The sequence below is a fragment of the Nipponia nippon genome, unplaced genomic scaffold, assembly GCF_047370975.1.
Source record: "Nipponia nippon isolate SJK-2023a ecotype South Korea unplaced genomic scaffold, ASM4737097v1 scaffold_8, whole genome shotgun sequence".
NCBI classification, from domain to species: domain Eukaryota; kingdom Metazoa; phylum Chordata; class Aves; order Pelecaniformes; family Threskiornithidae; genus Nipponia; species Nipponia nippon.
Window position 1 is genome coordinate 13002701 of NW_028262402.1, and position 144179 is coordinate 13146879.

The 144179-nt window shown below is 39.4% G+C and overlaps 1 protein-coding gene across 2 annotated transcripts; it reads right to left on the reverse strand.

Annotated features, from left to right (window-relative positions):
• Positions 1 to 36318: 36318 nt before the first annotated feature.
• KCNN2 (potassium calcium-activated channel subfamily N member 2) lies at positions 36319 to 112062 on the reverse strand. 2 transcript variants are annotated; one of them, XM_087741804.1, is made up of 8 exons: positions 110887 to 112062; positions 110537 to 110632; positions 90918 to 91336; positions 61239 to 61380; positions 46136 to 46246; positions 43465 to 43592; positions 38808 to 38877; positions 36319 to 36926 (listed from the first exon to the last, which is right to left on the reverse strand). In XM_087741804.1, exons 1-8 carry the CDS (start codon positions 112060 to 112062, stop codon positions 36639 to 36641), a joined length of 2430 nt encoding a protein of 809 aa, XP_087597930.1. In that variant the 3' UTR covers positions 36319 to 36638. The 2 variants fall into 2 exon arrangements, with proteins under 2 accessions (XP_087597930.1, XP_087597931.1); XM_087741805.1 differs by lacking the exon at positions 46136 to 46246.
• Positions 112063 to 144179: the final 32117 nt, after the last annotated feature.

A 144179-nucleotide genomic window follows, 5' to 3' on the forward strand; every position in this document is an offset into this window, starting at 1 on the left:
CTCCTCCCCAAGCCTGTAGTTTTTCATTGGGTTGTTGTGACCCAAGTGCAGGACCCGGCACTTAGCTGACATAATGCTGAGAGGTTCTTAATGGCAGCTGGTGTGCTGTGGAAGATGCATGTAGAATATTTGTTTTAGTGCCAGACTTGCTAGGCCAGTCCGGCTGGCTATCCAGGAGGTTGAAAGTTTGGTCTTGCTGAGGCTGATGTGAGCTCACCCATTGATTTCTAGGACAACAATCTCCCTGTCAGTCTTTCCTTTAAAACTGTTGAGGGTATGACTCTTGGCTTTAACTGGGGCTTAATGTTTCATAAATCATTTATTCCTTTTCCATCATACAAAGCTAAAGCTTGAAATTCACTTAGTTGTTTCAGGATGTTAGTTTTTAATAAAATTATTGGTCCTCTGGTTATTTTGTCATGAAACTTGGAACATAAAAGATAATGACCTTCGGATTTTTCTCTAATGACTTCCTCCTATATTAAGGATTTCTTTGAATTCCCTGGTGACATGAAGTACATCAAAACAACAACAGGATACTGGTTATGTAGTAATAGGTTTGCTAAACCTATTCAATTTTTTTCCAGTTTGTTACATAGCCTGTTAAGCACACCAAGGAATAGGTCCTTGAAAAAAGATCAAAAGACCCCAGCAACCTCAGAAGAAAGACTTTAGAGGTCATTTAGTTTATTACCCTGGCAGTATAAAGGTTTTTTCATAGTGTATAAGTAGTGCTCTGTACAACCTTAAGTCCCCAAGCACAGGATCCCATGTTCCTGTTTTGCTGCTGTATGTCTTGTGATATGTGCTCCATCTCTTGTCCATCCTGTGGTCCAATGCTTCATTGTACAAAGAATAATAATAAACAAGGGAAACTTCCCCCCCCCCCCCCAAGATACCCAGAAGTATGCTAATTTTTACATTGAACATCTTATGCTAGAAGTCGGCTACAGTCTAATCAACTTCTCAAAATTAGTAAGAGTAACAAAGTGTGTCCTGAGGAAGAGTCACAGTGGTGAGACGTTTGGGCCATCCTTTCAGAGATGCTGGAGCCTTACAGCAGCACAGGACCCTGCTCCATCCTGAATCTTGGACCCTTTCTGCAGCTCTCATTCCTCTCTTGAGGTATCTGTACATCCATTTCCACAGGTTCCCTACTCCAAGCAGCTGGATGCTCATCTTGCTCCTCAGCTCTATCCCAGTTCATTCCAGACCTGAACTCTGCCTGGCTGCTGCCACTGGAGGGGCCCAGTCTGTTAGCTGTGTTCACGTTGCACACAACTGGCATGAAAGGACAGGGAGAAGCACACTATTCTGTGGACAGCTTGAGCATTTCTAGCAAACAAGAGGGGCATGAGAAGGAGATGCAAGGTGTTAGCCAAGAATGGGTGTTTGATACATAGGACTTATACCTGCAACGTGAAAAGAAGTGGGAAGAAAATCGAAATGCTGAGGAAGATGGTGATATCAGCTAGATTTAAGAAAAAGAGCAGTCTGCACAAATAAGAGAGGATGTGGAGGAGGAGAGAGCAGAGGAACAGATGACTCGGGCCTGGACATGTGACTTAACCTGTGGGACAACACAGACAAAGCTTGCGTGTTTCCTCGTTTCTGTCTCCCTGTCTGAGTGCCTAGTCCTGCCCTCTTCACCATAGCAGCTGCCATGGAAATGATAGTGCAGAGCTGAAACCTGGGGTGCTTCTCAGTTTTGTTACAATAGGACTCCTTAGAGGAGAGTGGAAGGAAAGTGGTAGAGGAATATGCTTTTTTTTTGCAGTATGGCTCATTTCCCGCCCCGCCCCCCCGGTTTATGTCTTTATTATCAGACATGCATATTTCTGGACTAGCAGGTCATTCTTACTTTTCTGTTAGATCAACTTTAAGGAAAAGTTCTTGTTAAACCTGTGCTTTTAGGTTACTGATTTTGTTTGTGTGTAGGCAGTATAGTTTTCTTTCTTAATTGTTCCAATTTGCCTCTATTTTCTTACAAGGGAGCATTCTAGAGATAAATGCTTTATTTCACGTATGGCCACAGTAAAGCTACTTAGACAGAATTTGTGACTTTCTTTTCCTCTGTATGGAAACTGAAACTGTGTTACTCCTTTTATAATACCCTGTGGCCTTGCATGTGTGTGCATTTGCAATTTACCATTGCTGCCACAATAAATCTTTTGGCTGTTTTACTGCCCAGGTTCTCCTGACTTTTTCAACATCTTCTTCCTTGCCCCTTATTGAGAAAAGAGTTCTTCTTATGGGTATAAAGAAAAACAATTTAATGCCTGTACTTTTTTCAATTTACAGCATTTCTTCTTCCTTTCTTACTTTGGCTTCAGCTTGTTAAGTCTTCCAGAGCTAGCCAAGTAGCATTACTATTTTGAAATTCAGAATCTTCTGCTTTCCCAGCTTCCACACATACATTATTTGACTAATACATTTTAAAAAAATTCAGGTAAGTGTCTGAATGTTTTCTTCATTGATGACCTGTCTCTAGAACTTCCAGCAGTCTTTGTGTGAACATGAACATCCTATTGTTTAAAAAAAAAAAAAAAAATGCTTTGTGATGTCCCAGCCTCCTTTGTACTCATGGTTTCTATATGGTGAAGACCTCCTAACTCAGTAACTTTTGTGCATTTCCCTTTTCCTAGATGTTTGTATGGTCTTAGAGTTTCATTTTCTTTTTATGTAACCAAAGGTGAGTATCCTGCAGATCTTTGGGGATACTCATGAGCATTTCCTATTGCTTATGGATTTAAGCAAAACCTTAAAGAAATCTCCTCCTACAGTAATACCAAGAATTTGAATTTTTTGTTGCATTGATGATCTGTTTCTCTACAGTGTTGTCCTACACATCGCTTAAGAAAAGACAGAGAGTCTTTATGAATCCAGCTCTGGAGTTCCAGGTAGGAACAAAACAACACAAGTTCTTTATAGCAAAACTATGAGATATGATTAGGAATAAGATCAGGATCTGAGCCGATGTCTTAAGGGACAAGGTCAGTGTTACAGGGTTCTGCAATGGGACCTTGTGATGGTTTTCAGGGCTGGAATCATGCTGAAAGCTAGATGAATGAGAAAAGGAAATAGAGACTTACTAGAGGAACTGTGCACCATGACTGAGGTCACCAGTTCGGCCTATCTACAGCCCTCAAAGTGAAATTTTGAATCATTTCACTGAGAAAGGATTAAAATCTTTACATCTGAGGAAAAGGACTGTAAGAGCTCTGATAGCCCCTGATCCTGCTAGAATCTAGGTAAGCACTTTGAATTGCAGGACAACTTTTTCCTGAGATTTGTGAAATCCATGACACAGAACAGTGATGTGGATGGTGTGGGAAGAATCACGTAGGAATAAAGGTAGACGTAGATACAGAAGTATGTCCTTAAAGTAATCAGTTCAAACAGATGATGTAGCAGGGCACGGAAAAACATTTTTCATCACACATGCCCTTCTGAAACAGAAAATTTAAAGTGAAGTGAAATTTAAATTAGTCTGTTATTCAGCTAGACAATGTCAGGGATAGGAGTTTATTGGTGTAGGGGGCAGAAGAGAAGGCCAGCAAAGAGGAAAGTGACTTGGACTCAGCTGCAGCTTGAGGAACTGTCATCTCCAGCTGGCTGCAACTTATGACCAATATGAGTCCCATCACTCAAGTGTCCAGTGCAAAGGGATGGCCAGGGCTGGAAGGAACACATAGGAGCAGGTTTCAAGACCTTAACTCATGGATGGAGAGCCAGCTTGCACGAGGGAAGATCTGAATGAGAGTTGGAGACCCTGAAGCTTACAAGAGTAGGTGTTGAGAAGGCACCAGTATACCTATCAAATAAGTGACCTGGTCTATGGGACCACCTAGCTCCTTTTGTACTTTCTGTGCACTTTTGAAGACCTAAATGGAAAAAGCATTATATTTTCATCTTGGGTGCTGACATATTTCTGATATGTTTGTTTTATTGTTATTGGCAAATGTCAAGACGACATTTCTCGGATGTTCCTGCAATCCCTGTATGACTGTTGAGCCATAAGTGAGGATGAAGTATGCAATTGCAGCATTTAGGTGCTGAGTCCTAAATTTCAATACTACTGTTTCTTACTCTGTGTCTTTATGGTGAGCTTATAAGAACTTCAGCTCCCACGTGGATTAAAATAATATTGTGGTACAAGCCAAATAAAAGAAAAAGGAAGAATGTCTTTTGCTCTGGAGAGTTCCCCTGCATCATCCATCTAGCCTCCCTCCTTCCCGAAGGGACTGATAAGAAAGGTAATTCTCTTCACTCCATGCTCATTGCAGTATCAAAATGCTACTGTATCATAGCCATTTCTCACAAAATAACGCACTGTATAGATACACAATCATTTTAATAACTTACTGAATAAACAAAAAATAAAAGCTGGCTCATAGAAGTGTTTAAGAGAAGAATTTACATGATTGAGTTGTTCACTGTGATGTAAAGCAGCATAGAAGTCATAGACCTGTAATGAATTCTGCGCTGAATTCTTTTGGCAAAGCTGGTTAGTATCACTTTCTGCAGCCCTTAGCTCTTTCTTCAAGTACTGACTAGTCTTGAGGCTACCGAGTACCCTAGAGAACAAGATCAATGGTAGTGGTGACTTGGTTGCCACAGAATGAGTAGTAACCATGTAACAGATGATGATGAAACATTAGAAAACAATGAAAAAAAATGTTTAAGCATTGTGATAAAATTACTAGAAGCACTAAATAAACATTTATAACTGAAGAGACCTACCTCATGCTGAAATATGCTGTGGGATTTGAATGGTGCTCATTGCCAGGCTGCAGCATTGGAAAAACACAGACATTTCAGATTCTTAAGACTAATATTTGCCTTCATGGTATCTGAATTTAAGATATGTTAAGAGTCATAACATCCAAAGGTAAATCGTCATCAATCAAGTTAAAAACTGTCATAAATCGTTCAGTGTGGTGCAGGAGAAATCCAGGAAGCCAGTGTCCATTATGAACAAAATTAACTGGGAAGCACGTGGGGTTTTTTGTCTCTAGAGACTGTCAGTGTCCAATTAGAAGGGGAAAAGTTTTCATGCAAATATATTTTTTTATTTTATGTCCTTAACTAGAAAAACCTAACTTGGCAAAGTCTACTACTACTCTTGTAAGTAGTGCAAAATGCTAATACATGGAGAACTTCTAGTAAAAAAGACAATCTCCCCTAAGACTCCTGGAACATAGATTAAAAAGGGCAACAGAAGGACACAATCTAAAGGCTGAAAATAGCTGAAATAAAACCACAAGCACTGGTTAACTCTGGCGTAGAAAAGGAGATTGACAAGTCTAGGATATCTTCAAAGAGCAAACACTACAAGAGCCGGGAGCGAGAACTGAGGATGGTAGGGAAGCTGGCAGGACTATGCCCGCATCAGCTGGGGTACAGACTTACTGCACCCCAACAAGGATAGCAGTGCAGGGTTGGGACAGTGACCAGGGGTGGCCAAGGGATGTGTGGCCACTGCACCAGCCCCACTGATGAGGCAGGTCCAGGGTCAGCCAGGAAGCCAAGTCAGCAGGTGAGGGACAGCAAGAAGCAAGGGTTTGAGCTGACATGCAGCTACAAATCTGGGGAGGGAGAGGTGCTCTGTGAGTCATCTCACAGCTCTTTCTCACAACACAACTGTTTTCCCAGCAGTTTTGTCCAAGGCTGCACCTTGGCAAAGCTGACTTTGAGTGCATGCAGCTAAACACTTGTGGTGCTGGGGGAAAGCACTTGAGCCTGTTGGTATGCTGAATGCCTGACAGATACTGCCTTTAAAAATGTCAGGACATCGAGCTGTTGTCAGTTGCCTGCAAGTATAAACAACACAGGCTTGTGTTAACTAACGTTAATGCAGAAGACCCAAGAGAAAAGAACTGGTACAGTTACAAAAACAAAAACCTGTAGAGAGATATTTAATGAAGATGATGGAATTGTTTATGTCCCAGTAGCTTATAACGTGCTACACATGGAACAGAATTTATTCAGAAGTGTAAGATTTGTTGTCTTATAAACCTCTTTGCTGTTTTCAGCTGCTGCTTCCGCAGTCATAAAACTGGATCAGCACAGTACCAAGTCACTCAGTGATAAAAGTCTGACCTGAATCGGGTATGTCATGTGATCGCACTTCTGTAGAACTTTCCAAAGGATGCGGTAAAGAAAACAGATAAGACAAAATCTTGTCTTTCATTAGCCAGCACAAAACTAGCCTGAAGCCTGCTTATACAGAATTGATCTTTCTGTGATAAAGTCAAGCCTGATTTTTACATATGTACTTTACCCTGCCTTGAAAGAGATAATGCAGTTACTCTTGTGCGGATGTGAAATGTGTTTAGAACAGAGGTGGAATTTTGTTCTTTCATGGGGTTAGAAAGTTAGAAAGTAAACTGCCTCTAGTTCATTAGTGTGAATTTGTTTTTTGAAGAATGCATTCTTTTGATTCATATTTTTTTTTTCAAATCTTCTCTGAATTAAGTGTAAGATTTCAAACCTTTCATGAACCCTTAATCTAAAAGCATGGTGTAGGATGATTTCATGCTGGAAACCATAAACCTAACATATCATGAGTGATCTCCACAATGATGACTGCATCCTAGTGTAAAAAATACCTTCTATTTGAGCTATAATTACATTTCACGTAGGCTGCAAGCCATGTAGTACGCAATACTAAAGAAACCATTCAGAGTGGAATGGACAGCTGTGCTCATAAACTAAGTAGCCTTCAAGCACAGCAGAAGCCCAGGCCCAGAAAAGACCTGTTAATGTTCATACCTCTGAAGGTGTGGAGCAGGAAATATCCTGAAATGTTGAATTCTTCTATACTGGCATTTATATTTCAAAGCCTAATTCTGGAGATATGCAGGCTAGTATGAGAAAAGATAAAGGTTTCAAGATCAAGGCACCTCAGTTTTAACATCTGAGAGGGCTATAAGCAATTCTAAAGAATTTTTCAGTGCAGACTAGAAACTGAACTGGGAAAAGATCAGCGCTAATCTCTGCAAAGGATGAATCTGTACCAGACAGTGCATATCAAGAAGCTGTTTGTAGAGAGGTGTATGATAAGGACCCAAGACCTCGGGTTGTTTCCTGCTGAGTTGATGAAACTCAGCATAGGGGTTGCTGTTACCAAGTGTTAAGGAAGAATTGCCTCTTTGAGGTGTAAGCCTGTGCATCTCTGCAAAAAGCAGAAAACTGAAAGGATCTCCACATGCATGCACAGACTTAGGTCTTTATGCTTCTGCACGGGCTTTCCGTCACTGGTTTGCTGTTGTATCAAATTCAGTGTACACATGCTACTTCTGTCTTTTACTGGTGTCAGGTGTTGAAATACAGAGGCAGATTTGTTGCACAGCAAGGTAATCGGATGTAAACACAAACAGAAATCAAACCAGCCTTATGTGCTAGTGAGTAGGAAGAAAGTAAGTAGGTCCTTACTATCAAAGTTGCGATGGAAATTGCCTTGGTTGAAATTTTTCATAAGAAGAGTAAGGAAGTTGCTCAAACAATATCAAAACGCTGCATGCTTTCCTTGGATAATGTGATACCTGTACCTTTCTATTCTGCTGGGTGCCTTGCTTATAACTTTAGTGGAGGACTGCAGACATATGGATCACAAAAAATGTCAGGTGAAAATCATCAGCTAATCATTAGTTTGCCTTCCTTATTGGCTGAGCCTCTCCCAGTCTTCCTTCTTATAGCTGTCTCTCTTTTCATTTTGGTAATGCTGAAAGGAGATGAAACACCCTAGTACCATAATCAAATCGGAAAACGAATGTGGAGTCCTACTGATGTACCTCAGACTTCTGGCACCTTCAGAATTGCATTATTTTTATTCGTTTCAACCCACAGCTTTTATAATCAAATGTTCCCTTCTCCAACAATAAATATTAAGGGCAGGAAAAATGTATTTAGTATCTGTTGGAATTAGAGGGACAGTGGAGAAAAGTAGTGTCTGAGTAAGTTGCTGTTGCAAGTATTTTCATCTCCTGAAAAATAAAACCAGATTTCTGTACTTAGTATTAAAGTTTGCAACCATAGCAGATAATTGCTTGTCTGTTTTCTCATTCCGTGTCTCCTTGCGAATTCTGTTCTCAAAAGTCAATAGTAGCTTCTGATGGAAATTTCTGGTAGTATACTATGATTACAGAGGAGAGTAGCGAGTATCTCAAACAACTAGTAGAAACTATATTGCTGTGGAGAAATGTGCTTCTGAGTTTTTTGTTTTGTTTTGTTTTGTTTTGTTTTTTTCTGCTGGGGAAGAAGTTTGATGGTGGCAGATCTCAAAGTTAAAAGATATATCATCAAGAAACAGTTTTGCTAAAGAATAGATATCTTCCTAATTTGCAGGTAGAAATCCATTCCTGACTCTAAGCTTCCAGGTGCCTGACTTTTTTTGGCATGTGTCCCACAGGGAGTCTGACCAGGAAAGCAGACTCTCAGTGGCTCTGAGGCTCTGCATAATCCAGGGAAACTGGAGAAACTTCTGAAAAAAAATGCCTCACTGTTGCCCCAAGCAGTAGTTTGCTCTCTCCAAACACATTCTGCATGCAGCACTTGAGAAAAAAAAAAAAAATCTTTGGCTCTGATTTGTGTCCCTTTTTTTTTTCTTTTTTAAAAAAGCATAGGGTGACGAATGGGAGAGAAGAGCCTTTCTTAAATGTTTCTTTCCTTTAGACCTTTCACGCTATATTCAACTGCTTTATTTGCATGTTGAATAAACTTTGTCAGCAGTTTTAATTCTACTTAATGTTATTTATCTTACATTACTATGAAACCTTTTGGGCTAATTAAAGCGAGAATAGGCAACACTTCAATGTAATAAAGGGATAATATTTGGTTTAGTTCTGCAGCCACTCAGTTGTCCTTAGATTGCAACGAAGATTTTCAGAATGGGTTTGAGAAGTCTATGTAATAACTGTGATCAACAATATTAACAAACATAAGAATTTGCTGGCATTGCTGTCTTGGACTTTTGGTTTGGGTTTTTATTTTTGGTAGGTCTGATCTTGTCTCTCTGAATTTGCATGTGGCTGAAATGTGCGGTCTTGCAAAGTCTTCATGATGACTTGGAGACTCATTCAGGGAGATAATTTTTTATCTGCAAAGGTTTGGGGCAGGACCAATGCCAAAGTCCACTTGCTCTATAATCACTTCAAAACACCTAGTGAATAACTCTTGCTTACCCTGCTAGGTAATCTCACAAAGAAAAATTATAACTAGTATCTAGTCTGTGGTCAATACAGCATGTGGAAGAGTTGATGGCAGTGGTGAGGAAGGGCACTTTTGGGTATTTTTTTGCAGCTTTTTCAGGGTTAATTTATCTCAGGCATGCTCAAAGCTGTAATTGTTTGTATATTTCCTAGGTTGCATCTCTGTTCCAGGAGAAAGACAGATCTGAGCTCTGCAGATCAGCAAACCACAAACATTATCAGAAACTCTCTTGATGTGAGAAAGATCACACAAAATAGAACCAGCTAAGGAATAAATATGAAGTACATAAGTGAACTTGAGATGGGTTGTCCTCTTTCTGCTCTTCCAAAAGCAGCAAGGGACTAGTCTTTCACCTAGGAAGCTAGCCAAGTGTATGGGGAGCAACATCTGGTCAGGTATGTCAAGACATTCTAAGCACAAGGCACTTCATTGTACTTCATACGAGTGTTGCATTACCTTCTGAAGTCCTTGATGACTTACAGTAATGTCTAGAGCTTGTGTTCTGCTGCATTAAATGTAATGAACTTTCACCAAATGAGCATAAGCAAGTCCTGATAATAGAAAACTTGTGTTCTGCTGGAAGAAAACAAAGAAAAGGTGGGAAGTGTTTCTTAAAACAGAAAAAAAAAAAAGACATGCTTCTGTTCTTCCATGGTTTACTGTGATCCTTTCTAAACACAGAGAGTAATCCTCTGTCAGTTATAGGCCACAGTATTTGGTATGTGTAGAGAGGTGTTAATAACTACAGAGCAATGCCTTCTTTGCAGTGTAGTTGATGCCATAAGTAGCAAAGGAAGCCGAGATATGCAATGGAGTACTGCAAAAAGGCAGAGGCTTCTATGGAAGCACAGCAGTTCTCACACATAGAAAAGAATATTTGGGAGATGTTGAAAAGCTCTGGATATATCCTCCCTTCTGCACAGTGCTTTCTAAAGTAATTTGCTGAGAATGAAGGTCAGTTGGGACAGAGTAGAGTACAAGAGTAGATGGGATGATTTTGTTAAATGAAAATGGATGTGATGGGGTGGGGAAGAATAGAGAGACTATCAAACTAATAACTCCTTTTAATAACACTGAGTGACTTCTGGATAAGGAGCAGTAGTGACAGGCCTTAGGGTCCAGTGCTGCTGCCAGCTGGACTCCTGTCAATATACAGCAGTTGTTGAAATCAGAGTCTTGCCCAAAATGTGTGAAAAAGTTGATATATATGACAGAACAGGACTGTAATATGTGTGCTATTAAACTGGTATAATCCTACCAATTGCATGGCTAAATCGTCTTAAACTGTTTTCTTTCGGAAAGCAAGTGTGAGTGGTATGTGGGCAATTCAATGCTTATACATAAAGAGTTGTATTATTTGAAAATTTAGTGTTGTGTGATAAAAATGTCTGTTCCTGAAGAAAATTAAAGTAAAAAAAAAAAGTTGAATTTGAAAGATTGGGATAGCTCAGAGTAGCAGCATTTATATGCCAGCAACTTGCAGAAGTTTGTGTGATTATGGAATATGGTGCTGCATTTTTAAAAAGCAAAAAACTGCTTGCTTACCATAGCAACCTTTTTGCTACATAGTTCACATGCTAAAAAGATACATGGCAACTTGCTCAAGAAACACTCACACATGCCTTGGCAATGTGACATTACGTATTTGTAAAGATTTTGTGGAGATTGTTTAAAGAAACAATTCCCAGCATCTAAATACAGCTGTTGGGTGAGAGAAGAGGAATAAGAGTGTTTTCTATTCTTCCTGTTCAGAAAAAAAATTATTTTTTAGGATCACAGAAAATGCAAAGATGTGGTGACCGGGATAGCATTTGATTTTCCTGTTCTGCTGTATTAAAGTGAATAGCAAAGTAGCAAGTGCCTGACCTACTGGAGCTCATCAAAATCAACAGCACTTTGAAAGTGCTCTAGATTAGACCAACTCTACTGCGTAGACAATCCTCACAAGTTAAAGAAATGGAAGTCCCCTAATGGGCACTTAATTCACTGGAATGATTGCAACTAGTTCTCAGTGAGTGCCTTCAGAGATTTCTGACACGTTCTGAAAACAGAACCTAAATTACTACTTGATTTGATGCCTGGGGGCTGCAGTGTAGCAGAGCTGAACAAATATGTGAGAGGGAATATCCCTTCCCTGAAGCAGGTATAATTTGAGAATTCATCCTGATTTCTATTTTTGAGAACTCCTGGGATCCCACACAGACTGCGCAGGCTGATTGGCATGCAGTTTTACAGGAAGGGTGAGAAGAAAGATCTGCTCTTCATGGATTTCCCCACCTGCTGCACCCACTTAAACATGAACAAATTCTGAAGGAATCCACGAGGCTGTCCTGCTTTCCACCCCTGGCAGGCTGGCTGGTTGTTAGCCTTGAGAAAGAAAGTAGGTAGGGGAGGGCAGGATAGCAGCTGCTCAGAACATTTCAGGGAGGGCATCCCTGAAGGAAAGCACAAAAGCAACTGTGGAAGTGGTAGGCTGGTGCATCCCCCAGATAAGTTTGAAATGCTGATATATGATATGTCTCTCTCTGGTTCAAAAGTTGTTTTGTTTTTAAGACACCCTTTGTCAGGGACCAGCTGCTCCACAAGTGCTGGGATCCAAGGGTGACAGAGAGTCAGGCAGAGCTATGCCCTCTCTGACAAGGACACAGGACCACAGCACCCAAACAAGGAGAGCTGCACAGGGCTGGGACAGCGAGGAGGGACAGCCAGGGGACATGTGGCCACCGCACTAGTCCCACCAATGAGGCTAGTAGGAGGTCAAGCCAGGGAGCCAAATCAGTGAACCAGGGTCAGCAAGGTGCAAAGCCAGGAAGCGCATATCTGCAAGATGGCTCAGGCAAGGACCAAGGAGCTTAAATGCAGCTCCTGAGCCAAGGAGAAAGAGGTGCTCCATGAGGCATCTCACAGCTCTTTCTCACAACATAGCTGTTTTCACAGGAGTTTCATCCAAGGCTGCATGGCTGCACTGTGGCAGAGCCAAGCTTGAACACAGGCAGCTAAACCCTGAGGAGCAGGGTGGAAAGATTGCAGAGTCTCCCCTCCTCACACAAGGCCCTGACATTCTGCAGCATTTTTAAGACCACCTTCTCACTTAATTTTTAAATTTAAACAGCTCCAGCTTCATAGTAATATGATACTTCATGGGTTCTCTTTTATACTCATCTTTCAAGACACTGTACTACAGATTATGGACCTGGAAAACATACTGCAAATAGCAACGTATCAGTCATGCTATTAAAGTTGATTTCCTTCAAATTCTCAGTTGCCAGTAAGCAGAATAAATATATATTATGAAATTATATTCTTCTGCTTGCGCCTCTCAACAGGGCAATGCAACCCCAGAAAGTATTAGAAATGGAAAACTCAGCCTTGTCTTGGCTGACTGCCTTGCCTCCAGTACAACGTGCTGCCAATGGAGATCTGTGTTTCCCTGTTCCCATTCCTGCTGAATCTGCTCTCCAGTTCCAAAAATGAAAGTGGCAGCCACACAGTCCTTCTCTGAACCTTTCCCTTCCAAACCTCCTTGTGGCAAACCTCCTCCTTCTAGCAAACCAAGCAGCAGAAAGGGGAGAGACAGAGCAGCTGCAGTAATGGGGATGGGGGCTTTGTGTGGGCCTGTGAAAGAAGCAAGGCTTTGCTCAGCCTTGACCCTAATGCTGTGCTATCATGTTAACTCTGTGTCTTACCATGTGAGCTTGAGATGCCCACATCGGTAGGTATGTGCAATGTTCTGAGAACTAAGTGTGAAATGCTGTGAAGTGTTCAGACAGAACATGTTATAAATGGGAAAAATATCACTTAAGTTATGGGGGCAAGGACTGCTTATACTCAAATGAGCTTGACAGTTCCCAGCGATGAACTCCCATCTTTAAGTTTCCTCTCTCCTCCTCTCCCCTTTTGACATAGTACCAAAATGACCAAGAAAGCAGAAAGGTCAGATTTTGGGAGCATACTACACTACGCTGACAACTCCGTATTTGTGAGCGTGAAAACAGGGCTGCAGACGGCAAGCCAACTTCTTCTCTGAGGAGCACTGCAGATCCAGCTGAGTGCCCCCTTCCTGGCCGATAGGACGAGAGGGCTGGGGAGCTTGGGACTAATGCAGGAAGAAAGCTAAACACCCTCACTGTTTCTTTGCTCCCTTACTCCATCCACAAGCTGCCGTTTTGAGTTCAGAGCTGGAAAACAGTAGAGGGAGGACTAATGCTAGACTCCTGGAGGCTGTTGCCATGCAGAACTGCTGCAATTTGTTCAAATCCCTTTTAAGTGCTATGCTCCTTGAAAGCCTCCAATCAGCATTGGGCCCAGACTGCCAATTTGCCCTACCCACGCATAGCTAACCTCACTTATTGCAAATATTGCAAAATTTGTGCAGCACTTGTATACCCACGTGGTTTCTGATATCTGTGCAAAGAATTGTTGTTTGGACTCTAAGTGGCTTTATACTCTCTGGGCATTTTTTTAACTGGGTATGCATCTCCTCTTGCCCTATATGTGCCAGCAGTTACAGAAGAGAGAGGCTGTGGCAGTTGAGCTAGGTACCATGCAGAGGGCCACTGCTGCTCTCGGATGGCTCTTCCTGGGATCTGGGTGCATTGTGTCTCTGCAGATACCTCATCAAGCAGTTCTCACCTCCACTCCTCATTCCCCCTGGTTTAGATTTTGCACAAGTTTTTATAGCAGTGAATTGCTTGCCAGTACTACAAAGCCAATATTATGGTCTATGCATAACAAAGCCTCCTGTTCGTATTAATTGCGTATCTGGAAACTTCTGTAATTTGCGCTGCAAATCTGTGTAAATATGCAGCACCATAAAAATGGCTCAGAATTTGGCAATCCTTTTACCATGCTTATAATTGTCTATTTTTTACCTCATTAGGGAAAAGCAGCATTTAGGAGACTCCTACGCTCTGTCCTCTGTAGCAGAGGAGATGGAATATAAGGTGGTTTAACTTGCATTGTAAGTAATCCTAGATTTTTTATTTTTAAATATACACAGTCAAGTGTTGTCTCCCTGGTAGTTAGTGAGTTGGCTGCTTCAGTCACTTACCAGTGAGAGGACCACTATCAGTTCTTGAAAGTCTGGTGGGTTAATCTTAGCAAGAAATCAAAACAGATAAATGAGATTTCTGACTCAACGAGGTTTTAAAAATTCCTCTGACCCTGGTATCGAGAGAATTCTTTCCTGAGGCTGGAAAAAGCGCTCTGCGAGGAGCTCTCAGTTTAAAAGCACTGAAGCTGAACTCCTCAGACACAGCTGCTCTTTACAGGCTATTTTGTTTCACACTCTTCTCTCCAGTGCAGTTCAAGTTTCATGGTGATTTCAACAAGCCCTTACAAACAGCTGCTGCATTTTAACAGAAAAGACTCCTGGTTTCTGACGCTGCCGAGCTTTCCCTCTGAGCTACTGACAGAATGGCTAATTTAGAAAAAACATGTGGTGTTTCATCATTATCTCATATTCAGAATATGATTTTTGGGACCAGTCTGAGCTAATTGAACTTCCCTCTTATGACACGGGGATTGACAGTATTTATAGCAACCTAATTTAGGTTTTCACTTCCCCAAATGGATATGCTGTTAATATTAAGTCTAAAGAAGTACTTGGATCTCCCTGCAGGTTCAGTTTTCTGGTCTAGAAGGCTATTGTAGGGGTTATTTAGCCAGCTGCTGGAAGACAGCCTTGTGCTCTCAACAGTTCAGTTGGTGAACTGGCAGTAGTGTTTGCTTTTCTCCTTTCTTAATCAATTTGCTCATGTCAAACTGCTCTAGAGTTTCAGTCTATTGGCAGAAATGAATGTGCGCTCTAGGGCTATGGATTTGTGAAGTTAAAAAACAATTTTAGGTGCTAAAATATATAAATGTCAGGTTTCTTCTCTTGGGTGTGCTGTGAGTAGCAGGGAAAGTTTTTGCACCTTGTGATTTCGAGCATCCCCTCACTACCCATCTCCACATGCCCCCTCCTCAAACCTCTTTAAAAATGAGTTAAGCTTCTTTGATATAGGTGCTGATTTGAAATACCATGTTCGTGTTCTCATGTTTTATATTGTGCTCAACACTTGCCAGTAGCTAAGAGAAAAGCTAAAGTAATATTTGGTCAACAAGATTCCTTGTCACAGACTGAAGACTGTTCAGAAGCTGGTCACAGTATGATCATCTGCATTTTGTTAATGAGTCTTTTCATTTCCCTTATGTCACACCTCGCCTTTTCAAGAACTGGTCCCTTCCAGCTGTGACCATAGCTTCAGAAAAATAAGTCCTGTTGACATTTGATGATATCAATCATAAACAAGGAGATTTTCACAGACTCTTTACAAACTAATAAAAGAACGTTTGAGGTGGAAAACTAAAATATTTCCAGATTGTTCAGCATTTTGAGTGCAAAGAGACAGATTTTTATTAAAAAAACATCTTTGCAGCTCTTCAGTGTCATCTGTCCTACTGCAGCCATCATGCTGTTTTATTCCATTTTCTTGAGTGCTTCCGCATTCACAAAGGAGAGTGAATGTCAATGGTTTAATGGTAGCCACCAAACTCTTGATACTCTTTAGAAATTTTCCTCTAACTATCCAGAAGTGGCCCTTAATTCTGGTTCTGTGGCTTTTGAGAGAAATGATGCTGAGTGCTGTAGCCAAAACAAAACTTCCAGGTTTTGGCTAGGATTCATACCATGACCAGAGGTAAAGGATCAAGACTTATTACTCACTCAAAAGCTCTGTTATTTATATGCTTTCCTGGTTGTTCATGAGAAGACCACATCTTACATCGGTACAAGGCAGCTTACCTGTGCGGAAGTCATGTTCCTTAGGTAAGTCCAGCGCCAGCAGCCACGGAGCTGCACAGGGGTAGCCACTGCAGTCCTGCATCTGCAGAGAACTGCCATGTCTGTCTGTGAAGATGCAGTTCAGGCCAGAAACACTGCTATCATCCAGACTAACCAAATCCAGTTATATATTTCATTTGTGACTACCACACTTCCGGTTGTTGTCAGGCAGATGTGGCTGTATGTGGCACACACAATATTCCTGCAGAGTGCTGAACCTTGTCCTTCTTTTGTGAATGCAACAAGCCTAAACGAAAGTCATTACTTGCATCAGCCTCTGATCAGGACTGTAAAGCAGCAAGGTAAGATTGCATAGGGCTGAGACCCTCTTTCTTTGTGCTTACTGCTCTGTGCTGAGGACGGACAGACCCAGTGTGTGTTTCCTACTCTAGTTGCACACTCTGAAGGTACGTAAGGCTTACCTCTGTACAGGGACCCTCCACTATTTCGTGGTCCTGGGGGGGGGAAGTCTAGTTTATGCCAGAAGACAGTCCACAAAGGAACTTACTGATAGCACAGCCAGAAATGAATTATTATTCCAGTGTAATCGTGGCTAGAAATATCATTGCCTAGACAAGTTTAGAGTTAGGTAGGTATTTGTTTAGGAAGCTAGAACAGCATTCAGTAATAATTATGTCTTTTAAAACTGTGATTTTAGCACTTTCTTAAGAAATGTAGCATCTCTGACCTATGCTTCTCGAAGTGCACTTTCGGAAGTGCAGTCCTAAGATGAACCTGCTTTGGTTTTGCCCTCTTCCTCTTCCCTCCCTCCCCTCTCACAAAGGGTGCACTCCTGAAAGCACTCAGTTACCTTTTCCTACATTATCTCATATAGGAAGCACAAAGGAAAAGGAAGACCTGCGTAAAACTTTTGATCCATGTCTCTTCTGAAGCAGACTGTTTAGGAATTCAAAATATACTGCTTTTCATCCTAAATGGGATTTCCCTAAGTATAAAAGAAGTTTTTGGTTGAATTCATAAAATTTTGAAAGAAACCTGCTTGGGATACCATATTCTGTATTGGTGTCAGACACTAAAGAGCATAGGCTGAGTGTTTTTGGATATATGTGATGCTGGCTGAGGCTGCCTTTGACATTAATGTATTAGAGGACAAAAGGCCACAAGAGAAACAAGTGCAGTTGTTCCCTGTTGTGTTTGCCATCACTGGATCTTCATGTTAATTCTTGGTTGTAGTCAGCATTGTATCTTGCTCTCCAGCTGCCAAGGTAATGTTTCACATGAGAAAAGGTAGAGGGGTGCTGTCTACAAGGGAGACTGCAGTTAGGATTTATTTTGCAATATGATACTTAAACTTATTTTGCAATATGATACTTAACATTCTTACTTAATATATAATTAATATGAACTTCATATTTTCTTTTCAGCATTAACTTATTTCAAGAAAAACAATTCTGCAGCAACTCAAGTAGATTTGGTTATACCATCTTGGCTTTCAAACATGTTTGAGAGAAACTCCATTTCTCTGTCAGAGAATACAGTAATTAAAGCAGAACTATTTATTTTCATGTCTGATTTCACCTTATTGCTAAGGCTTTGGTATTTTCTTTTCATTTTCTGTTACTGTCCTGTCAACGATTTACCTCCAAGAATCATTGAAGTGACAAGAAGACAGCTGATCTTTGCTCTTTCTGCAACTAATTTTGTTAGCAGACAACAGAAACCTTCCTTTTCAAGTGATTGTGCAGGAGGACGTCTGTCTTCTTTATGTGCTCTAGTACTAAACAACCCTTCCTCTTGCATTGCTGGTTGTTCTGGATTTGCTTTAGAGAAGAAAAAAATGCACTATCCTCCCTAGCCCTTCCTGTTTTCTAAATCTCTACTGAAATTTGAAAAATTGAGAAAAACTCATTGAGATGGATACAGGATCTCAAGTAAAATTCAACCTACCTATTTAAGAGAATGGGAACTTAGTATCTGCAACGATAGCAGCAGATGATTCAAATACAATTCAAATTCAGTTGTTTGGAGGGCGCAGCCAAATAGGTGGTAGTTGGCTGATCAAATTAGACAATGCATTTTTCTTTACATTACAGGCAACAGTTTCATTTATCCACAGAACACATAAAATAACTAGTTTAAACAGGATTTTCAAAATTTAGGAGGGTATGCTGTTGTTTAGGGTTGCAAACCACTCTCCAAGTATTACAATATGTGAAGCATCAGGAAATTTGATAGAAGCTAATGCATTCTCCAAGCTCTAAAATTAAGCTGGTTATTTATGTACTGGCATATGGATTTAGGAGCTATATATGGACACTTTTAGGGCCAACATGAAGAAATCAATATTTCTCCACAAACTTGCTCATACAGATATGTGACCACGTAACCGTGTACAAAGGCTAATATTAAGTCCTGCTAGCAGCATTAAAACTTTGAAGATTTTTTTAACACATTTACTGTGTTTAGGAAAATCAAGGTGTACCTTGTACTGTACCAAGCATTTGGTTTATTTATTGATATCTGCTTTCTCTACAATTATTTTTCACATAACATCCTGTCAATTTTTTTTTTCTTTTCCATACGTGGCAAATAGAAACTAGACAGATACTCAGACTTTATGAACTGAGCCCTTTAGTAAAAACTCTTGAGGAAAAAGTGTCCTGCAAAGGAAACTTGATAACTGAAGTGCCAAAGTAGTATTTGCAAGATTTTTATTCCCAGTGAAGAGCTAGTGCTAACTGTTCTTTGAGAGAAGAATTTTGGACTGCTTTAGTTCTTGCATTTACAAATGCAACATACATCCTGTGCATTAGAGTACACATGATTAGTGTCTTCAGAACTGTAGACTTACACTGCAAAGGAGTCAGTCTTGGACATGGTTGCCAAGATGTGCACAAAAAGCTGAGAATTAATAGGAATACCTGTAAATTTTTGCCAGTTTTGCATGTGCAGTGGAATGTATTCCAAAGATGAAGACATATTTATTGGATGTAAGCGTTTAGGAGGGCACTACTGTGGTGGTGGTCTTTCTTCTCCCATGAAAGCAAAAGTTTGGCATACTTGGTAGAGTTGAGATGAGGGAGGAGGGAATGAAAACCTTCAGCTTTGTTGTCAGGCTAAAGACAACTACACAACTTATTTCCCTTTCACTACCTAGCCTTCATATCTTTAGTGGGGGTGGGTTGAGGTGTCCTACTATAACAGTGAACATACAAACATTGAAAAATAGAATTGATAGTTAATATCACATTATGTTGAGGAGAAATAAAAACACCAGTGGTAAATGTGGGCTGAAAGCAGAAAGTAGACTTCTTTATGTGTACATCAGCAAATGTTGGTGTGCTTTAATATTTACATGGCTAGATTTCTCTGGCCTGAAAATCTGTGTTATAAGCTAATGAGAGTGAGACGTATTTCAGATGCTGTGGACTCCAACTCCTAAGGAACTGCCAATGCTTTTTGAGTAGTCCTGTAGTTCATGCATGAAGTGTATGTTAGGAGTCTCTAGGCAAAATTCCTTCTTTTCTTCTACACCTCCACCCCTAGCTGCCTCTGAAAGGTGGCATGCGCATCATTGCCACAGGTCAGCCAGGAGATTTAATTAATAAATACCTGTGTATGAAAGGAGCCTTGTGGAGATGTCTGAGCTAGACATCCATTTTAGGATTCTCTGCAGTTGTAGGGGAATGAGATTTTGTGACTCAGGCAGTGATTCCCAGTTAATTCTGTGCTACCACACAGGATCTGGGAGTTCTGGTCGATGGCAAGTTGAACATGAGCCAACAGTGTGCCCTGGCAGCCAGGAGGGCCAACTGTGTCCTGGGGTGCATCAAACCCTGTATTGCTAGCCGGTCGAGGGAGGTGATTGTCCCACTCTGCTCTGCACTGGTGCGGCCTCATCTTGAGTGCTGTGCGCAGTTTTGGGTGCCACAGTACAAAAAGGATACGAAGCTACTAGAGAGTGTCCAGAGGACAGCCACAAAGATGGTAAAGGGTTTAGAGGGGAAGCCGTATGAGGAGTGGCTGAAGTCACTTGGTCTGTTCAGCCCAGAGAAGAGGAGACTGAGGGAAGACCTCACTGTGGTCTACAGCTTCCTCACAAGGGGAAGAGGAGGGGGAGGCGCTGATCTCTTCTCCCTGGTGACCAATGGTAGAACCCGAGGGAACAGCAGGAAGCTATGCCAGGGGAGGTTTAGTTTGGACATTAGGAAAAGGTTCTTCACCCAGAGGGTGGTGGAGCACTGGAACAAGCTCCCCCGGGAGGTAGTCACGGCGCCAAGCCTGACAATATTCAAGAAGCATTTGGACAACGCCCTCAGACATATGGTGTGAATTTTGGGGTTGTCCTATGCAGGGACAGGAGCTGGACTCGATGCTCCTTGTGGGTCCCTTCCAACTCAGGACATTCTATGATACTATGATTCTACCAATAACTGTGCAATAGCTAGCTAGCTAGCTAGTTAGTTTTGGTAGGGATTAGTACCTCTGTGGCAGTATACAAAGTGCTTTGATCTGGCTTCCTAAAGCAGCAAGACATGCAGGATTATGCAATCAATCAGTCCCTTCTTTCCTCTTGAAAGAGCTGGCTAATTTCATAAAAATTTAACAATGGAGTAGAAGAGTAAAACCAAACATTTTTACAAAATTTCTAGGACCTTAGCAGCTGGGGGAAGAGAGGATCTATTACTGTACTGCTGGTGGACAGGCTGTGGCATGGCAGCATCCATGCAACAGCTGGATCCTCAGCCAGGGTCTGTTGGGCAACCAGTTTTGTGGTCCCTTGATTCATGGAACTGCTTATCTGTGAGTCTTCGTGAATCACGTAGAGGGTGTTAAGTGATGTGTTTGGAGAAAGGTGAAGGATTTTTTTTGTTGGTGGTGGTTTGGGGTTTTTTTAAAGCAAATGCTGACATGAGCCTGACTGGTCTGGAATCCTACACTGTCTTTCTTCCAACAACAGACACATTTCAGTCATCTCTTCTAGAAAAGTTTGTGGCAACCAAGCTAAAACCACCTCTCTGAAGTCTCGTAACAAAGCTAATAACTGTGCAGATCCAGCTACACATGAGCAGAAAGGGTGCTGAGGTTTACAAGCATCCATGACAGCTCCGGTTTGATTAAGTTGACATTCAGCAGTTTGCTGTTTCCTGTCATACGATTGCGCCTGTTCATCTGAAAGACTCAGCTATGGTCAGGGACCCTCTTTCTGCTCTAACAGCTGTATTAAAACTTGCAAGTATTTGTAAGGAAAGTCCAGAGATCATGAGAGGGTTTCCCAATATTATTCTTGTCTAACTGACAACACTGCTTTTATTTAGCGTGGACTCCCCTCTTTCCTTTTCCAGCTTCATCTGTTGCTACAAGCATTTTTGGCTTGAGCTCTGTTGAATTCCCCAGGGAAGCTTGCAGTTTGTTTGGTCTCTGGCTGCCTTCCCTCAGTGGGAAGCCGTTGTGCAAGACTGTAAGGACTGACATTTTTGGGCAAGAGTTTCAAAGCAAAGAGAGAAATTGCACAAATTGACAGGAATTAAGGAACAGAAAGAAAACACCAAAGATGAAATATACAGATAAATTAATTTTAGAAATACATTTTTTTATGTTAATTCTTGCAAACGGGTCATCTACAATCTTAGCCTTTTATTTAGCTTTCTTAATTTTAGATAGACAGCAGTCTTCAAATGCATATGGTATTTAGTACCCTTCCAAGTTAGTTGCCATGGCCAAGGAAGTTGCCGTGGATTTGTAGGCAGACGTCAAACCCTGGAGCCAACATAAAATGAAAAGTGAAAGGGAAACTCCATAAACAGCAGCACAAAAATCCAAACCCTTAGTAAAAGGGTTTAGATTTTTTGCACTATCACTTGCTAGGGTCAAAGAGGTTACTTTGGACAAAAGATATCTTGGGCCAAAGGTGCTATCTCGATATAGGGTAAAAGTGGTACCAATAAAATTGCTATGCAGACATATCAGCCCTTTTTTTAAAAAAAAAAAAAAACAAAAACAGGATCTGGCATAAGGAAAGCTTCGGTTATGTGAGAGTTGCACATTTCCTTGTTTATCCTGTGTGACCCTGATTGCCAAAGTTAGGTGTCAAGGATTTGCAGGCAATGTATCTGAAAGGTTATGTCTTTTTGAAATATGATATGCAAACTCTGTGTGCTTAGCAGAGAGCTGCCAAGAGCTTGCTGGTAGAAATGCTGGTAGAGCAACAGGTGGCCTATGAGCTTAGGGGTCTGGTCTTGATTGAGACCTCTGAATTCTGCCACAGGTTCATGTGGTGGACTTGGTGGATGAGCTTCCCCCATGCTTTTAAACTTGTATAGACTTAGATGCCTCTAGGAGAGGGCAGAGATAGTCTCACTGCATGCAGTGACACCCAAAACACAAGATAACCCCAATCTTTGCTAACCAGAATAAACTTATTTTGCCCTATTGTCAATGTAGATCATCCAAAATACTAGTAATAAAGGAAATAAAACAGAGAAGGTTGTGCATACTTTCAATGATGTGAGGATAGATTTTATCTGATGATCACACCTATTCATTTCAGTAGCCTCTTGCTTTAGTATGCTGCTTTCTGTTTAGTGCTCTGGTAGATGTCCAATAGCTTAAAGCAGAGTGAATAAGGTAACTGCAAAGATGAACAGATTTGTGTAAACAAATGCGATTTTGTGCACATCAAATAAAAGCCAGGGAACTACTCTGCTGTTACTGAAGTGAAGGAAAAAAAATGCATAATGTATAAGCACCTCCATTAAGTGAAAAAAAATTGTACCTTAAGGGAAAAAAATACTCTAAGCTGTACTTAACTGTAAAAAGATGTATTATACGACTGAAAGGCTCTGGGCTTTTAAACGACATAACCGACAGAGTAAGGTGGTAACTGTTCTATTGAGGGGTGAGGAAAATAATGCTGAGCATCTTTGTGCCCTGTGAGCTATGTTCCTGTCTCCTCACTAACAAAATCTGCTGGTATGAGTAGTACTGACATTTTCTTCCCTTCTCAGAAAAGAAGTTTAATGGGTGTTACAGCTGATCTACAGCTAAGAGCAAATTAATTATAATTGCAAGTTTGTATTATGGGTGTGACTTGGTCTACCGATGCTAGGAGTCTATAGTGCCCTGCCTTTCTAACTTAGTCTACCTAGAAGTAAATACTGCTCCACACTGGGTCTATCAACTAAACTGTGACGTGGGAAGGGGCACATGCTCTGTAGGGTGAAGTTGGCCAAATGTTTTTTCAGGGAAATCAGTTTTTCATTGAGGACAGATTATTTAATGAAGAAGTGTTGTTCTCCTTCATGCCTTAGAAAAAATGAGGGACACTTCTGCTGAACTGCAAATGAGTATGTGGCTGAAATGTGTCCAACACAAGTATAAACTACCATTATTTGGTTTGTAGGAAAATGCTAGTCTTATGTGTGCTGCAAAGCAAGGATTGAGTCAGCATGTCCAGGAATACCCCAGTCCTATGCCCTTACCAGTATACTGTAGAACTACTTTATTTAACATATATACATTTGAAAGGCTTAATTTTTTTTGGTTTTGTCTTTGTTCCCATACGGAACAAAATCAAGTGTTAAAAGCTGATGTTGTGCTGAACTATTTCTCCCTGTCCTCAAGACCTCTGCAGTCAGATGACTTCACTGCTCCTGGGGACTGCAGCAGCAAGGTGGCAGGGCCCTAGTGCTGGGGAGCCACACGACAGCCACTGTTCTGATTTGCTTTTCCTGTATAGTCGTTATTTGCAGGAAGCTGCAATAGTAGTGGGCTTCCCTTCTGTCCTTCTGGGGGGCAAACATGCAGCAAAATACCTTCGTTCCTTTGGAAGATGTAACAGGTCATGAAGATCTAGTGTGTAAATATGTACAATTTTTACAGGACTTAAGAAACTGTTAATACTAGCTGAGAAGATGAATTTACATAGTAATGGAGGTGTATTAATCTCACAACAATGACAGGTGCTTTAGAAAGTTAAATCTTAAATTAAAATTATTTATTCTTTTACGCATTAATTCTTGACTGATTTATATATGTGTGTACATATATGTGTGCGTGTGTGTGCGTGTATAAATTGAAGTTTGGGTTCATCTTTCTCCATTAGTTTTCACTTATTCTCTCTCCACTAATGTCAGGGAATGGTTGCATTCTCTTTGCTTATATTATGATAAAGCCCAAAATTAACCACATTTACACAGGATGCCAGCTATTTGACGTTCTCGTATTCTCCTCCTCTCATTACCTGACTTTCTCAGAAGTTAGTAACAACCAGTTGAAAACCCATCGGGAGGATTTCTAGTTAGCAAATGGGCAGCTGCTGCTAAAGTAAACCCTTTACAACTTGTGGAAACAAGGGAGTCCTTTCGAAAGAGAAGTGAAGGAGGAGTTCAGTTGTAGAGCGCTGACAGTAGTTGTGGTAACTAAGCTCCCAGCAGAGCTGAGAGTAGATGCTGTTGTTCATTAAGAACTGAACAGACTATTTCACAGAAACCAGTAAATATATTTGGAGTTGAAAGGCCATAGCTGCTACAGGTAAAAGAGCACTAAGTCTCAGCATCTGACCAAGAGGTGAGATGTAGTATTTACTCTTTCTGATCCTGTTAAACCACGAAGGGCTTTGTGTAAAGCCTGTTGAAATCTGTTTAAAAGGCTGTCATTAATCTAGACTGACTTTGTTTCCAAAATACTTCTGTGGGGTTTTTTGCAGTTTTGTTTTTAATTAATAACCTTTTTAATGTTTCTATAAGTCTATCCCCTATCCATGCCCTGTTATTGGGATACCGGATAATTTTCCTCTGGTTGTCTTTGCTACAGAACTGATAGGAATTGGCTGAAGTTAGATGAGTGTGAATTTTCTGTAGTCCAATGAATTTTGAACTTTCTTGTCTGGGAGGAAGAGTGAGATGTTGAGTAACAAAAACATGACTCCAGATCAGCTGATGTGCCACTGGTACCCATGCTTAGACTTCTATGTGTTTGTCAGTACTTAAAGAAAATGCAAATGAAAAGTGTGTGGAAGTCCAAAAGAAAGCAGGTCATTAACAGTGAAGCAGGAGCCATTTTTTGCATAAGGTTTGAAAGGAGCATCCATATTTTAAAATAAATCTTAAAACTCTGCATGGACTTTCTTCAAACCACAGTGCTCATCTCTTGCCAATAATTGAAGGAATATTGAAATAATGCAAATCTGAAAGAAGGGGGAAGTATAACATGTCAACTTACCCCATGTACTTCTTTTAGAGTCTAGTATCGTTGAAAACAGTGATGCTGCATAAATATTTCAGCATCAAATCACCATGTGATTCTTTTTAAGTGGCTGGTTACTGCCCAAATGGTTGCATGTTAGAAATTACCTCTGAAATTATTGAACCTCTTGTAAAAGAAATCACTTACAGTATTTTACATATCATTAAATCCTTGTAATGTTTTAAGTGAAAAGTAAACAGCAATAATACTGCTGGTTTAGATTTTTTTCCCTTCATTTAATGTATAACCAAGTATTCTTCTAACATTTTTGTTTGTGTGTCTACTACAAAAGAGAGACTACATTTAACTGAGGGGAAATGAGGTTTAAAAAATAATTTTAATGATATTTTAGAACCAGGGCTCTCAAAAGAGTTTGTGTGCCACTCAACTTGTATTTTACGTACCTTCTCCCAAGATAGTGAAGCCATCTAGTGGAATACTCAGACCTGGATTTGGCATCCAAAGCATCTCGGAAATTAACAGAGAGAAGTAACTCATTGTATAAAGATGACGTTGTGGGCCAGCTTGTATTGGCGGCCAGGTAGGAAGGATGGTTAGAAGAAAAATGCCCAGATACGTGAAGATGAGTAGGTAAATTGGGGTGGGGGGAAAGGATTTATTTAACAAGAAGTACTTCTCCCTAATTGGCTGCATCAATCCACTCCTCTTGGAGTTAAGCTTTTTCTTGTTACATTCGACTGCCTCTTAAATCACACCTGAAGAGAGACTCCTTATCTCCTAGTTCATGACTAATAGGACAACAGCTACTCAAATCCTTCTATGAGAAATCAGCACTAAAATGGTAGTTAGTGCCCTTAATCTCTGAGTTTAACAACTCAGCTGTTGTAACTGTTCTGTGCATTTTCATGTCTTAGCAATATTAACCTTGATCAGACTAAGCTTTCCTATAACCATCACTCAAATTGTATATGGTCTAACTTTAACCAGCTTGCTAGGTTTGGCCCATGTGGCATCAATACTACAGTAAAAAACAGCTTTAACATTGTCTTCCTGCTTGCTTATTGCAATATATGGAACATAACATTCAATAAAAATATAAACACATCCTTTATTATTAAAATCAGCACTCTTTAGTACAATTTTGAGCAGTCATCTCTGTGACCCTTTAAGCCAATCTGTTTTCCTAAAGCAACAAAATGTACAGTATGGCACATTCTCTTTGGTGATTCATGTAAATACCTGTATGTCTTTACTGTGAGAGTGTTTCAAATTAAAGTTTCTAATTACAATACTGAAACCTGGAATTTAGGCATCAGCTTGTGTTAACATAATCTTTACTCAGTATCTAAGACTGTAATGGAAAAGTGGACAAAATAATCTGATGGGCCTGATTCTAAGACGGGACATGCCTGGTGCCTCTCAGGGCTGCAACCATGCTATAAGAAGCACAAGCGGGCAGGCCAGCAGGCTGGCCAGGTACTGCCAGCTACAGTGAAGGAGCAGCATCGCGGATTCAGGCACCATACAAACACAAAAGTTTCTGCTCTGATGATCTGCTGGCTGATAGGGTACATTTTGATAGTGTTCATTTGTGGGATATTACTGTGCTCAAAGACAGCACTTGGACAGGTAAACAGCAATCTAACTGGGTGTTGGCACAGATCAGTGTTTATTTTCCTCATAAAGCCAAAAGTATTGGTAACCTGTTGTGCTGGAGATGCTATAAGTGTTTCTGAATGCCAACGGCAATGCAGCTATCAGAAAGCAAAAGCACCGAACTTGGTAGGGCAACCTATGAAACTGCCCACCTTCACTGCTGGCTCCCTATGGGATTAGTCTCCAAAGTGCAGAATCATTCCATTATTTCTGGGAAAAAAAGATATTATTTGTTAATTCTTTCTGTTATAGAAGAACTCTTAAAGCAATTATCTTTTTGCTTCCTCTTTTAAAAATGCTATAGGCCTTTGTTTTTCTTTGCTTGCTTTCCCACACAACCAAGGAGGGGACAGAAAAATCCTAGGACTAACTTCACAAGAGGCATTTAACAATGGCATTAGTTCATAAAGTGTTTCTGGCACTTGCATCATCGAGCTGCTCTCTGTTTGGTTTGCTTCCAAGTCTCACCAGAAACAGCTTCATTGCTTTTTAATATTACAATTGCATGGGGTTGCCTGGTGCAAAAGTTCAGACTGTCTCTGACTCTAAAGAGGAAGGACCAAAGCACCAAGTCACCAGGGCTTCTTCCCAGTCAATAAGACAAGTAAAAGGCTGTAGGGAAATATGTAGTTAGTACTTTCTAAGGGGATCTGAGCCCAGCCTTCCTGGTTTCTAAGGGAGAGCATCCTGTCACAGGGAGAATGAAGCTGATGGATGGGTAGTCATTACAGCATGCACCTGGAAAGGAGCAGAAGAAGAAATATACATGCCAGTCCTTGCTCTAAAAAGTATCTTTATGTTTGAGTCATCTGAGCACATACAGAAAATTAGGCAGCTGAACCAAACGACCTTGCAGTAATAAAAAAATTTTTTTTCCTATGAGTGTCATTGCTACCCTGCTTTTGGGTTAATTCAAATGTTTTTCCTCAAAAGAAGAAAAAAAAAAAAAAGGACAAGGAAATGTCTTCTTTTTTGGCAGAAGCACTGAACTCCAAGTATATTTACAGGTGTGGGGGATGTACATCCATCCCTGAGGGGTTAGAAATCAAATCTCAGGGGAAAGAGTGGTATTTCCTATAGATTATTTTGGGTAGATAACTTTATTGTTCTCAGTGACTTCTCTTCCATGGGAGAGTTATCTAGCAGAAATGCCAGGGCTTGCAACAGAAATTAATTTATTTGCTGTCAAGATTTTCTGACAGTCATCTTCCAAATTACTTGGAGCAATAATACACATGCAGCTTCAGGGAAGCTTCTGCCTCTGTTTAATTGAATTAAACAGAGCAGTGGCATGGTGCTTCTTCATTCACAAGACCGAAATCACCACATCCTTTGCTGTGCTCCTTTGTGCAGTTGCCTTGTACCTAGCCTTGGTGCTCAGCCTATTTATCATGCACTCAGCTGTACGGAGCCAGAACTGTTCAAACAATTGTGAAACAACTTGTGAAGCAGCGCAAGGTGTGCTATTCTGTAGCTCACTGCAGGGCAAATAGTGTGAGTCAAGGCAGGTGGAACTTCATATCCTGAATCGTGCATTCAAATGCCACCAGCTAGTATCTGGCCATTTCATACACACATAAGAGGTGTTTTCTCCACCAACTTAGAAGGTTACAAAAGGCCTCTGCATCTGACAATGTCTTTTTTACACCCACTAAGCAAAGATCAAAGGGGGGAGGGTGAAGACAGCTTTAAAAAAAAGAGAGAGACTTTGCCAATCTGCTTGTCATTTAGAAAAAGCTTAATGTATAAATGTCATGGAAACAAGCTGTTCCTGCTGAATAAAGCCAATACTGTTCTTCATATATTTCTTCCTTCTTAATCTTTTTAATGCAAAGGAAAAAGAAGGCAAATGTTAAACAGTTAAAAGCAAATATTTTCTATGGTAGCAGTCTAGCTGTCTGTATTTTTTTTGTCTAGTCCTCTTTGAATACTGTATGCTGCAGCTGGGGAGATCTTTGAGCAGAAAGCTGGCAGGGGAAGCAGGTGTTCACATGGGAGAAGTGTGGGCTACAGAGAGGTGCCCTCATGCTGGCACCAGACACCAGACCATGCCTACATTGTCTGTAGAGATGGCCTATGTCTTCTCCATGGCAGATGTGGGCATGGCCTCCAAAGGACAATTCTGACCTATCCATTGACCACTAATAGAGAGGCCACAGGCTGTGCCAGCTGAGGATCAAACCCTCTCTCTGTCCTATTTCTACCTCTGAAATTTGTTGCAAAATTTATTTGGAAAGCCTACCTGCTATTTGCCCATCACTCTTCTGTTTCCCTTCTGCTGAAAAGAATATCTGCAATTCTGGAAATGCATGTATTTCATGCTGCTGTATTACAGCAATTGCTTTAAATTGAAAATAAATATAGCTGAATCACTAAATACATTTTACAGGCTGGAGAAAACTGGGTAGCAAGGCAGGAAATATAACCCCAAATATGGGAGTTCTGGAAAAGCAGTCTATTTCTTCTGTACAATTTTTATGTTTCTTTTCATGGACTTGATAATGGAAATAAGTATAGCTTAATTTCCTACCACTGTACTTTTGATACTGATTAACTTCCTCTGTGTGTAGATTGTAACTAATAAGTTTGAAAGAACAGAAACCCTTCCAGCTATTCCTGCATTATCTTCCAATGTAGCTTGGGAATTCATGGGAAAGCTTCTTAAGACCTGATTGGGGATGACGTGCTGAGCAGCCAGTAAAAGGTGTTACAGCATCTGCTGACCAGGTGAATTCAATGGGCATAGATATTTTCTGGCACTTCTGTGGTGGTCCCAGCTGAGCTGCCTGAAGTCAATACACTCCTCAGAGGGTCCTGAGTCCAGCAGCGGGAGGTGCTTTCAAAGCATATTGAAACCACAGATAATGCAATGCATTTGATTCACCATTATTAGCCAAACTGACTGAAAGCTCTGTTTCAAAGGAAGCTAATGAAGCTAGGTGGCTTGCTAGCACATTTCAACCTTGGGACTGTCTTCTGAACTCACATGCTTGGAAGCAAATCTGAAGGTCTTTCGTCTCATCGTCACACAGCACAAGTGAGACTCTCAACTCCAGCCAACACAGATATCAAAATGGGTTAATTGACATCTCTCCTTGCACCATTTTTCCCCTCTCTCATTTTTTTGGAAGTAGACTTTAATGTTTAACCACTTAGAATCTAAGCTCCTAAATCTCGTTGCCCAGCCAGAACACCTTACTAAGGTTTATTCCCCTTGAATCTTGATAACTGGTGCTGGTGGAAGGCTGTCAGTTTCGATCTTGAAAGCAGGCAGTTGTCTGAAAGGGTCCTGCTGAGTGGCACGGCATCGCCCTGTGCTCGCAGTGGAGCAGCAGACCTCGTGCTTTCCTCACAGCAGTGGCACAGCCTGTCAAAATGAGTGAGGTCTTATCACGCTTGAGATGTGACAGGAAAAGTATTTTTCAGTCCATAAGACCCTTTGAGAAATAAAAGAACGTAGTGCTACAGTGATGCAGAAGGAGGATTGGACGGAGTCATCGTAACCCCCCAGGATACATGCCGCTGCCCTGCTGAGGGGCCCATGACCACCTTCAGTTTGGGTCTTGCTATCTGCTCTCTCCACTTACATGCACTGGGCCAGTGGCCTCTCAAGTGCCCTGGGGCCACCTTGCCTTCCAGATCAGTACTGGCAGCTCTGTACCAGGGATGCTGACAGAGGCAGCCATGGTTCCCAGTGCTCAGCAGCTGCTGGAGGCAAACACATAGAGCAAAGGGTTGAAGGTGGGCAGGAGGAATGGACGGAGTGTGGGTGGCATGCACTGTTGAGAGACCATTTAACCAAAGGGTGTGCCAGTGCCTGTGTGTGTATGTGTGTAGTAAGTGATGCTTGCAAAAAATAAAATCTTGGAGCTGTGGTCATTACTTCAATGTTACCCAGTGTGCCACAACTATTTGAAACTGCAGGTTAAGTTTAGGAGTGATACTTCAGATAGATTTCTTGTTCTCCTACACGCATGTAAGGTTCACGTGTTGATCACTGGACATTTCTAACTTCTCCAGCAGGAATCTAGACTCAGTCACTTTGGAGAGGCAGAACACTGCCATACTCCATTTTGCACAGATTTGTGCTACTCAGCACATCGTATAGTTTTGGGGTTTTTTTTTAAAGCACAATTCTGAGTGTGCAAAACTGCTCCCGATTTGTTTGATTTTTGTTTGAGACCACTTGAAACCTCATGTCTTGCAATTTTTCTGGAGGCTAGGTGCCTGTCTTTTGAGACAATAATCTAGCACAAGCTCTTTCATGTTTTCTCCTCATTTCTACTACAGAGTTTGGAGTTCTTTGTTAAAAAAAAATCTTGCTTTATTTCAGTGTGATGAGCAGCCCTCATACTTCTGTAACAATTTGACAACTTCTCCATATAAGGTGATGGATAGTATTAAACACAAACAGTGTGTCCCTATTGTTCATTGTCAGGAAATATAATTGCACAGTCTCTTACTTTTCATTGATACCCATGACTTTCAGACCTGGAGTCAGGCTTCACTTAAACCTCTTCTAAGCTCTGAAGCCTGTAGCTGGTCCATTCACCTACTTGAATGTTTTCTTTTAACTTCCTTATTATTCCTGGTGCCACATGATATTTGACCATTTATCTGGATTGGGGATGCTCTTCCAGTCAGAGACCTGCTTTGTTGTAACAAACAACTTTGTTGTAGCAGAACATGCGGTTCCTCTTTAGATTCAAGGTATTTGGAAATGCAGGTCTGGAAAGCAACAAGAGGTCAGAATAGGCATAATTTTAAAGTAGAACCTTTTACTCTAACTAAAAGCTTGTTGCTTGGTTCATGTATAATTGAAAATTGTCTAGGTTCTCCTAAATATTTGAAGATACTAATGGGTTTAAATGAATCTGAATGCAGGGAAGTCAGCAAAAAGCATTTTATGCTTCACTTCTCCGTCTGATTTGGTTACTTGCCATGTTAGACTGCAACAGGTTCATGTTTGTGGCTTATGTTTTTTCTTGCACTGCAGCTGTGTTGCATATACTCCATTATGCAGAAAGGCTTTGCAGTCCTCTGCAGGAGAACCTTCTTCATATAAAAGCCTGAAACTTATTCACCTAATGGAGCTTCAACTGTAACACTGTAATAAAGTCAAATATACAGCAGTATGGTCATGTTAATTCTGGCAACTGCCTCCATTTTGGCTTTCTCAGAGCATGTCTATGCACCATAGCGCAGACTATGCTGCACCTGCTCCATCCATGTGCTGTACTGCCCAGCTGCAAGCAATTCTTGGCAGGGAGTCAAGTGTCTGCATTAGGTTTGGTGCTATGCTAAGCCATAAGTCTTGAGCAGAGTTGCATAAATTAACATAACTCTTCTCTCCTGTTTATTGCGATCATCTTGTGCATCAGGCTGTTCTTGAGGGATGGGGCTTATTTGCTCAGTGCTGTGCTAACTCACTGTATAGTGAGTGAAAACTGTGGTCTCTGGAGTGAGTGGAACCCTGTGGTTTCTGGACCAGAGTTGATATGCAGATGGTGAAGCACTCAGGCAGGTCAGAGTCATACCCGTGCACACCTGACTGCAAAGTGTCTCTTAAGCATCTCTTTTCCTTTATTCTCTCAGTCATGGAGAGGGCAAAGATCCTTACAGATACTCCTTACAAGGTTTGGAGAAAAAAGGCTAGCAGACATTACAGCTCAGTCGTCTCTGCACTTGTGCCAACAGGTATAGAATCAGATTCATAAGCCCTGATTGACAGATGCACGTTAATTTTACTATGCACACATAAAATTCCACATCCATAAATGGCTGGCTCTGAATGTGTGTAAGCTCCACCTCAGGACTGTACTGATATGTCAGTGCTCTTCCTGGGCTACAGCTCACTTGTATCTAGGTAGCCAGGAGTGCTGGTGGAGGAAATTTGTGACCGTTTCTACCTGAGCACAGAGATATGCTGATGTGGGGGTAGGTTTCTGAAAGTGAGACACAGCAGTGTTCGCTCTTCCCTCGCTTCCCCTCTTTATCTGAATGTCCACATATGATCTGACATGGAAAGAGTCTTGCACACTGAGCGGCAGTAAAACAGCATGCCTATCACCTATCTTTGACCTCTAATGATGACAGTGATTCAGACCCAGGGTGGGGAGCCACGGTTTTTAAATAGCTCACAAGAAAAGGTATGAATGTCCAGAAGGCATTCAGAGCTCCAAGCTGGATTCTTAACTTTTAGATAGCGAAGCTCTTTCCATATCAGATCCATCTTTATGGAGCAGCAGGAGGTAAAGAACGGCTGAGTCGCACAAGTCTGTCTGGGAAGATCTGCAGGCTTACAATAGATAATGATTTGCAGAATTAAGAACTGCAAAGCATTTGTAAGTATAATACCTGTGAATGTATTATTCTGATCCTGCAAAAACTTAAATGTAACTAAAAAATACTATTTAAATCAACATACTTAGTTTTAAGCATGGTGAATAGGCCTATTTGTGATCTTATATTTCAGTCTTTACAGGCAAGATATCTTTGCTAAGTGTCATTAAAAATGCAGGGATTAGCAACAAGACTTCAAAGTAACTGATAAATGGAATCAGTGTCTGGAATGAAGTGAAAAGGAGAAGTTCAATAGCAACTGAAAGCTGGATTTTCCTATCGGTGAGATTAAAGCAAGAGGTGCATGAAGCTTTTCAACTGTTAACATGGGAAATATTCCATATGCTTTGAGAAAGATTCCTTATTGTTTGTAAACAGTCTTTCAAAGAAAAATCTACATTCAACTACACAAGCAGTTTCAGAGATCTGTCATAACGCTTCTTCCTTTTGGTGAGCTCACATGCTGAACACGGTGAAGGAGCTTAAGTTTTGGAAATAAAAAATGAGTAATGGAATTTGCAGTACTACAAAACTCAAACAAGGGAAGATTAAAAGGAGTTTTGTATCAGGAGTAAGAAAATCAAACCCATACTGCTTTGTGCTCTCCTGAATGTAAGTTTATATCTGTCTTTTCTGGGACTGGATTCACATGTAGCGCTTAAGTGCTTTTCAAAACCAGGTACTAGAAGAAAAGGATCATCAGTACCAAAAATGCAGATGAAATATTTGTAGTGATCTTTAGTGTAAATTAAGAAATTCAACTGGAATATTCCATGGTCTCATCATTTGTTGTTTGCTTTAAAAACAAAGAAAGGACTCCAAAAGAATTTGGCAGATTGTTACAGAACCCTACTGATGGGGATAGTCCCGGTATATCTCACAGCCCTGCTTGCGTAAAGCTGCTGTAAGAATTTAGTAGGTTCAGGCTCCTGAGTCCTACTGTATAAAAGAAATTGAGAGGTCAAAGATGACAGTTGCTCTTTCACATCAAAATAAACCAGCTCAATACTTACAGCTAGATCTTAATTCAAACTTAACTTAGAGACTGGCAAGAATTTTCAATGTGGAGCTACAAGTCTTTAAAAACCTAGTTGTACAATCCAGAGGAGAAAAAAAAAATGGGTCTTACAAATACAGAAAAAGACGTTGTAAACAACAAAAGAGCTAGTTCAAGCTGACAGGACAAAAAGGAATGTATTCAAGCTACAGCAAGTGTATTTCACATTCAATGACAGGAAAAATATTCTAAATTAAACAGAAAAAATGGGAGAATGGACAAACAAAAATCTTCAAAAAAAGAAAATTCTGAAACTTGACTATTAAATTCCAATATTATTAATCACTACTTCTAATCCTACCAACAGTGTAAAGTGAGTGGCCTCATGACCACTCAACATCTCGTCTAGTTTAGGACTGGGCTAGCACAGTATTAGCACTATATAATATCCATCTTTTCCTTTGGAAATGATATTCATAAAGACAAAAGCAGAACTGTAAATACTGTGCATACTACTTATTATCGCCAGTCACAAAATACCACAGTCTGTAAACAAGGCACTCCAAAGGTATGCAACTCTCCTGCTCATCTAGGGGGAAGATATACTGCAAAGTCACCATCTTTCTCAAGGACACAAAAAGTCTTGGAGAAACTCTTGCCCTTTTCATAAACAAACAATGACTCTGGATGTAACTTGTATTCATCAGTTATATATTTTTTACCCCCAAAAAAGGCATACGCTTTACTTTAAATAGGCCTGAAGTGTCTGCTGTTTTTCAGATTATGTATGTATTTGGTTTGGGGAATTTCATGTGCTGGGGAGAACAGCTCTTCTGTCTTGTCCAGCATGGCTCAGCCCTAACTTTCTGCATTACTATCTTCCCTGCTTGTCGCTACTGACCAGAACTCAGAATGTCTCATGGAGCAATCGGCATTTCCTTCAATGTGCATATTAATTACTTCTAGGCAGACGTAGTATTCCTCAGAAACAGTCAGCCATGCCTACTTGTTATACTTAGCTATAGTGTAACCCTTGTCTGTAAATTGCAGGGGGGACAGGGCTAGTATATTTCATAAATAGCAAGTACTATAAAATATTTCATAAAGTCAAATAATTTCCTGGTTATAATTAGGAATTGTGAATGCAAGTTGCATGTGCTGAGCATTTAAGCTTACCTACTTTAGCTACTCTGGAATATAAATCAGGAGAAAAGTCAGCCAGAACTTTTTCACAAACGTGTATACTATGCTTTGTGGGTTTTTTTAAGAAAGCAGGAGACCTTATTTGTGCATGAAAATAAAGTATCACAGATACCCCACTGCCGTAACTCCAGTCTACAGAAGGTTTTTTACAACAGTTTTCTGAAATATTGCTGTGTCTTGCTAAGCTTGACTGCATAGCAGAAACCATGGGGATTACCCAAATGTAATGCATACAGAACACTGTGCTGCCGTGGCACAACTGTGTATACTGTAACTCTGTGTGTCAGTCATTCACTCCAGAAACATTAAACGTAAAAAAAGGGATTGGAAAAAGTAGCAACCTAACACTTTCAAAACCCAAATAGCATTAATGGGAGACTTCCAGATTGAAAGTGATGCTTCTGTTTGGACATACTTACCTGGCATAATTATGAGACTGAATAAATGAACAGGACTTTACTTGTCCTTTTTGCATGCCAGTAGCTTTACAAATAGTCAGTTTAAAAGATCGTTGCCATGGGCATTGCATAAATAATTTTATATACATAAGTATATATGTATATATATTATCTATGTGTGTGTGTACAAACGCATGTTAAACAAAAGCCCTAAGAAGATTTAAAAAACCCATAGTGTACTTCATAACTTATTTTCTAGGATAAACTATATTTTTAATTAATCACTTCAGAAATCGAAGCTGTCAGTGACCTTTTAAAATGACTATACATATACAGCATACTGTTAGATGACTATAGATTTTTTTTTCCCCCTCCACTGCAAGCAAAGTTTAGAGCATTAGTTTTCATACTGAGAGATAATTATTAAGCTTCAATTTTGTTTCTTAAAAGTTTATAATTAGGCCTTTTGATTGTGAGCTTTTTTTTAGTTGTTAAGTCCAAGTAACCAAGCAACTATGTGCAGAAATTAACCTTTTTATTGTATTATATACTGTAGTAGTAAAGTTTGTTTGAAGTGCATGAATAAAAAGTCAGTGAAATTACAGGAGGAACAATCTAATATAGCAATAATAGGTGCATTCACTGTGCATCTGAGAGGAGGAAGGGGGAAAAAAGAAGAGTTTTCACTCATTTTGGCCTAAAACGTGTTCAGGTTTCCAGGATTCTGACATCAGAACCCAGATAACACTGGTTAGAACCATAGGGCTTTACAATAAAAGCTAAAATATTGACCATATGATGGCAAAAAGTCTTTATTTTGTGGTTAACTTATTCTCCTCTAGCTACTTTCTGATGAAGTTGGTGGTGCTGTGGAGGATGATCTCCTTCTTCTTGACAAAGATCGTGATCGTTCAGCACTGTAGGCAACATGCTTATCATAGTTTTGTATCTGAGCCTCGAGGAAATCCCTCTGTTGCTGGCTGATTGTCTGGCTAATCAGTCCAGGGAGAGCTTGAATGCTACCAATTAAAGTTTCCAGTTTAGTTTCCAGAGTAACAATTCTCTTCTCAAAATCTTCGCTTCTTTCATTTAAGTCAGAAATCATGTCATACATGATGTTTTGAGTCTGAAAGCAGAAGGATGTAAACAAAGGTTTAGAGAGACCTTATAAGTATTGTAACAAGCAGCATAACTTTACAAGGGTTTGCAAATGCTTTTGCACTTCACAAAAGAAAAAAAAAGGATATGAATATTATAACAATATCTAGTCTTGTAGATTCAGAATAAACTTTCTACTAAGTTTGTTGTGCAGAAATGTAATATATTTTGAGTAGCACTTTAGATGTCAAAGTCAAAATGAATTAGACAAAAGACCAGAACTTTTTTGGAAGTTCAGGTATTTAGAAATGCACCATGCTAAGCTTTGTGACCAGTCAGTTGTGTAAGACACCAGGAGACCGAAGGCTCCAAAGCTGGGATCCATCTTTGACTCTTCTGTATTTTCTCTGGTTTTAAACACCCTCATTCTTATAAGCAGAACACAAATGTTGTCCATTTGCTTTCTTCTTAAACTGACCGAGTTTTCTTGAACTGTCTATAGTAGGAGTAGTTGGGTGGATTGGTTTTGAAATGTAGCGCAAGGAGTAAAAGCTCAATTGTATGCTTCTCTGCTTCTGCGTTCCCCAATCTATCTGCCCTCTACAAAACAGTGTTTGGTTACAGTAAGTACATAGGGTATACTTTAAAATGCCATAGTGGTCAGTAAAAATGTAATCTGAAATGTGTTATTTCATAGAGACTTGGAACTGGTTAAAAAATAATGACTGAATTTCTCCCTCTGATAGACTTCAGATTAGACTTAAACTAGAGCCAAAACTGGATGTACTTCAGTAGAAAAACTGGTTGAAGTTTATAAACCATCCAAAGGGAATGAAAATTAATTGAATGACTGACTGCCTGAAGTGTAAACCACTTCAGTATCACATGAGTGTCGATAACCCATTTCTCTGCCCCCTGTTTCAAGATGCTAGCATAACCCTTGAAAGCAAAGCAATCTACATTACATAGTACCTGAAAAGTCCTTATCAGTTGCCAGAAGCATTAGACTGAAATGTATTTTCAGCAACTGAAGTTGTCAGGTGGTTCTCTAAAGCAAAAGGGGAATGTACACTGAGGAGTTTAATCTTTGCTTTGATGCACTTTAAATTGAAGAAGGTTTTGAGGTACATAAAGAGGTGTACAATAAACCCTTAGGAAAAGCCCATTAATGCTTCTAATGTAGCCTCAAATTAAGATCAAAGTAATTGTTAAATACTGAGTTCTAATGTGAAACCTGGAGTGCTATCAGCTCAGCCCTCTAACTCTCTAGTTATTATTTTGTATTAATAAAAAATCCCAGCAACAATAGACAAGCAATTTGCAACTGAAAAGCCTCTTTTACCTCATCTCAAATTACTTAAAAAAAGATTAAAAAACCCTTATGATATATCCGCAAAGTAGGCAGCTATTATTCATTATAAAAACTGCAACAAATGCAGACGTAAATTTACTTGTCCAAAGTCACTGCTGCATAAGACAACAGGAATAGAAAGCCAGAACCTCTAATTCCAGTCTGCGTGAGAGCCTGTGTACTATGGTCCCTCATGGCACAGTCACTATCACCGGACAGGAAATCTCTTTACTACACCGCACTACACAACTACGGCCCACTCACAGTTCAGCATTTACCATGAACACTGTAGTCACAGGAGCTCTCAGGATCAGCCTCTCAATTGTGAAATCTTTTTCAAATGTACAAAAAAAACCCATGGTGCATTCAAACTTTGGTCAGAGCCATAAACAAAACGTTTCATTCAGTAGGTGTTACCACAAAACACACACATATTTTCATTTGCTACAAATAACAAACTTGTTAACAGTATTTGCATGCATAATGCATAACATTTTCACTTACAAACTCTTAATTTTGAAAGGACGAATGTTAAAGCAAGAGTAATTGCCTACTAACCTTTGCCAGGTCCACCAAAGTGTTGGCTTGATCATTCAGTTTCCTTTGTTCCATCTTTACACTTCTTAATCTAAAAAGTGGAATTTTAAGTCAGATTTGTTTGTGTATGTGGTCATATTAGGATTTCTGAAAAGCATGCACAAAACTTACAAGAGCAAGTAACTGCATGGACAATGTCTTGAGTACTTTGTGTAAAGTCAGAATTGGTCATGTGCCTGCTACAATGAGAAGCATGCTTCTTCAACACCGCAAAAAGGAAAGAGCAAGGAAATGTGATGTCCTTGAGAATACCATTTGCCATGGTCAAAGTTGAATTCAAAAAGGGAGATAACAATTTATCCAGACTATATGAAAGAAAGCCAAAACATTCCTCAAAGCCTCAGTATCGTGACAAGTAGATATAGGAAGAAACATAGAACAACTGTTTTTTGTCATTAATGTTGTAGCAATCAAGAATCTTCCCATGCCTACATGACTAGATACAGGTATTAGCCCTGTTCTGTCGGAAATGGATTGGGTTAGCAGGTGTTTGAACCTGATGGAAATACAGTGATAAGTGAGTTTCTCATTACTTTAAACAGAACTTCCATCTGACCAGCAGCTAAATAACCAACATACTTGCCAATACATTTGATTTTCTTACATAATTTGTGAATCTAAATATGATTACATTTTAAACTTACATTAAACATTCCTTTTCAATGCACTATTTAAACTACAGCATTGAAAAACTATGAAAGAAGCAGCAAGGGTATATTTTTCTCTTTGATGCCTACCTATCTGCATTATTATTAGTTATGCACATTCTTTAGATATATACATGACCTTTCTTATGTGTTCCCTGAAACAAAGTCCATGTTTTTCAGATTAACTGCTAGAGGAGTGGTTTGTAGATGTGATTTTCACAAATAAGCAATTTCTCCCTTAAGTACAAGTCATTTGTTCAACATTTCCCAACAGAGAATTACTTTGACTTTCAATGACTTTTCTGGTGGCTGTTCTAAGCAGCAAACAGCATTTTTCAAAAACAACATATCAATTTATAAACATTGTGTGATAAGATACCATGCAGTCTACTTGTATGTCAAGGGCCAACCAAGCTAACCATTTGGTTAGCTGTCAAATGAAAATAAGTTTGGCAGCATTTTGTGGCAGGTGGGCTGCTAATGCATACTCTGCCTATTTCTCAGTGATGGTGTTACTTAGAAAGCTAGTTTAAAGAAAGCCTTCTTGGAGATATTCCAAAATCAGGAAGTTTCTGTTCATATCATTAGTTACCAAGTATTTCCTTTCATATCTAGGTTAACTGCCATGAGAAAATAAATTGTGAAAGGTGAAATGCCTTTTAAAACACAGGGAAATAGCTCTGTTAAGGTAGAAATCAATCGTTCACATAAAATTGACATTCCAGTGGCTTGTTACTGGAATGTCATACGCTCTTCTTCCCTTGGACGCTTCCTTCAGAGCACAAAATAAATGCAGATTGTAGGAATGGTGCTTTCAGAGGCTATGAGGTGGAGCTATTCTAAAGAAAAAAATACGAAGGAGTCTCCAAGGTATGGAGTCATATCATTACAGTCTCAGAACAGAATAATTACTTAAAGGTAAGCTGTAATGAAATGGTGAATGGTAGCCCTAGTGTTTTGGTGAGCATCTCTCAAATAATTTTCAGAACATGTGTTTTCTGCTTTTCTTAAGATTCATTGACTCATCTGTTTGCCAGTTCATATTTTAATTTTAAAATTCCAAGAAATCCATTGTTATTGCAGCAATACAAGTACCAGCTGACACCAACATGATAATTCCTCATGGTAACCAACCCAATACCTATCACAGACCGTAAAAATGTATCTCTAGGTAATGGCAAGTCTTTAGCTGCAGCAGCCGGATTTAAAGAAAACTGTCAGACTTTCGTTCCTAAATTCATTAAGAGAAAATATGAAACATCTTGATTTTATGAACTTCACTTATCACAGCAAAAGATCATGATTCTGGATCGCGTTTCCATGGCAGCAATCAGACCACTGAAGTTCACAAATAAAGACTCTATTTTTTGCATGCAGACAGTGGTAAATTCTGCAGATTTAGGAAGGAACAGCTTATACAACTTACTTCCGAGCTCTATTTTCATTTTGTTGAAATAAAAAGACAAAACAAAAGAAAACAAACTGTAAAATATACTAAAACAACCAAATGAGCACAGTGGGCTCGATTCAGCAGGTGGGAAGTCCTAGGGAGTTGCTACTTCTTTCAGCTAGTAACTGCCTGAGGTGGAGTCTAACTCACTTGCATTCATTGTGAAGGAACCTGCAATAGCTTCAAAACCTTCCAATTCACTATCATCTGATGATACTTAAAATGCCTTTTAATAGTATCATCTAGAGTGATGATTTCATCTTCATCTTATTTAGTGTGCATGAGAAGCAAAAAAGACCCAGACCAGCTGAAGGCCATTTTAGAGCTGTGACTGTGAGTTTGAGACTGTTATCATGATCTGCTTTGGTTTCTTGTATAAAACTGGCCCTGAAACTCCACTCCCTTTTTTTCTGTCTCCAGTGAAGTGGTTGGAAAGGTGAAGGAGGGGAACCAATAAAAAACTAAGAATCCAGAAAGACAGAAAAGAGACACATACTGCCATGAGTCACTTGAGAAAAGTTTAAAGATGCAAAGGGACCAAAAGTAATTTGCACCCATCTACTCTGCTACAGCTGGAAGAAAGCAAACTGCTAGAGCAATGTTTTCATCCATGGCGGATTCTTCAGCATATTGAGTTTTGGGAATGGGATGCAAAGCACTAAATGACAGAGGGAAATGCATTATTAACATAGCTGTTCAAAGTTTGGCTGGCACAGCTAGGAAAAAATTACTGCTGCCACCTTCTTCACCCCACCTGATTAATGAATTTTTAAGGCAGGTGCAGAACAACACTTTACATCAAGCTCTTCTGGGCTTGAATGATATATAAAGCTGCAGATCGAGCCTGCTGTGCTTTTTAGATTCTTCTCTGAAAATGTGTGTGCACACACACACACACAGAGACACACACACACACACACAGACAAAATAAATAGCAAAGTTAAAATGTTAAGGAATAACCTTTGCAATCAAGGATTCATGTCCAGCAAAGGATGCACAGGATATGCCATCCTCTATCCCAGAACCCCTGCCATTCCTCTCCGCCTCCCAATCCTTTAAGCTAAGCAGGACGACCAAACTGGGAAAATACACTTTTTATATCCACATAAAAATGCCTTGACTTTCGTCATCTTTTTATTCCTTTAAGTGTTTCTGCAATAGCACAGTGACATTTAATCCTGCAAGTTTGCTAAATATATTATAGTAATAGAGGTCTATAGAATACTTCATACCTTAAGCTTATCTACCCATTGCTTTAAAACATTGCTATGAAACACAGAAACAATGACTGTTAGCTTACATTTACTAATAGGAAATATAATAATCTGGCCTTTCTTTCCTGTCTCTCCTGCAAGATGACACATAGGTGTTCTTTTCATGATGGGTGCTTCCCTCACATCTCCTCACAGGCTGGCTCAGACACAGACCCACACTCAAAAGTTACCAAAACATGAGTTTAAAATTAAACTTACTTAATTTATCTACATCTCCCCAGTATCTCATGGAAACTGCTTTCACAGATTGTACAAATGGTGGCCTCGGGCTGGATGGGGACATTGAATAGAGCAGACAAATAGTGGCATGGGTCCTGATCATTCCTCAGGAAGAATCCTGGGGACAAAAGTCTCTTTTTTTCTCCCATGTAGTCCAAGGAAAAGTAACTGAATAATTGTCCAGTTCTACTGATTTTGAGGTGCTTTGTGACAAATACATATTATGAATTTTAGATAGATACTTATAGTCTGGCAATACCATAATTCAGCTTAATCCTACTACTGGTTACAGTTCTCAGGCTTGTTTTCAACCCCTTAGAATTTCAGTAGCGGAGAAGAACTCATCTAAATCATGCCAGAGGTGCTTAAAGGTCACATAATGACTGTTGGCATATACTCCCAATTTTCTAGAACAGATGTCAGGGGTCATAGCTGACATACCAACATTTGATTTTATGCACTGAGAATATATGGTGGAGAGAGGTAATTAATTGCTGTTGGGCTGTACAGCGACGCGTGATGCATATTCTTTTCATTAAACACTACTCATAGGCTCTCTTCTATCACATCATTCTGATTTTAAATTATTAAAACATCTACTACAAATGAAACTTTTTTCATTTTCTTCTGTCTATTGTAGCTTGTATCTTAGAACCTGTAAGCAAATACATACCAACAAAGGGTAGCCTCAGCGGCAAAAGACAAAAAAAGTCTTAGATAATTCAAGAAGCATAGGAAACTTCTAAAAAAAATATAAACAAGTTTGATTTACCCCATATTGGACATACACAGCCAGCATACTTTTTTATTTTTTTGTAAACAGGTAATATGGTAAAACATTATCTTTGTATTACTCCAAGAGAAAAATTGACCTCAAGAGCAATGTTCTTTGAAGGGGGAGAAAGAGAGTGGTGGGGGAGAGAGGGGAGGGGCAGAACGGGACACAGGGACTAAGAGTGACTATAAGGGAGAGGGAAATTAAGAGAGAAAACACCTGGAGGGGAAAACCAAAGCAAAATAGTACTTACTGATGAATAGCTTGCAAGAATTTGCGTTGATGTTTCCTTACTTTCGCATGGTCTATCTTTTTAACCAGCTTTGTGTTTTTGTAAATTAACCATGTTTCCCTGAGTACATTGGCCGCTGCATTTTTCACCTGTTTAATAAAACAAAAACACCAGGCTGACAAAAGTAGCATTATGTCATGCTTTATCTCTTCTGGTATAAACTCTTTCTAAAGCACTTAAGACCCTGCCTAACTGTAGGAAGTGGGTACATCAAGAAGCTGCAGCACTGAGGGCAGAAAGCAATAACTGGACCAAGGGGACTGCTGAGCAATTTCCATGGTGCTTATAAAAATGATATTGGGACCAGCTCTCTTTGCATCGGGGAATAATTTGTCCCTCTTTAAAGAGTTAGCACCGTTTGGTGTTTATGGCAATATAAATTACAGTGAGGAAATACTAATGCATTATCTGTATGATAATTAACTAAATGTTTTTAATAGGATCATAAAATTTTTCTTTTTCTTGTTCTATGGTTAGTACCTCTTAATTCTCTTAGCAATTTAACAGTCTTTTAAATTTCTAGAGCTGTTGGAACATATTTTTTTTCTTTTTTTGTTTACATTTTTATTCTTGTTTCTTTTTTACCATTCTCTGAGGAAATGAAAAAAATTCTTATCAGTTAATGTGGGCAGTGTTCTGTTTCATAAGTGCTTTGAATTTGTTTTTAAATGAGGCTTTCCATAAAATGTTAAAGATAAGAGTACCTACAGTTCCTTCTTAGGCCCTCCAAAATTTTAAAGAATGCTTGAAAACAACAGACAAAGGATTGCAATGCAATGTTGATTAATGACAGAATGACTAGGTTATTTGCAAATGAAAACTGTCCTTGTTAATCGTTATTTTCTCTCCCTCCAACTTTACACCATGTCAGTCACTGCAGCATCAGATCTAAGTCAATGTCTAGGTAAAGGCATTGCAGGAATGCCATGCAGTAGCACTTCTCAGCAAGAGGAAACCACCTTGTACCTCTAGAAGTGTTGGAGAACCTTGGTCCTGACTTCAGTGGAAGCACAATCACATTTTAGAGATCTCACAATTGCTACCTAGTCCTTGCATTTCCACAAGGCATGGCTATCTTCAGGCTGTGAAGAAACCTCTCTAGTATCTGTGTAAACAATTTGTGACCTGATGTGCATCTCAGATTTGTTTTCTTGGTTTGCTTTTCATGTGCTTTTTGTTTCATGAGTTTGAAGCTACCGAAGCACCACATGGATACCGTATTAGGCTGATATTTAGATTTATATGAACGATAGCTGAATAAAATAAACTTTAAAAGCACAAATGAACACCAGATTCAAAATCTGGCCAATCTTTACAAAACCTTTTTCCCTCCTGAAACACATTTTGAGTTTAGCTGTCGGATTACACTAGAAAAGTGCCTGTGTTAGGAAGGAACAAATTGTTGTCTGTGGTCTAGTATCAACAAGACCTCAACTGACTATAACAGGAGTGTAAATCAATGAGCACAGATAGACACCTCAAGTCAGACACCCTTTATACCTGTATAGGAACTGCCTTCCCATTCATCCTTGGTCTTTCCCCACAGTGACTGCTTAGCAGAGATAGAGGATGTTACTGGTGAACAGTACAGAAATGAGGGAGCCAGCACAACCAGAGCGGTGCGCTGATGTGTCCTGGAAACACAGTGTGCAGAGATGTGACATGGCTCTCCGCAGCAGAGGACCTGTGGCAGCGCAGCACTGCACCGTTGCACGGAGCTGTGCTGAGTCAGCAAACCTCCCTCCCGCCTGGAGCAGAGCCGTGGTTTCCAGCTCAGGCGTTGACATCCCTCTCCACCCACCAGCACGGAGAAGCTCTGCTGAGTTCCTGTTGTGAGTGTAAAGGACCTTCCTCTCTGTATTGGCTCTTCTCAATAACAAAGACTAAACAAGTTGAGAGGACTGTGTAGCTCCTACTTATTTTCTTGTTCCCTCAACGCTGACTTGTTTTATTTCAATACGAGATTCCTATTGCCTTGTTTGCTGCAATCTTTCATTTTTCAAGATTTTATTGTAATTTAAAGTCTATTTCATAAAGAAAATTATAAATATTTTTTATGAATTCTAATGATTTATAGAGGGTTTTTTAAAATAATCTCTTCTAAAAATATTATTATCTACAAACATCTTTCAAGGTACTTCAGTACTGTGTGCTGCTGAGTGAACCCTGTGTTGAGTACACAAAGCGATTGTAAAGACTGTCTCACTCACAAACTATGAATATGTCTTTTTCTTAAGAACATCCTTCATAGCTTGAAATTCTTGTATATATCAGTAATTTTTTATTTTAGCTACAAAAATTTTATATATTCTTCTCATATGCTGCATGGAATTTTTTTAGTTTAATATAACAGTCTTTAGTTTCAGAGCATTTAACTGTTAGTTATATCAATTATCTTCCAGTTGCAAGAACCCTCTACAGAAGAATATTCGAATCCTCAAAATCTGATAAGGACTCGCAGTTGCCCTCAATTCAGAGAAAAGCTCAAAGCATTCAATTCCTCCTCCTTGCAAAATCACACCTGTGAAAAATTTCAGTAGGAGAATGGAGCAGGAGACTATTTAAAAAAACAAATGCAGAAATAAATTAACACACATATCCTTTTCAGTTGTGAATATAAAGTGTGACTTACTCTTTTAGTTAGCTGGGTGTCCATCATGAAATTATGCACATGTTTTTCAGCTTTGGTAAGTTCTAACTTCCTTGCCACCACAGCTACCACCAGTGCAGTGCACCCAGCACCCTGAAAACAATAAAACAAACCCCCAAGATGTTACTACTGCATTTTGCAGAGTTTTAGTGGAAATTTTTCCTTTGCTGTAGAAGTATGGCAGGCATCAGGTGATTCATCCCTGGTAAATATATTGAACATGCTACAGCTATTTCAGTTCAGAGTAATAGGAAAAGTCAGTAATTACAGGCTGGTAAACTGTCAAGGCATCAAAATAATTAGTGAGCAGCATCATTTAAAAGTTCTGCTTTTTTTCCTGCAGGGGTTGAAAATTTGAACACATCCCATTTCTAGTGCAGAAACAAAGGGGGTGATCAAAACAACTTTTAAAGCCCAGAATATCAGTAAATAAATGCAGAATACCCTGTTCTTAACAATTGTCTCAACGTTACAGCAATTGCTAAAGAGGAAATAAGATTAGATTAGTATTTAGCATACAAAAAAAGAAAAGTTTGTGAGGATTTTCTGTAGGGCCTAAAAATAATAATAAATTTAGTATTTAATCACTTTAGTATACTTCCCTGTTGATCTATAAGTCCTTCAACAATCTTTTCCTGTAGTATTTTCATATATATATATATTTCCATCACGCAGCACGTGCGGGACAATCAGGGGATCAGGCCCAGTCTGCATGGGCTCATGAAGGGCAGGTCCTGCTTGACCAACCTGATCTCCTTCTATGACAAGATGACCCATTTGGTAGATGAGGGGAAGGCTGTGCATGTTGTCTACCTGGACTTTAGTAAAGCCTTTGACACTGTCTCCTACAGATTATCCTGGAGAAACTGACTGCTCATCATTTAGGTAAGTGCACTCTTCGCTGGGTAAAAAACTGGCTGAATGGCCGAGCCCAGAGAGTGGTGGTGAATGGAGTCAAATCCAGTTGGCAACAGGTCATGAATGGTGTTCCCCAGGGCTCAGTATTGGGATCGGTTATGTTCAATGTCTTTATCAATGATCTTGATGAGAGGATTGAGTGCACTCTCAGTAAGTTTGCAGACGACACCAAGTTGGGCAGGAGTGTTGGGCAAGACACTGAGGTGCTGGAGAGTGTCCAAAGAAGGGCGAAGAAGCTGTTGAAGGGTCTGGAGAAGAAGTCTTAGGAGGAGTGGCTGAGGGAGCTGGGGTTGTTTAGCCTGGAGAAGAGGAGGCTGAGGGGGGACCTTACCGGTCTCTACAGCTACCTGAATGGAGGTTGTAGCAAAGTGGGTGTTGGTCTCCTCTCCCAGGTAGCAAGCAACAGGACGAGAGTAAATGGCCTCAAGTTGTGCCAGGGGACATTTAGATTAGATATTAGGAGAAAGTGGTTAGGCATTGGAACAGACTGACCAGGGAAGTGGTGCAATCACAGTCCCTAGAAGTGCTCAAAAACCATGTGGATGTGGTGCTTAGGGACATGGTTTAGAGGTGGACTGGGCAGTTAGGTTAACGGTTAGACTCAATGATCTGTCTGAGAGGTCTTTTCCAACCTTAATGATTCTATGATTTTATGATTGTATGATTCTATTTCTGCTTATCTTATTGCCATTTAAAATAGCACACATACACAAGACCATTTCTTCAAAACTTGGATGGAGAAAATAAGAATTTTCTAATCTGTGCTGTGAATATGTATGCATATGTATGTATATACATGGACATGCATGTTCACAACAGGCCAAAGCCAGCAGATGCCTTTGAAATGACAGTGCCTTTACCGATATCACAAATTTAAATGTTTTTTGCAGGGGGAGGAAAGGAAAGGAGGCTAAAATGAGCCAGGTAATGAAACACATCTAGAGGTGTCATTTACACTATTAATAAATTCTGCTATCAGTCTTTTTTTTTAAACATATCTTTACAGGTTCTTTTATAAAAAGTACAAAAATCACATTAAATATATGAGGCTGTGTTTAACTTGCAGGTTCACCCCAATCTAATTGTTATTGCACTTGTGTCAGATACTCTCCAGTGTAAACCAATCTTGTGTTGCGCATTGAAGCTTACTGCATTTTCATTTACAGAGCTTTCTTCCACTCTTTCTGTGTTTCTCCCATTAATTTACTCTCTCTCCTTTCCCCACCTCTATAACTGCCTTACTCTTTCCAGAAAATCCAGAAGAAATCTCTGAATCTAGCTTCCAAAATGCAACTTCCATTAATAAACACATAGAGACTGCAAAATAAATTAACTCATTGGAAACCCTTATTCACATAGTGTCTTCAAAAAAATGAATCTGCTCTCTCTGCTTACTTAGGGAGGCACCCAATGAATTTTGTGAAAGTCTCCAATTAACTAATTCTCCATTCCCCTGGTAGATTGTTCCAAGAAATCCATCCGCTCCCTCACAAACACCTAATTTTCTGCAATTAGTTCTCACCTATCAAAGCTTCTATCCCCAACAGCTCTCAACATTCTCTTGAATGAATCCCTTGTAATTTTGCTGCATTTCCTGCTTTTCTCTTGTTCTCAATACTAAGCTTTCCAGCTTTGCTGTTTCCTCTCCCTCTGTTCTCCAACCCTGTGTCAACAGAGGTTCATGGAAATTTACCTGAAGTCTTGCTCTCTCTATGAGATGAGTCAAAATGGGGCTATAAGTTCCTTTGCTTCTCCAGACCTAACTAAGAGTCAAAAAGGAAGAAGACAGCCAATGCAGCTTAAGGTTGAGCACTTCAGAAATGCACCGAGCCTTCTGAGAAGAGGACTAGGCAGAAGATGCTCTACCATATGCCCTACCACCCCAGAAAACAGACAGCTCTCCTTTGGTCTCCTTCCTGTGAAGGAGGGCAGGAGGGAAGAGCTAATATGCAGAAGACTTATCCGTGGGCAAATAAATAAATTACCCCATACAATAGTGAGAGCATGAAGAGAAAAGCAGACATATTTTGGCCCAGTATGTCAGGATAACTGGGACCAGATGTTGAATTAATGACATAACTTGAGTTCTGCCTGCTTACAGCAAGAATGCTAAAACAGAACGAGATTATTAATACAGACATCACTGGCAAAGTGGCACAAAAGAGCTGTTTATGCCAAGTTACCAGGGGTGAGAAATACTAGATCCCCCTTCCCAGCCCCCCCAAAAAGGCTAGAGGAATGCTGACAGACAAAAGGAATTCGGTTTGAACTGAAATTATTCCAGCCTTTGTGATTAACTCTCATGCTTTTTCAGAGTGGCACAGCAGTTATAAGGGCCAAACGCTGTTAAAAACAGTAGCTTTATATCTCACATGAAAGACACTGCCTGCAGCAGCAGAATATTGTCACCGGCAAGCTATGACAACCACCTCTATGGTGTATATGCACTGCTATCTTCCTTATCTCCAGAACAGCTTACTGCAAAGGCAAGGTATTCTAGATTCAGGTTACCCCTCTTGGCTTTGTGAGCTATGATGGGATCTCAGGATATCAAAATGAGCTCTTTTAGCATTTCTGCAAAAGAAGGAAGTATTATATTATCTGCATGTTCAGGTTTTGCAGTACCTTGAAGGAGAACAAATCACGCTCATTCTTTAAATAACTAACAGCTTACAGAAATAAGATTGAAATTCCACTTATAGTACATGATGCTAACTAATATTTTAAGTTACAGTGCTCTGCACTATTATATGGCTCCTCTAAAGATCTCAACATCCTTATAAATACTAATAAAGTGAGAATTATTCCAAATTGCAGAAATGAAATAGAGGCAATACAGTTACTTTAAAATGGGAGCATCATAAGCATCATACGTGCCATGTTTTTGAATATCCTGATGCACATGAAAATCAGTAACATGAATTCAATGAATTCATGCTTATATGCTCAGGTTTTTTTCTTGTATCAACACTACATAATGCAGCAGCTACTTTTTTATTAAAATGACTTAGGCTAAGTAAAAGCACGACAATAATTATTTCAAAAAGAAGGGCTCTTTTGAGAATAAAATTCTAAAAAGTCTTATATATGATTACTGCATTTTATAATTTCCAACATCATTCTTTTTATACTGTTTTGAAGTAAATAATAAACTAAATCACTGCTTCACTTGCTTAGCTTTCAGGAGAATTATATATTATACAAAGGAAATGAAAAAGGCCAGAATGTATATATTTTGAAGTATCAAGGCAGTAATTAATTCTATTTGGAATTTGCACTCCTCAGTCAGCTTCCTGTCCGCCTGTTGCATTACAGAGTTATTGTAGTGTATTTTGGCTTGGTAAGCAGGCTGATTTTAAGGGCACTTACAACTTCCAGTATGTCAAAATCTGAGGAAAAAGAGAATGAAAGAATGAATATTCATAACATTCCCTCATCAGTCCACTGCAGCTTTGGCTAGAGATGTATATATCTGAAAGCCACCAACTTCTACCCCATTGAACAGTCCATTCAAGGTGTGGCTAAAGTAAAAGATGAAAAAGCACATGTCAGATTTCAAAGAATTAAAAAGCATCAGTTTGTGCTAGCTAGTAAATGTTCATAACTATGTACATCAGAACTAGAAGGTCTGACTTAAGACTATTTCACAAGAAAGGGAAAAAATGGCCAAAAAATTTACTTAATTCACGCTGACTATTCAGATTTTTCAGTGATGTCAGGTAAATTTGAAAAACAGACAATTCAGCTTTCACAGTTTCTCAAAATTGCAGACTTTTTTCCTATGTAGAAAAATTTTGTATGTGTTCACATTAAATGAAGCATTAAACAGTTACAAGCTGTGTTGACAATTTAGACACAGCTATTAAAAAACCTGGACACAACTTACTACAACGCATACAGTGTAAGCAACTTGGGCAAGACAAAGTTAAACTAGATTGCTCATTTGCTCCATTTAATGGAAACAGGTAATGACAGAATTAACCATCCATTAATTTGATTTCTTTCAAGTACTCTATGATCAAGGGTTTGCCAGCAGCCACCAGTTTTAAAAGCTGATATACCTGAATTTTTCTATTTTCCAAAAAGCATGTACAGGCTGAACAAACTTATCTACTAAACCAGGAGAAGCCCTTAAATATCACAGATTTAAAAATGGGCTTCTCTAAAACGACAAGACCAGGACTCTGCTGATGAGCTGAGCAATGCCTATTTTCTGTTTGCAAGAATCTGAAGATGAAGCACTTGAACCTTATCCTGAATGCACAATATTTCTTGCTTGATACGAAATGGTGCGTATTAGTCTTCAGTAAAAGCAAGAAGTCTGAAAACAAACATATGACACATCCTCAGTCTTTCAGTTGGGCAAAGCAACAATCACTGGATTGCACAGTAGCATCAGATCTCTGATGGTGACGTAAAACTTGGATTTGTGAGCAGTACAATCTTGAAGCATAAGATTTACAGCCATTTAACCCGGACAGAACTCGCCTTGACTGTCAATCTGTTTAGCTGCTTTTCTGTATGAAAACATTTTGATGTATCTGCAAACACTTCAGCACATTCTTCATCTCTATAATTCTAAACATGGTGCTCCTGTTCAGGACAAAGAACGATGCCTTAAGTTCAAATGTTCATGCAGGTAAGCAATAGTCCATGAAAACCCTACTTTGGTACCCTCTTTGATGCCTAGAATCCAAAGTAAGTTTCCCTCATAGAAATAAGTGTATGTGGGTATTTGACTCGCATATATAGTTAGGTGCTTGTTAAACAGTAGTAGGCTAATTATTTTCTCAGTTACACAAGCCTAACTGATGACTGATGTTCCTTAGAAAAATGAATGGAAGAACAGACTAAGTTGAGGGAAAAAATAAGAAGTCAACAGGCATTGTCTTTTTGACATCAAGCCCACGCTATTTGAAAACAGCAAGAGAAGAAAGGTAAAGTTAATTGTATTTTAAGTTATACTTTAAATTTAGCAACTGAACAAAATGCTTAAACACACCCTTCAAAACAAAATAACTATTACTTGGTGCTATCTTTCACTTTACCCCTAGGCACCATAAACTGCAGCTTTCCCTGTATTTCTGCACAGTTTCTCCTCTTGGCACTTAGTTCTGAATTGTTGCAAGCTTCCTTTCATCTGCTTCAACAAAGCAAATTATCTCTTTCTTAGCCATATCAGAGATCACTGCAACAGCTATTTTCTTTGCCTGTCATTTTTACTATATTACTGTGCTCTGTGTCCATCTATTCCCTTCCCTATGGCATCACATACAGAACATTTGCCCTCAGTTGCAATATTGTATGACTCCAGGCTCTTCCATCTCATCAGTATGGAAGCAATGGATTTGAGCTTTCAGACAAAATCCTTTGCATCATCTCTTGACTTAGGAAAAGTTCCCTGGAAACACATACATATCTAATATATAGTTTTCTTTCAAATTCCTCCCCATCTTTTTTAGGATATCACTTACTACAAAGCCTAGCAAAACCAGTGAAGGTACTTAAGATTCTGGTGTGCCAAGATCATTTGTTTTGATCCTAGACAATGCTTCATTGTTTCCCACTCTCTTTGCTGTATGGAGATAGTAAACTGTTCAGGAATTTGGACTATATATTTCTACTGTCTTTATACAGTATTGGTATCAATAGAATCAGGTGTTAGAATCCTGAAGTGACACAGGAATATAAATAACAATAAATAAAGATGGTAGGTCTGTATTAACCAATTATAGTGTACACATCATAATAGTAGACCTGACTTTGCCTTTTTTCTCATTCAGATCCTGTTGTGGTTTACCGAGATTATGTATCAATATCCTTGTTACATACTATACCAGCTGACATGCCTTTAGCAGTCTAATCACAGTCCTCTGTCCTTCTCTTCACTGATGCAGCCTACCCTGAGCCTTCAGCTGTTATCATCAGAACCACCAGACGAAAGCTGACTAACTTAAAGTTACCACAGAGAATTTTACATTATGGTAAACCATAGCAGACATACCCATGGCAGCTAGAGGGAAAAAGCTGGTGTTGCCCAAAGTATCCGATGAGGGTGAAGCTATGAAGTTTGGATCAAGACCATGCCTTTCCTACCGCTCAGAAGTGCTAAGACTGAGGGTTCACACTGGTGCAATACACAGTGACCGTAAAACTGCAGTGTTCAGGCTTCAATAAAGTCTAGCATTACATCTAACATTCTGGTAAGGGCCCAGTTTTAGTGATAACCAAAGAGAGGTGCTTGCAACTCTTCAACTAAAGGCAAAGAATGGTTAGCACTGGCTGATAAGCCACAGCATTTGGTTAGCAGAGAAACCCTGTACTCCTCCAAGTAAACACCTCTGGCATTTCCACTTGGTTCTTTCTTTGGTAAGGTTCCAAAATACCTTTACAAGACAACAATGAATCGCTCCATTTCTGCAACTCCTGGAGGTCATATATATGCCTGGAGGGTGCTATTGGTGAGGAAGGAAGCAACACCGTGTATCAATGTGTCAGCTGAAAGTCTCCTGGCAGCTTTGGTTTACTGGACTGGAAGTGAAGTGCGGTCTTTAGTGCTGTAGTTGTCACAAACATGTCCTGCTATACTTGCCTGTAGCTGAAAGAAGGCAGTTGCCACATTTCTTGCTCATTTCCCTTGGGATCCACTGAGGGAGAGAGAAGGTCCGCTTTGCAGACATAGGGTTCTGGTGGGAAATTTAGCTCTGCACCAGAAAAGGCACAACATTCCTCCTGCTGCTCTGCATAAAATGAAAATCCTGTAAGAATTTAAACAGGTACTCTGTTCATTTGGCTCTCTAGAAGTTGGACTTAAAGGATCATCAGGGAAGGGAAGAAAAAAAAATCTTGCTTGAAGTAAAAAAAACCTCTCCAAAACAAGCAATGCAAAAGTTGAAGGAGGAATCCATCCACAAGACAGACAGAGGCTAGGGAAATGGTAGTGTATAAATGTGTTCTTGCATTTGTCATTGTTTACTGGGAGAGATGTGTAACCTTGCAACACTGAAACAAAATAGGATGAGTAATAGGGAAACAACTATGCCATCTCAGCCAAAAAGGTGACCTAAAATAGTTTTGCATTATTTATACTTTCATATATTCAATATTTGCCTGTCTACTATTGTCTTCATGGGAGTTTTTCTGCACCACAGCTAGAATTTTAGTGCAACATTTAAACTTCTAATCTATACAACAGCAGATGAGCAGATTCCTTTACTTCTAATTAGTCCATAAGGTTTTTAGCAATGTTGCAAAAATAAAAATTATGAAGAGCATTAAATGTCATATACAAATATGAAATTGCTTAAATACTCCCAGACACAGTAATGGGTAGTGGTAGCGAGGGTGAAGTAAACTCCTTTTCTTGAGTAATGCAAGCTGGGTACTGGGAACGGCTTCTGAGACAGCACAGAAAATGACGATTTATAAAATGAAAACAATCTCTCTTCTACAGGGGAACCTATAAATGATAGTAGTGTTAACTCAGAGAAGCCCAAGAACTGAATGCACCCTTGGTGGCTAGGCTCCTGGGAAACCTTCAACGGTCATAACAGCTAAAAAAACCCTGGAGATCAAGACAGTTTCTCCTGATGTGCAAAAAACTTTTTTGCTGAGCAAGGAGGTGAAATCTGATTTCACTAAATAAGCAGGCTCAACAGCCTACAACGCTGATGGGAAACATTAGTTTAACGATTCAGGATGACAGCTATCGATGATGTTCTTGTCCAACACCTGTGTTGTAAATACAAAAGTTTCATGAGAATACCTGTAAAAATGTATTAAAATTGCTGTATTAAATCTGAAGTTATTGCAGACAAAACCAAACCAAATTACATTTTTTCAAAACAAAGCAGAAGTTTTGCTGTAACAGTTGTCAGCTCCAGTCATATCTATGTAAACAAAGATACCATGGGACAATTGCTCTTCATTCCAGCCAGTAACTGATTGCCTTGAACTTGCTGAAATGCATTTGTAGCGCCTAGCTAGACCTAAGTGGGGAACTGTTCCCCCGCCCTCTGACACTTCTGAAACTTCCTTGCTCTACTGGTATGAACTGAAGACCTTCCAAGGGAGGTTTTTTCCTTACTTTTTCTAATTCTAAAAGAGGGTTACACTTTCCAGGAGATTTCGTTTACTCATATGGAGGTAGAGCCTCTGCCTCTCACATTTCAGATTACTGGCCTAACCACCGCTGCTTCAGGAATCACTCTCTGGAGCTTCTCATCTCGATTTTGATCATTTATTTTTTTTACTTCACTTAGAAATTTCATCCCAACAAGCTATAGCCATAAAATAATCCCAAACTATGTTTGTTCCTTACAGAAGTTTCCGTTTTCGCAATCTCGTGTGCTGGAACAACAGTAGAGGAGCTGAAGGATTTCTGAACAGCCCAACTTTTAATAGCTTCAACCCTAATAATTCAAGCATCCTTAACTGTTTTCTCCATATTACATTTCTGCTTGACACGCTGTCCAGTTAGGTTGTAGTATGTTAGAAGGAATAAACACAATCTGTTCTGAATCCTGACATCACTTATATTTATTATTAAATTCTCAGAACCAACTGAATTAAGTTCTTCCATATATCTGAGACATGGACCCAAGGTGCTACCAATTTGCATGCAAAGCTTTTCATATTTTCCTGTATTCTCAGGGAAGTAAAAACTGAGCTGTGTTCTAGATTTTTGCAGTTCCTCTAGTAGGCTTCTCATCCACAAAATTATTCACCACATTGCTCTGACCTTTTACTACCAGATACTAAAAATGATAAAAATATTATAGATTCTTGATCAGTGTGCAGAATGTTCTAGGTAAACCTTTAAATAGCAATACAATCTATTATTCTTTTACTGTTACTACAGAAAATTGAGTTGCTTTTATCGGTTCAACCATACGTATCTACCCACAATACAGCGTATTAGTCTTAATCATACCTTTTTAGTTCTTTTAGTGTAATTCAAAATACATTTTTCTGTTACATAAACAGTTGTGTTTCTGCAACTCATTACAGAATTAAACAATGTAAACAAATGTTTTCATAAAAAATCCAACGTTTTAGGCAGTATTAAGAAAAATAATTTATTACCTTTTCTACATTATCCATAGAAAGTTCTATAAAATAATTTTTGTATTTTATTGCTCAAATCTGATGTTTACCTTCTTTTTCTCTGTTTCAGGAATCATCCCAGAAGATCTGCAGCCAATGTTAACTGTGCACTTAGAATCCCCTTTTTTTCTCTTTTTTCTTACAATCTAGTAACTTAAATTTCAAAGATGTTACAGTTCAGATTTTGCTACCAAGAAAAATCATATGGTTAAAAACCATACTACTGTAGGTGCCATGTTCCTCTTGTAGATAGTTCTCGGTATTTGTTGGTAAGACCAACAAAAGAGATAAAACTGTACACAGAAACACCACAATTTAAGCTTAGATGAAGAGTCCCCTGTTCTCAGAAACACCTCATCCTCATCACTTTTTTCATGATGCATAGGAAAGGAATTGTAATTCTTTCGAACTTAATGCAGACTTCCACAAGGACATTAAAAGCTATAGCATGAGAAGCATTAAAATCAGGTCTGATTAATTTTTGGTTCACCATTTAGAAATAATAAACACTACTATCCTTAAGGCTGGGTACACATGGACTGCATTGCGACTACTGTAATAAGAATTCTTCACCTACATCAGTGGTGTTCAAATCCTGTAGTTAAAAGGTGCTACTTGAAAATTTTCCAAAATAAACATCTAATCTTGTCCACTTCTATGATGCAAATTTAAGAAAATTTTCCTAATATACTTGGTTCTTTCATAGGCTTAGCAATCTCTTTGGAGTTCATTTCAATAACAGAAGTATTTAAGCTGCACTTTCAGCATTAGGGAGGCAGACACTCAGAAATGATAGCGATTTCATTTAAAGCAATCTTCATCCAAGCTATAGCCAACCACCCTGTGCATCCTGTGACAGGACAATTGCAACTCATCCATCCCTTTTATTGTAGCAACATAGATTTGACCTACTAATTCTCCATGTCTGCTTCTAACTGTTGGCAGTTGGCTCTGAAGGAAGATTCTGCATCCTTAGCTTTGCATCATGCAATAAACGCACTAGCTCTCCACATAATGCTGGACGTAAAAGGAAAAGAGTCCTTTCCAAACCTTGCAACAGCTCCTTGTATTTGGAGTTGGAAGAATGGATTGCCATTATTTTATCTTGTGTAGGTACAAAAACTTACAAAGATCTGTAAGAACTATCCATCTCACAGTCAATAATTATGCATCTTCCCATATCTTCTCACACTTACCCCCTCCTTTCACTTCTACCAATTCCTACTTCCCTTCTTTAAATTTTTGCTAACTTCATTATACTCCTCATAAAGCAAGGAAAATTTGGCAAACCACTCCAAGGCCCTAACTCCAAAAAGTCATTAAGGAGATAGAAGTGCTGCCTATATAAGCAGTTCCACTTAGCACCAGCACAAAGTCGTCCACCTGTAGCTGAGCTCAGCGTGCTGACCATGATCTCCGAGATCTGCTTGGGTGTACACTGACAACCATGGATGGCATCTTCAGTGGGCAGACAAAACTCTGACAAGCTGCACATCATGGTGGAGATGCCATAGGTCTCCCCATCTCCTCTATATCCTGTTCTGATAATAGTGACAGCACTGACATTTCTATTCATCCATCATGCTCTTGCAGACCTACCTAATGTATACAGAGGGCAGAGGACACATTTGCTATCCGATTTATAGTTCACCTGGCCTATAGTCTACTACTGCTGCCTAGTGAAATCTCATTGGAAAAACGCTGATAGGTAATTGAGTTGAGGTACTCAGTTCAGTTTCACTTGCCTGTCTGTAAAGCATCTCTGCATTAACCCATGCCATCATGCTGCGTCAGTACTTTCATTAAAGTTTCACATATTTAAATGTTTTGCAAGATCAAAAGGTAAATTTTTCAGTACGACAGTACATTTTTTTCAGTATTTGCCTTCTTTCTTATTTCTTTTTTTATTTTTTCTAATGCATCAATCAGACTTCTTTGCTGGCTTACTCTTAACGATTCTCAAGGCTTTTTTCCTTTTGGTATAATCTAATATGTGTAAAGATTTTCCTATTTTCCAGCACTTTGCATCTGCAGAATTTAAAAGATGTCACTTGAACCAGTACGTCAAGATAGCAGTAGCTGTAGTTGCAACAGCCAGCACAACTTGGTGCCATCAGCAGGCTGCATGAAGTCTACTTCCAAGGCTGGAACACAATGCAGGGTTCAGCCTGAGCAGTCCAATTTCCATTGCACAGAAAGCAATTCCTGAGGCAGAAGTGGGAGGACAGCCAGGGTACCTGAGCGCTCCCTCCATTGGGGTCAAGACACTGAAGGAGCCCTCCATGAGCCACTAGTTTTGCAAAGCCAATATTAACTCTTCAGTGGTCTGTGTAACTACCCTTGTATTCAAAAGTATTTCCATTTATTGTCCCTTCCACCCTTTTTAACAGGGACCTTATCCAAAAGCAAAAAATCAGTGGTATTTGGTATTGATCGCACTAACCCAGCAATGCTACTTCAGATGCTAGGGAATTACATTTTCCCTCTTAAAATCACATATACGGTTTGATTTTATTTGTTACATTCATTCAACAACTATCCTGGTGTATCTTTTAATTAGACCATCAACCACTCCTGTTGAAATAAAAATCTGTAAGTCTGTTCCTTTAGGATCTTACCTTTTCCACAACAAACATTAGTTAGTGTACCAGTTTCAGAAGAGTAGCTGGTTTAAAGAATTATATTCAAGACCTATAAGCTTTTTGGTATTGCAGGTTAGGCTGGAAGATATTTTATTATTATGTCCACTGTTTCCTACTTCATATCTTTCAGATCTTTTATTAAAAAAAAAAAAGAAAGAAAAGAGTAATTTCAACATCTGACTTCCTCCCATTGCTCCATAATTTTTTCTCAAAGATGATGTTTGCCAAAGCCATATGGTGGATCTCCTTAAAAATGTAATTGTCAGGCTTTCAGTATTGTTTTACCTATCATCACACACTAGCTACATGGCTCGCTTTTTGGTTAAGAATGCTTTCTGTCTCTGGAGGTATTTATCCCAAACTCATTACCATGAGGTTCTGATTGGAGCCTTCATGCTTCCAAAGCAGCTGCAGAATTTTTATCGTAAAAAAACAATCAAAGGCACGAAGGTGAGTATCATCCATACATTTTACAAGTCTTGTTTCAGTTGTGAAAAAGAAACGCCATGTATGTAAATGGTACATAATAATCAGTACTTTAGTTTTTCACCAAAGCAATGGAAGCAATCACCCTAAATAATTTTACATCTGAATCCAAATGGTGCGATTATAAGCAAAATGACAAATACATCTTAAAATTTCAGCTTCTATGTGGTTCATTCACAGGCGTATAGAATAACATTTGCAATAATCTGGAGTCTGTTTTTCTGATTTTCTTTTTACCTTGTTTTCATCATAATAAAATCATAAGCCTAACCACAGCTATTCAAAATAACAATCCAGATGCTATCATTTGCACTAGCACAACAGCAGTGTGAAACCCACAAATGACTAGTATCAATACTACTATTCTCATTGCACTTCTGCAGGGCTTTGAAGGTCCTAGATTTCTCTTACTGTAAGTTTTTTTCATAATGAAATGCTGAAAAGTGCTGAACAATTTGAGTGAACAAAATGATCTGATACCTGCATCATCAGGTATTTGCTTCTCATTTCTAAACAGTGCCTGGGAAGATGGAAAGCTTTATAACAGGGTTCTGTCCCCATTCTGCACATCCCCGTGGCAATATATACTGCTTGTCCTCCTTTTTTCGTAATGAACTTATCACCACATTTTGTTCTCTCTGGCAGCAAAATCCAGCTCAGAAAGAGGAGCAAAGGCAAATACCCCAGAAGATGGCAGATTTGAGCTTAGCCAACAGCCTTTAAAAAAGCCTTCTGACTCATTCCTCTGCTTTCAGCCTGTACCTTCCAACTACATTGCAAACTCTGTATTTAAGGACATATGCATTTGCCACCACTGGCAAAATGTATTGGAAGTCTTTCTCAATAAAGGTCAATGACCTGAAACCTGTCAGGTTTCTTTTTTTTTTTTTTTAAAAAAGGCATTTGGAAAAAATTCTTCAACATTACAAAAATGCATTGATCTATTTTAATCTTTGCACACAAAATACACTCTTAGAAATGAAAATTTTACCGAAACACCTGTTCAAAAGGGGTAACTATTTGACACCATTTGTTTTCAGCCATAATTCCTGTTTTAACAGAAGGTAGATATTGGAGCTGCATTACATATGATCAATGGCAAAAATTCAGAAACATTTATATACAGTATATATGATGCTCATTCCGCCCTTCTCATTCACAGGGACATTTACATAAGAGTTAATACAAATAGAAGTGGGAGAGTGCAGGGCTTTTTTACTTCTAATTTACTGTAGATATGCATAAATTCCCCAGACATTACAATCCATCGCCTTACTCCTGCCTAACTTTGACCAAATGAGGCAATACAGAAAAATTAAAACCAGACATTAAGTACAGTTAATAAATATATACTGAATATGCATGGACTAACACTTGCTGCATTGTATCAATGGTAACAAAAACTCTTAGAGTGAAAATTTTACTACATAAATCCACTTAAAGCAATGGAATGCTATGGATAGTATGTTATTTGACTTACAAGAAATAATGTCGAAAACTACACTCAAGCAAAATGCTTTAGGAGATTAGCTACCATCACATTTCTTTGTTTGTGAGTAACTTAATTTTAAGAAACAAAAGTCAGAACTGTAGATTCATTATTAGAAATGGTCCAGTTACACATGTCCAAAGATAATTGAGATGATATGATACCTTAACATTTAATGAAAGACTATTGAGATTTTGAAGCTGCGAATTACATCAGGGTGGAATTTATTTCTCTGTATTTCATTACAGAGCTGCTAAATTTTACCTAAAGAAGAAGAAACCCCTCAATTCCATTACCAGGAATGAAAGACCATGGCAATGGTGCAAGTAAGTATATATGCTCTACAAGCCAGAAAATAAGTATTTCTTTATGACTACCACAAGTTTCGGGATTAATTGCAGCAAACTTAATCTCATATCCAATGAATAAATTCAGAAACACTCACCATGATTCCAGTGAGTAAACAGACTCCTTTCCCACAGTATGTATTAGGTACCATGTCACCATATCCAATGGATAGAAAAGTTATTGAAATCAACCACATTGCTCCAAGGAAGTTGCTAGTAACATCCTGTTGATCGTGGTACCTGAAAAGAAAACGAAAACAATTTATTTATCATAAAAACTTTTTTCTTAAACTTTTGTGTTGTCAGAAAGAAATCTCATTAACTGGTCATAGAACCATTCTTGTATTCTATAGTTATTTCCTTTTTAAAAGCAGCTATAAGAAATTAAATAAAACTCAAATACAATGACATCAGCAGTAAAGAAACAGAAGGTACAACAATAGCACCAGTAGTAGAAATACTCAGGACGGTTTATAATTCAGTATTCTGTTATTATTATTAAAATAGCAGAAACCTTGTTTTTTAATAGAATCTCTTCATCAGGGGTACAAGTCCTGCTGATCCTCTGCAGCAGCCTAAGACGCTACTCTTATGCCCGTCTAGTTGCTGCAGTCTGAGGCAAATATGAAAGTCAGAAAAGGATGTGTGGGCAAGCAGACAGCAGAGCCCATCTCCATCTCCTTGGCCTAAATTTAAGTCTGTGATCGGAAATCTAATCATGAACTATCATGTAAATGCTGACTTAGACAACCTAAGATCTTCCCTCTCCTTCAACATGTTCAAGATAAATAGAAAAGTATGCCATTGTACTTCTTATCATCAAAAGATAGAATAGAATAGACTATTTCAGTTGGAAGGGACCTACAACGATCATCTAGTCCAACTGCCTGATCACTTCAGGGCCGACCAAAACATAAAGCATGTTATTAAGGGCATTGACCAAATGCCTCTTAAACATTGACAGGCCTGGGGCATCGACCACCTCTCTAGGAAGCCTGTTCCACTGTTTGACCACCCTCTCGGTAAAGAAATGCTTCCTAATGTCCAGTCTAAACCTCCCCTGGCACAGCTTTGAACCATTCCCAGGTGTCCTGTCACTGGATCCCAGGGAGGAGAGACCAGCACCTCCCTCTCCACTTCCCCTCCTCAGGAAGCTGTAGAGAGCAATGAGGTGGCCCCTCAGCCTCCTTTTCTCCAAACTAGTCATACCCAGAGTCCTTAGCCGCTCATCACAGGACATGTCTTCCAGACCTCCCACCAGCTTTGTTGCCCTCCTCGGGATGCATTCAAGGACCTCCATATCCTTCTTAAATTGTGGGGCCCAGAACAGCACTCAGTATTCAAGGTGAGGCCGCAACAACACTGAATGCAGCGGGACAATCACCTCTTTTGACCGTCTGGCTGTGCTGTGTCTGATGCACCCCAGGATGCCATTTGCCCTCTTGGCTGCCAGGCCACGCTGCTGACTCATGTTGAGCCTGCTGTCAGTCAGCACCCCCAGATCCCTTTCTGCAGGGCTGCTCTCCAGCCACTCCTCTCCCAATTTATACTTGTACCTGGCGTTACTCCATCCTAGGTGCAGAATCTGGCATTTTTACTTGTTAAATTTCATCCCATTAATTATTGCCCAATGCTCCAATCTATCTAGATCCCTCTGCAAGGCCTCTTGTCCCTTGAGAGAGTCAACAGCACCTCTCAGTTTAGTATCATCAGCAAACTTGCTAATGGTGCATTCAACTCCTGCATCCAGATCGTTGATAAATATATTAAACAGAACTGGCCCCAGAACTGAACCCTGAGGAACATCGCTGGTGACCCGTCGACAGCCAGATGTCGCCCCATTCACTATAACCCTCTGAGCTCTGCCATTCAGCCGGTTTTTTACCCGGTGCACCATGAACCTGCTCATCCCACAGCTGGACAACTTGTCCAGAAGGATGCTGTGAGGGACAGTAACAAATGCCTTACTAAAATCCAGAAAAACTACATCCACTGCCTTCCCTTCATCCACTAGGTGGGAGATCTTTAACTTAAATATAGTAAAACCTTCCTTTTGTGTTATGTCAGCTATTAAGTGTAATTTCCTGATGTGCCATTTGTTGCCTTAGTTTTAATATTCTAGAGGAATATGTTCTTTTTCCCTTACAAAGAAAACAAGTTCAGATGAATAATCTAGTCTAATCAACTGGGAAGCCATGAGAACATGTTTTAGGGCTAAAATCTGTTGTCACCACTCACTCTGTGGGGGAAAAATAGCCTAACGTAGGTGGAATTTTGCTCCCTGGACAGAGTAGCTCTGCAACAGAGGCTATCTGTGGCAGCCACTGCAGCCTCAAGGTTGCAATAACCCCTGCAGCTGCTGTGAAGCCTCAGGTTAGCTATCTATGCTGTTGGATCCTCAAGGGTATTATTTTAACCAGTTCCTAAATCTGTGTCTCACAGTGGGTCACAGAGGGCCATTAGGGAATTAGTTCACAAATCCATAAGCAACCTGCTTTCCACAACTGACATAATTGCTTCAGTTTTCTTCCTTTCTGGACTGCAGTCCCCATGATGGAGCAGGAACGCAGAGTGAGCACAAAGACACTCTCAGGAAATTCCCTATTCTCTCACTTGCAAGACAGTCACTATAAATATCTGCAAAATGCCTTCTTCAAAGTCCCACCTATGTCCTGATGGTTATAACAACCTAAAAACTCTTTGACTGCCAGACACCACAGCAATCACTCCAAAGAAGTCTGTTCCACATTTCACCTGTACTCTCTCCTGGTGTCAGTGTTGTCTTTCTCACATCCTTTTGTACAAGCTTTCAAAGGTTTTTTGTTCTGCACCTACACCAATGCAGTAACAGCCCACATTTGGAGCTCCTAAGGATGACAGTGACACAAATAATGATAACCATAACAGCAACAAGAGTAGTAAGAAAAACGACAGCAAATTTGATTATACTCATGACCCCAGAGTTCTGTACAACAAAAAGAAATCTGACATTGCTTTTTTTCCAGTCTTCACTAAATGTTATGGATTTTATTCTCCACTTAACGAACATAGCAAATAACGTCTATGAAATATATGGATGCAGGGAGAGAGACATATTCACCCCATCCAGGAGGCAAGAAGAAAGCCTATGTATCATGCAAGCCCTTACAGAGCATCATGTAAGTGATATGACCTACAGGCTTTGGATGAGCTTCACAGAAGGGCGCTAAAACCACAACACATATTCTATAGCCAGCAACCCAGTTAAATACCTACAAATGCTGACATAAATATTTATAATACTTTTCTTTAATGCTCCTCTTTGGGTTTTGAACTTGGCCATTTCCATACTTCAGACAGAAAACAGTTTTCCTATGAAGATGAAAATGCAATGCAATGCTTTTGATTTTTTCTACATTTTGTCCAAATAGTTACACCCTTACAAAATTTCAGCCCCATCGTGATAATTCTAGAAATCTTGATATGACTGAAAACAGAACATTCAAATCCAACTCAGTAAGTTCCTGAAATAAACATCAGTTTCACATAAAGAATGCCAAAACCTCTCTCTTGAACAATACAAGAAAAGATAATGGAGTCTTTATCCCTTTATTCTCCTTTACCCATGCCAGAAAACACAGAAGCCAATTTACACATAGACCATTTAACAAAGGTGACATAGAGTTAAATTCTAAAAAGAACAACAGTAGTTTTTCAAGTTTCACTGGAGACATAGATCTTAATTAGTAAGGTCCCCTAGATGAAATATTCATTAAAAACATCTGCATCCATATTTAGTAGCACACTTCAAGGACCTGTTCAAATGTTTTTATCTTGTTAGCTCAGTGCTCTTGGATTTCCTACTCTGAATATTTCACCTAGTTGTGATTTTAAGGTTATAGTTCAGCAATCAAATGGTGCACACTTAATTTAAAAATCATCATTAATACTTATGACTTTACTGTGACTAAGAAACAAACGATACTTTGTATCCTTTCTATGGGCTCAACTGCTGAAGCATGCCAAAGCATGCAAATTACAACCTAATATCCTCTTTCAACAAAACCAAAAATCTCCTTTTCTGTCACAACAGTACAGGGAAAGTCAAACGAATGACTTCTCAAGTTAAAAATCTGAAAGTAAAATATAGACAATCTAAAAGGGGTGTGTGTGTGCGTCACTGTCCTGATAATCCCATAATTTCTATGCCAGATTTACAGGAAGGTGGATTGTTTTTGTCTTGTTTTTTTGCAACCACACTCATGATTTTTGAATCTCTATGGTTAGTAATTCTGGTACATGCCTACATGCCTTCTGATTTTCATAAGATTACAGTTGTGCTGGCATACGCTTCCAGGTGCTCTGCTATGTCATTAGGCACCACTATCGCTTGGGATTCAAGCCAGAAGGAGCAAAGCCAGGGGAGTCTTTGGCTACCCTGCATCCACCACCAGGTAGCAAATTGTTACACCTATATCAAAACAAGAAAAGCAATTTCCTAATAAAGTAGGAATTGCAATGTCTTATTTGTACGTCCATGGGAATGGCTGAAAACAAGCTTTGGAAGCATTTACACTGCTTTGTTTTGAGGAGGGGGAAAGAAATCTACTTTTACCTACTTTTTGACTTGCTTTCAAAGTTATCAGAGCCCTCAAGACTGAACTTCTCCATTATGCAGGGAACACCAAAATGACCACAGCAGAAGCTAGGTTTTCACATGTTTTTTCCATCAGTACACCTATACCGTGGTTTAGCCCCAGTCAGCAACTAAGCACCACATAGCTGCTCGCTCACCCCTCCCCGGTGGGATGGGGGAGAGAATCAGAAGAGTAAAAGTGAGCACACTTGTGAGTTGAGATAAGAACAGTTTTAAGATAAGAACAGTTATAACTATTATTATTATTACAATATTTTATTTCAATTATAATAATAAAATATATATAATATATAATAATATATAATAATATATAATAATATATAATAATATATAATAATAATTAGAATTATTATTAGAATAAATTGTAATGAAAAGGAAAATAACAAAAACAGAGAAATAAAACCCAAGAAAGACAAGTGATGCAAATGAAAAACAATTGCTCACCACCAACTGACCAATGTCCAGCCTGTCTCTGAGCAGCGGCCACACCCCAGCCAACTCCCCCCAGTTTATATGCATGGTGTCATATGGTATGGAATAGCCCTTTGGCCAGTTTGGGTCACCTGTCCTGGCTGTGCGCCTTCCCCATTTCTTGTGCATCTCTAGCCTTCTCATTGGCAGGCCAGTATGAGAAGCTTGGAAGTCCTTGACTGCTTAGTAACAACTAAAACATCAGCGTGTTATCAACATTATTCTCACCCTAAATCCAAAAAACAACACTCTGCCAGCTACTAGAAAGAAAATTAACTCTATCCCAGCTGAAACCAGGACAGTATCCACCCCTTATTCTATACCATCTACATCATGCCCAGGTCCCACACTTTCCAATACATTCCAGTTCATCACCACCACTTTTCCTGTCTTTTGATATATGCACACAGATATCATTCCCTTAGTCTATGGGCCATCGCTCTAAAACGTCTGCTGAGTTCATTTAGTCCATGACTTTGGGCTCCATCTGTCATAACAGTCCTTCAGGGGAGGAGAGATGGTGTGTGGTTTTGGATTGCAGCATGCTGAAGCCAGTTCTGGTTCCATCACTGCTGCACTTCTCTGGTTCTATCAAAGTTCATTCTTCATTAATCTGGGTGACTCTTACTGTAACATCATTGATATGGCATATAGCAACCATAGTAGTGCTGACATACAGTATTATATACTAGTTATCATCATACAGTTCAGTTCATTGGCTATTCTCACCCAAAATCAAGTCCCCTTGAGGTACACATCAGACTTCCCATCCTTCTGCATCACCCACCAAGTGTACTCAGGTCCTTGAGCAAAAGCAATCCTATGGATGGGTTTGCCTTTGCTCAGGGAAGAGGGGGAGAATGTGCTGGTTTTGGCTGGGATAGAGTTAATTTTCTTCATAGTAGCTAGTATGGGGCTATGTTTTGGATTTGTGCTGAAAACAGTGTTGATAATACAGAGATGTATGCTTCTCACACCACCCCACCAGCGAGCAGGCTAGGGGTGCACAAGAAGTTGGGAGGGGACACAGCCGGGACAGCTGACCCCAACTGACCAAAGGGATATTCCATACCACAGGACATTGTGCTCAGCAGTAAAAGCTGGTGGAAGAATAAGGAAGGGGGGGACATTAGGAGTGATGGCGTTTGTCTTCCCAAGTAACTGTTACACGTGATGGAGCCCTGCTTTCCTGGAGATGGCTGAACACCTGCCTGACGATGGCAAGGAGTGAATGAATTCCTTGTTTTGCTTTGCTGGTGTGCGTGGCTTTTGCTTTACCTATTAAACTGTCTTTATCTCAACACATGAGTTTTCTCACTTTTACTCTTCCGATTCTCTCCCCCACCCCACCGGGGGCAAAGTGAGCGAGCAGCTGCATGGTGCTTAGTTGCTGGCTGGGGTTAAATCATGACAACCTCTAACGTGTTGCACTCAAGACACCAGAAGGCCTGAGAAAAGTAATTCCTATCACTGTATTTTTCACTTCGCTATTGAGACTATCCCCAGCAGAGCCTGTTGCAATGGACATTATAGTGAGGAGAAAAGCCATTTACACAAACAGCGGGAGCAGAGCTGTCTCACTCACTGTCAGTCGCCATCAGCCACTACAAACATCTCCTCATTCCAGCTGGACTGTGAAAGACAGCTTGGTTGTAACACACTCCAGAACTCAATTGCCGTTTTCCTAAACTATCCATTCACTCTGTATCTGAGAGCTCTGAAATCTGATAGGTAAATACTGTACCATGAACAGCTCGGAAACCCAAAAGCTCAGGTAGTAAAGAAAAAGAAACAAAGACTTCCTTTCAGTGACAAGCTCCACACAAAGCAAAACCCAGTCATTATCAACCAAATTCCAAAACATAAGCTTTTTGTCATTAATCTTTAGTTTGATAAAGGGTTTTATTTTTTATAAAGATTTTATTTTTTTAATTCGAATCACTACAAAAATATTTACTTAAATATTTAAAGCTCATTATTCTTAGCCAATGAAAACTTGCACTAGAAACACAGTGAGCCACTTGAAGGTAAGAGCTAGTATTTAACTGTGTTAAAACTGCAGCTATAAACAGGTTGATTTTCTGGGTCACGTCTAGCTTCACGTGGCAGCAGAATAAAGGGTCATTTAGAAAAGCTGTGTATTCCTCCAAGGCAGGAAAATCCTTGGCTGAAGTCACACAGGCATAAGTATTATTTATCATTTTTTCTCTCCTTCTCTAATAAGGAATGTGCTAGTAGGCAGGCGGTGCTGCAGCTGGAACGCGCTGCTCATCAGGCAATCCTCATCCTGTGAAACACCACTATCCAGTTCTCACCAACCAGCATATGTAAGTCCTGAGACTGCTCTAATTTAAGCCAAAAACAGCTGAATGATTAGATTTGTGCAAAAATAGCATAGCTCTATTCCTTCCCAAGCCAAACTGTGTGGGAGTTTTACCATTCATCTCAGGAGACATAAATATATTTCTCAGCTGACAATACTGCAGTGGCTTGGATTGTCAAAGCAATATTCCAGATTCTTTATCAAACAGCAGTCCTCTTCTTCTGGTTTCACTATCAGTATTGTGATTTTCAGTACTGCTTTCCTTCAGAACATGGTTGTCACACATTGACATCTTGACATCTAAAACACATTCATCTTAAAAGGTGACAAATAAGAAGAAATCAAGTATAACATTAAGTTTGACCACTGGTGCATTAATTCACACTTAACAGCTTCATTTCAGTTTATTTTGCCTCCATGGACAGCGTCTGATAACTTCACCATCTTTGGTTTTGCTTTCTTGAAGAAGTCAAGGAAAAAACTAAAAAAAGGGTTGAAAAGATGACCCTTTTTGTAGGGAAGAAAATGGCCTGCTTTTACCATAATCATAAAGAAATTCCTGGCCTGCACTACAATGACAATCCAGGCTGAGTTTAGTCTTGCCAAACCTTAAAACTTTTAGACTAATAAGAGCTGGAAACAGGCTCAGCCCATTAAATCAGAAACTTGTCAAGGCTCTGCTGAGACACTGATTGATCTAACCAGCTATTAGAGCTCTCCCACAGCATCAGGCCATTCTGTTAATAAGTGCCTTTTTAGTCTTAGTTAGATAGTAGGTACTGGCAGCTTTTTATCGGTTAATACAGTGATGATAATAGACAGGTCTTTTTACTCCTTCTCACTTCCCCCTGTTTAAAGAACGAAAAAAAAGAAAACCACGACACTTGGAAGGAACAGCGGGGCTGACTCAAGTCAATGGAAGAAATTTTGCCTGCCTTGATGGGTTTAGGATCAGAAAGGCAGCTTGAACAGTGCATGTCACTCCTTGTCTTTTTTCTAACATGTCTGTTGACATCCCTCAAATATTTATGAACAGCAGCAAAAATGTTCTTGTCACAAAAACCGCTTCATGGAAGTGCAAAACACCATGTCAAATGTCTGATTTCACACAGACAGACTCACATCAGCAGCAGTTCTGAACCCAACCAAAAGTAACGGGTGTGAGTAAGCTGTCTGGATTGCTTCCACAGGGGTCAAAATGTTCATGATTTTTCTATTAAGAGTATTTGTGGACTATTTACTGAAAACTAATAAATCCAACAGAGAAAAGTTAAATATCGTTACATAAGTAGCATATGTTACTATGTTACCTAAGATGGAAGGAAAAAATAATCTAAAAGAAAACAAGAGGACAGGGAAGAGAGAGAAATCAACACAAAAACAGAAGGGTGAGATGGCATATTTTAAGAAATGTTATCATTATTCTTGAATATAAATTGCAGTTTAAGCATAAGTGTGAAGAAATAAAACTACTTAAACCCCTAGCTGCTGTCGGATATCTACCTCCCCATGCCTGGGCAATGGGTAATCTGCCAGTAGAGAAATAAAGACTAATTGCCATTTTTTCAAAGGGTACCAAACTTTTATTTGACCTCCACTGGTGAAGGTCTTGCCTGGTTTTCCTGGTGCTGTAAAGAGCTGATGTTCTGCTAAATCAGTATACCTATCTGCAGCTGTGGTAGATGGAAAGATTTTCCGTCTTTCCAAGAGAAGCCATTCAGCTACAAGCATAATCTGAAGATATCAAAGTTGCTGAAGCTCCTTGAAAGTATTACCTGCTTTTTTTTTTTTTTTTTTTTTTTTACCCTGCATTCAATAAATGTGTAACAGTGTTAAGGAGAATCTGCTGAATAAATTCTACAAGTATTGGGAAATTGGGAAACCTTTAAATTTGTGACAGACGGCAACCCACCAAGAGGAACAGCAGCAAAGACAGGAGTGCTCAGTGTCAGTGTATAAAAAAGTACTGCTGTGAATAAAGTGATAACTACTGCTTTAGAACGTCTTAGACTATATGAAAACACTAATGTGTCTTATGAAAGCTTTTACAGAGTTTGCTCAAGGAGAATTTTTTCTTGCCTCAATCAAGAAACACTGCCCCCCCCCCGCCAAAACCCCACATTTGGGGCTTATCCCCCAATATAATCATATTCTTACTCCCACTGTGTTCTTTTCAGCAATTTCAAGCTATTTTGTTCCTGCAGTGGCATAACTGAAGTAAAATTTTATCTCCGCTGAGGTCAGCAGCAAAGTTCCCACTGACTTCAGCAGAACCAGGATTTCTATTCTTTCTTTTTTTGACAGAGTTTCCACTGAGCATCCTTTAAAATGTTTCCATTTGGTGTTTCCATGCTTATCCATTTCAGAATTCTTACTTTGCCTTTGTCTTTATCTGACATTTTGGATGCCAATAAAGCTTTGCTGTTATAAGTATCATTACATATATAAAGAAACATCCTAATAAAATTGCTAAGCTAATTAAAGTAAAAAAATGTAAAAATTTATGCTTCTCCTCTTCAACATTTAGAAGTATAATAATGAAATGAAATGCTTGTTTGGGGATTTAAACTTAGCTATAACATATATTTACTTCCAACATGCTTGTGACTCAGTAGAATAATGAATAATGCTAAAGATCTTGGAAAGCTGCACCCAAAGTCTTAAACCAACCCTTAACTCCTAGAGACCTGAATGAGCTCTGCCTGCAACAGGGTTTTTTAAACATATATCCTGACGGCTTTGGAAAACAATCAGGTTCACTGTGTCTAAACACGGCTCATTTTAACAAAATATGGACAAGAGAAATAGAAAAGAAACTAAGGCCAGTAAGAATACCTTTCTGCCTGTCAGAGATCAAAGCTGGGACTAACAATAGCAGCTGTCATGAAGGTTACATGACTGATTCTTCCCATTTCAGAAAACTTATATTAATTATCCTTTGTGCAAAATTTTGCCCAATGTTAAGTATTTGGACTAATACATTTTATTATATTCAGACAATCTTCTTTTGGATAGATCTAGATTCCTCACATCGTGGAGCAGGCTCAGGGATTCAGCTTTTCCCAGCTCTACTGAAATATATTTACGTTTGATGCTATTCTGTCTCCAATAAACACAGTTTTCATGTTTCACAGGGTTGCCTTTGGATTTTAAAATCTCAACTCTCTAGCCTTTCCCAACTCCTACATACATGTCCAGATTGTGCAGAAAAACGAAGCCTGCTTCATATCGCTCAAGTGCTAAGAGGTAAACTCAGGCTCTGATGGTTGTTGTTAGCTGCCGGATCAAGAGCAGCAATCAGCACCAAAACAGTAAGGTCTTGAACAATCTTTATTCATGAACTTTGGCACACGCATTACAATGCACTCCATAATTCCATGATCATGTGCTACTTTTTAGTTTTCACAAAAATACACTAGTACCTTTTTCAGTGCAAAGTACAGCTCTGCTCCAGGGATGGACAACTCTAGCACAAAATACTTTATTGTTGTACAATTTTCTGCCTCATTTTTTGGAAATGAAAAATCACTTTTTAATTTTTCATAGCTCTCTGACAGACTCCCTGCATGAAGTTAACTATCTTTGTTACAACTTATCATTATTTTGGTGGTCTTCACCTCCTGAGCTTTCAGCTCCGTGTTTCACAGTTTGATTACCCTGGATGCTCAAAGCTCTGACTGAAAACCAATGAACTCAAAGTCCTGTATAACGACACATATGTTTAAAAATAAATCTCTTAAATTAGGCATCCAAAAGTGGCCTAACACCAGAATTCTTCACTTTGTCAAAAATAGCAGCATGTCCCAAAGCGGCAAAATAGCCCTTTAAATCCCTCAGTATCCATACGTGAAGCAACATGGATGAAAAAATTCTTAGGGAACAAATGACCAATCAGGCCTCCCACAATGCACAGGAAAAAGAGCTGTTGATACTTTTTTTTTACTTTATCAGCTTAATAAAGAGAGCATTCACCATGGGGAACAAACTTGCTTTAAGTCTCTTCTCAAGCACAAAGCTGGTTGACATCAACATCTTCATCTCACTGCCCTACCTGTTAGGATACAGATTTTGCAAGTATCTCAGAGTACCATTCTGGAGCTATTTCAACTTTAAATTGAGTTCAAAATGGAGAATGTGGTCTTTAATCTAGTGGAGAGAGATATTGCCTAAAAGGTTTAGGACAGGAGCTGGAGAAGGGAACATGTCTGTTCCAGTCCCTGAGAAACCACTCTTTTGAGTCAACACTAGCTCTGCTTTCAAAGCAAAATTCAACAAGCAATCCAGAAAGTACTGAGACAACAAACACATTTACTAATAGAAATAAAACCCAAAATATCCAAGAGCTGCTCTTTCTGTAGTTCAGTATATCATCTTTATCAAATGAAGTTCCATAAAAGAAGCTACTATAAACACAAAATTAAAAGAATATTACAATGCATGAACATAAAAGAAGTAAACGGAAGTGACATAAGCAATCTTGAGGGAGAACTTTTCTTTTTCAGCACTGCACTTTGTAATCTTATTTTAAAAGATATATATGCATGTATATTTCCTTTCTGCAGCCATACTTTTTTTACACAGTATAATCTTTGAAATCTGTCAATACAGTAAGGATGAATCTTATTTTTAAGGTTTGCTTTAATTTTTCAAAGTCTGTAACAGCACTGGTTAAAGCTGTGTTATGACAGAAATATGAATCATTCAAAATCAAAGAGTTTCTTAATGAGCTCTACTGTGAATCATTCATTACATTCACTAGCAACTAATTCCCTTCTAAAATTTTCCCCTATCTTGCATTTTGCATTTTCTCTGGAGATACCCTGTTACTATTTTATACACACAAGCCCCCGCTCAGAAGGAAGAAAGGTTTGTATTTTGTTCTTTTTTTTAAGTTGAGATCATCAGAATCAATTGGTGTCTAAAGAATCTGAAGTAATTTGCTGAAGAAAAACTTCAGAAATAGAAGTTTTAGAAATTAGAAATATAATTAATCATTATGCATTTAAAATTAAGCCCACTCTTTTTTTCTGACATAAAATCGCATAAAAGTTAGCCTTTCTTTTCTCCTGTATGTGGGAAAAAGGGGGAGAAAAAAGGAGGGCAAATTACAGAGCAAAGATGATGCTGAATTCTCAGAGAAGATTTTCCAACAAACTGAAGGTATTTTTCTCTTATAGAACTAATTTAATTTATTATCATGCAAATTACTATTTTTAGTACCTTGGTTTTCTACAGCAGAAGCTGATGTATTGCCCTCCATAAAAAAGAATGAAGTACAAGCTCACAGCCATAAAGCCTACTTTATTTTGGTCCAAACTTCATGAGAATATCAACAATTTTACCAACAAATGTATGTTCTCTAATAAAATGAACATTGGAAATAGATGACAAAAAGAAAAAAAAAAAGCCCAAGCCAATTTCATTTTCCTTAGAAATGAAAACCAAAATAACCTACACATTCATCAAAATATATATTCTAGATAAACTGGAGAATAAAATTCTCTTATATATCACAGCACCTTACAAGTAACTGCAGTCAGTGGAAAAAAATTCATGGACTGTTTCAGATTTGGGACTCGGCTCACACCCTGTATCATGGACACTGCTGGAGCCATATGCTTAACTTAAATCAAGCTGAAGTGTACTTATTCCTTGAATATATTTTCATTTCCTTTATGAAAAGGAAAGGCTGTATTGAGTTTAGCTTCTATAAGTCACACTGCTTGAAACTAGACAGATTTTACTGAATATTTATAAAGACGATTCCAAACCCAAAATCTGTGTACTTTTGAGAGTCACCTGAAAATTGTGCCAGATTTCACTAACAGTTCGTTACTGATGTACTGGAGACAGTTAGTACATTTAATGTTATGAAACATAAAGAAGTATAAAAACATAACTATATATGTTATATAGAAAATGAAACAAGGAAAGCACTCGTAACGTAAATATTTTCCACGTATATTTTTATGTATGAAACTTCAGCATGAGGCTGTCAATATTTATTAAAAAAAAGGTGTTCTCCTGTTTCCAATTCTGTTCTGTTCATCAAATCAATCAGAAGACTAGGAAAGTACTTCAGGGTGAATTTTGTAATTAATCTAGAGACTTGCATTTACTAGGGACTGAGAATGGTTATCTACACAAAAGACAAATCTTTGTGTCTCTCTGGTTCTGTACGCCTTACAGTGGAATGAGTGCATACATGGATTAACTATGGGACAGACTTCTGCCACAAGTCTCTCGAGGCACATGCAAGTTGAGAGAATACCATAGTTTCAGTCAGGCTATCAGAAATGTAATACAGCTGTATGTAGTGCTTAACTCTGGTCATGATAATAAAGGAATATCATCCTCATTTGCTTATACAGACCTCTGCAGTGCCAGATTTGAAGACGGAAGTATTGCCCAGCTAAATGCACCAGAAAAGAAAATGCTTAAGAGACCTTCACCATAGTATGTTAAAAATGCCAGATGCAGTTATGGCTTTCTTTGCTCGGTTTTAGGCCTTGCAATGTTGCAGTCAGATTCTGTAATACTGGGAGCGTGAGATTATATGAAGTCTGACTCTTTCACTTCCTTCCCTACTTTCTCATTAAAAAGGAGACTGAAATCAGGCTTTTTGGTTTTGCTAGTTTTGCATTTTCGAGTTTGTTTGTTGTTTGCTTTCAGGACAGAATAACTTTTAAGTTCACTTACCCTGTAGGGATCATTCTCATTTTGATGACAAACATTTACCAAAAAAGAAAAGAAGAAAAAAAAGATCTTGCAGTATTTTCTCTAAAGACCATGCACATGAGAGAGTTCTTTCTACTGCCAAATTCTTTTTACCAAGACCATTTCGTTGCCTGAAATCTTTGCCTTCATTCAAGACTTCCTGACTTTTCATTTCTTTCGACTTTGGTGAAGTACTGAAGAAAGGAATGAAATTCTGTGCTCTGAAGGAACTCGAGCAGGTGACGTTTTCAGCAAGAAGGAACAGTTATGTATTGTCACTGTGTTGTACTGGAGGGGAGAAGTCTGGATGGAGTGGCAACTGAACCTACTTTTTGCACTGTCTGCACCTATAGCATGTGTCTTGCAGTCTACATCTTGAACATGTTGGAAAAATCCTTTAATAAAACAGAAATTATCTAATGACTATTGGTTGCTTTATTGGTAATTTCTATGCAAATCATACAGTAGATGTGTGAGGTATCTATGTGACTTTCATACTTAACTCTTTGGTTGTGATTCAAGTAGGCAAGCACATGATCAGGGGTCATGCTTAAGTAAGGATGTACAGGATGGGAACATGTGAATTTGGGTATGCCATCTGTAACTATACTAGCTTGATATGAAAACTAGATTTAATTTCAACTGTTACTAATTATTCCTTTTTCAGACGCTGGAATGGTTCATAAAGGCTGTCAACATAATTAGTATTAAATTGCAACAAAGAGTACAAGCAGGAAGATGAAATGTTAAACAAACTTGAAATCTAATTTACAGTGCTCTTTTGGCCCTAAAAACAAGATGAGTTCACTGATGGGACAAACACGGGCAAGAGTATGTGCACGAGCAGGCCTAGCTCTAGTGAGAAGAATGATGTCCTTAGGGAGCTATTAATCCTCTTGCTTTCACTTGCTTGGCAGAACTGGTCTTCTGCAAGACTTTAAATATACAACAGAAACTGAATCCAGTTGAAAAAAAAAAAAAAAATCACAGCCATTTGTAGAGCTACAAATGTGACTGCAGAGCTACAACTTTTCTGGTATCTTAACTGTTTCAGCTGTCCTGCTTCATAAAAAGTATCGGAGATTATAATTTGAAAGCATCACAAAGGATAACAAAAAGAGATTTTGTTGTTGTTGGTTTTGCCCCTCATTTTACATGAGTAATGACCATCAGCTTACAGGTCTAAGACACCTTATTCCATTAGCAAAAGTCCATGACATTAAAGAATAAACAAGTCAGAGATACTCAGCAGAAGATGTTTGGTTTGGGAGAGGAAGAAGAGGACTAGACACTGAACTGAAGATGTGTGTCTCATTCTAGTAGAGTGGGGACTACTTTATACCTAAGTTGTATTTCTGCAGCTACAAAATATTAATTATAAAAATTCATAAACACGGCATATTTAACATAGACTGAAAATTTTTCCTGTAAGAGTTCAACTACATTTGAGTATTACCTTTTATAGAACTCAAGAAAAGATGTGATTAAAAGTAAAATTATGTTTCATCTTTAAAACAAAAAAAATTTTGGGTTTCTCTAGATTGCAACTTTTGAGTTCAGGAAATTTAGTCATGAGTCCCCCAAAGGGGGAGAGGACAAAGACTTCCAACTATATGGATTAAAAATCCCTGGAAAACACATGAGATCTACAGTCTTATTTTTCCATGTCACCCAGCTTCAGTCAATTTCTCCTTTAGGTTCAGGAGTTGTGACTGAAGAGCAGTAAGTGCAGAGCTGCAGTACAGCCACACAGCCTTCTGCAGGGGATGGACTATGTTTTCTAAATATCTTTCCCCAAAGCATGAGAAAGCAAAATATAAGTGTACAGAATTAACAGCATTTCCTGCATTTTCACACCCCTCCCTTTGCCACTCAGAATGAGAGTAGCTAGATTGCATCTCTACCTGTACAATAATTTTAAACACTATAAAAGCATTAGCACTGCCATCATATTTCAGTAGGACTTTTTGGTGGGTAAGTTCAAACCATTTTGTTATTAAGTATAAGGACACCACACCAAACAATAACAGTAAGTACAATTCTCTGCATTGAAGAGACACAAAAAGCTTAAAGTGACTTTGTTCAAGGTCACAACAGAACTGTAGGATGGATTCTCTATTTCATGCTTTAACAAACAGAACATCTTCTAAATCATTAAATAATGGCATTTTCCACTAAAATTTTCCACTTTTTAATACTTTTGTGAATTTATAAGTTATTTGTAGACATTTAGCATACTTTTGTTGGTATACTAAAACCTTCACTTCAATGTGCTACACTACCAACAACACTACTGCAGTTACTTGAATAACAGCAAAGCATTAGAGTTGATCTTATTAAAACCATGCTAACATTATTTTAGTCTAAATTTTTTTTTTCCTTTGAAAGAAAGTGAAAATGAACTGATAGAATGTGTAGCTCCTGGTGCAGATTGTTGTGTCTCCAGCAGACACTATAACGTCAGGCCACGGCATCTGCTTCTTGGCCAACTATCTGTGCTAGATCTCATTTTCCAAAAATCAAGAGAAATCATACTCCTTGCCATCAGAAGTACAACGACTGAAGGACACCAGTGTCCTGCTGCGGTACACTGATTGCGTCAGCAGGACTTCTGCCTCCCAGCACACAAAGAACGAGGAAGGCAACCGATGTGATCTGCTTGCAAGGAGATTCAACTGTTTGAGCAAATACCACTCTAAAACAGTATTAGCAGGAATTATCACGCACATCTTGTGTTAAATGCTGGTAGGCTTGGAAAAGGAAGAAAATTAACGCTGCAAGTATTACTGAGAGCTGACAAGTGTCTTTGGTGTTAAATTAACTCAATGTAACATATAATTTGCTTTTGAATACCTTGGAAAGAATCTACTGTGAAAGACTGCAATTTAACACCAAAGTTTAAACAGTCGAGGTTACAATTTTAGAAGCTCATTAGTCTGAAGGTCTATGATGATTTTCTGAAAAGATGAATGATTAAAAACAAAGTCAAAAGAAAAAGACATTTGGGCATGAATACTTGATCTGAAATCTCACTGTTCAATTTCAGGCAATGTTGCATCTCTCTGATTTCAGATTGTGGGAAGCTTTGCAGGTTACATCTATTGCATTCTTTAAAGTATAAAATAACATAAGAGATCACCTTTAACTCAAGAAATTAGAACATCAAGTATCTTCTTTCTGAAACTCAGTGAAGATGTAAATCACTTTTATTAGAAGACTATTACTTAATGTAAATCATTTGCAAGGTCGTTTCCCACATATGCTATTGCATGCCCAGAAGTATGCAGTCCAGCCCTAGACTGACACTAAGGTCACAAAGGAAAACATTCTGGACAATTTTCAGGTCAAGCCAATCAAACTGAGTGTCTACACAACTGATAAATTTAGGTTATTCAGTAACAACAAAATGCAGTGGCTGAAGGATACAGGACAAAGATTAACGTCACCCCTCTGTAACTACCAAAAGCAAGCCTGCAGCAGCGAATTGATGGTACACTGACCAAACAGCACCTGCACCAGAGTAAACTCCACTTTCTCCTATGACCACCCCACTGCAAACCCAGCAGTTGGTGTGCAATGTTATAAACCCATGTTTAAGTTTCTCCCTCAGATGTACCATAGACAAATACTGAATTCAAAACAAAGCCACTGACCCCTCTGGCATGACTGATTATTAATCAAAATACCTTCCATGGTCTTTTATACTCTTCTCCAGAGCTAGACTGAGGAAGCAGCTTCTCCCCTTTAGATGTCATGTCTTATATCCATCCTATACCTACTAGAGAGGTGGCAGCAGTAGAAAACAAGCCAAGAAAGGAAAACACGCTCAGTCAAAATCCTCCTCTCCCCTCAACCAGCATCAAGCTGCAATGGGACTAAAATATTTTTTCTTCCTTTTACATCAGATTCTTCTGTTTAACACTTACACAGTCAGCTTGGCCAATAATGTCTTTTGACTCCTTGTTGTTGTTCCATTTCAAAAACATCCAGACAGCATGAAACAGCTAATATGCAGCAAACTAAGGGTAGAAGAGCATTACTGGCTAATAGTCCTTGCAAATAAAGACAAGGTACTTCAGCTAGGTTTTTTTATATTATTATCTCTTGTGTTCATGAAAAAGATCATAGACTTCAAAGATAATAATTAGGCACCAGTTTAAATCTTACAAAAAATGACACTTCCATATCACAGAACTGTTAAGTCCTAGCTAGTTTAGCACCCGTTATTCAATCAGTACCCATTCCTCAACATAGATTTTCATGGCTCAAGCTGACTTATCTTATGAGAGCATGAGATCACAAGGTCACAGCTTGAACTTGCATATGTTTTGACAGCTAGGCCCCAAATTTTTAAAGGTTTTTAGCCACATCTCTGCTTAATTGTTTGCTCTACTGTGCAATGACCAGAAGAATATTACTTTGAAACTGTGTCCTTTATATCTTTGTTGGTCTGCTATTGATCCTAAGAAAGAAACACCCAACCAAAGATACAAGGATGAAATAAAATTTAAGTTCAGCTACTTTGCTCAAGCAGCAAGATGCAAATGTTTAATTTTCTACAAATGAAGAACATGTTTCAAAATGGATATGCATAAGCTAGCAGGTCATAAGCACTACATTTTACTCTAACTAGAAGGAACTACACCTCCTCTGCTTGAGAGGTATGGTTAGTAGCTCAAGGATTCAAGAGGTAAAACCCCAACGTGAAAAGATATAAAGTCCTAAAGGAAAAAAACAGAAGGCCAGTCAGGCTGGTTGGTCCAGCTGGGGCCAAGGAGGATCACCCATCCATCAATGACAGCAGCATGGCAGGAGGCAGCAATGCAGCAGCACAGAGGACTGTCCCTGGGAGCTGTGGAGGCCAGACCTTCACCACCTAGCTCACGTCTGCCTGCCCGGCAAAGGCTCTTTTGATGTCTTACGGGGGTGGTGAGTGTCCTAACATTTAGTCTAGAACTACTGTTCACTAAATTCCAGCTAGCTTTTGGGTGCATTAGTAAGTAATAATTGCTTTGCACCTTCAAGCTGTGTATACCCTGCTTGCAGAGTCTCTTTGCACCTGCTGAAGATGCCCAAATAATCTGCCCCAAAAGAGAGGCATTATAGGCAAGGAAATCGAAGCATAGCTGTAGTAAGTGAAAACCCCTGGATTGCAGAGATGGCTCTGGAAAAGCTACTTTTTAGTATCCTAATCTTCTTATACAAAATCTTGATCTTCGAAAGAATATGTTCATTTGTTCAGCCCGCACAACTCTCAATTCCTAGGTTTTTAAAACCTTTCTGCTATGTACTCCGAAGTTGCCTACAACTCAAAATATTTTTAATGCAGCCTGTCCAAGGAGACAAAACAAATGCTATGTAACTACATTTGTGTCTACTCAAGTTTACGATTATTAAGAATACTCTTTAACATGATCATGACCTGCTTTATTATGTCATCATAATAAAATAAGCACTGGCGAACAATGCATCATTGCAGTCCTAAGACTGGGACACAATCTTGTGGTCCTGGCATACCCATAATATGAATCCCATTCAGTTTATAAGTGAATAATTTGTTTACGCTTCTACACGATCATGATTATCACAGAAGACTACGTTAACATTAATAAAAATCTTCTGTCCTACAGTTACATCTTTAATCATTCTGTCATTTCTTGTTTATGTATTACAATATATTTTATTGCTTCAAAGACAGCATATACCATTTTTTACTGCTAAAAGTTATTTGTAAATATTTAGTAAATTAATGGAATAAATGTCTTTTAAAAACAACAAAAAAACCCAAAAGAGCTGTTTTATTTGTAGTTATTGCCAGACATCCTTCTCCATTTCTGTTTCTCTCTTACACAAACATGCACTGAGACAGATACTCCAAGGTGATGATAACATTGCTTTTCATGCACACTGATGCCAGTAACAGTGGTTGCAGATTTTTTTCTGCAGCGCATTCCTATTTCCTAGCATTGCAAAACCTATTTTCAGACCTGTACACAATTCTTTACAACTGATACTGAAGTTTGTACCCAAGGCTCATCCCAACAACTTGGCATGGTTTGCATGATTACACAGTCAGGATGCAACCATTTTAGCTCCATCATCACAGTGCTTAAAGTCAATGCAAATCCACTGGCTTCCACAGATTTTGCATCGGGTTCCAAACCAGGCTGTAGCCCCATGGCAGTGACACCATCTATTACTGTTTCTGCTCTTATCCTATTCAGGTAGCTGCTACACTGGGACATTTGAAATATTTTTTACCTTCATTGCACCTCCCCAGTGATCAGGTCTCTTTTGCTGTCAAGCTTGGCATCAGAAGATACACTTAAGCACTGCGTCACAGACGCCATAAATGAAAAAGTACAGCACAGAGACCCCAGTTTAGTGCCAGGCCATTCCAACTCAACCTGACGTATGTTTGCAGCACAGTGCTGTGCACAGTGCTTGCACACACCTGACAGGAGTACAGTTGACTGACCTTACTAGATAGTGTTTTTTAAGGTCCCAGCACCAGACTGACATGAACACAGCTTTCCCTCTGCAAGTGAGACTACAGAGCCTCTCACCTCAGCCTCCTCCACTTTGGGCAGTGAGTCTCTGTGGGGAAAACAAGCCAGATAGCAGGGCATTATTGCTGTCAGGGCAGTGTTCTCAGCCCAAGCTGTCAGCACACTCAGCATCGATCAAAACTGAACAGTTCGTCTTAAACTGCTGCATCAACACATGAAGGCATTAATCTTCATCTGAACATCACCAGTTTTCCGAAGTGTTTAGCTTCCTTATTTCCTCACTAGAAATTATTATTACATTTATTAGTACTGTAATATCATGTATGTAAGTGTTATTCTTGGACACCACTGCGTTAAGCAGTGTGCAAACACAGAACAAAGACAGCCCCGACCCAGAAGCTTGCAACTTAAATGATCCAAAATACTTGTCCAATTCACATTGCACTGATAGCTTCAGTCTTCCATTAACATACTTCAATTCAGTGAACCATTCTTGTGGAAACCCATAGGAATTCTGCCAATGGATTTCATTTAACACAGAACAAGGCCTAAAAAGAAATGTTGGATATCACTCTGTTTTAGAGAAAAATAACTGCAAGTAGATTCATGTTCTATTTTCTAATTCAGGAATGTTCTTGAGTGATCATCCTACAAGCTCTGAACTAGTATAACATCACTGTTTTTGGAAGCATGAGTGTAGGTGATAACACACACCAACACTTGCACAGTTAAAAGAATAAGAAAGTCACGTATCACGGCCCTAACTCCAAATTCATTGTTAGTGAGCACTGTGCATCTGAGAACACTGAGATCCCAGGAGCACATCCACACCCCACCGATAATGATGGAAGAAAAAGGAGAACAAGCTTCTTTAAAAAAAAAAATCATAATGCATTCCTTCTGATTCAGTTACCCAAATACAAATGTCTAAAACACACTACAAATGTTAGGATGTAGGGTATTTTTACAAAGATATTTAAAATACATCAGTATAAATAAAAGTGAAAAAGGTGTCTGGATTTCAGTCCAGAAATACCACTGAAGCTTTACAGAAATACTCATACCAGGACATGAGAATACCTGCGTTTGGGGCCAAAATGGGGAAGAATCTTGTCACTCACAATGAATATAGAAGGCAAAATGTCCTTCCCTTTACTACGTTGTCACTTTTCCTCTGACTAACAATCTTTTTTATATATTTAAAATCATTTTAAAGAGAAATACTTAGGGTGAGTTCCTCCAAGCAGAAGGCAAGTGAACAGATGCAACCTTTGGTCTGACTCTTGAGGGAGAGCTGCATGCAACAAGTGCGCCCGTCTCACGGACTGACCCAGGGCTGTCATGCCAAGGTAAGTCTCCCTAACCCCTGTGGCACACATTGCTCCAGTTCGGTAGTGCCTATTCCCTGCAGCATTAATTTCTTACTCAGCCATACAGATCAAGTCGTTCAGGAGAGCTGTGCCCTTTTCTGCTTCCACTAAGAGAAGGAAGCTGCCATCTCTAAACTCGACACTGATATAATATCTCAATAATAATCCAGAAGGGCTGGTGATGGGACCTTTCCACTCACAGGGCACTGGTCTGCAGCATGACACAAAACTAGGGCTCTCTGTAATTGCTGTTAAACTTTGTTGCAGGTTTAAATATCAAATGTTTCCATAGGGATTATGGGCTTGTGTACATGACTGAGCTGTGCTGAAGGAAACACTGTTGGGGATCCTTTGAATAAGCGGTTTTAATATAAGGCTTTTTCAGCTCTGCATAAACAAAACAGTACCAAATTACATGGTAAAAACTAAAGTAACCTGTACATATGTAAAGCTATGGGATCTACTGGTGGTAAAGATTTGTCTGGTGAGCTGTATTCGCCATGTATATGTTAACTATATCCCTAAGCAGAAGTTCTAAGCATAGGCTGGCCACTAGTGTGATGCCTCTGCAATATTACTGATTTGCTGCAAATCACTTACCATCTCAAGAAGAGCTGTAGCAAAAACTACAGCTGATCTTGAGCTTTTCAAGGCAAAAATCTACCCAAGCAAAAAAAAAATCTGAATGTATTGAGACAACAAATTAAAAGGGGCAGGAGCACAGAAAAGAAAAATAAAGAGCATATAAAATATTTTAAAAGCACCTTTTGATGTTTCCCTCCATATAACCATTAATTTCTTTAAACTGCAACTACCCCCCCCACTGTTTCCTGTAATCAACCTTATAGACTTGAATTTTTAAGACTGAATTGTAAATTCCCAATAAAAGGAATTCTTTAATGTCTAAGGTTAGAGTTCAGTTAGCATATCGCCCATTTATTAGCACTGAAGTGACAACCATGGTACAAACTCCTCACTGTGGCCTGATATCCAGATCAAGAGGCAAAAGAAAACCAGTAGTAAATCCTAAATCCCTATTTCAGGGTGAATTTTTCAAATACATTAAGCTACTGGAGCAACAAATCATATTTTGAAGTGATAAGAAATTGATTTCTGCTTCAGTATGATCATATTTTGTAAGGACTTCTTTTAAAGTATTATGAAAAAATAGTTTTGACTCCTTTTGAAGCAAAATATTCTAAACAGTTTAAGGTGTTGGTTAAAATGGGGGGGAAGAAAATGAACTACTGCATTTAAAAATGCAAGGACCAGAGGATGTATCTTTGGATCCAGTAATGAAATAATGATAAAAAAATGTCCATAAATTGCTATCTTATCTGAAAGAATTTGGAGTGGGTACAACCATTCTTGCTGAACAGAAGAAAGATTGTTCCCTGAATTATGTTTTACAGATTCAAGACTAATAGGGAAAAAAAAAGGCATTTTGTCCTTGAGAGCAGGTAAGTACTCCTTTTTAGGTATTCTCATTCTCTTCAGACTTTTGCGTTTAGAGAAATCGTTTTCACTTTGCTCACCATTCTTATGAGACCTTGCAACTATACATGAGCTTTTCCACTTAATTCTGTTCTCATACAACCATTGTACGTATAAATCCTTTGTAAATAAAAGGGAATTTAACCTAAAAAAAGTTTTCCTGCTCTAGTTAGATGACCCTGAAAAACAGATATAAGATCTTTTTTAAGTAAGCAAGGAGACCTTTTTGTGCTTGTTTTTTAACTTTTTGTCTTTTGCACTCCTTTCCCCCAAGTTGGGTCTGCTATTTTTGAACTAGAGAAGCACCGATCTACCTTGGCTTGATAAATTTTTGTGAAGGGATGACTATACCCACTAAGTTACTGAACCAGTTATTGTTACTTTCAATAGCTACAAGGCTAATTCTATAAAGCCACACAAACTGAAGAATATGTTCTTACTTCTATTCTCAAAATTCTTCTGCTGAGAATACACAAACAGCATTGTTCCAAAGGGAAGGAAAATGTGACTTTAAAAGAATAGCACTTAAACTCTACATGCATTAGAATAGGTGCCTCTGCTTCCTCCATTAAATGTACATAAACTGTTTCATCTTCAAGCAGCTGAGGAACACATAATTTAGCTATTAATCCTTCTGGATACACCTGGCAAACCAATTTTTTATTTGGATAAATTGTTCTTTTTTGGATCTGGGTTATGTATATCAGACATTCACTGATGTACTTCTGTGATAGACCGCCTTGTTGCCTTCATTGATAAAACAATATATCTAATGTCCATTGGTAACATTTCCAACAAAAATGCAAGCAGTTAGATCTGGTTTTAGTTATCAGTTGCTTTGAGATGTAAATATCATAAAAGAGTAATCTAACATTTACAGTTAATCTACACTCAGTCTGCAAAACCAGGAATTAAGACTAGAAGGCACAGAATCGTTCATTCATAGCACAGATTCAAGTCAAGATGATGATGGGTCATCTTTCATCATGGTTGTGTTGAATATTTAACAGCTAACTTTTGCCACCACTGAAGAAACCTGACTGCAAGTAGCACACTTTAGTTTCAACAAGCCAAGAGAAGGTGAACTGTGATAAACAGCCAGCACTGTCAATACACAAACATTATTTGATCTGTTGGCAGTAATTAGACATATTAGCTAGAAAAAATAAAAATGACACATCATTGCTTCTGAGCTTTTGGGGCTAAAAATGGGTTTAAAACTAAATACCAATCTTGGTTTTTTTCTTTTTTTTCTTAAACTACTAGCAAGAATCTTCACGCTGGCACTGCAGAGACTGCTAACGGCAATTTCCAGTAGAGTGTGGCCTTGAGATTATACGTGCAGTGTACAACTTCAGATAAAGTTCTCAAGCCAACCAAAGAACCCAAACACGCACTGCGAGGAAATTAGATAGCTAAGAAACATTTTTTCCTGCATGAATTACAAATGAAAGTCTTGGTGCATCCACCTGCTTGTATCAAATGAATCCTTAACATTTGCCTAGCAGTTGTCATGCGTGAGCTCCTTACGGAAAGTGTTGTGATGGCATCAGATTTCCAAGAATTAAGACAGATATTTATTTATTTATAGAAAACACTAATGAGCACAGAGCAGAAAAGGATTTCACCTTCACACACAGATGGATTTTGGTTTTGGGTTTGTTTGTTTGTTTGTTTGTTTGCATTTTTGTTAAATCAAGGAAAGAATACAGAGCAGAAGCCAATGGGAGGAAGAAATGCTGACTAAACAAACTGCTCAATCTGAACTGACTTCATTGCCAGAAGTCAGAGAGAGGTACAAACAGAACCAAAAATGGTGCCAAAAATGTGCTCTCTGGGGAAGCAGAAAATCCTCTTCTGTTCTCAGTTCCGCTGCTGTAAATCCACAGTAACTCCAGGCATGTGATACGAGCTGTTCTGGACATACATCAGTGTAACGTGGGCACATGTGGCTCATGTTGCCCTGATACATGGGCATAGTTATAGCCACATGTGCATTCAAAAGGCAAGGTTCTTTCTTCCTTTGCACAGAAAAAAACAAATCAACAAGAGCGACTACCTTCTACATAACCTAGAAAAGCAGCACACTTCTCACAGCAGAGACAGGTCTTCTCCAGAAGAGCGAAGCAAATTTGTCAGAGTTTTCAATGACTTTTCAATAACGCCATGCATATTACCTTTTTTTTTTTTTTTGAGAAACCAAATACTTCTATTTTAACTGCTATAAACAACTGATGACCATGCACAGAGCTATTTCAGTAACAAGATTAGTATGGGAGACTGCAAAAAGTAATCTGCTTACAGGGCTCATAATTCATATATAAAAGTAACATATTCATAAGTGTTCTAGATTGTGTGCCTCAGAGATGTTATAAACACAAACATCTATTGAGTTAGACCTAATAAAAAATTTAGATTTTCATTATGAAGCCCACGTATGACAGACAGCAATATACTGATGCTGGCAATGAAAAGGTAGATATTAAAACCCATGTAAGGTAATCTTCCCCTCAAAACAGACATGTAAACCTGAGCAATAAAAGCAAGAGTTTCTGGCATTGTGTATACAGCAACACTTCCATGCTTTCTCCACCTTTTCCTCCCAAACTCCCTCAGCCAGATTACTCTGCAGCCCTAGCAACCCATTTATACTCAGTTGGCTGTCCACCATCATTATCTGTACTACATTCTGCCCTCATGGATGACCTTAAACTGCAATCCTGGAAAATACCTTGCTCACCGACTCAAAGTGTCACTTGCTATAATTAGCATTCTGGGAGCTAACAATACAGCCATCAAAGCACTGAGAAAGACGCATGTCCTGCCTTAGTTCAGTGTATATCAACTGATCAGTCAGATGACCATTAAAGCAGTGAAGTCTTTATTCAGACGGTCAACTCACCTCCCTCAACCCATAACCTATCTGTACAGGGTTTTTCTTAGAGAGACGGATAATGATGCTCTGTCATGTTACCTTTCTCGCTATGAAATGCAGTGCTTCCAAATCTCTTTTCCTATTCCCAGGACAGCCTGCAATGAGAAAAATCTGACTTCGAATAAAACGACAGTCTCAAAATCAGGCTGTCATTCAGCAGCAACAGCTTTTGCTGAGCACACACAACCTCACAGTAAGGACACTGCCTACTGAGATTTCCCACCTCACCAAGGACATGGAATAACATGAGAATGTTTCATCTCTGTTCCAAAATTTTAATATTTTCATCTATTAAATCCTATCACCATCATCTTGTTCCAGTTTGGATGGACAGCTAACTGACTTCACACACTGAAGAAATACTGAAATTGCTAGCGCAAAGCTTTATGTAAAACTACTACATACCATAAATTAAAGAGCTTGGTGCTAGAGTGATGCTAAGAACAACACTATCAAATTTCATTCATGTAAATCCCCCCTCATCAAAAAAAAGCCACCAGACTACTGCCTAATTCATAATTTCTGCCAAATGTATCAAAATTCACTAGGGTTTCATGTATAGTGTCAAGTGGAATAGCAAATACTCCTTGTAATGAAAACATTTATTTTCAGGATCATTTTGTGTACATAAAATAGTCTATTCCAACAAATAAAGATTCCCTCTAGTTAAAACTGAGAAAAAAAATCAATTTAAGAGCAGATAAAAGAAACATATTTTATTTGTGTAAGCTAAACTTTTAACCACAGAGTAAATCAAAGCCATTAAGATCTCGGGAGATATCTTCTGAGGACTATGACCTCTACACAGCACAAAATGGATTCAGTGGCCATACTTGTCCTTTCCCATGACAAATGCTATTATATCTGTCTCCAGCTCTACCAAAAGGGATGTGTGGCTTCAGATGGAAGAGTGTTAAGAGCCATCCAATGTGTGGGGTTTTGGGTTTTTCTTCTGATAACTTTGTTTAAAAATGTACTTCTCTGTTGGCTATGGATCTACAGGTTTTTGGTGGACTAATTAGTAACTGGAATCCAGAGCCAGTATCATTCATTTGGCAAAATACTTACGTATTCCCTCAAGGGAAAATCTGACGCAAAAGACGCAAAATTGGCTGTGCAACTAGCATGAATGACAGAAGTATCTAATTCCCAAAGCCAAAATATATCCCTTTTAGTGTTTTTGAAACATAAAATTAACAATTTTGTTAAATGTGAAGGAACATAATCTTGGACTGGACTCCACTGACAGAAGGTAATTATGCTAGAGACATATTAATCTAATACTCACTTCTATATTTAACTTTCTTTTAGTTGTGTTTTGTTTCAGTTTTAGAGGACTCAGTGGCTATCCAGCTTACTGTCCAAACCATTACAGTCACTTCAAGGACAGCAAATGCAAATTAAAATGTGGAAAATCTATTACTAATTTAGCACAGAGCTAAAGAAAATTCAGTCTTGTTCGCAACCCTGAGTTCAGTGTACCTGACCAAACAAGTAAGTGTCTTCCCAGGATCACAGTGATGCAGAAGTGCTTCAGTTCTATTTCAGTAATTTTCACTGTGAGAGAGGCACAAGTTTTATAAGCTTATTTTGAGTGTGTATCTATTAAAAGGTTCATAACACAATGACTATTTAATGTTACTTTTAAGTAATAATAGTAATAGTAATAGTAATAGTAATAGTAATAGTAATAGTAATAGTAATAGTAATAGTAATAGTAATAATAATAATAATAATAATAATAATAATAATAATAATAATACAGATTATTAACCAGTGATATGTAAAACAGTGACAGCAATGGATGCTGAAGTTATTCAGAGCCACTTCACAGGTAACAATTTGGGATATGCTTGAGTAGACACCCAGGAATTCCTGAGCACTAATTCTGTTCAAAGAAAACTGGTGAACAGAGGTGAAGAATGTGAGACAAAGGGGAGAGGCTTTGCAGAAGTCAGTTACATCTGAAAAGAGAACGTTTACTAAAATACAACTATTACAGACTCAGCCGATATCTAGAGTGCTCCATCTGCTCCCATTACGGGGAATATTTTGAAACTACAATATGTCCCTGTTAACGTGGCATTTTCAGAACATTCTTAAATGATTAATCTTGCCATAACATGAGGAAACAATATTGACAGAAAGCATCTACTGTAACAAACTACATTCCACAATTCTGGGAATTTTAACAATAAAAACCAAAACATCAACATGATCTCTATACTCAGTTTATAAGATTAGCTATTTTTCTTTGTAACAAATGGAAAAGTGATGTAAGGAGTAACTTCCAAAAGTAAAATAACCATAACAGTTGGTGTGCAATTTAACTGCTGATTTCAATCAGCTAGCTGTCACAAATAACTCCCCTAAACTTCTTCTAAAATGGGCAGACATGGAAAGGAAGAGGAAAAACAAAATGGTCAACAACCAGCAGCAGAAATGCCTTAAATATGTTGAAGATCTTCCAGCTTAAGTAAGAAGAAATTCATTCCAGGGTCTAAGAGCTGTGCCAGGCATTAAATCTTTCATAGAGAATCATTGTAATTGTCTCCTTAGAGTTAACCTATTTTATATTCCTAAGCAATCCTATCCAATCAGAAGCTCATTTCTTTTTTGTTAAAGCTGTGTTTGAGAAATTAAATTTCAAGCTGTCAGCACTGATAGCCATTTATTCTGCAACTACAGTGAATTCTGTGGGAGGGGGAAGTTGGACAACTAGCTGAAATCAATAGAAATCTGCCTCTCTAATGCAGTTATTCTGATTTTTAGGGGAAGAAAAGAGTTATTACTGTAATTGTTCTGCCTGCTTTTTTGCTCTTGCCAACTACCCAACAGTACTTTGCGCTTCCTTTTTTTTTTACAGGACAATAAAACTCAAACTAAAAGAACCCCAAACATCTTCCACTGGAATTTTACATGGGCATCTACCTTATCCTCAATAAATTTAACTTACAAATGAAATAAATGAAAGCTGATATCAATGCAGAATACCAGCAACTACTCTTAATGACATTTTATGGTATCTGTCCACTGTGTTTTAGCAAACATACCTAAAGTTATATCAAAACACTGAAATCAAATCACAATGCTATGGTAAACAGCATGGCACAAACCCCTCTGTAGAAGTCCTTCAGATTAAAAGGCAAAGCATTCCTGACAGTCTGTGATACAGAATACAACCCAACCAACACTCAAAATATCAAGGACCTGGAAGCTCCATTCCATTGAATATTTAGGTCCCCTGAATCCAAAACTGAAAAGGCAAAGCAAGAGAGAAAAATAGAAAGACAGAAGAAAGAACTAAACAGAACAACCTTACCTTTCACAAGCTCGGACAGTCCATGCAGCAATTATCCATAACGAGATACTAAAAACCAACAGTACAGTTCCTGGACATATTGTCATTAGAGTCTTCATAACAAAACGGGTATTGAAGTTTATCTTATTTAATGCTCCAATGCTTCTAGATGAGGCATCAGTGAAAAGTTTGCTATGCAAAAGCATAACTCTGGCAATAAGATATAGTCTTAAGAACATTGGTATAGATAAAATAATATCCACATCAGCTGTTGTTGTGGATGGAGCGTAAGAAAAGGCGAGCCGGGCTGTCCATGTGAATGTATAGTTCCCAGGTATGGGATGTATAGCACACACCAGTATTTCCAAGCAGATAAAGAAAATACGCTCATAAGTCATGGCTATTCTCCAGTCATCTGCTCCATTGTCCACCATGAACAACTGAAATAATAAAATATAAGGTTAACTTTAGTACATCATTAACAAACCTTGTTATAATTCCATTTTAAAATACCATAGTTTTCAGAGCTGCCAATGACCACTAAAAAGAAAATAAAGATGCCATTTCAGAAAATGACATTACTACATCACTATGAAGTGAAACACAACTCTGATTAAGACAAAAATAATTTTTTCATGCACTATTTTTAAAACTGTACATGAAACTGAATTTTCACATATTATTTACTAAGAATTCCTCATCTTTTCTTTAATTGTCATTTCTGATAAAACAAAACTCTGGACCAATTAAGCCTTGTTGCTTCAAAATCAATTACTTTCAGTTCATAAAATTGAGACAAATTTAAGAAAGTGTTTTCAGAATGGATATCGAATTAGAAATTGAAAATACTTTCTAAGATAGAATGTTAAGCCCGCCCTAGTGCATATCCATGCTTCAGACAGAGTGATATTATAGCTTCTGTAGAACTAGCCAAACAAGGCTGTTCAGTAAGGAAAGAGGAAATAAAAATACTTTTGCAGGATTTAAAAAATTAGATTATTCAAAAATGTATAAGCAATTCAATAGGTGAGAAAGGAAAGTATACCAAGAATGTCCTCCTTAATGTAAGAAGAGTATTTTCAGCGCGCTACACACCATATACACAGCCAAAAACCCAATTATTCATCTGCACTGCTTTTTGTGCCTTTCCATCTTTCAAGAGTCTAGAAATACAAGCCTGATCTGTCTGTATATGTTTTTAGAAATCAAAAAAACACTCTGCATCCTCCTCCCAATGCATTCCGTTTGTCTTTCAGAAAATTGCTCCAGTCATTTTTTTAGGAAAGTGATAATCACAAACTAAGTTTATTGTAGTTGAACTGATACTAAAAAAACCTGAAGAAGTTAACCATAGAAAGAAACAACCCAAAACAAATTTCTGTATTTGCAGACCTGTTTTTCATCCCTTTGTGTTCTTACCCTCTTACTTCATTGGGTGTCAGTGACAAGGTTTTGGTACTGGGCAGGGGTGGCGGGGGGTGGTGGTGGTGAGGGGGCTGCAGCGGTGGAGTCTGTGAGAAGAGGTCAGGGACTGCTCTGCAATGGACCCACTGCAGGACATAGCTGAGCTCATCAGTGAAGGTGGTGGTGCTCCTATGAAAGCATATTTAAGAAAGGGCAAACACTGCCGAGGCAGTGAGAAGTGAGGAAAAAAAGTGTGACAAACAACCCTGGAAATGTTAAGGTCAGAGAAGAAGAAGGGGGAGGAGGTGCTCCAGGCACTGGAACAGAGATTTCCATGCAGCCCATGGGGAGGACCATGGTGAAGGAGGTATTTCCCTGCAGCCCATGGGGAGGACCATGGTGAAGGAGGTATTTCCCTGAAGCTCATGGAGAGGACCACGCTAGAGCAGATACCTACACTGCAGCCCATGGAGGACCCTGTGCCAGAGCAACATGGATATATCCTGAAGGAACTGCCACCTGCAGAGAGCCCACACTGGAGCAGATTCTCCTTAAAAGAACTAATGCTCATGGAAGACCCATGCTGGAGCAGATTTAGCCTGAAGGGCTGCAGACCATAGAGAGGACCAACACTGGAGCATTGGAAAAGTGTGAGGAGGAAGGAGCGGCAGAGAGGAACTGTCATGGACAGACTCCCATTCCCCATATCCCCTGCACCACTCATGGGGGAGAAGATAGAGAAGTTGAGAATGAAGGAGAGATGTTGAGCCTTGGGAAGAGGAGGGCAGGGCAAGGTGCTTTAGTTTTTGTCTTTGTTTCTCACCATCCTACTCTACTTTTAACTGGCACAAATTAAATTAATTTTCCCCAAGTTGAGCCTGTTTTGCCAGTGCCAGTAATTAATAAAGGATTTCCCCATCCTTGTCTCAACTCACAAACTTTTTAATCTCATTTTCTCTCCTTGTCCTGGTGAGGAGGGAGAGTGAGAGAGCAGCTGGGTGGGCGTCTGGCAGCTGGCCAAGGTCAAGCCACCACATAGTTCTTACCTCCACTGCAATACTATTAAAGACAAAGAAACACAAATAGTTGTGAATTGAGCTAAAGTAACACACTCGCTGAATTCAATGTATGCATCATGACCACATACACTTTCTTTTATCTGTGGTCATTCTGCAAACTTTGCATACTAGATAGGCGAATTGATACTAGAAGGCCAATTTATGTATGTATGTATGTATACACGCATGTATTACCAAAAAAGTGCTGTTTTCCACTTAGCAAATGTACCATTTGGTATGAAGGGCCAAACTTTCAAAGTACAGTAAGGCTCAAGTGCATTTGATTCTTGTGATTAGCTTGTAAGTGCTGTCAGTCAGATCACAGAAGTGGTACATCAGTTATGAAGAGGTCCAGGTATTTAGAACACAGATAAATAGTAACCACCTTGACTGAAAAAGAGACAGATAATATCAAATCTTTCAAATGCTTCGTGGGTTTCCAAATAAAAGAATAAACTAACAACAGAGTTAAATATTTCAATTCTCAGATACATATCAAATATATGTCAAATTGGCAGTGTTTTAAAATGTCTTTTAAAGTTGCAAAATCTCCTGAAAAAAGCAATGGTCTTTTGTCCTCTCTTTTTAGCTACCATCTTCACAGATTTCAAAAAGAATTCTATATGCAGAAAGACAATTCAAGAAAAATGATACCTTAAGTACTGATTCAATTTAAAAGATGAGAATAGAAGAACGTTGAGTTAAACTTAGGCATTAAAATTTGATCTTACAATTTTCATAGAAGAAAATGTTATTTAATCACTGTGTTTTCTAAAAATTTTAAGATGTCATTATGGAATACATACCTCATAACATATTCACCTGTCAGCAGAAGAAATCCTAACATGCTACTAATAAAAAAGTCTCTCAGTAGCGCTCAGAGGAATGGATTATCTTTACAGACACAGAAGATCCCTATCAACTTCCCTTGACCTCAGCTGTGCCTATTTCTTCTAAGGAAAATAATATTTTAAAGTGATAATATCTTCAGCCGTCATATAATGAGATTTAGGAGATGAAATCATGGAAGGCAGAAAACACCAGAAGCCACAAAGGACCACAGATCCAGTACAAACATTTCTGTTTCATAAAAGTATTAACATTTCAAAATCATATTTATGAGGAAAATTTCCTTACAATTCTGTGTCTCTGAATTCAAACTATGACGGATGATATCAAACACTCTGGAACAAATATGGGCCTCTAAAACAAGTTGTCACTGACCATTAAATTGGGACATACCGAAATGACACAGAAATCAGTACATGATTTCATGTACATTTTATATACTTGCAATTATGTAATCTATTAAATGCAAGTTTTGTTTTTAATTTGGAAGATACACAGGCATTTGTGCATGCCTGCATGCTTGGCTGGGTACATTTCCTATCCAGAAAGCGAGGATGGTAAATGAATGAAGAAGAGAAAGAACAGCTGAACAGCACAATTTAAAGGGTACATATACACCCTCTCAGCTGCGTTGTCTATCCTATTATAATAACTGTGCATTAATTTCAAGATACTACTCCCCATTTGAATGGAGAATGATGCTAGCAACAAAAAGAGAATGTAATAAAAGAGTGAGCAAACTCTTCCTGTAAAATTGAGTCCTGCACTCCATAGAGAAGACCAAACTCCAGTCAAGGTCAAAGATGTTATCCCTATTCATAGCTTTCAAATTTCTTATAATTATTCAGTGTTGAAGTCTAACATAAGTCCTTCATCAGTGTTCTGCCAGGTTCTTTAAACACAGAACTTTCATATACCCTTACTAAGGCTGCACTCTATAAGAAAAAATTTGAAGTTATTTTCACCTGAAATTATATAATGTATTTCCAGCATGTTGTATGTAAAAGTAAGATATAAATCAATCTTTAACTTCATATAAACTTGATATTTGTAATGCCACACAGTAAAAACATAAAAATAAATATCATATCATAGATATTTATATAGGTATGTGTATATTTACATAACACTTTGTTAAATTCATATAACACCAGATGAGAAAAAGAGAAACACATTCAAAGTAGACAGATTGCACACAATGACAGCTTAGATCAGATTCCCTGAAGCTACTTAAAACAAAAGGAGAGGAGTTAATTTTGTAAATCATTAGTATATCGAAACAGATTCATAGCAAGCTATCAGACAATGCTGTGAATGCAAAGAACAGAGAAAATAGCCATTTTCTAAAAATGACTTTACAATCCAGTTAAAAGAACAAATCTGAAAACTGTTATCACTACCCTGCTGTAATATTGTGGGGATACGTTAACACAGGAGTAAAAAGGAAGCAATAAACAGTGATAACGTAGCATCAGCTGTACTCCTGGAAGCATTCCTTGCAGAAGGGGAATCAACTGTACTCACAAACATATTGTTGCAATTGTTTAATTTAAAAATCCAAATTTAAAATGGTTAAATACTGGAGTCACTTAAACCTTACAGAAGAACTGATAGGACTATGATTCAGAGTAGCAAAATATAGCCTCTGGGGCTGCTGATTTACCAAACTTTTGACCAGACATTTTTCTATAGTTTGTAGTCCCCAAAATATTGTTTATACAACCAAAAAGACAATTATGGTACTCAGAGAAGACAGAAGATATTGCTTTTGTCTCACTACTCCAAAGAGCCAAGTGACTGCCCCACAGCACCAAATCAAGTACAAATTATTTAAAACCATATGGTGGTGGGAGATAGATATCTCAAGCCTTTAACACAGTTCCCCCTAACTAGGGGATGAGAAAGACCTTCTTCCGTCAACAGAAGACACATAATCAAATGGTCTGTATGCTATCTAAAGGCCTGTCCTTGACCTTGGAGGGTCTGCAGGAGTTCCTGAGGACTGCTGTGCTACTCAGCCTAAATACAACGCCACAGAACAGAGATGTTAGGAGGTTCAAGTCGTACATAAAGTCATGAGGCATCAAACACCTTCTGCATGCAAAGCACAGAAGGCAAAGAATATGTTTTTCACAAAATTACATGACGGCTTGACTATCTTATATTTTCCAGAATGTTTGCCACATCCAGAGTTAAAATCAAACTTGCTAGTAGGTCATTAGAAATTGATCCACAAGGTCTTGTGGATATAGCTATCTACTGAATGAAACGTACTTGGTCATTCAAACGGGGAAGCTGGACTGCTCTATCACTTACCCATGTGTACATGCATACACCCCCACCCCCCAATTACAAAAATGTCAATTTAAACAGAGCATTGTAAAAGTCTGATACTTAGCTTCAGCACAAAAATTATTATTTGCATAGCATATTTATTTAAATTTGGCATCTCTGTGCAAAATGAGTTTTTTGTAGTTACTGATATTTTGCTATAAACACTGTGTACATCAACGTACGTAAAGAAAACTTTGTGTTAATGTCTGCTGGTGGCTAAGCAGGCTCAAAATACTTCTTTCAAAGACTGTGTTTAAACCTTATCATCTCAGGAAGGGATGCGTAACAGAGGCTTAGACCATTTATAGTCTTTGTGAACCATATTTTCTGAAGTGCAGCATCAAAAAGTTCACATTAAAATACATCTGAATAATACATCTTAGTTACTCTGACAGGCCACACACAACCACAGCCATTTCAAAAAACAGGTAGGTGTTAAACAACGCTCTTATCAGGTTTGTCTATGTCTTTTTTTAACCTCTGTCCCTCAGATCATTCTAAAACACCTACCCGAAACACTCTACAAGATTTTCTACAATGAAAGGACTATTATGATCACATAAACCAACACAGGGTTAAATTCTGCCTAAGCACACAAAGTTAAATTCCGCCTACCCATATTTCCCTTCTGTTTTAGATCACATACTGCCAGTATTCTTTTTAGCTTTCTCTTTCCAAAGATACTCAGAGGCATTGCTCAATATTTTTAAATGGTAGTGGTCAGACTTTCAGCTCTATTGTTCATCTCACACAACTGTGAAATAGCTCAACCCCCTGACACCCTACAATGCCAAAAGACCATTATAGCACTCAACAGTTGCTCGGACACATGTAATTTCTTTTCATATAGGTCTCTCCATATATATGTATGTGCTCTAGGAACCCAGAGAAGGTGAGATTCTCCTAAAAATGCCATTCTTTCTACCCAGTAACTTTCTATGCAGGTAACAGTGTTAAGAATTGAAATCCATGGACTACAAAGGAAAAAAAAGGACATTCCAAGATATCAAGATTTCTTTCCTAGTGCTACGGAGAAGAACCCCCTGAGAAAAGAGTAATTATGCACCAAACTAAGAAATCATCACAAGCTTATAAGTATAGAAGAAAATCAAAAGAATTAGATAATGAACTTACTAACAGAAAGGGCTGATTTGAAAAAAAAAAAAAAAGATTATTATAACAACAAAACAGCTTTTCACTTTCATTATTAAAAAGATATTTCACAAGGCAATCTCTTAATTTAATTTAGTTTGGACTCTTGCTGGAGCAATCACAGTTGAGCTTCCTCAGACCTGTAATCAACAGGAGATATTTAGTTACATGAATTTTTATGAACCTTTGAACCAAATCAGTGGTCCAGCAATAAAAGTCCACCACTCAGGGTTACCATATTCATTTCAGATACTCAGTAGACCCACCAATAAGTGAATGAATTAAACTGATTAAATCAGGAGTTTCTACTGAAGACAACATCCATGACAGCTATTGCTTCATTTTAACAATATTCTTAATTTAACAGCTATTTCATTATATCAAAGTTTCAGATCCCAACCTCTCCAGCTGCTTAAAACACCATGAGAATGAGCTCCTTAAGTTACCACATGTAGAAGGCTTTCATCCAGGCACCAGTGGTTGCCAAAAGCTCTTGTGACTGGGGTTGACAGTCAAAAATGTTCTCCAAGCAGATACAGAAGGAGCATGACTTAATAAAGCTCTGAATATTGCTGAAGCACAAGAATAACAACACAGAAGGAACAGTTGAGATAGGTCTCCTGCATAACCATGCAGAACGGGAAAACGGGACCAGTTCACTAAAACAGCATGAATCTTGTTTTATACTAATTATTACTCTGTTATTTAAAAAGCAGGGAAGAAATAATAAAGAAGATAAAAAGAACATTTATGTTACTACAGAACAGATGTATTTACTAGAGAATACACTGGGTGACCCAGAGCACTCCAGAACAGCGGCTTCATATAATTGACAGAGATGGAATGGAAAAGATATATAGTTTTCAACCACAGCTTTTTTCCCCCAAGAACCTAAGGATTCAGTAAGGTTACCTGGATGTAGCCAGCCCTTAGAAAACATTTCAGCACCTAACCTAACTTAGCCTAACCTAACCCCACCTCACCTCACCTAACTACACCGCAACTTGTTCAGAACTGAGCTTCCACCAGCCGCCACTCGACACTACCCCCTGCTTTTGCTGGCCTGCTCTGGCTCACTCTCCCTGCGAAGAGAATGCAGCAGGACATGAACTATGCCAGCTTTATTACATTTAAAAGGGACAGCTGCAAAGAAATAATGAATGAATTGCACTTTCTTCTTGCAGAAGCAAAACTCACTGGGGAGAACTATCTACATTTCAACATTTTTATGCTGTTTATTTTGAATTATTATTTTACAATTCTTCATTTAGGATTCATTTTTCTTCATTCAGTACTAAAAATAATTTGTTTTACAGATCACTGCACGAAGAAATGCCATCTCCCAAAACAGCTGCCATCTGCCACTGTTCCCAATGCGAAAGAAGCCTTACTCTCTTCAGGGATGATCAGCTTCATTACTCCTATGAAAACTGGAACCAATTTTAAAAAGGTTGTATTTTCTGAAGAAATTGGCAATATTTTTGCAAGTGAATAGGGGAAACAGAAGTTAAAGAAAGAAACATTGAATCTGAAACTAGATAAAATGAGCTAACTCATTCATGCTGCCAAAGAAGTACATCAGTGACTCCAAACTTAGGAACTTGTTTTTAAGGAATGACTGGTACCAACACATCATATACACAAGAATCTGTCTTCTCAGTTCCTCCTTTAGTGTTTACTTATGACACAAATACTTCAGGTATTTGGGAAAGTTCGTGTGCTTGTTTTTAAACTGTGTAAATTTTTATTTAACTGACAATGGGTGAATACACACCAGCACCACAGGAATTATAAAGTCCCCGTAGTGTTTTAACTGTCTCAAAAACGCAGTTAAACTGGGAACTTCATTGAAGGATATGTTAAAAATAACTCCAAATACAGAAATGCAAAAATTTAAGTATTTAAGCATTGTCCTAATGCATGACAACTGAAATACAGGAAATCAAAAATTGGGCAGCAGGAGAAGCAGAGTGGAGTTATATGTACCTGTGTATTTAAAAATCCTTACAAACATAGTCACGCACTAATCCTAAGTGTATAGAGGCATTCCTGCAAGAACTGACTCTGTAATTCACCCTGGCAAGTAAAACTAGGAGGAAGCAGCAATAAGACAGCTATTTAGTTAGTACCTGTTACTCCTGAAGGCCTAAAGTGGGCTTCTGGCTAAACCACATAGCAGATACAGTCTTCAAACTGCTTCAAAGATTAAGTTAAAATATCTTTAAGAAGGGCAACTTTCAACATGAGGTTAAACATAAACAAGAGTTTCTTTACAGGTATTTACCTGTATTTCTTTATATGTAAAATACTGTTTTACTTGATCACTACTAATTACAACTGCAGTTGCTTCCTCAGAAAAAAAAAACAAAAACAAAACTCCCAAAAAACCCCAATCCCAGCATATTCTTTCAAACGCCTCCTAGCATACAGAGTTCTTGTTGCTGCCCATTAATTATTTCAATGTTACAGCTTCATCAAATCTGTCTCGTTTACAGCAGCTCTCTCAGGTAAGAGATGCTCTGTCCTCAAAACTGCTGTTCTTTTTTTTAAGAAGTCTGCAAACCAAATACATCAAACAAGTTTGCACTGAATGCTGCCAACCCCATTATCTTCCACAGTTTAAACATAAAATTGCTACTCAAAATGTTTTAGAAAGCTTTATTTTCACAACCATTATGCTCAACAGGACAGTCCATGGCACTAAAAAGTCTGATGTCCAGCAGTTAACACAGGATGACACCAGCCACAACATACATACCAAAGTCACAGGTGAAATGCAAGAATTATTAATTTTGGATGAACTGACATCTCTGATCACAGGCTGGATACAAAAAAACCTGTTCATCTTTTTTATTTTCCTTCTAAGTGCCAAATGGCAGGGGAAAAGAATGGTCTGCCAGCTTACAGTCACACTGCTAAATTTCTCATCTGGCTCCGCTGCATCCCATTCTGTTGCTGGGAAGTAAGCAAATGTCTATTCATACATGGCTGCATATAAAGATGGAGAACCAAACATTTTCCTATCTGACAAACAAATCTGGAAAGCAGACCGGCCAGGGGTAGTCTTCTACCAATTTGGGGTTTTTTTACGCATTTTGCCATTGAACTATCTTAAAACTACATGGAAGCTGAACTGGCAATACCTCACGCCCAGCACTGGTCTATCCTACTGCATACGGATTTAGTTATTCTAAATTACCACACTGCAGAAATCACAAAAGAATGCAAGTTATTGGCTTTTACCATGAAGCCCAAACCTGAATGAGAACAAAAGGAGGGGGTGAGTTTAGTATGAAGCCACTTAACCATTCAGATGAGGAACATGTTCAGTAGTAGCTGTCATGGAGTACCTTTTCAGCTATACTGGAATTTGGACGGACGAGAATTTCTCCTGTATCAGCCCATTCCTTACGCAGAGCCCAAGAACAACTCTTGGGCAGTATCATACAAAGGAATCCACAGTCAAAGGAACCCACTACAATCCGGGTGTAGTAGCTGCATGGCCACAACAGAATTTCACAGCTACCACAGAGGGCAGCTCCATGGGCAAAGAGCATCTTTAGCTTATTCATAAATCAATGTCTGTCCGAGAGTTTCCAAGTCTTCTTGAAAAGATATTTTAACAATGACAAAGGTGTTAAGGATCAAATCCTTAGCATATAATAAGGATGCTCTAAACTGAAAGGCTCTAAAGATCCCACTAATCTACATATTCACAAACACAGATTCTCCTCTGAAGTCAAAGCACATCTCAAATGTGCATGCCTGGTGTAAAAATGGTAACTAACATTGTATCAGAAATGCAGTGAGAATACTTTTGACAAGAACTTCATTAAACCTAGGTGCTATCAGTGAATGCTGAGTGATCATTATTGCTAGTCATATTTATTATTTGTTTCAGGTAGGAAACAATTTATTTTGTGCTCTCTAGATACACCTGAACATTCAGCCTTTCTCCAGTTTCCCAGACGGAAATCAGAGTTCTATGCATGCAAATTTTATGGATGCAATGGTACAGACTGAATCAAAACTATGATGCAATTTTTATTTTTAATTAGACATGCCTCATTCCCTGGCTGCAACAGATCTTATTCTTAAAAGTATAACAGCCATCACAAAACCAGAAATACCATTCACCACCTGGGATGAATCTTTGTTTTATTAAGAGACTGAAGATGAAGCATTGCTTCACAATGCATTATTCTAGGAAAGACACTACTATCACAGGTCAGGGGTAGGGCAGGTGTGAATGTCTGCATACACCTGCAGTAATGCTACAGAAGTTGCAGTCCTGTGAAAGCTGGAATAAACAATTGTAATAGGAATAAAATGCTTCATAAAGATTCCCAGCAGTATGTCATTAGGAAATAACTGTGGAGCACTGCATTCATTTTACATGGCAGTGTTTGGGACACTGGTTAAAGCAGGCTGTTCTTTAAAATTATAGGCATGGCTGGATGGCAACAACAGTGTCTTATTTACGTGACAAACGACTGATCTGAATATACAGCTACAAGATAGGCAAGCCTGAGCATCAAATGTAGTTATGAAGCCTTCCCCAGGTTACTTCAGCACTTGAACTCTTGGTCTCAGCGTTCCCTTTTATAAAAACATCATTTAAGTGACAGTAAAAAATGTGAGGATTCGTCCCCGTAATTCCCTTTGACAATGAAAGCTACAATATAAATGCTTGTTGTACCTGTGTTTCCTTCTTTACAGGCTAACTTACACCTACCTATCAAACCACAGAACTGATGTATAACTGTTTATGGAAGACACACAGCTACACTCTAAAATACTGCAAGCAACAATATTTATTGCAGACTACAGGTAAGAAAGCTCAGGAAGCTCTTTACCCACAGGTGACAATAAAATCTATGGATATGAGCCCATGTATATTTATTTCTCAATTATTTTTTACTTCAAATATGCTCTTTTACAAGCAAGAACACTTCCTTTGCCTCTGATATCTTCTTCTGAATACCCAGACTCAGTATCAAGCTAGGTCCCTTCCCGCAGACGCATCCTAACCAGCAGCAGTGGTTTTGCAAGACAAATTATACTTAGAGTTATACCTGTACAGCCTTTTAACACTCTGCTTATGACCCTCATGGTTCCTGCAGTCTTCAGTAACTTTGTGACACGTATTCTATTAGAATTCAATAAACAATTCTGTTGGTCAGTCATGTAACACAGGAACCAGCTCTCCCCTATTCATCAGGATAGCTCTACAGTATTAATAGGCATAAAATATTAGAAGGTGTCACTTTGACAGAGTGAGTTTTTCTTTTAATAAATATGTTTCTTTACAGAAAAAACAACCCAGAGCAAATTACTCTTAAAAAGACTACGAGTAGTGATTTTAAAATATAAAGATATTTAAGGCCTACCCTTTGGTTTTACTTTATAGGGAATTCACAGGGGTATTTCCATCTGTCATGAAAAGGTTTAGTATTTCCTCAAAAGGGATTTAGTTCTGAAAGGTCCATCAGTCTCCACCAAAATGAATGCGATAAGGAAGCACTTTAGAAGATGCACACATCCCTCTTCAGAATTCATCCCTCTTCACTCCTTCATGGAGTATCTAACATTCACGCCCTTTTGTTTTTAAAATATCAGTATAAAACTGTGTTTATTAAGAACTGTTTTCACATAGGTGAAGGAGCACAATTGCAGGGACTGTTCAAGAGGGAAAGCTGAATGAATCTGTAAGTTACAAATGTGTGATTCCCAGCAACTACATTAAAACAGTATTATATAAAATATAAAATATTTATGTATGATATTAACTGAACATTTTCAGTTGCAAAGGTCTGGATTCAGATACACCAGTTTAAAGTACAAAATGTTCGTGTTTTACCACTCTCTTTACACGTGAATTCTTTCTAAGCTGTAAAACATGTTCTCGTGACAATCTCTTCTGATGTGACAGCCATAAGAAGAAACTACTTAATGTAGCTTTCAGTGAAATAATGGGACAAAGTCAATTTACACAACTTCCTTAAAAATACACTGTGATACATAGGTATTTCACATACCACATTTTTTGAATGGAAGTTTTTCCACTCACATTTTTCAATGTAATATAGTTTATGTTATTAAAAAAACAAAAAAAAGCAAGAAAAAAGTGATACTAAATTCTATTTTTTTTTTGTGTTGCCATGATGTGTACCTTCTGTCTTTTCCACAGAACAGAGCTGTGGAAACTTCCCCACAAAATTACTTGTTTTTCTGTGTACTTTACAGTTTATTTTCAGTTAATAAAAGAAACTTTGTACAATGATCAATATATCCAGCTTCCCTGAAAGCTAATTACAAGATCAATTACAGCCTCCTCTCTTAGAGGTAATTTATGTCTTAAAAGGAGCTTCATAGGCTCGGAGTAGTAATTCATCTCCTAGTAAGGGAGTATGACGACAAGTTTCATCATCAAAATCAAGGGTGAAAACAGCTGATTGAAGTTGCATAGAAGCTTTTACACAGCTTTTTAATTCTCCCAAGTCCTATGCAGCAGCCATTCCTGTTCTGATCTCTGCTCAAAATGGACCATAAACATGTCTCAAACCAAATTCAAAACCCAGAATACCACATTTAATAGATGACACACAAACCAGAATCACAAGAGCGTTAATCTACACTTGTCAGTCTTGGCACACTTTTGCTTAAAGTCAGGCAAACCAGAGCTGCAGTGAGGTAGCTGACAGAATTTTCTGACCTGAGGTCCCCACAGTCGAAGGATCTGACATGTACAATATTTTCACATTAAGACGTGCATGCAGAATGCCTCTAAGATCGTAGACAACAGTATCTCTGTTGATTTCAGCTAAGCTACACAATTTACACAAATCCAGAATCTGATCTCTGGTTACAAATGTTCTCCTCCAACAGACGCAATAACATACCTTCTCATGCTTCATTATGCACTACTATGTCTTGATAAACTTCTAACAGGCTCATTAAAAAATGCTCAGAACGCCAGTGCATACGAATAGATAATCCTAGGTATGGTCAGGCCAACCACTGAGTGTCCTGACCATCAGGTACAACCTCCTCCTGTGTTCTAAGTGAGCCTGTTGGCATTTTCTATGTGTAACTTCAATGCAAAAGGCCTCAGATCCTTTTGGATGCTGACCAACGTTACAAAATTTTCTACCCTGACTTTCGTGCCATATGCATTACAGTGCTGCATTTCATAGACACTAGGCACCTGTAACTTTTCCTGGGTCAACAGATTCTGCAGACATAATCTATCAAAAATGTACTGAATGTACTGAACTAAAACTATGTATTTTCACAAAAATACTCTAAAGTGTTAATTTCACAGATATGGTGTCCCTTGATTCCTACACAATTTTCTGCTGTTCAATACACATATGGAATGTTCTGTTTAATACACATACAGAACGTGTATTAAACTTGATTGGTAGGAGGGAATTTTCGAGTCTGCACATGAAGTTACTGTATCCTGGATCAAAACTGCTACACAATGAGTTTTATTGCTGCCCAATCCAAAGCCTATTAAAATAAATAGAAAAAAACCCACTAATTCTCAACAGGCTTTAGATGAGAATAAAATTATCACTCAAAGTTTGTTTCTTGATTGTCACCTGTTATTCAACAGACTTGCTCTCTGTGCTCCTAATCTAGCTCATCTGCAGTGGAAGTTTTACAGTCTGTGTGTGCAATCCCTGATGTTTCAATATACCTAAGCAAAGGCAAGTTAGACTCAGTACAGAGTCAACAGAATGCCAACAAGGCAGCTAATGAGATGCACAGGTACCACCCCAGTGAAGGCAAAACAACAATATAGAAAAAAACAAATAAATAATTTGGCCTGCAGAATACCTGTTACTTCTTATAACAGGAAACTGTAAGGGAGCTTAACTTCATATTTGTTCATGAGCACAAAATTTTTACTGCAGAACTTTCCACTGATACCAATAAGATAATGAAACTCCTGTAAAGAGTGTTTATTACTATCATGCATTATGGAATTTATTTGCATAATTAACAGGTCAAGATATGTGTTTATTACTATCCTTTGCTGTTTCCTAATTCTGCCTGTTCCATTTCTTCAAGTTTTCAGAAACAGGGAAAAGAAGAAAAGATCCTTGATCCTTCAGCAAGATATTTGGGCTCTCTGCTGTGATAACTTTCCATAAAGTTCATGAAGACTGGAAGTGTTTCACTCCAAATCCATCAGTAGCACATTATTTTCCCACCACTTCAGAACCATCTAGTGACTGAAGGTGCTTTCTCCCTGGAGCCCTGGGAGGTTCTGCTGTGAAAGCAATGGCTTAACCTTAACCTTGGAGTTTGCAAGACTTTCCACAGACGTTCTACCTAAGTATGAACTAGCAATACATTTTAGAAGTGGTTAGAAATCTCAGCTGACATAGAAAAAAATGAAGATTTCTATTCACTTCTACCAAATACCAACAACTTTCATGTTTCTGCATGAGTGAGAGCATCTGTATCAGGGAAAAAGAAAAGAGGTTCAGATTCTGTCCAGGAGAGCACAGGTTAGCATTACTCAAGTTACTATTATTCACGACAGGCAATAGAAGGGCAATGTTTATTTACAGAAGGGATACACTAAGCAGTCCAGCATCAAAGGAAAAGTGTTGCAGTGGATATATCTCTCAAGAAATAACAGGCTATGGTGGAATGCCCAACAAAAGACATTAAAGACCTCTTACTGGCAACCTCAGAGAATTTTGATTTTAATCCTTTGCTCTGAGTAATACAAGAAAGTGCCAGTAGAACTTCAGGAGTGCATACTTAGAAAGCATTTCTGTCTCCAGCAGTACAAGAGAGAGACAGAGAGGTCTTTATTTCTTCCACTTTATTTATTGATCTAACAGCAAATTGTGCTAGAGAAATGTAGAACGGAACAATAAGTTGTCTAGGAACTACAATTTTAACCATGTTCCATGCTGCTGCTTTAATTATGTAAAATAGTATTAAGTAACAAACTGTTTATGCATGAAGTGGGTAATTTATACATCAGAAATTATGATGATAACTGGATCCTGCTATCTTAGCTCTTCCCTCCTATACCTCTTCAAACTCTCAGGAGGAGTAATAGTCAGAGAAATACCTGTTCTAGGCTGGGATAACGATGAATTACGCTTTTCCCATTGATCTTCCAAACACAGGGCACTTGCGCTGTGGAACTGAATCAACAACCACACAAGCTTGGAGAGAGAGCAATGCATATTTCATAATCTCCCAAGCATGATGTTTTTAACAGCATTACAGGCATGACAACAATGGACCAAAAGGAGAACACACAGATCTGGGGTTGTCACTATCCTCAACTCCAACATCATTATTGTTGTTCATTTAGGGTTTTTTCTAGGAGGGGGAGGGATATGAAGGAAAGTTGCTTATAATTTCTATCCTCTTTTCTGGAAATGATAATGTAAACTATGAGTTGTCATTTAAATACACCTGGTTTCATTTGACTTTTATTATAGTCTTAGTGCTAACCCACATTTATTAAATTTAATAACAGCTCCTGCTTTATTCTTAAAGTTATACGGAATAACAGCGCGATCACTGAAAACCTATGTGATGAAAACATTCCAACGTTTCCAGCATTTCACAAGACTACGCAGCATCCACGCCGTTATTCTCGTCTAAACACTGCAGCTACACCCTTCTGGAGACTTTGGCCTGCCAGGTGGAGAGCTGTGGGCACGTTCCAGGGGATTCAAAACCCAAGCCGCCTTGCTAAGAGGTCTGGGGGGCGAGGCCGAAGGGGAGCCTCGGGGCCGGGCGGCGGCGGGCGGCGGCGGAGCTCACCGGCCGGCGCGGGAGGTGCGGAGCTGTCCGCGGTGCTGAACTGGCGGCGGCGGCAAACGCCCCCCCCCCGCCCCGAGAGGCTGGGGGGGCTCCAGCTCCTCCACCCCACACCCACCGCGGTCCAAGCGGGGGGAAAGATGGAAAAGGAAACTCATTCATCTCACGCCGATATTTTACTCTCGGCTTTTGGGATGAAACGCTTAAAGAATCTTTATAAACGTCCCTCCCAACTCCCTTAAATTCAGCAGGTCTGGGACGGGCAAGCTCTCGAGTTTGGTTGAACTGACTGGCTGATTGTTTTCGAAGCAAAACATATGGGCAAGGTCATTTTAATGGAAAGGCTAGATTCACCTGCTATGCTGTTAGGCACAGCCATAGACTTGCTTGCAACATGACCGTTCGGACTTCCTACCAATAAACCAAGGTCACAGACTACTGAAATGACCGAAAAAGCTGATTTACATTTGCCAGCATTTTAGGTCGCCAGGAGTTTCTAAATATTAAATCTGCAATCACTAATAATTACTAAACAGTCATCTTTTTATTTCCCATGTTTTGTCTCACGCTTTGTAGGAAAATCTACTTATGTTTAGGTTGGTCTGCTTCCACCGGAGTATGAAACATACTGCACTGCAAGCAGAATACATGGACCTTCTTCTGTTCTATGGAAGAGTTTTTCTTCTCCCAACGAGTTCCTGCTTATTTACACTATACCCACTGGTAAAGCCTAAGTACGCTTCAGAGAAGAATTAGAAAGGAATGTTCAATCTTGAACAGGACTGACAAATAGCTGGTGCAAATAGTCCTGCAGGACACAACTAACCATCTGTGGGCATGATTCTACAGACGTGATTCATTCTGCTGCACCTAGCAGGATATTTGCTTGAATTAAAGGCAAGTGTGCCTTCAGAAAACAGTCAGCTTTAAAAATTATTTAAAAGCCATTACATTATCAGGGTTACGCAGTAATTTCTTTTGCCTGGAGAAGTTTCCTTACATTCCGAAGCCAAGTATTTTAAAGGTACTTCTTGTTTTCAAGTGTGTATGTCAAGTGGAACATAAATTTATGACCATAGATGGATGTAAACTTTGCTCTGCATGTTCTTCACCGTATTTTTAAAAGTCAAGTGTGTGTACCATAACAGACTGAGACGAAATTAAAAAACTATCCGACATCTAACAGCTAAGGGTGGTACTATGCCCTTTCCTTCTAACAGGCTCCTTGAAAAAGAGAACTTTCTTTTCATTTTCAAGACAAATGACAGAGCCTCTTGAAGCTGTAGCTCACTCCAGGCCCTGCCATGACTACTGCAGTTTTTGGTGTCTCTCAGACAAAACCATAGAGTATCGCTGTTTTACAGGCACGTATGCTTGTGTTTTGTACTGTCAGGCAGCACTGAAAACTACATTAACCTTGATTAAGTCACACGATTGCATAACTCCTTCCATGTAGTCGCATACATGAAGAAGTTCTTTAAAACTGTCAATAAAAAAAAAAAACAAAAACCAGAATTACAACTTTATTGCTTTAAGACTGTTTTTTTCTGATCCATAACACACTCCTAAGGGAATGAAAATTTGTAACTATTTAGCTGAAAAAAAATCCCAGCTGAATCTTGGAGTAACTATTTAGTATAAGCTGATGCATACAGGGACGTACAACTAGTTGTCTATCTTGTATAAAATTTTCCATTTAAAGTTTCTGGAAAATGCGTAGTGTAATTCAAATGTTTACAGAGATTTTTTTTCAGCTTTGCTCTTCATGCCTCAAGCACCACTTGTGGGAAGATATAGCAGAGAAGAAGGTTCCCACATTGCAGCAGCACCACTTATTTATTTTTATACAGATAAAGAAACCTCTTCATTAGTACTCCAGTAGTTTATAAAGATACTCTTTCATGAGAACACTTGTTTACTGAGTACAATATCATTAAACAGCTTTCAATATCTTTGATATTAATGCAGAGAAACTGCGTTCTGAGCCAGGAACAGAAGTTTTGCATGTGCAAGGACTGCACAACAGGATCCAATTTGGCAAAGAGTCTTCAGTAACATAATACTTCTCTAACATTACCCTAAGTAGGAGACTATGGTACCATTCCACATTGAAATTACAGCATTCATTTGCACAGAAGCAGGGTACTAATTAATTTTATTTTAAGTGGTTTGTTTTTTTTTTTTTTTACTGATTGGTACCAGTGAGAAAGTCTTCTTTGCCCTTGAAAGCTGTCATTTCAGCTTGTAGCTCAAGGTATCTCTAACTAATCTGAAAAACCACAAGCACCAATGTATCTACGAGTAAGGTATTTTTCCCTTCAAAACTTTGAAATCTATCTGTTGTATGTTTCAGCTGAGCTGAAATTCCAAATTTTAATTTCTTGGTCAAAAAAATCACAACTGAAATGAGAACTAAGTCCCTCGGACAGAACCTGTGACAGTATTTGTGAGACTTACTCTACAGCTTTGATCAGTACGTTCCTCCTACCTTTCGCCCTACCTTTCTTGACAGTTTTCCTCTGTCACATTCCTAGTGGCTGTTCAGCATTAAATAAAACAAGTCGAACATAAGTCTTCCCCCTCCTCTTAAACATTCTCCTGGAGTATGCTCGTATCTAAGACAGCGCAGTGAAGATTACATACCTTGCACGGTGAAGATAATTAACCTTGCCATCGAGAAAACGCACAGCATGAAATTTAGTCATTGGGAAATAAGAGACTGTTGCTGTACATCTGCTACAGAAGACGGCAGGCATGTCACCGAGAAAGCGTGTTATACCCTCAGCGCTAAGCGATCCTATAGCATAACTGCAGGCAACAGTCCCCAGCAGGCAGAGCTCCCTGGCACGTATACGCCCGCTGTGTTTCTCTCCAGGGCTGAGGTCCACTCACCCAACTTCGGGAAGTGCGCGGCGATCGCTTTTGCTTTCTGAACCAGCGGGAAGCGCCCAGTATGCACCCCCGCTGCGCCCCTGGACAAACCGCCTCGCACCCCAGCCACGCCAGCAACGCTCACCGGCCCGCAGAAGGAAACGTTACCTGGATTTCCCTTGCATGGTACACGATGATGAGCCCGAGCAGGATAATCGTGGAGAGGCTAATAAGGCATTTCAGAGCGAGGGAATACAGCGACTCCTGCAAGAGAAAGACACCGCCGTCCCTCAGAGACCCAGGCGAGGGGCCGCTCCCGCCCCACCGCCGCCCCCCGCCGCCTCGCCTCACGCTGCCGGGGGCAGAGCGGGGGCCGGCGTCACCCCGCCACCGGCCGGGGCCGGGGGGTGCCTGGGGCCGGGGCCGGGACAGGGGACGAGCAGCCCCGCCGCGCTGGGCTCGCTGAGGGGCCGGTGGGAGCGGCTGCCGGGGCGGGCCGGGGGTGGGGCGGCGGGTACCTTGGTGTAGGCGCCCCAGGAGAGCTCGGTCTCGATGACCATAACGACGATGCCGAACATGCCGAAGATGAGCGCGTAGTCGCTGAGGCGCTTTCGCTTCTCGAAGAGCGCCCGGCGGTGCCCCAGCTTGTAGCCGATGTTCTGGTTCTTCTTCTTGCTGGACTTGGCCCCGCCGTTGCTGGCGCCGCCCGGGCCGGGGCCGGGGCCGGCGGGTCCGTAGAGCGCCAGGTTGTTGGAGTTGTTGTGCTCGGGCTTGGAGACCACGATCTCCGGGGCGGCGGGGGTGCCGGGGGCGGCGGCGGCGGCGGAGGCGGCGGCGGGGCTGGCGAGCGGCGGCTGGAGCGGCTGCGACTCGGAGTCCAGGTCGTGCAGGTTCCTGCGGGACGAGCTCAGGTTGCTGAGCGGCCGCATGACGCCGCCGTTGTACCTGCAGCTGCTCATGGCTATTTCGGTGAAGGGGTTGCTCTCCCGGCGCTGCTGCTGCTGCTGCTGGTGATGGTGGTGGTGGTGGTGGTGGTGGTGGGTGCTGCCGCTGCTGACACTGCTGCTGGGGCTGGCTGCCTGCTGCTGCTGCAGGCTATGGCACTGGTGGTACTGGGGGTACTGGTGAGGCTGCCTGGACGCGCCGGCATGGCTGGAGGGGGTGAGCTCGCTGACGTTCAGCTGGCTGCCCTGCCGGGAGGAGGCGGCGGAGGAGAGCGGCGAGGAGTGAGTCCGGAAGGCGCCCGAGAGGGGCGAGGAGGCGCGGAGCAGCAGGGGCAGGTTATCCCCCGCGGCTGCCGCAGCAGCCCCGTAGTAGGCGCAGTTGTTGCACTGGAGGCATGGGCTCTGCTGCTGCTGCTGCTGCTGCTGCTGGAGGAGGAGGCTCTGCTTGTCCTGCCCGTGCTGCTGCTGACAGTGCGGCGCCGGCGGGCGCTGCTGCTGCTGCTGCTGCTGCTGCTGCTGCTGCTGCTGCTGCTGCTGCTGCTGCTCGGGGCCGAAGCCCGCCGGGAAGTGCCGCGGCGCGTCCATGCCTGGGCCGTTAAAGCCGCAGGAGGACCGGGCGGTGGTGCACCCTGCGCAATGCGTTATGGTCGGCAGGGGAGAGTCCTGCTGCCGCCACGAAGGGCCCATCCCGGCTCCCGTAGAATCCAGCCGCCGCGTCCGATTGGTCGGGCGGACCAAAACAACGGGCATCACGTCACCTGAGGGAGGGGGGGACCGGCCGCGGCGTGAGGCGGTGGGGGCGGCCCAGGGTCCCCCCGCCGCCCCGCCCCGCCCGGGGATCCCGCCTCCGCCTCCCGCCTCCCGCCCGCAGGTAAGGGCTGCCCTCGCCCCCCGCCCCCGCGCCCGCCCCGCCCGCCGCGGGGAGCCCCGCGCCGCGGAAACCCGGGGGTTCCCGGGGGCGGGGATCGCTCCCGCGGGGAAGCGGCCGCCGCGGCGGGGCTCCCCGGCTGCCCGCCGCCGCTCACATCTGCGCCGTCTCCGGAACATGGGCGCCGCGCTCCGGAGCTGTCCAGCGGCGCCTCCCGCCCGCCGCCGCCGCCGCCGCCGCCGCCGCCGCCGCCGCCGCCGCCCTGCAAAACACAGCGTCGTGCTGGCTCCCCTCCGCCGCCCTGGCGGGCCCCGCGCCTCCCGCCGCCGCCGCCGCCGGAGGGAACGGGGAGAGGCCGCGGGCGGCCGTGGGGCCGGGTTGCGGGGAGCCCTCCCCGGCGCGTCTCGGGCCTGTCCCGAAGGGGGGGGGCGGATTTCTGCCGGCCGCTCCTTCCCGCAGCCGGAGAAGGGAGAGCCGGCCGCCGGGGTGTGAGGCCGCCGCCCGGGGCGGTTTAGGGGCCGGAGACCTGCTCCGGCGGGTCGGCAGGAGCTTTACCGTGAAAGGGGGCCGGCGGCACCGAGTAGCGGCGTTCCCCCCCGGCTCCGGCGTGCTGGCGCGCAGTGCCGGTGCATTCCTTCAGTTGGTCGCCTGCTACCATTTTGCCTCTTCCCCTTCCTTTCCCTCCCAAACTCTCACTGAATAATTCATCCCCGCAGCTCCCTTAGGCAAAGTAGTGTCTGCGCCAGGTAAAGCCTCTTTTCTGCATGTATTTAAGGGAAGACTCTTTAAGGGAAGAGCCATGAAAACGGTAAGTGATTTACCTTGTTACAGCCGTGCCGTTCTTGTCACCTAGGTGAGATTATAAGAGGGGTTTCTTTTTTTTTTTTTTTTTCCCCCTCGTCAGGCAGCACTGTCTTTGCGGCTTGAAAAATCAGCTGCAAAATTTAATAGCGTGGAAGGTCTCCTTACATCTTTCACTTCTCTCTAATGTCAAAGACAAAATTCACTAAGCCGTTATAGGATAAATAAACATCCTTATGGTTTCCGTGTCTCACATGACATTCAGTGTTCTCTGAAACTCTACAGCCTTGAATGGCTTGCATTTTAGAAATTTGAGTGAGGCACTGTCAATAACAAAGTTTTTAAATATGCTCTGCTATAAAATGTCAACAGCTTAATTGCTAACCAAGGTGTACCTTTTAAAGCAAGCACATATTGCACATATACAATCAAATAACCCTCGCCAATGTCATAAATATCATGGCTGTACAATATACATAGATTACTCAGTGACCAAAAATTAAAAATCTCTGAGTATGTTTACATAGCATAGGTTATTTTTGAAAAAGCACCCATCAGTAGGAGCACGTGTGATATACAGCATCATAATGCCTTGTGATAATTCATGATCTGTTGAACAACCAAGTTTTGAATAAGAATCCACACACACATTCTTGCATGAATGATAAAGTACTTTCCAAATGCATCACTTAGTGTTTTTAAATTATACTAAAGTGCATTTGGATGGTCTCTATTGCACTCAGTTCTCCTGAGCACCAAAAAAAAAAAAAAAGCTAAAAAAGCTTTTATTTTTAAGAATTATCTGTGTTTAACTGTTTAACACAGCTTCAGATCTTCCATTGTTTGTTTGAAAAAACATAGTGCTATAATTCCTTCTCACTGGTCCAGTTTTGCCTGTGTTCTCAAACACACACATGAATTGCATGGATCTCAGAAAATGTAAATCTTGGGGAACCTGGGCTTTTATCACTCTGTAAATAAAAGTCCTGCACAAATGTGTTGTCAGAATATATGTTTTGTGCACTAGTTAAAGACTTAGGTAGCCCTAAGTTTCATCTTTCCTTTTCTGTGCATGCCATGTCCTTAATGTTTGCTTAAAGATACTTTCTTTTAATTGTTCTCCTTAACAGAAGATAAAGTCCTCAGGACTTAGTTCACCATGAAAGGCTTTTTAAGAAATTGGCAAATCTTCATGTTTTATTCAGAAGTCACCAAGGCTCTGTCCTGGAATCTCATCTACTCTGGTCATACAAGGTTTTACTAGAAATGTGAAGAAAAAATTGATATTTTTAAAGTCTTGGTAGACTAAAATATATGATAGCTGTGTTCTATATGGGGAAATGATTACGTTTATTTTTCTAATTCATATATAAAAGTTACAAATCCCAATTTTACTACATCTACTGCTGCTATCCGATTTATTTGTAGACATGGGAAAGATAGTGTTGTTACTAGCTGTTGGATATTTCAGCTACTTGCTTGATTGTTTCATTAGGTGAATAAACAAATGAATATTCCCATGTTTAACACAAGAGGTCATACTAATCACACAGCATTTTACAAAACTAATCAGCTAGAGGTTTTATTTCAGTTCCATTGTCCAACCTGGGATATCTCATCACAGTTTCAAGGTCTAAAATAAGAATTGTTGAGAGTTTGCATTTTCATAGCTAAAGAGGTAAACCTTCCTCTCTATGACATTGATTAATGAGCCGGAATAGAAATATGCTATTTAGTCTAACATCTCCCTTGTAAAATAATTTTTAAATAATTTTAAAAATGAGTGTATTTATTTCCAGAAATAAAATACATTCTTCAAGTGAATTGAATTGTTATATTCTTTCGTATCACAAATAAATTAGCATGGGCAGCTTTGAGCTGCTAAATCATACTAAACTAATAACAGTGAACCCCTATGAAACAAACATCTGTTTGGGATTGGGGGCTTTGGTTTTTTTCTACCTTTTCATTATATGCTGGATGGAAGTGCTCATACTGATTATCATACGTCCTGCTGCTTCTTTGCCAAAGAGGCTGTTTTTTCACACATGTATTTGTGTGTGTATATGTGTACATGCGTGTGTGTGTACATGCGTGTGTGTGTACACCTTTGTATAAAGTAAGAGAAAGCAGATCTCATTTGATAATGGTGATTATTGGAGATGTTTGGAAAACAGAATTTTTTTCTAACCCCACTAATTGCAAGGACAAGATAAATACTGTTGAGCAAAACTGTATCAATAGCAGGACAGGAAGCTCAATAGACACAGGAAAAATTAGATTTCTGAGAGGAAAAAAGCACTGTGAAATATTTGAAGTGAGAGCTAATGGCTAGTTATTTGAAAAGCTCACATAACAATATCCAATGGAGATGCAACACCTACAGGCTACAATAAAAGGTATTATAAAGCTATTTTGGCTGTTATCCTATTGCCCCTACTCATGCCAGACTCCTGCTAAAAGCACTGAGAATTCCACACTCATAAAAACGTCAAAAAATATAGAAATATAGTAATGAAAAGGAAAGAAAAGGAATGGGGGGAAAAAAAAGCCTAGGAAATTCCATTCTGTAACAGTATTTTGAACTCAAAGCATATTCTGCACAAGACCTAGGAGTTTCTGGAAAGCACCGAAGGAAACAGCCTTCTCCAGTTCAAAAAAAGCAAGCGGGTATGTAACTCTGTGTATACACAGAAGGATGCCATTCAGTGAAAGCAGAGTCACGTTAATAAAAACAGAGGTAACACCGACAGCAGTATGGTATCATGAGATCATTCAGGGGTATCCATGCAGCAATAAAAATGCTTTGTGAGACAACACCAAAATGACTGCCAGGACAGTGGCATGGAAACTAACCATGTGAGCCACGTGTGTAAATTACCTTTTGCATACCATCTGGCAGGGCTTTTACTCACCAGACATCTCTGACGTTCACCCCAGCAACTTCTGTTATCAGGTTGCCCTAACTGGAATCCCACCCCTGCTGGACCTGTGCCCATTTCAAAGACCTTTTGATGATGTTCCACAGTAGTTGGGGAAGGAGAAGAAATACCAAATAATGACTCCGTGCAGATAGTACAGCTACATATTAGAAGAAGGCATACTTTACTGTTTCTACTTTTGATTTTATACTGTTCCACTCATCTACACTTCTGCTTCTCCAGCATATCACCAATGAAAATGCAGATTCACTCCACTTCAAAACCTTCATCTATTAGCTGGGAAATATAGGATACAAAAGATAAGGACACGGGATTGACAGCTCTAAAATGCTAACCAAAATTTTCAGACGTGAGGATGCTTAATTCATGGGGGTGCAGCTTGAAGAATATCTAGAATTGCTGCAGACCTTTCCTCCCGTCAAGGGGCCTTCCTCAAGGGCTGGAGTTTTTTTGAATTTTTTTCAAACAAAATTTTTTATTACTATTAAACATGTTGAAAATATTGGATGGGGTCCACAAAACAGCTGGGAAAAGTATTTCTTCCCTTAATTCACTTTTCCATCCTTTCTGGATATTTTTATAGCACTTGGAGATCACACAAACCTAATGACTTCTTTTCTTGCTCCTACTTTTTTCTCATTATGAAGGGATACTGCCACCTACAAGGAATTTCTTAGGTAGCTAATGGCATCAGCATTAATACTATTTTGCACAACCGTTACAGGTGCTCAGCGGGTGACTATTACATTATGTTTACTCTGACTGCCTTTTATTACTCTCACAGAACTTTAAATCAGTTCAATTACTGTCATCATGCAGTATTTCTGTTTCAGCCTATGCAAAAGCACAGAGTGACTGGGGGGGGGGGGGATATATCAAGTGTTTAAGCTTACTTTTAACCTTGCAGAAACCAGTATTTGAAGAATGTTGACCCAGTGAATCCAGTGAGACAGTGTTTACATCTAAATATAAGATCATACCTTGCAAAGTTGGTAGTGCACAAGTTGAAGATGTTAGCAGCGCTTTTCCTCTCCATGAAATATGCCATTTCTGATTCATGTAGCAATTGATTCTGAATAATTACATTTCATTTGCCCATATTAAAAAAAAATATATATTTTGTTCATTGGTACTTTGCCCTCACTGCTTCCATTTTACCATCGGAACATAGTTACTATGGATTTGCACTGGCGTTGTTGTATTTGGAAAATTCATTCTAGGTTACTTAATAACATGATCCTTTATTAGGCTGTAAAATGCAAGAGATGGACTTTGCTTTTATCAGGTGGCAAATGTGTGGTGTGTATGATTGCTTTCAAATCTTAAACACACTGTAGGTTCTTCCAGTCAGTAGCCCTCCCAACTCAAAACATGTATAAAGTGTAAGGTTGCTTCTTTGGTTGTGTTTACTGGGGGCTTTTTTGTTTGTTTCTGCAGTCCTGATTCACCAAAGGACTCTACAACTCCAACAGCACATTCAGATCCCACGTCATGAAAGTCCATTTGCTCCTTGTTGTCATCATCATGCCTAAAGCCTTTTGGATACATTTATAAGACACACACACACAAATATCAGTTTATGTTGTGGTCCTGTTTGCAGAAATCGTGTCTCTAACAAGTTTGGAAAATTTATACGCATGCAGAACAAATGGAAGCAGGGAAAAGGTAGAAGGCAATGTCCAATTTTATGTTACCTGCAGTCCTACTTTCTACTCTATATGCACTTAATTGTATTTATGTGGTTGTTTTTCTAATTTATGAGATAGCTGACTTGAGGAACGAGTTTGGGATAGAGGAATGGGGCAGTCACTGAGGGAAGAGCATCTCACTCCTTCCTGCCTAGCTAGGCTTGGCTGCAGCACCTTCTTTTCTCCCCTCCCCTTCACATTACTCCTTCTCGCCCTTCCCTACTGCAGAGGAGACGGGATGCTTACTCTGATGGTACTTGACAGTGCCTCTGGGTCAGGTGGTGGAAGACAGGGAAGACTTCTACGGCTCAGCTTTTGTCAAAGTAGGAAGTTATTCAATCGATCTGTGCTTCAAGCCGGCTCTGGCTTGATAAACTCAGTGATGGAGCAACTATTTGAAGTGACATTCCAGAAAATGATGGGAAGTTTTATGAAATTTTCATTTTCTGAAGTGTAATTCTTCTCACTTGTCTCCTTTATCCCTTATATTTCCGTACTACTCAAACAAAAATTAACTGTGTTTTTAGGAAAGGACTAGGCAGTTTTAATTATAAAAACTTAAGTTTAAGGAGAAAGGGCATAAGGCTTTTCACATAGCTCATAAAATCTTATCCCATTCAGAAAACATTTCTATAGAACTGAACTTCCTTCCAGCTGGGTAAAAGCCATCTCTGCAACCCAATAAATCAGATTACTAGCTCTTGTATTAGCAAAGTGACATTTAAAAATACATATAACACTGTAGACTGCTTTAAAAAGTTAGGATAGCCAGACCATTTCTCAAAGGAGAAAACATATTTTTTTTTTCATTCTGTCTACAAATTCACACATTCAAAATATATTCTACCTTAGAGTAGTCTGATGCAGAAATGGGAAATACATGGACAGTATGGTTTTTTCACTCCTGACTAGCATTTTAGATTCTTTATCTTTTTGGAAGGTCAAAATTAATTATGAAATCTCTGCTGTAACTATTATAAAGTATGTCCTAGAAGTTCTTTCTCAGGCTAATTTTTCTAATATTAAAAATGTATCAGTGTTCAAGCTGGTCCGAATAAAACTAGTTTTTCTGTCTCACAGAAGCCTAGCCTCTGGAGAAGAAAGCCACCCATAGGCATGGTAGGAATCCATTTTCCCCTTTGCAATCATTACTGCTAAACAAACAAGGCACATAGGTAAGAGATCTTTCTGTACCATCTTGGGAAACAGATGTCAGTGTTGAAAGCAACAAGTCCTCAAATTGTCACATACTACTCGGTAAGGCAGTTTCTTTCTAAGGACAGAATTCCAGTATTCAGCCAGCCATGTTCTCTGAAGGGTGGAGATGCAATGTCCACCTGCACCTCCATGCACCGTGTTTCTAGGCACCTGACCCTCACTGTAGAGCTCAAGCACATGGATTAGAGGAGTTAGCAACCCCGTATGCAGAGCTTGAGCTAGTCAGGAATATGAACTGAGGATAGGAACATGATCTCAAGACCAACACTTAATCAACGACTCTCTTGTTCAGGAGAACTCTCTTCTGATGGGGTAGGAGCCTAAGCATTTTCTTTTAAACACCATCAGCTGTTGTGTCCTCCTCTTAAATGTAAGCTAATTTCTTCACTACATAAACACAGTAGGGAAGAAAATGTGATTTTCCTTTCTGACAGCCTGGATGGACTCACACACACACTCGATCTCAGAGAGCAGGTCCTAAAAATCAAGCTGTATCATAGCTGGGGGAAGGGACAACCAATCCCTCCCCTTACAGTTGTCTAGCCATGAAATGTGAGGTGATTCATTGGGTCAGACAGAATGAAAGTACCCATGACACGTGGATCTAGCCAAAAAACAGTCATTCTCATCGGAGTAAGAGCAAGAATCCCCCTCTAGGAAATGAAGATAGACGCTTTCGTAGGCCCCTCTCCAAGAGCAGTGCGCAAATACCCACTGAACCCCCGGAACACCTACTGCTGTCCCCTTTGGAGGAGCCACAGGAGCCGGCTGGCCATGTCTAGACTTTCTCATGTTCATGCTTCTGCGGCTGTTTGGGCATAGTAACAGCGTTTGAATGCTCAGGGGCATATGCAGCACTTTGAACCGTAGCTCTTAAAGCTACTTTAAGAATTGGCCTGAAGTCTTGAGGCTCAAGTGGCATTTGCTAGAAATTTCTAACAATCTCTAAGTGTTTATCCTGACCTTCAAGAATTGCTTATAATTTACAATACACCAAACAGTGGTCACTGTTAGTCTTGTGTGTGAAAATTCAGCATGTCATCTCTTAAGTATCTAGGAAAAGGAGCATTCACTGCAAGCTAATGTCATCATATTCATTTGTCATTCAATTAACATTCAGTTGTCAGTTTGGGTAAGTTCTTGTCCTGCTGCCCTTTCCATGCACATGCTACATAACTGACAGGACTGTCATTTCAAGAGGTGAAGCTGCTACGTGACTGATAGTTTAAAGCAATTTTAAGTGTCTGCATGTGCTCTTTACTAACTCTGGAGAGCCACTTCAGCTTTGGCAATTTCTTTTTCAACTTCATCAAGCTTTTTTACGATTTATGCTTTATGAGCATGTTTTGCATAACAGAAAAAAAGAAAAAAAAACTTTATATTTGACATAAAGTATCCATAATTTTATTTATAACATGGGAAGTGTGGCATTAATGAAAAAAACCCCCCACATTATAAAACATTTGGCTATTTTTATTTGCAAAAACTGACTAGACTATTTTTACTCTGATCTGTCAGAAATTTACTCTTTAAACTCCTGAAGAAAACTTACCAAATCAGTATTCAATGGTAGCTAAAAGGAAATAGCACAAATGTCTCTCTCAAATTTTCCTATCTTCCAGACCTAGTGAACAGTTTTACAAAAGTTAGTGGTTTGGGTTTACTTTGTTTTATTTTTTTGACTGCCATGAATGTCAACAGAATATCTAATTTACTATTAAATTTTATGATTTGCAGAAAGTACACTCCAGGTTGTATTTGCCTATTACATTAGTCGGTGCTACCATGCAAAAAAAAAGCAATATCAACAAAAGTAGGTAAGACTGCAAAACTATGTGCTGTGTCAATTCTATAGGGCTAGAAGTAGTTATGATGAGGAATAAAAATAACATACTGCTAAATATGTTTGCAATGCAAGTTAGAATGAACTGTCACCTTTTCATATGTCTGGTTGAAACTGCAGTTCCCCCAAAGCTGGATGATCATTTGGGATTTTTTTTTCCCCCTTGCAGATGCAACATTTTCCACAAAAAAATGGTGCCTGTTCCTAAGCTGTTGCACGACGGAATCATCTGAAATTGTGTTGGTAAAAAAAAAAACAGTAAATCCCAGCTCTGCTTTCTCAAATAATTAGCTATTCAGTGACCCCAGTTCACACCCTTTTCATTCTCCTTTTTGTGCATGAGTGTATTGGAAGAGAATCATAGAATCATAGAATCATGGAATCATTAAGGTTGGAAAAGACCTCTGAGATCATTGAGTCCAACCGTTAACCTATCTGCCAGGTCCACCTCTAAACCATGTCCCTAAGCACCACATCCACATATTTTTTTGAACACTTCCAGGGACTGTGATTGCACCACTTCCCTGGGCAGTCTGTTCCAATGCCTAACCACTCTCTCCGTGAAGAAATTTTTCCTGATATCTAATCTAAATGTCCCCTGGCACAACTTGAGGCCATTTCTTCTCGTCCTGTTGCTTGCTACCTGGGAGAAGAGACCAACCCCCATCTCGCTACAACCTCCTTTCAGGTAGTTGTAGAGAGCAATAAGGTCACCCCCTCAGCCTCCACTTTTCCAAACTAAACAACCCCAGCTCCCTCAGCCACTTCTCGTAAGACTTGTGCTCTAGGCCCTTCACCAGCTTTGTTGCTCTACTTTGGATGTGCTCCAGCACCTCGATGTCCTTCTTGTAGTGAGAGGCCCAAAACTGAACACAGTACTCGAGGTGCGGCCTCACCAGTGCCGAGTACAGGGGCACTATCACCTCCCTGGTCCTGCTGGCCACACTATTCCTGATGCAAGCCAGGATGCCATTGGCCCTCTTGGCCACCTGAGCACACTGCTGGCTCATGTTCAGGTGGCTGTTGACCAACACCCCCAGGTCCTTTTCTTCCAGGCAGCTCTCCAGCCACTCCCCCCCCAGCCTGTAGTATTGCATGGGGTTGTTGTGACCCAAGTGCAGGACCCGGCACTTAGCCTTGGTGAACCTCATACAGCTGGCCTCAGCCCATTGATCCAGCCTGTCCACAGAAGTTTCTGTATTATTTCTCCTTCTGAGGCTGTTACATTTAATGTTAAACAAAAAAGTCACAGAATGCGGTCATGCCTTTGAAGTCTGGCGGCTAAGACTTGAAGGTGAACACCATAATTTCTGCTTCTGCACCAATGAATAGCTATCTATCCAACACAGAAAAATACCAAAAGAGTGGCACAAGAATGTCTCTGCTCAGAACACCTTGTCCTGTCCTGTGGGGCTGGATCCCCCAGGCAAAGCCAGAAGGGGATTGAAAGTTTGCAATACCCTGGGTGACTTATTCTAACAATAGGACTACTGAATAAGGGAGAGAATAATGCCACCCACTATCAAATTCTGTGTTCATCTATTTTCCTTTCATTGCAACAACTAAACCACTTCTTTTTTTAATTACATGGTATCACATGTTGAGCGTTTCTGGTTTTGTCAGGGATGAAAAAAACCTCCTAAATCTGGTTTGATGTGGACCTAAACTGCCTAATTTTCCTGCTGAAAAATAAATTATTCACAGTTTTACTCCTTCCAACTTTGTTCAACTCTGTTTCAAGCATAACACTTTCATGTCTACAGGCAAGTATTTACACAGACCAAATGTGTGTGCTAGAGAATGTTTGTTCATGTCTTTCTACAAAAGTATCTCTTTGCAGATGTAAACGTATATTTTGTAGACATAGTCTGAATGTTTGCTTTTGAAAAGTGTTCTAGAAGACAGTGGCAGATGTAATTTCAGAATCTAGGTCAGGATGATAAACCTACAGCAAGTGAAATACAGGAAGCATTAATAAAAAGCCATACAATTATAGATGTCATTTTCTAATGAAATGTAATGGCTCACATTTGCAGAAAGGTGGCTGCTGTATGATAGGCACAATCTCTGCCAATATATTTGCATCTACATGTGCACCTGTAACTTTAGGGCTGCAAGCAGACTGGGAAGTTAGGTGCTAAAGCACTGGAAAGGGATGCACGGTTCCCACACTCGAGGGAAGAGTGGTGGTTCTGCCTCTTATGTGGCAAAGCATGAACCTGCATGGAAATGCCCCCTAGTATGCTCATAAACAATTTCTTTACAAGTGGCTAAAAGCTATTCAAGTGGATCAGTCTTGCTTATTGGTCTCTGATCTGTAATATAAAAGTAACTCATGACAGAGGAGCTAGAAATGAAAATAAGACAGGAATCACTATGAAGGAATACTGGAACTATAGACATGGACTAAGTGAGGTGGAAAGAATGGTAATGAGGGATAAAAAAAGCTGCAATTCAAAAATAGATGTGACAGCAGATATTTAAAAAAAATCTGAGACATGGAAATTGAAAAGTGTAATTACAAGAATGAGAGGTGATGTTTTGGCCAGAAATGCAATATACATACAAAAGAAATTGTCTAAATTCCATGTGCCACCAGCACTGAATTTCTTAAAGTACAAGAATGTCAGTAATTAAATGCCAATGATAAATTCTGGGAACAGATTTTATCCATGTAGAATACAAATATCATTTTGGCCTAAGTCCTGAACAACAAAAGTTGGCTTGCTCGTGTAAGATACATGCTCTTTAAAGAACAGTTCTACCAGCGAGAAGATCTTGTCTTCTTTACAAACTTGATCTATGTCCTCAGCAGATGGAGGAGATGGCTGACATGTCCCTCGTCTTGTGCTCAGTTTTAGCAGGTGGATAAGGCACATGAGCCCCAGGACTGTCCCTCTTCATAATCTGTGGGGAGAAGGCAGTGCCAAGGCTCCAAGTTTAGACGAGTATCCTGTCCCTAATCTCTCTCTAATCAGAGAGACAGGGAGTGCTAAGGACTTGGCAGTAGACACAGGGATAATCCGTCCCCGGTAGTGCTTACACAGGCAGGAGAATGGTGATGCATTCAGGGTGACTTTAAATTACTTGGGTGGCAGAAGTCTGGTGAGCAGTGCGGAAAGATCAGTCCATGTGGAGGGAGGGACAGCCATAGCTCTGCTGCTGGTAGGAGCTCCTTTCCAGCGCATCTCCCCGTTGAGGGGGCAAGGGGGGCGGGGGGGAGCATGCCTGTCTCATCTCAGTTTTGCCCCATAGTAGTTTTGGCAGTGATGGCTATGAGACAGTAGGTTGAGTGTCTCTTCCAAGGTCTCTTATTTGAAATGCTAGATATAAATCTAAATTGATACCCCAACTGCCTTTTAATATTTCTGAGCTAAAAGCTCAGACTTAACAAGCCAGTAATTTGCAAAGGTTCACATTTTATGAAAAAAGAATCCCATTATAAATTTTGAATATTCCCATTTCTAAAATTTCATTTACTCACCACTAACTTCTCTGGTAGGAGAGAGAAGACACAGGTCCTGTTTTTCTATAACATGTATTTTATATTTAGACCCTTTTCTTAAAACACATTTTTTCTTATAACATTGTGGGGTGCAGATATTTAGAAGAACACTCAAAAAAGCTAAGTGAGGAGGGCTTGTAGTATGTTTTTTCACAAGTGTTTTCTCTTCCTTCTCAATGGAAATTATCGCTGTCTCAGCCTCCTTTAGCACTGAAGTGCCCTTCTTGATAGGAAATGCCCAGTGCAGCACTTCAGAGAAGGCTATTGCATTGCCTTCCAAGTTATTAAGCTATTCTCCTTGTTGTTCTTTAGCCTATTACGCATCTTTGGCTGTGGCTGCATACTGAAGCTGTTCACTGAGCTACCTGCAGTGACGGGTGATACCCCTACCTCAGGTGGCTGTGTAAAAGAAGTTTAAAAATTGTTCATTTATTGCTACATTAAAGTAGTAGTTTCCTAAGGTTCCCAACTTTATATTATTTGTTGAAGCCAAGCTATCAATAGCATCCAAGCAAAAACTCATACTTAGTACAGACCAGCCCACCCCAAAACCATTTATCCTGTGAAGGCACGTGCAAAGATTAACCCAGTTTACTTTTCAGGAGACTTTACAAATGTTCGGGTTTTTCTGAATGTATATGTAACAGAGCAGTGCAGTCAAAGGGACAGATTTGTCTCTGCTATACCTGCAAAGAATATGGCTCAAGCATTCAGCAAGTTATCTCAAACTCTTGGAAGCAGTGTGCCAGATCTTTTGGCACTTCTTTGCTGAGGTATTTTGCCAAACTGACAATTAGATCAGGTGCTGAGCAATTCTAAAAATTAAGCCAATTACTATGATACTGAGAGATTTAGTAGACTTTCTTAATTCTAGTACCAATGTTTAGTTTTTGGTACTAGGCAGAAGAATAGTGCAAGTATTCCAGGCCTAAAGAAAATAGTGGCACGGTGACAGTGAAAGCAAACACAGATGATTTCCCTGGATGTAAAGACTTTTTCTAAAGTAATATAAATAAGACAGTGACTTTCATAAAGTTATGGAGAAAATGAATACCAAATATGTCCTTAGTGAACCATCTGAGAAGAAAGTATTAGGATAATCAGTAGTTTTAATTTGGGACAGCTGTTTTTCATGGTGGCATTCATTCTCTTGTAGCATTAAAGTAAGAGTACTAAATAGATATAAACATCATATTAAAAATAGATTGCTGAAATTATGCTAATTCAGGGAGGAGGGAACTACATGAAAAGAGGTGATAAATACTGAAGTCAGACATACTGGAAAACTGGAAAGTACTTTCTCAGTAACATATGACAGTGGACACGAATAACACATGCTAGGTGAGAAAAACTTTCAAGGAGAAGCCTAGGAAATTTGTATCTAAAATTTGAAAAACTGTGCACACTATTATTTGGTTTGTCCACCTGCTGTAGTGCTGTTGCATTTCAGTGTAAAGAGATTGCATAAATATGTTTACTGCATGAACATGTTATATTATCTTGATTATATATGAATGAATGAAACAGGCAAGGAGATTCAAAGCAGAAGACTATCTCTACTTCCTACAGAAAGCAAATCCTTAATTTAGGTTTATTATAGTTGTCCAGCACAATATAGCCTCTTAGGAATCTCGAAAAATAAAATTACCTCATAACAATTTCATGTAATTCTAGAAATTTCCTGTGATAGGCAGTCATCCCTTTACATGTATTTTACTAAAGAGAATCCCTCTTATTTTAGCTAACTGAAGGAAAATGAAAGAATAAGTTCACTGATGAATTTTAACATGTTTAACAACAATAGGCATTAAACTATGAATAAACAGTTAATGGGAATGAATAATCATGAATTGATTGCTAGCATTTTTCCCCACAACTCTTGCATATAGGAATAATATTTATTGCAATAGGATTTCCAGTCCATCATGGATGTAAGCATTCACTTTTTGCAATAAACTAACTAAAATTATTCTCCTTTGGCAAGGGGAGTTTCAGCATTTTTATAACTTATATTAACAAGTCCTTTTGCATTGCCTTAATTTTCTCTGAATATCTGTATTCCCAGAGTATGTCAAGAGTGAATTTTTTGGGAGTAATTTTTGGCCACTAAATTACTGATGTGCATTCAGCTTTTTCCAGTGATGCAGTATAGCACTAAGTACATAACCAAACTGGGATGAAGATCCGTCATAATCCTGATGCTCGAGAAATGATAAAGGATCAGTGAAGCACAGAAGACAATCCTGGGCTGCATCAAAAGAAGCATGGCCAGCAGGTTGAGGGAGGTGATTCTGCCCTTCTACTCCACTCTCATGAGACCCCACCTGGAGTACTGCATCCAGCTCTGGTGTCCCCAGCATAAGACATGGACCTGCTCGAGCAGGTCCAGAGGAGGGCCACGAAGATGATAAGAGGGCTGGAGCACCTCTCCTGTGAGGACAAGCTGAGAAAGTTGGGGTTGTTCAGCCTGGAGAAGAGAAGACTCCGGGGAGATTTTATAGCAGCCTTCCAGTACTGAAAGTGGGCCTACAGGAAAGATGGGAAGGGACTCTTCTTCAGGAAGTGTACTGATAGGACAAGGGTTAATGGTTTTAAACTGAAAGAGGGTAGATTTAGATAAGATATTAGGAAGAAATTCTTTACTGTGAGCGTGGTGAGACACTGGAACAGGTTGCCCAGAGAAGCTGTGGATGCCTCCTCCCTGGAAGTGTTCAAGGCCAAGCTGGATGAGGCTTTGAGCAACCTGATCTCGTGAAGGATGTCCCTGCCCATGGCAGGGGGGTTGGAACTAGATGATCTTTAAGGTCTTTTCCAACCCAAACCATTCTGTGATTCTATGATTGGCAAAAGAAGAAACTATTAGAAGAGAATCCAGATTAGGAGCTCGACAATAGCCCACAATCCTATCTTTGAAACTGTATTTACTTAGTTTTAGAAATTAATTTGAAAAGGTGTCAGGCAAATACTTGTGTATCCTGGAACACCCTTTCTCATTTGATTCAAGATTTGCTGGTTTTTAATAGCTGCTCAGTAGCTTGCATATTGTAAGTTCCCGGTTCCAGAATATCTCCTAGTAGATGGATTTCTTAATCATGATTTACATTAATAATCTCTCACCTGAGTACATCTTTACAATAATTGTGTAAAATGATGAACTCTGTTATACTAGAACATAAACAACATAACTCTAAAGCATTTAACTAGTGAAAATCTTCACTACTGAATACCCACTCACCTCCACAGAGCATCACTTAACCTCTGTGACAAGAACTAGAGGCTCAAAAACTGCACCACATCAGGAATAGAAATAAATGCTGTATTTCTTAGCACTATAACAGTTCTGAGGTATCTGGCCACTAATATAATCCGAAACCTTTACTTGCCCATTACAACTAGAAACTTTATACAATACACTAGAAGCATTAGTCATTTAACTATGAAATTGAGAAGCAACAAGGGAACCTGATCTAGACAGTAGACAACTGTCATCTGAGGGACGATGGCGCTGCATGAAATAAGATGCCACCATACAGTACACAGGATAGACTCCCAGATCCAAACTGTTTCCCAGGGCACAGTATTCGTTTCCGCTCCCTGCAAAATGGAGGGGTGGTGGAAAAAGAAGGAAGAGGATGCAGCAGTGCCTGTGCCATGTTTCACCTGCTCAGGACACACCCAAGATGTGGAACAAATAGGGTCAATATCTTCCTCTGCTTTAATGTGCATCTCTTAGCTCAATGCTTTAGCCACTAACCTAGAGGGTTTTCTGAAATGGGACTCTTAACAGAATACACTTTAAACACTCATTAGTACAGGGACTGGAATCCAGGCTTCCAAGTCCCAAATGACTTCCTTAGCCATTAGTCTGTAGAGCTTTGCAATGGCTATTTAATTATTCTGTTCAACAGTAAGAGTAATTGAGAAAACCTTACCCTATATTCTGGCAATTAGAGAATTCAGCTCAGAGGGATTTAAGATTTTATCACACAGGAGAGACCTACAGCATGGTCTCTCACATGATAGGGGACAGTCATAGCCCCTAAGATTGTTTAATAAGTGAATTTGTGGGAACAGCTAGCAGCACTTCTGTTTTGGAAGGGGCAGTGAGGGAAGGAGAGGAACTGTATAGTGAGTTGCAAAAGTGCCTGCTGGAGTTAGCCGTGGTGATGAGAGAGGTAGAAGAAATACGCAAGATCAGTTTGTTCTGGGCAGACATAGACATGAGCTCGGGGCTTAGCTGATCATTACATGTAAGCTTTTAGTCCTGGGCATCCCCAAAATCAAGTGACTTGAGAATGTAACTATTAGAAGGGAAATCATCTGTATAAATAAGTAGCTGATATGATGGAGACCTTGAAGCCTTGAGTCCTGATCTTACATCTTTCAACAAGTCCCCCATAAAGAAGGGATCCAGACAGACAATTTGAATACCTATCCCATCTTCATTTTTCAGTAAAAGATGATATGGGAAAAATAAATAAAGGAGGGAGTATCAGCCAGTTTTTACCCACGCATTTGGTAATTAGAGATGAAATAACTGAATTACTAACTGCAGAATATATAACCTCTTGCTAAAGACTGCATCAACACATGACAGCTGGTGAACGGCCAATACGATGCCAAGATTCCTGGGAAGATAAGTGACAGTACTACGGATCAGTAAACCCAATGTTGGGACTGCAAAACTGAGTAAAAACTATAATAAAAGGTAGAAGTAATACACACATGGATTGATATGATTTTGGGAAAGAATCAGCTTTTTTTTCTTCCCCTTAAGGAGGGGCCCTATCTAAAAATCCAATGGATTTCTTTGAAGAAATAAACACAATTGTGTTAACAAGGGACAACCATTTAATACACTTGGACTTTCAAAAGGCAATTTAGTGGGACCCTGAAATCAAGTTGTCTTTGCAGTAAATAATCATTTAATAATGAGTAAATAATCCCCCCCACTATATAATTTTTCTTAAGCATTAAATGAGACTGTTATGTGCAACGCCACAGCACTAAAATTTGCTAAATAATTTTGTTTAGTAAGGCAGAATAGCAAGTCACTTCATCAAAACATTTCAAACTCATTAACTCTAACTGTGTTTTCATTTCTCTGCATATATGCTTTAAGATTATATTTGTAAGTACTAAGAGGTGCATAGCAGCCCTGATAATCTTACTGCTCTTCCACCAAGGACCTGCTGTAAATAAATAAAATAAAGGAAAACAGCAGCTGAATATGAACAAACTTTGCATTAAAATACAGTGTATCTTTATTTTGCCTGTTGTGAGGGTGTGAGTTGTGTGGCAGGAATACGCTTGCTAAGATGGCTAGGTGACTAGTCAGTGGACAAAGAGAGCGACTCCTCCAGCAAACCATTCAGGGAACTAAATTCTGAAAAAGCTTTTTTGCTCTGATTTTGGAGGAAGACTATTCACATGACTGAGTTAGCTGGATAATCAGAGCAATTAGATTTTAAAGTGAACAATAAATAGCCTTTTATAAAAAGTGATTGTTTCATCACAGATGATACACAGAAAGGTTTCTCTTCCTGTTTTGTGCAGTGTGTTTTTTTTCTCCCTTACCCTGTTACCCTATATAGTAACAATCACTTGAATTTTATATATAACTATATGCAATTGCAGGCTGATTTAATTAAAAAAAAAAAAAAGCAGGGGAATAGGGTCCATGAGTCACTTTTTGACTGACAACTGGTCAATACTTTTCATGCAAAATTTTTCTTCACCTCCCCAAAAGGAATCTTATGCCTAACATTTGTTTATCATGGGCAAAAAAAAAAAGAATTTTCAGATTTTAGGATTTTCTTCCTTTTCCATTACATTCTGTCTCCTTCAGTAAACTGGATTTGGGAAGCAGTTTTAGCTGACAATATTGATTTCAATTATACAAAGAGGGAAGATATAGAAGGATTATTGAAAGAGAAAGAGGAAAAGAGGAACTGTGTTGAGAAATGCTGATCTTACCAAAAGAGAAGCACCACTGTAGTGGATATATTCAGTTAATGAAAGATAAGCCAAATCCACTTTATATATTAATTTATCCTTTGAATTCTCTCTCTTTCATCTAACAGGAGCAGCATTAGCAATCTACAAAAAAATAATCGTGCTTATATTGTAACCTTGTAAATGTAAGAAAAATAAAGGAGAAATGAAGAAATTGAACTTCAACATTTGCAGCTGGACTATTTATATCCAATCTATAAATATATAGGACATCATTGTTTTGTACTCCCTTTGTTTTATTGTACTCCCTCACATGGCTAAGCCAAAGACAAAAGAGGATCTATTTTAGATTTAGTTACAGCTTTTGCAGTAAACAGTATTGCAGAAAAGACAGCTTTCTACTTCAATACTGTTTCCCATAATATTTGTACTTTGCAGAGTTACAAAAGCTTTGATTTTAATTTGGGTGAGAGGAACTGAATATTACTGAGGCATCAGAGAACTGGATAATCCTTCTAGATCTCTTCTTCATAAATTGAGTTGAGAGCTGGATGACACAGTATGTCTTTTTATCACATAATATGTATAACCATACCTTATGTTCATTTGCTTAATTTATCAGTCTGCTTGCTGATAAGTCTTTTGCTAAAGAACCTGATCTTTCTGTATCTTTTAAACGACTTTTTTTTTTTCAAAAATGGATTTAAAATTTGTTTGTCTTATTTTTTGATAGATAGACTTGCCACTTTAAGAAGGCCTGAGCTTCAGAAGGTGCTGAGAATCCAGTCTCAAGTATCAGGCCTTGTAGATGCATGAGGTTGAGCACGGAAAGTAGTCATTGCAGGCCTGTGAAAGTCTTGGTCTTACTACCTGTCCTATATAACTGCAGCTGATGCAAAGAGAAGTATCAATCCCTATATAAAATCCCTATCAGAATTGTGTTTGAGCCTACCTTTTAGTCCTCTGTTTTCTAAAGTATATATGGCAAATTCCTCACCTCAAAATCAAATGTTCAGTAGGATCAAATGCCTACAAGAGTAAGTGAAAAGATATTAATTTCAATAGATGCTGGGTCAAAGCTCTATGTACAGTAATATCAGCTACTCTACCTTCTCTGTATCTGTCACATTTAGCACATTATGTCGTGAAGCCACTCTGGCATCACAGTGCTGAGCATTGCAAAAACCTGACTTTCAGATAGTGGAACCCAACCCTAAGCACCTAGGCTCCCTGTGCAGGAGAAAAAGGTATTTCCAAACAGGATCCATGAGAGCTAGCTAATGGGAAAACACAAGTGTAAAAATGTACTTTATTTGTGGTCTGTTCCCCATGTTAGTAAGCATTAGAGTTGAGCACCTCTCTCCACTTTGAATTCAGAGCCTGAAACCTCTCCCGAACACACATCAGTATAAAAGAAAGCCAGAAACAGGAACAGCATCTTCCCTCCTACATCATCGCCTTGGGATTAGAAACTCATTTCCTATCTTTTGGAAAACCTCCCAGACTAATATTTTACTGTCTGTATCTTTCCGCTCGAAAGCATTGAATAAAGTCTTTGAGGAAGAAGAAGAGGAGGAGAAAAGAAGCATGACTGTACAGCCTACAGGCTCCAGCATTCAGTGAGGCAGGGGTTCCTGATGTCCAAGGCTCTGACATTTGTCCTATACGAGTCCAGAGCACCTCCATCTTCTCTTCCAGCTGTGTTTTGAAGAAAGCAAGGCCTGCAGTTGTATTTCATGAAAAGTGCAGTCCTCTAGATTTTGCACAACATGTGCTGTACAAAAGTCTACCAGACCACTACCTCAAAGAGACTGATGGAGTAACATCTCATTTCTGTGTCTAAGTGAGATTATGTGTTAACTGTTCAGCAAAGATAAGGCAATGCTTCGTGGTGTCAGAAACATTTAGAGGCAGAAGCTAAGGTGATTGTGGGTTAGGTCCTGTGGATTAGCTCTGACCAGACCCCTGAAGAGCTCCCAGATGAAAGTTAGTCTTTGTGAATACTTATCATATTTTGCTAGTTGCTTTCAGGTGGACAAGGAGAAGAAAGGGTATAAAAAGCCCTCCTATCTTGTGTATCTATATATCAACATAGCAGCAAAGCACAGCTGCAGTCTTGAGCTGCCGTATATTGCCATTTCTCGGCATGCCTGCATTGCTCCAATGATTCATAGTCTTCCTACATTTCCCATGTGACTGGTCGCTAATAAGAAAGAAAAGACAAAATAGCCATGGTTCATTTGAGGTCTCTTATTTGTGATTCATCAGCAAAAGCTTTAGGATTTTGTAAAAATATGTTTATTGAACTCAAGTGAGATGGCTAACAGCAACAATGATTCTGCCTCTGCTGAAGTAATAAGTCTAGGGTGGAATTTTAAGTAATTATGTGTATTTGACTGTATTCATCCTTCTAACCACTTTTGTGGTGTTTTTTTTTTTTTTTTTTTCCCCGTGAGAGCTGTAGATCTGTTAATGCAATAGATACAAATTGAATAAGCAAAATTGTTGAAAGCACATTACCTTGAGCTAGGAAGCACAAATTGCTTGCCCAGGCAGCTCAGGTATGTCTCACAGCTTGTTCCCTGCACTTATGATCTCAAGGTGAGCAGCAGAAGGAAGCAAGCCCAAGTCTGTCTGACCCCATTAGTGTAAAAGTGCTCCAAGTCTCACTGGTCTCCAAGGCTTCTGTCTTAATCAAGCGTCGTCTTCCAGTAACTTGTGATTCATGGTCTGGAGTTGCCTTTCTGAGGTAGGAACCTCAAAACCTTTTGAAAAAAAATGAGCTGACAAAACCAGACATAAAACGCAGTTTGGAATATTTTTTTCCAGGACTTGGATCCAGTGCCTTGTTTGCTAAAAGTAATTCTCTGGGAGAGCCCAGGTCACCCTGATCCAGGCTGGGCCTGGGGACACATGGTACCCTCACGCTTTCCTCCTGAAGCTAGGCCACAATTTGTAAAGAAAGAAAAATTCACTGGACCAGAATGAGTTAAAATTACCCATTTTTTTTTCTGTTATAACCAATTACGGCAAATGCATTTAAAGTTTTCAGTAAATGAAGAATACCAGCTCGAATATACATATTAGCAATTACTGAAATTGACTATACATATACCATATATTATCAGCTGTAGCTTTCCTGTTGATGAAATAATTTCTTATCATCATTGCCAAACTGATAAAGTATGTTTCCTGATTTCTTTTCTATATAGTTTTCCTGACTTCTGCTGTGTAGTCCCAGGGGTGCAACTGCCACAGGCATATATGTGTAACTATAAATACGTGGAAGCCAAAGAAAATATTTACTTAATAAAGTTTTATGAATAGTCAGGAGTATGGAAAAAGTTGTTATGTCAGCTGGATATTTTATTTGAGTGCTTCTTTGCAAGAAACAACAGTGTTGCAGCTTAATACAGCTGCATAACAAAGGCTAGAAATGCAGGCGTTTGCAATGCATGGAAGATGTTAGTGTCGCAGTTGTTACAGCAGAGACTTGGACATCAGTGAAGACGTTAAAACAGACACTGATGAGGTGAAATTTCTCTTCTGTATATATCTGACTGAGCAAGGGAAACTTCGTATCTTTCTGTTTATATCTTCTGCATTTTCTGGCATGCCCTAGACAAGCTCAAAGGGAAGAATCACATTTATTCAGAACAACAAATGTCGTTCTTCACTTATACTCTCCTGTGTTTCCTAATCCTGTGATTTCTCAGTGCTCCTCTCTGTGCCAAGTCTCTTAGAGAAACTCTGTCCCCAGCACATAGCCAGAACAAGAGAGATGTGTGCCGTGTGTGCCTTCACCATGAACCTTCACCTGGTATTCATACAGAAATACTCCTTTCTTCTCATCCATGTTCCCCCTCAGTTCATGAAAACTGAAGTGTTTTTACATCATGCTGTAAGAGTGTTGTAATTTCCGTTTTCCCTTCAGCTACCTTAGCATAGCCAGGCATCTTTCTGTATGTGGGCCAGTTCCTATCCTGCCTTCCAGCAACATGGTAAGTCTGTAAGGCATGAAAGCAGTGCAGTTACGTTGCTCACATCTCAAGACTTGAGTGACTTGTTCCTACTGTGACATACAGCCTTAGCAGCTCAGAAAGCAGAGCGTGGCTACACCAGTATCTGGTCCACTCCCTCTTCTCCATCTGCAGTAAACTCACTAGAGTAACAAAGTCATTGAAGGTCAGGAAGCCACTTTTCCACCTGAAAAGATCCTGTTTCTTTTTTCATCACTATTTGTGCATACTTAGATACATTAGCAAGAATGTTCTGGTTGAAATCCTGCCTGTCATACCTATGTGATTAATCACATTGTGGGCTAAACCTTGAGAAGGGCTAAACACTTGAAAACGTAATTCATTATATCTTGATATAATAAGTATTCATAGTTCTCATTGATTTAAGCTATTGAATTTAGTACCTTTCAGGAATAAGGCTGGATTTCACCCTAAATATTTGCCTCTAAAAATAAAATCAATTGTAAACAGATTAAACTCAGTATCATCCAAGCTGTAGTCCCCCCAAGATAGATAAATATTTAAAGATGTGATTTTTAATTGTGGTCTACTGTTCCCCTAAACCATTCTGAAGTGATAAAAATTAAACACTTTTGCCTCTCAGTTAATTTTTGGCATCCTTCTAAACTGAAAAGGAAACTAAAATGTTTTGGAATTAAATTTGATAACATAGTGAAAAGAATAAATATCTCCAAACAGACGAACGCAGAGCTCAACAACTGTCATTCCTCTGCCATTAAACATAATCAGGCGGTGCGTCTTCAGAAGAAAAAAGTCAAAACTTCTTCACATAGCAAGCTCCCTTCTGCGAGAAGGAGCATCATACCAAGCTTCCAGAACATTCCTGTTGCACCAACTTGGTGCATTTTTTACAATTAAAGACTTCATTTTTGAGAGGGTGTCCTCTGTGTTCTCACCATTCAAGACATCTGTGGCTCCTGTATGGTCCCAGACTTCCATTATTTATTACTCTATTAAAATTCACCCTGTCACTTTGTATTCAGCTATATAAAGCAATAAATGCAGGCACACATGAAGCTAGGGAATTCTTCATATTATCTGTTGATAAATAAGTGACATGACTACTAACATAGAATGAAAGTATTAAAATAATCAACAGCCTTATTATGTGACAGCATGGTAGACATCCTGGTAAGAAGATTCAAATCATTACACATGCACTGCCCTTTAATGATACTCTGAGAAATTTCTCAAGCAGGTGAATACTAAAACAGCGTCTGATACAACATGTAGGTAAAAAAAATTTAAAAAGAAGCCGTACAGCTGTTATATATCAAAGTCAAGCTTGTCATAATACATCATATTGGAAGCCCTTCTCCAGACAGGACAACCCACTACACACTTGCCTCCTGTAAGGTCCTGGGGGATAGTCACATCTCCTGCCACATGACTATAGAAGTGGATTGGGGTTTGCATTTAATATTGGGCCAGACTGAATATTCTTGTCTACACACACACACGCACAGACACATTCTCACCTTTCTCCCCCACTCCTTTTAAACAAGATAACCCCAGTTGGCACTAGAATTGAGAGGGATGTGACACCTGAAGCTCGCTCTGACACCGTTAGACTTGCATTATTTTCTAGAATGGATCTGATATATTCCTTGAGTGCTTTTGGATTCACAAAACTGTAAGCTAAAGAGACTACCATGATGGTTTTACTCACAAACATTTCTTCATCTTCTGTGAAATTACATCACTTAATACAAGTTGAAGAACAGAAAAAGGTTCTCACGTCACACAAGATTCCTAAAGATGATTATTCAGTTTTAAGAATTTTTCAGTGGCTGCCAAATATTTTGGAAACCAAGTAAAAGCCTGAAACAGGTTCTATTCATTGTTAAAGGTGTTGTTTCATGCGGGTAAGCCAATCATTCCAGCTGTGATAACTCAGAGCAAGTCTAGCCTTCACACAAGAGCTTCTGCTACCTAAGACCCCTGTAACTCAATGAACAAAAGGTGCATGACATTCTTTAGTATCCTTCTGAGAGATGCACTACATTAATTAAATTGAGCAAAAGACTGGAAAACGCACTGTGCCTCTAGCTTAAGTATGAAACACAATGGAAATATTTCAGTGAGCAGGAGTTTCAGTCACCTGGATTCAAGCAGTTCTTATTGTATTGTGATTTGACTAAGGCCATAGGTGGAAAAATATTCAGGCCAAGGTCTAACCCTGAATTTTTTTGTCAGTACAGTATCTCATGCTGTTCTCACAAGTTGCATTTCGTGTGGCCACAGGTTGGACTAGAAGCATAACAGCCCAGACCTGGCAATAGTAGCAAGAAAGGCATTGCCCACTCTTCGGGTGAACTGCTCTGATGTCTTCCCAGCAGTCAAACAAGCCAGGTGCATAGCGCCAGGGTAGCTGACTGTCTGCATAAGAGTGGTGAAAACCCTAATGTATTTTTTGAAACAATTAATAATAAGATCATGTTATTCCTTACATGATAAAAGAAACATTTTCATTTAGGTGCAACAAGAATTTGACACATTTTTGTATTTAGGAAGAGTGGGTGAAAGAAGAAGAAAAAGGAGAAAAGGGCAGAAATATGAAACTTTTTATCAAAAATCAGTATAAGGTTATCCACAATGAGTTTACTTATTTGCCAGTACTTGTGTTGTCAATCATAAGTATTCGAATGTTCACATCTGTAGCCCCAATATTTTCAGTTCGTGCGTTCACATCTACAGAATAAAGGATGAGAGCTTACAAATTGTTTTACAAATAAAATCTCAGCCTATTTTAATATTCCAGATAGAATCCAGAATGCCTTTTTCTTGACAAGACCAAAGTTGTTGAGGAAGTTAGACAAATTTAACAGACCGTTTGGGCAACAAAGAAACATTGGAAACAACAAAAAAGCCAACTGCTTAAGATCATTTCAGAATGTCCACTAAGTCAAAACATAGTGGCTTACTGCTTTGTTTGTTGACTACAACAAGAAATAACATAACAAATTCTGCAATATGTCTTTACTGAAACAAAAGAATTATCATTTTCCCCCTAAGAGAGAGATACGAATTATGTTTCTTATTGGAAGAAGAAACCAGGGTTGACAAGTACATGGTTAAGAGAATACTCAGCTTTCAGAAATGACATATGCAGAGCATCAGTTTTTGCCTCTGCCCACCTTCTGTGCAATCCAGTCTTGCTGTCTAAGCCTCATAGAAATATTAAAATTGCCATCATGTAGTTTTTATATGCACTTGTTTAATGTGTTTATGCAATTGGAAGCATGGAAATAAGGTGTTAGGCATCACTACCTGTACTATTCTGGTTTAAGTACCAATTATAAAAAAAAATTATTAAGGAAGGAGCAGATTTTAAAAAAATGTATTGTTACATAACTCTTCCTTGATGAAAAAACGAATTTTCATAGAGACAAAAGTCCAGCTTCTAAACTGCATGTATTAAGTAGTACTAAGCTCTTCTACTGCCAGCATAGTAATCACGGTAGGACTAGATGGGTGCAAACCTTGGCTGAGGCTGGAGGCAATTCTGATATGAACAGACAGTTATCATATGCAGGTGTAATGGAAAACAAAAGCTGTTTATCCACTCTCTACTCCTCTCACAGTATTTCTTTACTCTGACAGCCATGAACAGAAACATCTATTGCATCTATTTTCAATGCATCTCGAAGCACTTGTCTTTAAAACGTGGCTCACGGCTGTCCCTTTCAGCCCATTGTTCGTTCTGAAATGGCACACAGAATTATATCCCACCTCAGCTCTGCAAAGAGAGAGGTGGTCACAAGCCCGGGCCTGAACCACGAATGTGCAAGTGACTCCTGTAATTCTGTGGAGGCCACTTCAAGCTGTATCGATTTTAAAACTTCCCTCTCAAAGCCCTTGAAACTTGCTGGTGGATTTGCAACTAGAAAAATGACAGCAGAGCAGAAGAGAACTAAGGGAGTCCAGTGCAAACTGACAACTTATTTATATTAGCAGAGCATAAAATATACCACTACCAAGAAGATATGAAAGCAGAGACTCCACCAAGATTTCACTATGGGATCAATCCTTACTTAAGGATAAGATGTGTTCCTGAATAACCTCTTTCCATTTCCCAAAAGATTTTTTTCACTAATAACCCAGTATACCTCTTTGTTCCAGCTCTTTCCTGGAGTACATATAATTGAGTTTTATGTGATAAATCTCTGTAGGCTGGATTCATCAAGCTTATATAAAGCTAGCAGAGTGCCAAAGAGCAATCTAGCCAGCACTGGCTTTCCATCACAGAAAACAGGGATGAAATAGACCTCAAGATGTCTTCCAGTCAACTCCATTAGCCAATTTCCTTCTGGCGTTCCTGACACCAGTTTGTCTAGCCTGAAGGCCACAAGTAAGGGAAAATACATTGCTTTCCAAGGCAATCTCCTCAAAGGCTGAAAAAAATCTTAGCAAGCTTTGTAGATAGACAAAAGACAGTAGGTACAATATCTCTTACTTTAGGGAGGGTGTCGACTGTCCCTCATGACCTTTCCATAAGTGTACTGCAGGAATACAGTCCAGGTGGGAGCTACGATGAAACAAATACAGAAGTGATTAGAAAAATCATAGTCAGAGTAGTTCTTAATGGTTCACCATCAAACTGTAAAAATATATCAAATGCGTTTTCACATTAATGATCCGAATCCGAGAGTAGACAGTGCACTAAATAAGTTTGTGTGTGTATGAAGTGGAAAAGATTGCACTCACTTTGGCAGATAGAGAGCATTTAAAATGATCTTGACAACTCAAGGAAATAATCTGTGCACAATATTATGTTTCTGTGGGAATAATCAACTACAGAAGTTCAACTTGAAGAACATCTATGCAGCAGCTTTGCAGGAAAGGAGCTGGGGATGACTCACAGACCAAAGAGGCTTTACCAACTCATACTTTTGCAATAAGGCATCATCTGAGGTAGTAATATGACTATCAATAGTCAGGACTCACTAAGGAACCCACATGAGTAAAAGCCTTACTAATGGGAATACTCTGCTCTAAGTAGCACAGTTTTGAAACTATTGTATTAGTGGAAAGCTTCTAGAGGAGATTAACAACAACAGGAAATACATGGGAGAGGGTGAGAGGGGAGGTTGGTGTCAGAGATGACAGGGATATTTATTTAGTCTGGGGACTACACTGCAATGAGAAAATTAATAAATATTTCCCTGTGTGTTCTGGATGTAGGAGGAGAAGCAATAATCCTGAATTGCATATAGATTAGATGGTTTTGATTGTGTGGATAGTTAAGGCCAAGAATGGATTATCTAGGAAAGACTATAGCATTTCCTGGAAAAAAAAATCCTTTTGTTGGGAAACTTTCTGGCAGAGTTCCTGAGGTTGAGAATGAACTAGATAATCTTAAAAGGTCCCTTCTAGCCATATTCTCTGTTGTTCTATCTATCAGAGCTGATCATCCAGCTCTTGCTCTCAGCTAGTTTTAGAAAAGCTCATGACATTCTTGGCCCAATGTATATAATGGCTCACCAGCTTAGATCATTAATTTCCTGCTGTGGACCTCATCTACACAATGATGTGTGACATTCTTACTGTAGTCAGTACCGCTGTCTCTCAGGGACCTCTCCAGCATCATCATCAAAAGCCTATGTTTTCTTACCTACCTTGTGGTTGTCTCCCTGACACATTACTGGCAGGCAGATTCCTTTTCCAAACCCATAACTGTTTGGCTTTTCATTAGGATTTATTTTTAAAACTTCCAATAATACTGCAGCCATGGCTTTTTTCATCAGCAGCTCTGCAGCGGTGACACAATGTAAAGTTCCATCTACTGGCACACAAAGAAAAACAGTTCTCCTTACTCAATGCTTTGGGACTCTGGTGCTATGCCAAGGCCGTATGATGCAAACGTGAGCAACATTGTGTTTCCATGCCTATTGGAGCACAATATGTGGTGCAGCACAATGCCGTGTGTCAGCTTTTGTCTGCTGATGGCAATAACCCCTTGAGCCAAATCCATCCATGTATCAGAACAACAATAGCTTTCTTTTTTTGCTGTTTCTGATTTAGAGTAACAAATGGTTTTTCTTTATTTCAACTACAGTTAGTTGTGGTAATAGAGTTGGACTGATATCCACAGAAAACAAAGCTGTGTGTTCACCCTTTCTTCTCTGTTATTGCTGCAGAAAAGCAGCTTTAAGATACAAATACTTTAACTATGGTGTAGGTAATCTATCTGGTGAAACAAAAAAATTAAATTCTCCTCTCTCCCTGCCATCTCTTTTAAATCAGCACAGAATTATCTCCAACAACAATACCTCCCCTCTCCCACCCCTGATAGAAAATTGCATAACATTGCTGGTCCTAATTTACAAGAATGATCCATACTTTGGCGGAGGGAATGATAGTGTCCAGTACTGGCAAACTTCTCTCAAATCTCAGGCTTGTCATCCTCTCTGATTTTCACAGCAATATTAGATACAGAAATTTCTCCAGTTACTGCTGAACCTTCAACCTCACTTCTTCAGAAAAGCATTTAAAAAGTAATGAAAATTAAATTCAGACATCTGAAATCAGCCTTCAGCATGGAGATGCAAGCAAGTCTGGAGTAATAGATATCAGAGGACAGATTACCTCAAAAAAATGGCTGGAACACTATGGTACATGCACATCCCAAATTGTCTCAATTTACCAAAGAGGAATGAAACTTAACAGATCACTAAATCAAGATGATGGGATGATACTAATGGTAAAACTTCCCCTTTATATCTCCAGCTGACTAGAAACTGCTACTCCCCAAAGACAAGAATCTGGTTGCAGCGATATTGCTACGTATCTTCTCTATTCAGGACTGTGGTAAACCTTATCTGTGAAAAGCATACACATCTAACAATGAATAAAAATGTAGAAATAGTTTGGTTATAATGTGACATGCCAAAGTCTGTCCCAGTTTGTTCATGCATGGCTCTAGTTTGTTTTCACTGCAGATTTTCAAAGACGTGGTTACTCCAGAGGCATATCACTCTCTAGGAGTCCTCTAAGACCACTGCATTCTTCTGAAGCAAGGCAAAGCCCACAGGTGAAGCAAGCAAGAAGCAGAGAGAAAAATACTTCTCTTTGAAGCCCTCATGGATTGAATTTCTGGAAGAGGCCAGTTCACCCTTGCCACATCGCAGAATTTTCCTTGTAGAAGTTCTCCTGACCATAACCATGAAAGGAGAAAAGAAAAAGACAGGCACTGTGCAGTCTCCCTCAGGTAGATTCTTCTGTACAAGCACAGAAGAAAAGACTAAAGCTCCTTACAATCCTCCAGACATTCCTGACCTGCAAATCCAGTTTGCTAGGGTATTGCGTAGGTGATAGTTGGTTTAGAAATTTCCTAATGCAGATTAACACTCTGGGCAACCACTTATTCGGTAATCCAAAACCAAATCCTGAACGTACACGAGTGTTCCAGACCTCTTGTGACATTCCTGCGAGCTGCATAATCTATGAACTTGTTGGCACACAAAAGTGTGTGCTAATTAATAGATTCATTATCACAATGTGATATACATCATCAAATTTTTACATTGTCTTTGATCCAACAGTCATGGCAAAATTACAATGCATGGTAACTACTTTAAGTTATCATATTATTATCCTCCTATGCATGTTTAAAATTTGCATAGCTGCAAAGCATTAATTTTGTTCACAGTTGGGGTTTCTGTACACTGATGTCTCACTTGAGCAGTTTAAAGCAAGAGCTGAAATCACTCTGCCAAAACTTTTCTTCTTTTTTTTTTTTGACACCCCTGAGTGATATTTTAGCTGCCTTGAAAATACTTCCTCTTTGCAATGAGCACGAGGCACTGTTGCTTTTGGATCATAATGCCTCTCTTCCTTTTTTTTTTTTTTTTGACTAAATTACCATTTCAGTCAGTAGGATATTTTCATTAATCATTTGCATGCCTCAGTCAGCAAACAGAGTAGAAATTAAAATTCCAATATATCTTCATATCTTATGAAAGGAATTCCATATAAAAACAATTAGTAGTTGCAGCTTTGGTGCATGAAAGGCGAGTGCTTGATCTTTTACTACTGTTGTGGAAAAATACCTCCATCCACAGGCCCTCTCCACTGCAAAATTAGAAGGAATACCCAAGAAAACTGTGGTCATTTTGCCTGTGACAGAGAATATCTGTTGTGCTCTTGACTTGGATCTATATATTCTTTTAAGAAGACTGAGGCAGGCAGAGCTCCCTGGAGGGAGGGCAAAGGAGTTGGCTTTGCACTTCTACTTGGCCCTTCTCGAGCAGAAGTGCCGTCTCAGGGGGGAGATTTTCCAGCAACAACATCATTTGGCTGGTAAGGGAACAGTGGACAGTGAGTCTTATACAGACCCTTTTTACTTCTGTTCTGCCCTAATTTGTTGAGCTAGCAGGAAATCACCCTATTTTACTGACATTTCCAAATTAATTTCTCTCCCAAATCAGATCACAAAATGTTGATGTTTCCCACAGAGGGGAAAGTTACCACAAAAATTTCAGAGGGAAAATACTCAAAATATGTAAAAATTATTGAGGACTGCTGATGCCTTCCTAGTCCAAGCAAAATAAATTGAAATTTTTTGTTTGTTCATTTGCTGTTATTACATGTAGAGAGAAAATTAAGCTTGTAGACCTCAAAATTATTTACCAATTTACCAAAATCAATATCAGAATAACAGGTTGGAAAGAATATCTTTTAGCCTTTCCTCATATACTTCCATCAAAACAGGATGGGAACCAGAGACAGATGCTCACTGAAGCAATTGCTGCAATGGTTTAATATGTTGCCCGAAGTGAGAGTTCAATTCCTAAGCCAGAGCAAGAGGGATGAACGATACTCTTCCTCCTTCTCAGAGTGAAATCAGCAACTTGGTTAGTTTAATATATTTTTCTTTGTCCTAAAGGTAACGATGTACACTGGAAAGATCCTTTCCATCTCTTTCTTTTAAGTTCTGGCAAAGTGACAGCAGCAAACAATCCTAGGAAAATAGTTTTTTAGTCCACTGTCTTTCTGAAGTGAACATCTAAGTGAGGCTTGATAAGCTTTTAACTTTTAATTCTACCGTCTAAATCATGAAAACACAACCACCTAGAGGAACTTTTAGTAGCATACTAATGAAGCTCATGAGCTTTTTCTGTTTCTCTCATGAGCTGTCTCCTGCTTCCCACAGATTGTTGTGAAGCCATGCACATGCACACAAGGTTGTGGGCTCCTTTTATCCTCGGTAACCCATCCAAAGCTTAACTTAACAAGAATGCTGAAAGAAGTTACATTAACAACAAATGTGACTTAATGGGCCAAACTTTCCAGCACACAAACTCCTTTCTTTAGTGAACATGAAAGAGCGGATTTGAGCTAGCCAAAGGTCTGGACTTGAAAATTAATCAAAACGGTAACAGCAGTCCTTGCCACCCTAAAGCTAATAAGCCGCACAGCCATCTTCTGTGCTTATTATACTCCCCCTTCTGAAGAGAAAGGGGATGTTTAATGTTTGTTAGGGACACAAGGCATTGAGCCACACAGCTTTTATCTTATTACTTTGCTTTACTTTAAGCTAGTACTGGTAGCTCCATGCTACTGGCTCAAGCCAACATTACAAAAACAGAGAATCAGGGAGCCAAACCCATCTCCCAGCCACTGCTCACCCCCAGTGTAGCAGAAAATGGGGACAAGGAGATTTAATCCCCTTACTTACGGTGTTTAGATGCTACAGCAGAACAGTGTACAAAGAGTTCCTATAGAGCACTGACATGGAGAATTCCCCAGGTTTATGGAAAATACACTATATACAAAGAAACCAAATCTCAAATCTGAATTTGACACCAATGATAAGATTTATTTATTTATTTTTACTGCTATGTATCAGATGTAATTGAACTGGTCATGAATAAAAATCCTAACAGGACATGACAGAAAACAGAAGAAAGGGAGTGATATTACTGGGTACATATACTGCAGTGGCAGAGCGACCAACTGTACACAGACCCTGCAGATAAGGTATTTCCTGATATCCTTCTAGAGCT

Excerpts from the sequence above, each read along its gene's own strand:
- KCNN2 (XM_087741804.1), bottom strand. The coding sequence starts at position 112,062 with ATGCCCGTTGTTTTGGTCCGCCCGACCAATCGGACGCGGCGGCTGGAT. Across the intron at positions 110,633-110,886 it reads CCTGGGGCGCCTACACCAAG|GAGTCGCTGTATTCCCTCGC; the intron begins GTACCCGCCGCC and ends TTTCTCTTGCAG. Across the intron at positions 91,337-110,536 it reads ACCATGCAAGGGAAATCCAG|TTGTTCATGGTGGACAATGG; the intron begins GTAACGTTTCCT and ends TTATTATTTCAG.